Here is a 144,179-nt window from a genome sequence, read left to right as displayed (position 1 = left end):
ATGTGTGTATATATATTCAGTTTGTTGTTATTGAACCACTGGAAAGTTTCCAGCATCTTGTTCCTTCACCCTTAAATACTACAATGTGTCTCCTAAAAACCAGGAATCCCTCTTACATAACACAGACCATTATCACACACAAGAAACTGGATGTTGATACAATATTATCTAATATAAAGCTTATTTTCAGATTTCCCAATGTGCCCCCAAAATGTCCTTCATAGCTCATTTTAAATCTGATTCCACGCAAGGATGAGGCCCACCCCAATTTAACTTCCAGACCAATCACTCCACCCAGATTGTCCAAGGTCAGGGTAGCTTCATTACCAAATCTAAAGGGTCCCTCTCTGGCCTCAGCAGGTGCTCACCCAGGGCTATGTCCCCCGGGCCTCCAGGTCACTGCACATTCGGTTTCCGCCCTCCTTCCTTGCTCCTTCCCCTCTACCAGTCCTCTGAATGTTGGGGACCGCAGGCTTTGCACACTGGGCCCCTCCTCTTGAGCTCCCAGGTGGTCTCATTTAGGCCATGGCTTGAACACCAGCTGCATGCTGATGCCACCCACATTTTCAGCATCCAGGGTCCAACAGCTCTGACCCATCTCCCCAACTCTAGACTGAGGTACCCCACTGCCTTCTTCTCAGCATCTCCCTGGGACGTGTCATCAACACCTCAGACTTAACACATCCACACAGAGGTCTTGATGTCTTCCTTTCTTTCCCATCTCAGTAACAGTATCACCATTACCCACCATCTGTCCTGAGTCCCCTCTTCCTTCTCCACCCCCCACCCCCCTACTGCCGGGGCCTGTCTGGACTCCACTTCCTCCATCTTCACGGCCTCCGCTGAAGTCGGGTCCACCATTAGCTGCCTGGAGACCAAGGAGCCTCCAGACTGCTCTTCACCCTTGCCCCGTCCCCACAGTCATTTCCCAGAAGCACTAATATTAGAAAATGTAATCCATGTCGGGTCACTCCCTCTCTTAAAACCCTCCAACAGCTTCTCATTGTTGAGAAAACCTCCCAACACAGCAGGGCTTATGTGGCCCTCATCCGCTGTTCTTTCTGGTGGCCCCATACTGGCCTCCCCTTAGCTCCTTGAATGCTGAGGCGTCCCCCCTCGAAGCTTGGTTTGTACTGGCTTTTGCTGCTGCCCGCAATGCTCTTACCCTGGGACTCGGTGGCTGTCCTCTCCTCGGCCTTCATGGCTGCCCTCAGCAATGTACTGGGAAGGGCTCTGATTGGCTTAGCTGGTGTCACATGCAGACCCCTGTCCAATCATCTGTGGCCAGAGAGTGGGTCACTGGGCAGAAACATGGCTGCCAAGAGCTGCTCTGGTTCCCTCAGGGCCTGGAGGTTGGGGGGGAAGGGATGGGTGATGGACCCCCACAAGCTGTCTCTACACCTCTGCTCAGTCTTCAGTGCGCTGGCCTCTTGGCAGTACACAACCTATTGGGAACTGCGCCTTTATTTTTTATTTTTTTCAATAAAAGATTCATTCTTTCTTATTTTTCCAATGAAAGGTTGTTTGTTTGTTACTCATTACTCTCCCTCCATACCCTCAAAGTTCTTCTTCCTTCTCTTGATTGAAGCCCTACTTATGGCATCAACATTCCCCCATGATTAAAGCCAGAAATTTCAAGGTTATTCTCAGTCTCTCTCACCTCCAGCCTCCCTCATCTCACACCCATCGCCAATCCCATCCACTGTGTGGGTGAAGTGTGGCCCGACCCTGCTCTCACCTTTCTCTCCTCACCTCCATCCATCGGTTCGTCCTGTGTTGTTGGAACTAGCGGAACTTTCTCCTCACTGTCCTCTCTGCGCTGGTCTCTATCACTCCCACCCACCCACATGCCCCTTTATCCCATGAGTCTCTCTGTCCTAACTGCTGTCAGAGGTAACTTAGACGTCCCTGAAATTATTCTGTTGCCCTTTCTTCAGTTTCTCCACTGGTCTTCTGCTGCCTACAGGATAAAGCCCCATCTCCACAGCATGGCATTTGAGACCTCCACCATCTGTCTGAAGGAACCGACTGGAAGACAATTTAATTCTCATGGGACGCTCGGAGAACGGCTCCACGCACTGTCCTTCTGGAACAGCGGTGATCCTGTCCATTTGCTGTCCTTCCCTATAAACGGGTCTTTGTGAAATTCTGTTCTCTTGGCCAGACACCATCCCATCCCATCCACCTGGAAAAACTCTTCACCCTCCACAACCCTGCCCGAGGGTTACCTGGTCTGTGACATCCTCTCCAAGAAGTCCTGCTCTTCCATGCTCTAGGAAAATGCCAGTCATAGCAAGAAACATATAAATAGAAATTATTTCCACAAAAATAAATGTAAAATGGCTGGATTTAGTTCCTTGATGCCCCGAATGCCACCATTCCAAACTCCTCACCCACTGATATCTCCCCCAGTTAGACTGCCCTGCATGCACTCAGAAAGGATAGAGGCTTTACACAATCCTTCCCACACATATGGTTCCCTGAGACAGTGAGAGTTGGGCAGATGGGAAAAGTGGAGTGAAGGGTTCAGCCACATCTACCTCCATCAATTCTGCCCCTCCATCTGGGAGGCCAATGCCCAGTGAGGGCCTGGCCACTCTGTGACTATCATGGCCCTGGGCACTTATGCTTTCATGGGCTCTTTCCTCCATTAAAAAAAAAAATCTATCTGTCCATCTTATCTATCTATCTATCTGTCTGTCTATCTATCTATCTATCTATCTATCTATCATCTATGTATCTAAAAGGTACGGTGTTTCCCTGAAAATAAGACCTAGCCAGACAATCAGCTCTACTGAGTCTTTTGGAGCAAAAATTAATATAAGACCTGGCCTTATTTTACTATAAGACCGGTCTTATCTAACATAATAATATAACATAAGACCGGGTCTTATATTAATTTTTGCTCCAAAAGACGCATTAGAGCTGATTGTCTGGCTAGGTCTTATTTTCAGGAAAACAGGGTAGCTAGTATTTTTTTACAATCTTGGTATAAAAACATACACAATCTAAGCTGCCTTCATTATCATATATTCATGACTGTCATATTCATTTTTTTCTTTTGGATTTATAACAAAATAAATGTAAAACATTTTCAGGGCTCCTAAAGATATTGTGGGCCCCAGACACTGTGCCACAATGGAGAAATGTGCCCTGTGCCTAATGGAGAAGCTGACCCTGATTGAGGGCAAAGTTCACTGAAAGCCCAGAGAGCTGACCTCCTCTTCACTGCTCTTTGAGACCTTAAAGGAGAAATGTAGATTAGTGCTTTCTGCTACCATCTTACCAAGACTCACTCAATAACACATGTTGAGTCTTTCCAGGCAAAAATTGCCAAGGTACACACCATATACATCTGCTCAATACACAACGGATAACAAACGTCTGTCTTACACAAATGAGCCTTGTAAATACATAATAGCCCAGAGAGGTTGGCATTTGATGCTGTTCTTTGCAAGAAGTTAGGATTGCGTTATGGGGCCACTAGCACTACTGCATTATTATTAATGTTTACATTCAATTTATATATAGTTAAGGAAACTGAGAATCAGAGGAGTTTAGTAACTGGGCCAAGATGACACAGAGAACAAATGAAATGGTGACTCCAGAATTTCAACCCCAGTCTGTACTCTTACGAGTAGCTTTGGACAGACTGAGTTTGAGGTACCCAAGGGCCTTCCAGGGAGAGAGATGTCCAGGAGGTGCTTACATAAACTAGTTCAAGGCTTAAGTGAGATCCTTAGCTCATGACATAGATTTGGCAATTATCTGAGTACAAATGGCATTTAAAGATTCAAAATGTATCAGCTCATTCATTCCTCTGCAGTCTCTTGGTACCATCGGGCCCAAGCCCGAGGGCTTCCCTAGAATAGTTTCTGTACCTTTCAACCATCCAGATCCAGCCTCCCTCTTTGGGAAGCTGGGGAGCTTTGTTCCCTTGCTGGCTCTCACTCCCTACTCTTTCCCAGGTATGCCTGGCTTCTGAGAAACATTTAGACGTAACTTTCTGTTCACAGACCCTGGCTACCAGGCTTGGAATTTCAGCTTCGGCCCCACCATTTCTCGCTGGATTAGATGACAGAACTTGCCTTTCCTCACTTTGATGCCAGGTTATCTCTACGGACCCAGCTCCTGGATGACAGTCTATGACTCACCCAGCCAGTAAATATTTATTGAGCGCCTTCTATGTGCTAGACACCATTACAAGTACTGAGGATACGACTGTGAGTAAAGTAAATAAAGTCCTGACCCCAAGGGGCTTATAGTCTAGAGGCAGGAGGCAGATACTAAACAAGTCACACTGCTGTGTGTGTGAGGAAGATAAAGCTGCACAAAGTAGAATGACTGAGGTATGGGAAGGGTCCTGAGGAATAGTGGCCATACTGGGGCAGGGTGTGAGCAGGGAAGGACTCTTGGTGGGTGAGGGCTGTTCAAGCTGAACCTCTCGTGAGGAGAAGGTACTGGCCATGAGAAAATGGGGTGTATGTGGGGCCTTTCCAGCAGGAGCGTCAGTCCTGAGGTTGTCCAGGCTTGGGTGTCTGAAAAGCCCGTCTGATGGGAGAGCAGAGAACGGCTTGGAAAGTCACGAAGAGCCAAAGGGGGCTGGGAGTCCTATGCTGCATGAGAAGGTCCAATCCAAGACTGCCAAGGGTTAGCTGACAAGGTGGGAAGGGAAAAATAAAAGTCAAGAGAAGATGCTTTTTCCTAAGGAAGGAGGAGGGAGGAAGGGGCAAGAAAGAAGCAGCAGCAGGACTGGCTACACAATTTGCGGGGCCCTCTTCTTAAAAAGTTATTAACAATTTCAAGAGAGCAACAGCAGAGCACCAAACTTAGCGTGGGCCCTTCTGAGCATCTGGCGCTGTGTGATTGAACAGGACACACAGCCCATGATGCCGGCCCTGGGCCTGGTGGGGACCTTCAGGAAGATGAGGCAGCCGAATCCAGGTCCTCCTCCCTTCACCCAGGCTGAGCTGAGCCTCAAAGGCAGGGCCCTACCACAAGGGACAGGTGGTGGATTAAAATTTTCTACTTTGATGAAAATGTTGCAATTTGGACAATGTTGCAAAACCAACACAATTTATGTAGCTTTTTTCGTGGATTTTAGATAGTTGTGTTACACTTCTGATAGTTGCAGTGTTTTCTTTTTCCTTGGGAGATGGCGAGGTGGTGGGGGGTGGGGGAGGGTAGAGGGTGTGGGCAGGAGCCAGTGCCATCTCTCCTCTTTCCTCTCTCCCCCAGGGCAGGCAACAGGGTGAACCTCTGAGCAGGCGTAATGTTTTGTCTTCTGGGCAGACAGAATTGGTTGGAGTCAAGAATGTTTAAACCCGTACATTATGTCAAATATCATTTATATCAAACCACCCCTCCTTAATCTTAAGCTAATTACTTTACGATTAACACAGAGTGTCTGACCTTGGTAAACCATTTACCCTCCCTGAACCTCAGATTTCCTCATCTGTAAAATGGAGATAATTATACTTCACAGAGGCGCTGAGAGGATTAAATATATGAAAAGCTTTTTACAGAGTATTAAGCTTTAAACAAATACCCATTACACCACAGGTCTGCTCGGCAGCTGCCCCGTTGGTGCGGGGAGCTCGGGACAGCCATGGATTGGCAGAAGCCTCTCTTGGCGCCATCTGACTCCTGGGCTCTGGTGTATTCTTAACAATCAACTTCTGATCTTATTTCAGTTTCTCAAGCAGCTTCCTTTCCTGGGGAGATCCCCTCAGCTTGTCAGTTACATCTCAGAACACAGGCCAACAATCCTGGTTTACATACCAGACTCCTGTGAGTTGGGCTGGCTTTGTCATTTTAATAGTCCCTAGAACCAAAAGGAATCCAGACTCTGGCTGGACTTGAGGGTCAATAGGAGGCAGGTGATCATTCTGACTCATTTCTTAATACATAGCGCACTGGGTAATACTCTTATGAAGGCATATATTTATGATGCAGTGGTCCCTACGCTCGAGGGTAGAAAGTGTGGGAGTCTACCGATTCTCACTCAGGCCTTGGCAGTGACTGTTCCTTCTGCCTATAAGGCCTTTCCCCCAGACATCCCGTGAGGGGTGTCACCTCCTCCAGACCTTCTCTGTCCACCTCATCCCAGAGGGTCTTCTCTCCTGTTCCCCATCACCTCTCTATGCTTCCTGTCCTGCTCAATTCGTTCTGGCACATGCCCACCTGATACATGTACTGTGGTTTTGTTGTTGGGATCTCCCCATCCAAATGTTACCTCTGAGAGGTCTGTGACTCTGTTCTGTTCACTGCTGTTGCCAGGCCTATGGCTCAGAGCATTTGGCCCGCAATGGGATCCAGCTAGAACTTATAGCATTCTTTTGCTTTCATTGGATTTATTTTTTAAAATACCTTTTGTTCATGACAAGTGATACTATTTTACATTTATAGCAGTGATATAGTTTCCTTTAAAAATACATTTAAGAATGAAAATAATTTTAAAAGATCAAGGAAATAATGGTGCTACTTGGATGTTGCTGAAGATGAACTGGGACTGTAAGGAAAGTGATCAGGCTGGTAGGAGCTGGGCTCATGGATGTTCATGACAACACCTGGTCCGGCTCTGTGGTCCTAACTTCCTTTTCATACAGCTCTATGCTTCTCACTTCCTGCCCTCCTGCCTTAAATACCCTGCATCTTAGCACACAAGCCAGAACGTGCACGTGGCTTGCTGGGTCTGCACACGCTAGTGGTGCTGGGTTGCAGCCCATTTTTCCTTTTTCCTTTTCCCGAATAAATCCTTTTTGATGACGGAATAGCTAGTGTTCAGTTGACAACGTCAGTATCTGGGAAGATGAAACAAAACCAGCGCTCTGTGGATGCCTTTTGGGGACTCTCCCTGGCCTGTAAACCCATTCTGGGAACTGCTTACATCACAGGTAAATGTGCACGTGCACACACACACACACACACACACACACACACAGCACGCTGCTATTACTGAAATGCTAAGCTTCCAGACCTAGGTTACCGTTCCCTCCTACAAGAGGATGGCAGAGTAGACAGAAGGGCCTTAGAGAGCCGAGGGCAGTGGTGGTGAGTACACACTTCTGAGGGCTCTTCTAAGACCTCTGTACATTTCTGCCCTCCGTGGTCCATGACACACTGTCTCCTTCTGCCTCATTTTCTCATTTAAGGCAGAATGAGCTGCTGATCCTAGCAACCATAGCCCTACACACTGTGGTCTTCTGCAGTTCAAGGCAAACTGTGTCAGTAGGTGTCCCAGGAGGCAGGGGAATACTGCGCAGGGCAGAAAGAAACTATTTAGTCACTCAGTTCTCATTCACGGTGAACCAGCCATGGGCAGGCGCTGTGCTGCTGTGCTAAGTGTTGAGAATACAAAGTCCCACCCCCCACCCCGCCCCCAAGGAACACTTCATTTAGTGGGTGTCAGCCTTCATCATCCAATCAATACACGTTGAATAATGGGAAGCAAGGTTGAAGAGGGTGTGGGGGGCTTAGCGAGAGCAGGGTACGTCAGGGCGTTCTCCAGTCCTGACCATCCCCTGGGAGGCGTTTCTCCAACATGCTATTGCTGACTCATGTTTAAAGAACAGCTCTTTTTAAGGATATTTTAAGTTTTAATGGAGAATTCCCAACTCAAAGAAAGGAAGGTGGGGAATGAACGAACGAATGCAATTTGGGGCGCACCTCAGGGTGAAGATGCCACGCTTGAGCTTTTAGACAAGGCTTCTGGCTACTGTGTCTCAGGATCCCCCACTGGAGCATGGGATCGGATTGTGGCTATCTGTCCTGTTACTTGGTCACACAGTCCAGTCCATAGACTATAGTGAAGAGACAATGTCCAATCTTGAACCTAGAAATTAATTGAAATAATGTACCATTTCCATGTTTTTACCTGTGAAATTCACCATCAGCACTTCTTCCATTTCTCAAATCATAACCTGCACACCAAATTAAGAAACACACAAAAATCTGTAATGCATCGATGCAGCCGGGCTCTGAAAATAGCAGCTGCAGCCACAAACCAAAGAACAGGCCTTTGTGAACAGAGTGAAAGACGCTGTTTGTCCTGTGCTCATCTTTTAAGCCACGGATAGAACTCCCCACTATTACTAAAGTAGTATCCTTAAGCAAAGAGAGGAATCAATTAGAGAAAAGTAGGGTGTCTTAGTCCATTAGATGTTCCTTTTCCTACTAAAGTTCCAAGGCCCTAATTTTCCAACCAGAGACCTTATGAATTTACATGAAGGCAGGTAGCAGACCCATTGCAAAATAAAGATTTGACAGCATTAGCAGAGGCCAGGCTCAAGATGAAGCACACACAATCGGAGATGGGCCCCTTCTGTGGTGTAAGGACCCTTGCTCCCTGCGTGCTGTGTTACCCTGGGGCCCACCTTCAGGAACACGGATCCACTCCAACAGCTCCAGTGCATTAGCTTCAAACTAAACTGGGCCTCATTTTTCAAACAACACTGAATTGATCTCCTCAAATTAACACTACTTAGGAAGATCAGTTTCAGAAACACTTCTCTATTAGACTCGAATCTAAACCACATAACTTCCTGAGCAGTTTCACACGTGGAGCTCCCTTCCCAGCCAATGCAGCACTTTTTCTTTCTTTCTTTTTTTTTTTTTTTTGTATTAAAAATATCAAGAGATACCATTCGGAGTCAAACCGATAGTCTAGACAGTCTATATTTTTTTGAGTGGCACCAAGGTGGTGCTTTAATCTACCCTGACCACGTTTAATTGTCCTCTGTCCATCATTAGCAATCCTAAGGCTGAAAAAGTATGCAAAATCCCTTAGGGAGTTCAAGTTAGCCTGACAGATAAAAAAGTCAGAGAGCTTAGCAGATGGCAAAGAAACGGGAGCAAGGGGCAGGAAAAGGCTCATCTTTTTATTACCTAAGCCCAAAACCTAAGTCAGGTGCCAGGAAGATGAAATAAAAACTGTTCCTGTTGCTTTGAAATGTCTTGGAGATGCAAAGAAGGTCTTCAGTGGACCACTTGAGTTAATGTGTCTGTTCATTTCAAAAGACAAATGAAATACCATTCCAGTGCCTCATTCTTTTCCTTTTAAATAAATTCAGTACAATAGAAAAGATGGCAGCTCCCTTCCTTCTTTCTTCCCACCTTTTAAAATTCATTAGTTGAAGCCAAGCTCAGTAGTTGCTAGCACAGGGGTAGAGGGATGGATGGTGGTGACCCCATAGGGTTACTGGACCCAGGGCAGGGTGAGGAGGGTATTTGTATGAGGGAGTGGTGGCAACAGTGGCTTGGAATGGGGTGTCAGAGCCCAAGAGGGATGAAAAGGACATCCATGTGTGAGTGGTGGCAAAAGAATGGCTATGTGTGAGGGAATTGGCGCAATATAATAAGGATCATAGGAGTTGGGATTACTGGAAAAGGGAATTTCAAGTGCAGAGAATCAAAACTAGAATAAATCCTGTAGTGTTGGATTGGAATCAAAGGTATTAATCTGATGCTTTTCAATATATCTAAGTATAGAAATACAGATATAAGTATGTGTGTATATATTACTATATACATACATATATATCCCTCAGCTCCATCTGCTTTGGGGGCCTTGGAACAGGAATACCCCAATAGCAAAGGTTTCTAAATACCTTTCTCCACTGAGAGACCAGAACACCTTGGGGAAAATGGCTGATTCAGACTGGGGCAGAAAAAGTACAAGGTGGGCCTGGATCAATTTGTTTGAAGTGTTCAAAGAACAATGGGTTGCAGTAGCACTGGAAGGGGTTCCCACTGGCCAAATCTAAGACAATACGAGCATCAAAATGACAGTATACAATCACTGAATAAAAATGAAACTCACAAGTCCATATTAAGTAAATGAAGGAGAAAAGAAAGCCTTCCTTATGGAATGCCAACCAATACATGTAGGAGTGGTGGGATTAGAAAACATTATGTGGCTACCATCACAGGAGTAATTCATGAAGTCAAGAAACAGCAAGAGGTAAAGGTTGATGAGGAACGGGATATTTATAGTCTCAAAGCACAACCCGACAAAATATTAGTAACTTTTCAGTGGAGAATCCCAGCAGACACCTCAATTACGTGATCACGGTCAACATCACTAATAATGGGGTAATTCAAAAGCATGTATCCCAATAGGAGAAGCACAACACGACTTCCGACTTCCTACCAAGAAAAGAATTTGAACCCAATCATGGAAACATCAACAAACCTAATTTGAGGGGCAGTCTGCAAAATATACTGTAATCTTCAAATGTCAAGATCAAGCAAACAAGCCTGAAACAGATCCTGAAGAGGAAAGGAGAGAGTGAGGGCACAGGGTTGAAGAATAGTGTTATTGAGACATCATAAAAATGGCGGCATGAGGGACGCGGCGCCCTATGACCCAGGTGAACTGTTAACAGAGAGAAGCCCGCCTTCCAGGGGAATCCCCCCATTGTGTGAGAAGCTGGAATAGTGCAGAGAAAATATAACACTACAGCATGAGAGAGAAAAAAAGACTGTAGATGGAGAGAAAACAAAATATTCTACAAACGTACTCGAAAACAAAAGAAAGACCTCTTCCTATCAACCTGTTGCAGAAGCCACTCCTGAGATGTCTAGGAAGACAAATAATAAATCATTAATTGCCACAAATAACCAAGGCAACAAGACAGCTCAGAAAGAAAGTGAAAAGTCTCCAGAAAATGAACTCAAAGATGGAAATATGTGACTTAAATGACAGAGAATTCAAGATTGCAGTTCTGAAAAAATTCAACGAGATGCAATAAAACACAGAAAGGCAGTTTAATGAACTCAGAAACACAATCAAAGAACAACATGAACATTTTACCAAAGAGATTGAAATTTTAAGAAATTTTCTGGAGATTAAGAATTCAGTAGAAGAAATTAAGAATGAAATAGTCAGCTTAGGTAGTAGAGTTGACCAGATGGAGGAAAGAATCAGTGACATCGAAGATAAAAACCTGGAAATGACACGGATGGAAGAAGAGACTTGAGACTTAAAAGAAATGAAAGAACTCTACAAGAACTTTCTGACTCCATCAGAAAGAGCAATATAAGAATAATACCAGAAGGAGAAGAAAGAGAGAAGGGAACAGACAGTATATTCAAACAAATAGTCGAAGAGAACTTCCCAAACTTGTGGAAATAACTGGATTCTCGAATCCAAGAAGCAAATAGAACACCTAATTACCTCAACCCCAACAGGCCTTCTCCAAGGCACATTGTATTGAAGCTGTCTAAAATCAACGACAAAGAAAGAATCCTCAAGGCAGCCAGGGAAAAGAAGATGGTAACCTACAAAGGAGAGCCCATTACATTATCATCAGATTTCTCAGCAGAAACTCTACAAGCCAGGAGGGAGTGGAACCAAATATTCAAACTATTGAAAGAAATTATGAGCCAAGAATAATATATCCAGCAAAGATATCCTTTAGATATGAAGGAGGAATAAAGACTTTTCCAGACATACAGAAGCTGAGGGAATTTTCTAATACATGACCTGCACTACAAGAAATATTAAAGGAGGCTATTCGACCACCATCAACAGGGACAATTAGTGGCAACCAAAACATAAAAAGGGGGAGAGTAAAGGCCTAAACCGGAATATGGGAATGGAGAAAGTAGGCGTGCTGAAGAAAATGGAATACTCTAAATATCAAACTTTCTTTTACATAAACTTAAGGGAAACCACTCAAAAAAAATCCAGAACTGAAAATATACTGTAATAAGAGAAGAAACAAAGGGAAACATCATAGAGTACCACCACACAGAAATAATAGACAACAACAAAAAGGCAAAGAAACAATGGAGACACAGTCTTCCCAGAAAACTAAAGATAGAATGATAGGAAATCCTCACGTATCAATAATCACCCTAAATGTAAAGGGACTGAACTCACCAATAAAAAGGCGAGTAGTAGATTGGATCAAAAAACTAAACCCAATCATATGCTGTCTCCAAGACATGCATCTCAGCTACAAGGACAAGCATAGACTCAAAGTGAAAGGGTGGAAATTCACACTCCAAGCAAATGGTATCCAGAGAAAATCAGGTGTAGCTATACTGATATCAGATGAAACAGACTTCAGGGTGAAAAAGGTAACAAGAGACAAAGATGGACAATTCATAATGGTAAAGGGGACTATACAACAAGAAGACATAACAGTCATCAATATTTATGCCCCCAATCAGGGAGCACCAAAATATACCAAGCAACTACTAACAGAACTAACGGGAGAAATTGACCAAAACACAATTATACTAGTGGACCTAAATACGTCATTGACAGCTATGGATAGATCATCCAAACAGAAAATAAATAATGAAATAGCAGCCCTAAATGACACATTAGATGAAATGCACATAATTGACATTTGTAGAGGACTTCATCCTAAAACATCAGACTATACATTTTTTTCTAGTATACATGGAACATTCTCAAGGATAGACAATATATTGGGACATAAAACTAACCTCAGCAAATTTAAGAAGATTGAAATCATACCAAGCATATTCTCTGATCACAAGGCTTTGAAATTGGATATCAACCGTAAAAAGAAAGCAGGAAAAACCACAATACATGGAGATTAAACAACATACTTTTAAAGAACGATGGGTCAAAGAAGAAATTAGAGGAGAGACCAAAAGATACATAGAAACAAATGAGAATGAAAATACGTCCTACCAAAATTTTGGGGATGCAGCAAAAGCAGTTTTAAAAGGGAAATTTATATCATTATAGGCCTAACTCAAGAAATAAGAAAAATCCCAAATAAATAACCTCACGTTTCACCTTAAAGAACTAGAAAAAGAAGAACAAATGAAGCCCAAGGTCAGCAGAAGAATGGAAATAATAAAAATCAGAGCAGAACTAAATGAAATAGAGACCAAAAAGACAATAGAAAAAAGTAATGTGACAAAGAGCTGGTTCTTTGAAAATATTAACAAAATTGACAAACCCTTGGCTAGGCTCACTAAGATAAAAAGACAGAAGACACTAATACACAAAATCAGAAATGAAAAAGGGGAAGTTATCACAGATGCCACAGAAATACAAAGGATCATCCAAGAATACTATGAAGGAGTATATGCCACCAAATTCAATAACCTAGAAGAAATGGACAAGTTCTTAGAAACATATAGCCTTCCTAGGCTGAACCATGAAGAACTGGAAAATCTAAACAGACTGATCACCAGTAACGAAATTGAATCAGTCATCCAAAACCTTCCCAAAAGCAAAAGTCCGGGACCAGATGGCTTCAGTAGTGAATTCTACCAAACCTTCAAAGAGGATCTAATACCAATCCTGCTCAAACTCTTCCAAATAATTGAAGAAGAGACAGTACTCCCCAACTCATTTTATGAGGCTAACATTACCCTGATACCAAAACCTGGTAAGGATAACACAAAAAAAGAGAACTACAGACCAATATCTCTGATGAATACAGATGCAAAAATCCTAAACAAAATTCTAGCAAATCAAATGCAACAATGCATTAAAAAGATTATTCATCACGACCAAGTGGGGTTCATCCCAGGGGCACAAGGATGGTTCGACATACGCAAATCCATCAATATGATATATCACATAAACAAAATAAAGCACAAAAATCATATGATTATATCAATTGATGCAGAAAAAGCATTTGACAAGATACAACATGCATTTATGATTAAAACACTTAATAAACAGGCATAGAAGGAAAATACCTTAACATAATAAAGGCGATATATGACAAACCCTCAGCTAATCTCATAATTAACAGTGAAAAACGGAAGCCCTTTGGCTCTACGTTCAGGAACATGACAGGGCTGTCCCCTACCACCTCTGCTTTTCAACATAGTGTTGGAAGTCCTCGCCAGAGCAATCCGGCAAGAGAAGGAAATAAAAGGCATCCAAATTGGGAATGAAGAAGTTAAATTGTCACTCTTTGTAGATGACATGATGCTATATGTAGAAAACCCTAAAGACTCCACTAAAAAGCTATTAGAAACAATCAACAAATAGAGTAAAGTTGCCAGCTACAAAATCAACATACAAAAGTCCATTGCAGGGGCCGCCCGGTGGCTCAGGCAGTCAGAACTCCATGCTCCTAACTCTGAAGGCTGCCGGTTCGATTCTCACATGGGCCAGTGGGCTCTCAACCACAAGGTTGCCAGTTCAACTGCTCGAGTCCCATATGAGATGGTGGGCAGCGACCCCTACAACTAAAAAATTGAACGCGGCACCTTGAGCTGAGCTGCCAGATGGCTCAGTTGGTTGGAATGCGTCCTGTCAACCACAAGGTTGCCAGTTCGACTCCCACAAGGGATGGTGGGCTGTGCCCCCTGCAACTAGAAAACAGCAACTGGACCTGGAGCTGAGCTGCGCCCTCCACAACTAAGACTGAAAGGACAACAACTTGACTTGGAAAAAAGGCCTGGAAATACATACTGTTCCCCAATAAAGTCCTGTTCCCCTTCCCCAATAAAATCTTAAAAACAAAACAAAAAACGTCCATTGCATTCTTATATACTAACAATGAAATCTCAGAAAAAGAAATAAAAAAAAATTCCTTTTGCAATTGCAGCAAAAAGAATACCTAGGAATAAACTTAACCCAGGCTTTGAAAGACCTATATGCTGAAAACTACAAGACATTTTTAAAATAAATTGAAGAAGACACAAAGAAATGGAAAGACATTCCGTGCTCATGGATTGGAAGAATCAACATAATTAAAATGGCCATATTACCCAAAGCAATATACAGATTTAATGCAATCCCCATCAAAATCCCAATGGCATTTTTCAAAGAAATAGAACAAAAAATCATCAGATTTGTTTGGAACCACAAAAGACCCCGAATAGTCAAAGCAATCTTAAGAAAAAAGAACAATGCTGGAGGTATCACACTCCCTGACTTTAGCTTGTACTACAGGGCAACGATAATCAAAACAGCATTGTATCAGCAGAAAAACAGACATGTAGACCAATGGAATAGAATTGAGAACTCAGAAATAAAATCACATATATATGGACAGATAATTTTTGACAAAGAAGCAAAAAATATACAATCGAGAAAAGACAGCCTCTTCAATAAATGGTGCTGGGAGAATTGGAAAGCCACGTGCAAAAGAATGAAACTGGACTGCTATCTGTCACCATGTACCAAAATTAATTCAAAATGGATCAAAGACTTAAGCATAAGACCTGACACAATAAACTGTATAGAAGAAAACATAGGTACTAAAGTTAAGGACCTTGGGTTCAAAGAGCATTTTATGAATTTGACTCCAAAGGCAAGGGAAGTACAAGCTAAAATAAATGAACAAGACTATATCAAACTTAAAAGCGTCTGCACAGCAAAAGAAACCATCGACAAAATAAAGAGGCAACCAACTGAATGGGACAAGATTTTTGCAAACAGTGCCTCCGATAAGGGGCTAATATCCAAAATATATAAGGAACTCATGCAACTCAACAACAAAAAAAACAAACAACCCAATTGAAAAATGGGCAGAGGAACTGAAGATACATTTCTCCAAAGAGGACATACAAATGGCAAATAGACATATGAAAAAATGCTCAACATCACTAATCATCAGAGAAATGCAAATAAAAACCACAATGCGATATCACTCACCCCAGTTAGAATTGGTGTCAACAAGACAAATAACAAGTGTTGGAGAGGCTGTGGAAAAAGGAACCCTCATACATTGTTGGTGGGAATGCAGACTGGTGCAGCCATTATGGAAGGCAGTGTGGAGGTTCCTCAAAAAATTACGAATAGAATTACCGTGTGACCCAGCAATCCCTCTCCTGGGTATCTACCCAAAAAATCTGAAAACATTTATCCATAAAGACACGTGTGCTCCAATGTTCACTGCAGCTTTATTTACGGTGGTCAAGACATGGAAACAACCAAAGTGTCCTTCAAAAGATGAATGGATAAAGAAGTGGAATACTATTTGGCAGTAAGAAAAGATGAAATAGGACCATTTGTGACAACATGGGTGGATCTTGAGATTATAATGCTAAGTGAAATAAGTCAGACAGAAAAAGCAGAGAACCATGATTTCACTGATATGTGGTATATAAACCAAAAACAACAAAAGAACAATAAATGAGAAACAAAAACTCATAGACTCAGACAATAGTTTAGTGGTTACCAGAGGATGAAGGGGGAGGGGAGTGGGAGATGAGGGTAAAAGGGATCAAATATATGGTGATGGAAGGAGAACTGACTCTGGGTGGTGAACACACAACGGGATTTATAGATGATGTAATACAGAATTGTACACCTGAAATCTATGTAATTTCACTAACAATTGTCACACCAATAAACTTTAATTAAAAAAAAAAAGAAAACAAGCCTAAGTATTGTTCCAGACTAAAGGAGGCTGAGACATGGCTACTAAATGCAATAAAATGGCTTTTTTCCCCCCCAGTGATAAAAGGTATCTTGGGACCATTGGGAAAACTTGGTTATCTGTGCATGGCAGTGTTTACATGTAAATTTCTACTTCTGATGGATTTGATGATATAGAAGAACATCCTATACCATAAATTATACATTAAAATATGTAGGAGTGTTGGAACATCACCTTGCAATTTACTCTCAAAAATGATTGGAAAAAAAAAACCTGACTATTCTGGTAATATACTTTTCTGTAAGTTTGGAATTAAAAAAAACTGCTCATGTCTTTTCACATATGTAACTAAAATTCTGAAAGTATTATGAAAATATCTAAGTTTAAGTTGAAAATCCAAAATGTAGGAATGAAGAATTGCAATTATTTATTTGATAAAATTAAGAATACATCATATAACTTATGGACCATCAAGAGAGAAATGTATACAAGTGATAACTGAAAAAAAGCAGAACATTAATACAGATGACGATCACATTCAGAAATGAAGTGATGTGGCTAAAATGAAGTCCTCTCAATTCCTTTTGTCTCAAACATCGAAGGACCCAATGAAAAAATAAGACAACTTTGCTAAAAGTGAAGATCCTTTTACTTTTTAGACACAGGTTATTTAGAGGAAGAAAAGTACTTAACATACCATGGGACCAGGTGTTTGAATTCCCAAATACTTTAATAAAACTTACTGTAAAATGACTCTATCATATCACATGACACTTTCACATGAAAATAAACTCTTGATGTCTTCTAATTTCCTAATTCCCATGAATATTTCAGTTATTGAGATAAATTACAAAATGGCAAGACTGTTTGAGATTTCAAAGAAAAAACTTGAGAAAAGTATGTATTAAAGGGCTTCACAAATAGAAAGCACAAATGTTAGAATCTTGATGAAAAGTAATTTTTCCTAGGTTCAAGGCTCAAATTTACTTGAACCATTGAACTGCTGTCCAACATCAACAAGAAACCACTTGTGGATATTCTTTTAAAAATGCCAGGTCAGGAACCAGTGCTGGATGGAAGAGGCTTGCGGTATTTGCACTGAATCCAAACTCGGTACATTGTCAGCTGCTTCCCTCGGTTCACTTGCAATCGGCGATCCACCAGGTTCTGAACCTTTTCCAGTCCAGCAGTAGTGAAAAGTGTGTCCAGTTCATCTAGTTTGGAAGAGAGATGTTTATGTATTTCCTCCCGAGGAAAATGCATAGTGTCTACCACTTCCTATGTTAAATGGAGCTCCTAGAGATTGCTGTCATTATTCACATATTTAAGGGGCTTCAGTGGGGCTGTTTAGTTATAGAGGCAGCAGCGGCTCTGTAACAGCAAGTTCATGTTTAGGTAGGAGAAGCCAAACCATCTGGGAACGGCAGCCTGCAAGAGGGAGAGCTCCCCTAAGACTCAGCTGAGAGGGAGGAATTTTCACAAAGGGCTCTATGGACACTTTAAAATTACATGTAAAGACCTATATGTATATCGGGGGTGCCAAAAAATGTGTACAGGAGGATACGTTGGTCAAAGTTGCTCAAGCAGTAGTTCGCCGTGATCTGAAGTGTCTGGACGCTGATGGTAACCACTTTGAGCACCTATAGTAACTGTAGAAGTCAAACATGACTTGTATTCTTTTGTTACCGGTATATATTAAATATTACAATTTTAATACTGTTTTCCTCTCTTAATACGTATACATTTTTTTGGCACCTTCTGCATATGTCAAAGCCTTTTTTTTTTTTCCCTAAGAGGAGAGGTTCCATTACTTTAGCCAAAGGCTCAAAAATGTGTGTGATGTGACAAAGGGCCCAGGAATGGAGAAAACTGCAGCCGGGCAAGCAGCTGAGAGCAGTTCTAGGTGATACCCGGACCCCAGTGAACGGTAAGTGCACCCTAACTCAGATGCACCTAAGGCACAACCCGGCTTACAGTGTAAACAGCTGCACTGGATCTTGCAAAACAGCCTGGTTTCCTCCCGTTTTGGACAAAGCGACAGAGAGAAAGAGCAACAGCAGAAGAGCAAGGTGGAAGACTCAGTACGTACAAGCTGAGCCCACCTGGAGAACAGCGAGCAGGTCAGGTTGGCTGTGAGGGGGGGAAGGGCAGGAAAGGGTGCAAAAGATAGGAGGGCCAGATGACTTTGCTTCTGAAAATACACTGAGGAACACTTAATATGGTACTTTGGGAATGTTAGCATAAAGATGAATGTTTTTATACCTTGTGTGAAGAAGTAAACTCTGGTGCCATCACCTCTCACATAGAAATTTTCAGACAGACACTGACCTGCAGAGTGATGTGGTAAAAATTAGGGAAACATTACAACACGTCTTTGAATTTCATCACATATCAAATGTCAATCAAATGTACGTCACATATCAACTTTTTGGACAGAGAACAGAATTCTTTCTTGGTTATACTTGGTACTTGGCAGGAAATCTGCAATTTCTCTCCTATTAAAGGATTGGAGCTTTGGAGAAGAGCAGTCCAAGGGGAATACTCAAACTGCAGTGCTAGATTCTGAGCCCCGTTCTACAGTTCTATTTGATGCTGGAACAGGTTGTTTGTCTCCTTTTCCTGATTAATACCTGATTAATACATACTCTTTGTTAAAAAAAAAAAAAGAAAAAGGAAAATCAAGCAGTATAGCCAAGTTTAAGAAAAGGAAATAAGAATAAGACAGCCACCAATATCATTTTGGTGACTGTCCTTTAGCATGTCTGTCCATGTGTCTACACACATTCATAAATAACACACAGTTTTTATCCTGGACACTCTCTTCCCTTCTGTTGCTAAACCCCTGACTTTATGCCAATTTAACACCCTGGTGTGTAATCCTTCACTTTGTGAATATCAATATAATCTCACTTGCTTTACTTACTTGTGTATTTCTCCCCAGCCACTATTAAACGTGGATCAAGTTTAAAATACTCATCTGCATAGTTTTTCTCACTTGGTAATACAATGCCCTTTCTGCCCCCCACACCAGTGGTATGGGTCTATCTCACACGGCAGGCACAACAGTCCCCTATCCAGAGACATTCACTTTGTTTCTAAGACTTTGCTCGTGCATGTTATGGGCTGGTTCTTGAAGAATTCCCAAAAGGACTGTTGAATAGATAATACAGGGTGCTTTTAAAAAAGGCCATAACAATTCATGTTTCCACCAGTAATGAAAGAGCATATTATCTTTCTTTGAATTGGCCAGTAATAGGTTTAAGAACTGGTATCTCATTGTAATTTTTGTTTCCTTGAACTTTTGTTTTTGGCCATTTGGGTATGTTCTGTGAATCAACTCTAAAATATTCTTTCCGTTTTTTGGGTGGGTCACTGATCTTTTCTTTATCAATTTGCCAACAGCCCCTTGAAGAACATAGATATTAAGTCTTTATCTGTTCTATGCACCAAAAATATTTGTCTTGTAACTTTTTTTTTTTTTAAGATTTTATTGGGGAAGGGGAACAGTACTTTATTGGGGAACAGTGTGTACTTCCAGGCCTTTTTTCCAAGTCAAGTTGTTGTCCTTTCAGTCTTAGCTGTGGAGGGCACAGCTCAGCTCTAGGTCCAGTTGCCATTGCTAGTTGCAGGGGGCACAGCCCACCATCCCTTGCGGGAGTCAAACCAGCAACCTTGTGGTTGAGAGGACGCGCTCCAACCAACTGAGCCATCCGGCAGGCAGCTCAGCTCAAGGTGCTGTGTTCAGTCTTAGTTGCAGGGGGCGCTGCCCACCATCCCTTGCAGGACTCGAGGAATCGAACTGGCAACCTTGTGGTTGAGAGCCCGCTGGCCCATGTGGGAATCGAACCGGCAGCCTTCGGAGTTAGGAACATGGAGCTCTAACTGCCTGAGCCACCAGGCCGGCCTGTCTTGTAACTTTTTAATGGTATCTTTTGCCATACCACATTTAAAATTATTTATGTAATCAAATGTCTTTTTTTAAAAATAATCTCATCTAAAAGCAGCCATATTGGTTAAAAAAGACCTCCTTAATATCTAGATTATACAAGTCTTCAAAAATAGGCCACCTTTGCCATGCATCAAGTGGCTTTATACATGGAACTGTAATTCTAGAGTCTCTATGCTGTTCTACTAATTTGAATGTCTGTTCTGATGGCAAAACCAGTTTTGATTATAGTAGCAAAATACCTTTTTTAAACCGAAGCTGGGCCATGTCATAGCGCCCATAATCTCGCAGAAGCATCATCCCTCCAGGCTTCAGAAGTCTGCTCAGCCTGTTGAGTGCCTTCTGCATCCTGTGGAGCGACAGGGAACGAAGTTCAGGCCTGTTTAAAAACAGGGTTCCTTTTCCCTTTCGCATATCCCAAAAAGCCCATGGACTTCCTTACCCTGAAAGCTTAGATCCTCTGCCCTTGTTTCCATTAGAGCGGGAGCACACACCCAAACTTCTGATGTGCTTCCTGCTGCCTGATCACAACTGTGGCTTCGACCCACTGCCTTTGGTATAAAGAGGCCTGAGGATAACCTACTTCTGCCTTCCGGCTCCACGGTAGGGGAAGAGACACACTCTCCACCTGGTTCTCTTGCTCCTCCTCCTGGGATCGCCTCCTGGGGAAGCCATCCCTGCCCCATGCTCCCATGGCTCTCTGATGGGAGCCCTGAACACCCCGATGCGGGACTGCTAGCTGACTCATCTGCATGCACGAGGCCCAAGCTCTTTGAATGCAGATTTGAACTTTCCATTTGTTAACTAAAGACGGAACCTCAAGAACTTACACTTTACATGGTGACAGTCAGTATGCAAATGAGTGACTATGGGTGGAGCGCTTCACATTTCCTACTACACTTTCCATATTGAGGGTTGGTGCAGGTTTTATCTTTACTAACTTCATAAGTATAAATGCTACAAACTTACAAAAAAAGTTTGAAAGTCCACTAAAATACTGAATGAATTTTTTTTTAAATTTTATTGGGGAATATTGGGGAACAGTGTGTTTCTCCAGGACCCATCAGCCCCAAGTCATTGTCCTTCAATTTAATTGTGGAAGGCGCAGCTCAGCCCCAAGTCCAGTCGCCATTTTCAATATTTAGTTGCAGGGGGAGCATCTCACTGGCCCATGTGGGAATCTAACTGGCAACCCTGTTGTTCAGAGCTCGCGCTCTAACCAACTGAGCCATCGGGCCACCCCTGAATAATGAATTTTTAATTTTAATGCTTTGTTTCAGTCCATGTAACTTTTTAGAAGTTTGTACCATTTAAGCTTCTGTGGTTATTAATGTTTAGAACCATGCCAGGCTTTGGGGCCACTCTCCATCTGCCTTTATTGCACACTCACGATATCTCTGTCAGGTCAGATGACTCAGTGCTATTCTAGAGGAAATGTGGGCTAGAGAAAATCAATCGCTCTCCTGGGTCTCCAACCAACACTGCTTCCTTGAGATAGTATTTCGCCAGGACGACAGGTTACCTATGCCTACAAGGCTTTAACAGTATCTTCTAGGGTATAGCAATTGAATTTTTTTCTTACCTAAACTTGACTATATGGAATTCTACTATACTTCATTTTTTCCTCAGAACTTAGGCACCAGAGAACACCTGAGTTAAGCTTCACTGTAAATTTTGTGCTGTTAACAAGCTTGATTTAAAGCATTTAAAAAGGCCAATAATGAGACATTATCTAACAGCAGTGGTACGCACCGTTCTAAAACAGTGCTATGCAATTATCAACAGAGAAATTTCTCTACACATCCATTAAAGACTGCTCCCCTATTCTGCAGGGATATTAAACCACAAAAATAAGGAGAACTGACCACTGCAGTCAACAAGCAGAGGTGTAAAGGCTGAAACAAAGTTTGACTTCAAGACGAATTTAGGAAAATGGCTGAGACACTTATATCACTTTGGATGGAGTGGCTCTTCCTGTCTATCAGAACACCCTTTTTATGGAGGGCCCAACTCTGATATCAAGGTCCCTGACCAAAGCTTTGTTTTTGTTACACTGCTGGTTAAGGATCTAAAACTTACTTGTCTGGAACAATTGCTGAAAGAACAAATATGAGGATGATGACATCAAGACTATTGCTAGGAAGTGGGTAACTCTTATCTTCATTGCACAAATCATGAACAAAGGCAAAACACCGAGAAGGATCATATGCTGAATTTGTCTGCAGACAGTTGGGAGACAGAGATACATGGGTTAGAAAATGTTCACTAAGCCTCAAGGAAAGCTAATCTTGCTTTAAGTGTAATTGCAGTTCCTTCCCTCGGAGGGATAGACCTCTAATCATTAAGGCACACATTCTTACTCAAAGGCTAAGACTCAGGAACAATTCTAGTGAAAAGCCTGTGGAATCTAACTGGTGCTTTTAAAATGGAATGTTTGATTCCTCTGCTTTTCCTCTAAGTCTGATACAGAGACTTAGATTTGAGGACTAGAAAATGATCAGGAAGATAAGTGACCAAGAGGGAAAAGAAAAACCTAAGGAGAGAGACAAAACATATCGAAAAAGCATGATTTAAAACAACTCCCAATCCAACTATAGCATATTACACAGATCATAGAATTCTCCAGGAAAGTTTATTTCTCTAAATGTGGAAAATTTAACATATTATAAGACACATTTTAGGGTAACGTCCATTTCCACATCTTCCCTTGCCATCTCTTCTCCAAAAATGTAACTTTGTTCCTCACTGGCCACAGCTAATTCAAGAAGAACAAGTAGATTATCAGTTGGGCTGGGTCAACCAGATTCTTTCTGGAGACTTTAGAATAGGGACACAGTCATTCTGGTGAAGTTCTAAGAACACCTGAACAAGGTGGACTTGTAAGGGGCTGGGAGGAGCAAGCATGTCTGTGCCACATGCAAACCCAGGAAAAACCTACTACAAAAAGCTAGCCTGAAAAGAGAAAACAAATAGAAAAGGGAAATGAGCACTGGACAATGAGAGTAAAACACCATGAACTGGAGGGAGGTGCTGTGACAGAAGGAGGGGGTGGCAACATCTCACCAGCCAGCCAACTCACCTTGGGTATCTGACACCTTTTCAGGGCTGACTAACTGTCTTGGCTATACTTTACACTCTTGGGATTCTATGACATTCCACTTTATTGGCTGAGTTTGTCTAGATGTTTCTGTAACTTGTAACTCAAAGAACCCTGACTGAAAGAAATCATCTCATTTCAAGCTTTAAAAAAAAAAAGTTTGGAGAGGTCAAGAGACCTGCCCAAAGTCCTACAGCTGGCAAGTGGCACATTCTGTATCATGCTTGGCCCTTTCCTCTACCCCAGGCTGTTTCAGTAATCTTCTGCTTTCAGACCACAGTACAATTAAGAAAATAGAGACCTTTGTTTTTAGGAGATACCTTTCCTTTAATCAGTGAAAATCACTGATAGGAGCTACTGTACTTACCTGGACAAGTTCTATAGCTTCGGAAGAAAAATCACAACAGTAAACAAAGAGTCCCGGGTCACTGAGTGGCAGAAAAAACAGAATTACATTACAACTGGATTATGTCTCTTCTATTTCCTGTGTAGCAGAGTTAAAATATCAAAGACACCTTATATTAACAATGTAACATAGGTTTTAAACCTCACTAATTTCCCTGATGACAAAGGTAACTTACAAATCTTCTTACTCAAAGGCTAAGAATCAGGATTAAATCAAATTAAATCAAAACAATCCATAAATCGATAATGTAGAAATCTAAATCTCCCATAATCCACGGTTTCCAATTAACCATTGTTATATTGAAGTAAAACTTTTGGTAAACAACAACTTCCTACTTTTCTCCTCTTTGCTGTCATATAGTTAAACTTCGTAACACACTTACTTGTTAGTTTGCAAAATTGGAAAGACTGTGTTTCCCACACCACAACCAACCTGCAGACAGAAATGAACTATTAATCACAGAATTAAACACAAAGAATTAATTCCCTGAAGCTAGACAAATAATTAACAATAGATAATCCTGCCTAATTGTTATTAGGGAAGATGTAGTGATCAGAGCTAAATAGTACCCATGACCTTCTCTGACCTTGACCTCAGGAACTCTTAAAAAGGTAGCCATAAAAGAGGAGAGCATGGGTTGCTTTTACTTTTTGAATTCTAGCAAATGATCCCATAGATGAAATAATTTCTTACTGAAAGCCACCATATCATAGAAAAATGTTTTTAATAGACTGAGCTGAAAGATTCATGAAAAGGGAACTATGGTTAAACTATCCTAATACAGTGCTGAGTGTGGTAATAATAAAAACAATACCATTTACTGAGGGCTTACTATGTGCCAGGTACTATTCTTCGCCATTTTACATACATTATCTCAATTAACCCTCATAAAAACTATGAGGCAGAGAGAGAGAGAGAGAGAGAGAGAGACAGACAGACAGACAGACAGAAGTCCTGTTCTGCTTGGGGAGGCTAAGGGACTAGTACAGTCATGCCATAGGACTCAATTCTAAGGCTAATCAGCTTCCAGTGGAGTGCGTAGTCACCATTTGTGAGTTTACATTCTAGTACCCACCTAGATAGGTCTAACCTTGCCTCTTCAATACCGTCCAAACTCAGAAGACAAGAATTCTCCACACCCGAGAAGCAGGCACCATCCCAACTAACCTTTCCATTTTATAACTATTAGAAGAGAAATAACAGAAGTTGTCTTGTAACCTGGGACTCTTTTCCAGATGGCAGGTATAGCACAACCTGCAACTTTCAGACGCAATATGATATACCCACATAGCACCTTAGGTGATCTATCTTATTTGCCATCACCACCAGATTATCTCTACATTTAAGAAATTTCATTAATTCATAAATGGAGATGATTCCAGGCCAACATGAGGGTCAAGTCTAGTCAGCTTCATCAGATAGAAGTTACTTTGTGGTCAGACCCTCTATGCTGACCAGGTACACAATATATTATAACAACAACTTCACTAACCCCACTACCAGGACAATAAAGGTAGGTTACCTCAAGTATTCGGTAGGTGGCTGAGGATCCAGGAAACTCATCAGCACAGATTTCCAGGTGACCGAGTTTCTGAGTTACATTCTCTTCCACAGGAAGGGTCTGTGTTTTATGTCCAAGGCTGTTTGAAGAACACTTGTGCTGATCTATTATTAAATCAGGTCCATCCTCACTCCTCCTACATCCAGGAACTTCACTCCTCTTGTTCTCTGTGTGCAAATCTGCCGAGTGATTTTGGTTTTGGCTAGGTGCCAGCTCCGGGAATTCAGTAAAAAGCCAATGTCTGTCCTTGAAAAATCCATTTTCATGGATTTTGTAGAAATCGTTCCAGTATTTGTGGGCATTGATTTCATAATCAACTGTAAATATTTAAGAAAAAAAATTTAAGAACCATCTCTCAATATTTTATTTGTATCTAATATGAATTATACTGCTTCATTGAATGTCATTTTATACTAAAAGTATCCTCAAGTAGAGCCATAGCCTCAGAGCTGGGTATCATTTAGTCCTACCACCTATCACTTGAATTCCCTCTACAGCCTGTCCTTCCACGGGGTCCAACTTCTGCCAAGAACTTACTGACTATTAATTCTTTTCCTACATCTTTGGATGACTCTTAAAATTCTAATGTTAAGCAACAAATCTGTCTAATCACTCCTGGTCAAAAGATTCTATCATTTCTCAGGACCATACAGAACAACTCTTTTGTGTTTGAGGACAGTTATTTTCCCCTCTAAATCTTCTCCTTTATAAGCTAAATGTCCCAGGTTCTTCAGTCGTTCCCCAGGTAAATTCAATGGTTCCGATACAGGCAGCTCTTCTTTATATATGTTCCTCTGTCTGTGGTTCTTTATAGTGTGTGGAGCCCAGAAATAAATTCTACTACTTATAGATGCTAAAAACAGAAAGGTTAAAAGGAAAATAGAAAATGCTGATGAGGAAAAATGTCTTTAGATGAGAAGAGTTTTGATGATAGAGGACAGGGATACCAAAGAAGTGTGAACTGTTTAAAAGAAAGCTGTTGTTTAAGGTGATCAAGGTAGTCCTAGATTTCAGTTTTCTGTTTTTTGCCAATATAGGATCTTGACTAGTGTAGTACAAAGAAAAACCTAAGAAATTGGATTTTAGTTTTGCCACTGCTATTACTAACTAACTGCTTACCTCTGGGCAAGGCACTTAATGTCCTGTGGTCCAAGTTTCTTTAACTGTAAAAAGAGGATATTGGACTACATGATTTTCAAAATCCCTTTCAATTTTAACTTGCTTTGATCTAGTCTCTATCAAACTTGTAGGGTAAATATTTTGTAACTAAAATGTTCTAACTGTATAAAACTCTTTCAGAGATTACTACTCCCCAGTTTCTAGTCCCACCTTCAACTGTCTCTTAAGACATGACATAAGCCCAACTAGTTCTAGTTTTAGTATCTAGGGATACTTCGCAGTGAAATGATCCACCTCTCTAGAAGTGGCTTCTTTTTCTTTGGCCAGACTTACCTCCATTCTGCTTCATCCATCTTTCCTTTGCAGAAGCCCTAAATCCTCATAGCCATTATACAAGGAAAAGACACATAATTCACCAGTCATTAGCCCCTCCTCCAACAACATTTAGGATCTGACCACTAAGATCAACTTCAAAGGCAACATTTCCACAGGCAAAGTGTTATCATGTAAAAAGTATATCCTCTAAGACAATGTGTGGCGGTTGCCATAGGCCAACCATATTAATAGGGATCTAGTTAACATAACTGAAAACCAGAAAATATTGTCAACCCAAACCAAAACACCCTTTATGCCCTAACAACATTTTACGGTGTAGCCCTTTTCCATCCATGCACATCCCCTCCCCATCCCGTTCTACCCCCGAGTTTGGTATCAGTCCAGTCAAAAAGGCTCTTGGTGGCCTCGGTTCTCTGGCCTCCGGGAGAGCGCGTCCAGCAGTTAGGCCGGCTGTGGATACCATTGAGGCCCCCTCGCCTCCTGGGCGCACCTTGCTTCTCCTGGCACACCCGCTGGGTACTGTTCTCCCTGACTTTCTTCTCGGCTGCCGCGGCCTGCTCTTCTGACCACTCCACATTGTCCCTGGAAAAACCAAACGGGATGCTTAAGGGCCTCACGTTCCCGCTGTGGGCAGGGTGAGGTGCTGGCCTCGAAGCACCTCTCCTGTGGGGGCAGAGCGCCTTGAGTAGGGCAACGGGACAGGGCGAGCCGCGGGCTGGGGGAGGGAAAGGGTGTTTACCAGGCATTGTGGTGGAAGACACGCGCCGGATCGCTCAGGAACCGGCTTCCAAACTGCGGCCGCTTTCCTCCGGGCACCGCGGGCGTGCCTTCATGGTAGGCGCCCGCCATGACACCGGAGCCGGAAATGCCTACCTTTCCGTAATGCGAGAACTTCCTGCGGGCCACGCCCCCCTCCGGAAGGCTCGGGGTCTGGGCGGGAAAAGACAGAGGCGAGGCGAGGCGGGGCGGGGCCGCGCGCCCTCGGCTGCCAGTGTCCTGGAGGGTCTCGAGCTCCGCCGGGTGCGGCGGGCCCTGAGTTGGGGAGGGGCTCTCTGGGGAAGGGGAGCGCCGGCGGAATCTCGCACCGGGGTCGTTGTTCCTGGAGGAGGCGCTGATGGACGTGCATGCCGGCAAGAAAGTGCGAGATGTTTCACTTGAGCCGTCTTTCAATGCTGGGTTCCTCTAACAGGTTCCCCCGTTTCCCTCAAGTTGTAAGCCAGGAAAAATCTTGAGTCGCTTTTAGAATTAAGGGTTCTTCATTCAGCTCCACTGTAGAGCTGATGGCCAGAAGAATTTAGGAAGGTAGCACGCACGGTTAGGAAATAGGGCAATTTTCTAGCTTCTCTAGTCAGCTTTTCATAGTATGCTACGATATGTATTTTAAATTATATATATCATATATATCAGATATATATATCAGATATATATATATATATCTTCACACTATTTTTCTGGGGGGGAGGGGAGGATATGAAATGAATTCCGAGAACACGAAGTTTATTCTGTCAGATCAAATGGAATAACAAGGACAAGTCTATAAAAAATGTGTAACCTACCTTTTTGAATTATCCATACCTGAGCTTGTTCTCACAATCAAGATTGTAACACATACGCACGTATAGTTTGTTACATTAATACATTTCAACCTTACATTTTTATTTAGATAATTACTACAAACTGATTCTCACAAGAATCTAGAAGAAAGTATGCTGTCAACATAAGGTTAGTTAAGAAGACTTCCAGGAGAAGAGTGATGACTACCATTTGGAAAAAGAGAAGAAAAGGGTTAATTAATTGAGTAGTGCAGTACGAGATTTAGCACAGTGATAACCAGTGATCATTTACTCCATTGCAGATTCTTTCCGTAGGCAAAACTAAGGGGAGCAAAAAGAAATTCTATGCCTTTCCCACCAAAGAAACGGGAACAATCCCCAAACGCTCTCTAATCACAAAGAAAAATACACAAGTGAATAAAAAAGATAAGATAGTAGTTCAAATAAAGAACTTGTACTTTATTTGAAGACAGAATACTTTCGCCATTGTCATGGTCTTTTGAAACATTTTGAACAAAACCTCCTTTCCAAATAACAAGTACAAGGATTTCTATCTTTTCTCAAAGCCAGCTGTTTGCAGATATGATGGTTGATTTATATGTATTCTTGGCATCTTGTTCTCTCATCTACAGGCTTTTTTCCTCCCCACACCAAAAGCTGTACGTGTTCCCAAATCAACAGTCCCACTGTGTACTTTCTTGTAAAGAGCTCACTCTGTCTTCGCTTGAAGTTACTTATATTCGTTCCAATTGAGTCATTTAAAATGTCAAACAACTTGGGCCTTGTTTATGAAATCTGATAAAGTATCCTAAACTTAACTTTTATACAATTACCTTTGGTTGACCTGTACAACTCATTTTTCTTCATCTTTTGAAGCACCTAGAATAATTTTTCAGAAGACATTTGGGAGACACGGCTGTGAGTCCTTTGAGGTATCAAACTTTATATGGACTTCAGCCGGCACTGCATTTCAGAGGAGCTAAGGGTCCCTCTGCTGGTGAGTAGTGAGAACTCTTCTAGTTCAGTGGGTGGCATGGGTTCAAAGGATGTAAAGGTTAAAAACTCTGAGTCTGGATTATTGCTTTGGGTGGACACGGGTAGTTAATTACTTTTCTTTCAGTTCCAATTAGTGGAAATTATGGTCTGTGTAAGCATGGGCTCTGGAACTGAATGCCAGGGAAGGCACCGTGGTGTCCTAATTTGCTCTGGTTAACATTTCGCAGAAACTGGACAGCATTTGTAACAGCCCTAGATAATTGAATAAGCTGGTTTAACAACTCTAATTTTAAAACAACTTTTCTGTTTTTTTTTCTTATTGCAACATAAAGATGTGTTTATCGTAGAACATTTGGAAGATATAGGTAAGACAAGAAAATACCCCATCCTATCCTTAATTTAACCCATTAAACACTTTGGTTTATATCCTTCCAGTCTTTTTTTCTAATTTATTTATAGAAATAATTTTTAAGTTAAAGTATATTCAGAACAAACTGTTTTGTGTTTTTTACAGCTTCACTGAGGTATAATTTACATACAATTAAATCCATCCATTTTAAGTATACAGTTTGATGAGTTTTCATAAAAATCTATTTGTGCAACCACCATCATAATTAAATTTTAGAACTAACCCATAAAGTTCTCTCATGCCTCTTAGCATTTGTAGCCTGCTTATAAACTTAATAGCTTGTGAACATCATTCTTTTGTTTGAAATATTCTTTTACATCATTTTAATGACTCTGTTTTATATAGCTGTATCTTGATTTATTAGACATTTAGGGTTCTTTAAGCTTCTTACTTAAAAATTCAACATGATAAACATCTTTATAACTAAATCATTTTGTACATTCATGATTATTTCTTTGGGAATAATTTCTTGAAGTGGAAGTGCTGAGTCAGTGGTTATAATTAGCTCCATTACGAAATTCTGTGAGGTCTGAGCATATGTTCACTGTTATATGAGGTCAGACAATTAAGTTTGCGAACTCATCCTAGAAAAAGGGCTACATACCTCATTGCTGAATATCACTACGGTCACCTTCGAAGTACTCCTCTTGGAAAGCTATGCACTGATGCCAGCACCTAGTCCACTTTTCAAAGCAGTTTTGGAACTCTTTTTCTGGAATGGCCATCAGAGCTGTCATATTACCCTTAATGTCCTGAATGTCATCAAAATGTCTTCCTTTCAATATTTTCTTTATCTTCGGGTAAAGAAAGAAGTCACTGGGGGCCAGATCAGGTGAGTAGGGAAGGTGTTCCAATACATTTATTTGGTTACTGGCTAAAGACTCCTTCACAGACAGTGCTGTGTGAGCTGGTGCATTGTTGAGAAAAGTTCGGGTCGTCTTTTTTACACAGCCTTTTCAGCACTTTCAAATGGTTAACTGTTTGTCCAGTTGGTAGACATTCATACGGAATAATCCCTCTGATATCAAAAAAGGTTAGCAACATCGTTGCAACAAGTTCACGAACTTGATTGTCACACTTCATATATCCAGATCCTAGAACAGGGTCTAGCACACAGTATGCAACTCAGTAAATAATTGGTGAATGAATGGCTGATACCTGTTGCTATAGTGTATTCCATCAGAAGATGCCAATTTATACTATCACCAACAGTGTGTGACAATTTAATAAAAATACTGTATTACTGTACATTTTCCAGGACAGATCTATTTCAAAATATTCTGTTTTATTATCCTATTGATCCAAGGAAATAGCCCAGGAATTCTAATATTTGGCATCCAAATTTTATCTCTTAGATTGCTTGTTACACTTGCAGCCATACCAAAAAAAAAAAAAAAAATTTTGTCAAACCATAAATCTTGTCTTTAGGTTAGAAAACACAGTCACTTATCTATAAAGTTATTTCTTTTTCCCAACATCATAATATTATGAAGAATGGCAAATAGACGGTTTTGAATATTCAAGGTAACACAAAATTACTTTAAGACTTTTCATTAAACAGTTTTGGGAGCCTTCACTATCTTCATTACTTTTTCCTGGAATGTTATAATTTTACATTTACAAGCCACTGTCCCCATCAATATGGAACACGTCTTTTCCTTTTTCTAAAACGAATAAAAATAGATGATGTGTACTTAAACATGATTAAAATAGTAAGTTTTATGTATATATTCCACCCAACTTATAACACAATGTGATTTTTAATTAAATGCATTCAAGAACAAGTGTAATGGATGAGATCAGCTATTTTTAAGAGTATTCCAAGAGAGTGGTCTGAAGGTATGATGTGAAGACTGGTCTGAAGGAGCCTTAGGAGCAGTCAAATTGAATCAGGACTCCCTGGGGGATGGTATTATAGTCCCTGAAACTGAAAGATCATTGTCATCCGCTGCCTCTGGCCACTTTCACAAATAATAAAAACCCTAACGCCACTTACAGTCACTTGAACTCAGATGCTTATTGCTGGGCTGGGAGGGCCTTCACAAGCTCTCAAGGGCAGCCCTGCGTGGTGCTAAGTGCATGCTTTCATTGTTTCTCCTTCCGTCCCAGCAGTTTTGAGTCAGGTGGGGGCAGCATAGTGCAGCTGGTTGCTAGAGAAATAACAGAAGGGATCTATTTACTAGTAAGAATTAGGAAAGGGAAACCATATTTTGACTTAAACTTTTTTACTGGTCAGAATTCAAGATGTCAACATTTCCAGCTGCTAAGAATGTACTAGACAGAAGCAAGGAACCATAACTTTCATATCTGTGAAAAAGTAGTTTGCAATGAGCTGCTTAGAAAATGTAGAAATTTCATTGTCGAAACCCTTTGAAACCTTTTCGTTTTCTTTTTCTTCCTGTCTCTATGTCACATTCACTGACATCTGAAGAGGAAGAGAATGGAGAGTTGTGGAAGGAATTTCTATTCACATAGGCATCATATAACCTTAAGTCCTTTGGAGAAAGTAATTCTTGGCAAACATTCCAAGACCATGTATAAGTAGAAAAGGTGTCATAAAAGGACTCATTTTTAGTGTCTATTCCGATCAAATCCCCTCGGATCTTCCGCCAGAGGTTTAGCATTTCTTTCCGGTGCTCAAGGGCAATTCCTAAGTTACAGGTCTCTGTAGCTCTCTTCACCTGCAGTGAGAGAACAGAAGTTTACAGTAGTTACCTTAAAACATCTTGGATTTGTGGACCACAATTCTAGAGATCCCCAGAGTTATTTATGTTCCCAGGCTACTAGAAAGTAACTGAGTTTATACCGTTGGTTAGTGCCTCTTGAGGCCATTTTGAGTTAGGAGTTGATGGACAGTGAATATGTATTACTTTTCATAATGAGATAATGAGATAAAAAATGTGATAAGAATATTAAAAACACTATAGACTAAAACAAAGAGGAAATGTGGGATGGAGATAGACTAGGATAGACTAGTCTGGATAGACTCTGAAGGCCAAGGATGGCTTTTAGTCCACCCTAGGGCAGGGAGGGAGAAGATGCTGAGCTGAGTAGGTCCTCAAGGATTTGGTCACATTGAGGGAGTGAGTGGTGAGGGTACGGTGTTCCAGGGAGAGGGGCAGCATAAGCAAAGGCTCAAAGGCAATAATCATCCTGGAGTTAGTGGGGGGAGCGTGCAAGCACTTTGGTGTTGCTACAGTGTCAAGTTTAAAACGGGAGGGAGTGATGAAGGCAAGGTAGGCAAAGCGCTGTCTGCTGTAATCAGTCCCTTAGACTTGGTCTCAGCGAGGCTGGGGAGAGCCCTTTCCTCAGTGAAGAATCATGCTGTAGTGAGCCGCTGTTAATAATTGACATGAGATAAATCCCTTAGTGTATGGAGCAGAAAATACAGCTGAAAAACCCTGCCATCGGGGAAGCATTCATTCTTAAGTAGGACAGTGACACAGCTGGACTTTCACGTCAGATCGTTAGCAGCTGTGTGTAGAATGAGTGGAGGGGAGCAGCTACGAGGTAGGGATCTGAGGCTGGCGGTTGGCATTCAGGCTAGAGCTAAGGAGGACCGCGGTTCAGGTAGTAGTGCTAGGATGGAGCAAAGGGGACAGGTATGAAAAATCTACAAGAGAATGATGGTAGCCATTGGTGGATGTGAGGAATGAGGAAAATGTATAAGTTAAGAATGGCTCCTGGCCTTCTAGTTTCAGTAACTGGGTAGATGGTGGTATCAATTCTGAGATACAGAATCCCTGAGGAAGAACCAACTTGATGAGTTTGGTGTGGCCATGTCAAGTTTGATATGCTATGAGACAGCAAGGTAAAAGGTTCATCAGGCCGTCAGTGAGATTAGAGAGAAGTACTGGAAAGAAGTCTAGGCTAGTGACAGATTGATGAGTTATCACTATACAGGTGGCAGCTGAAAGAAGGTAGATTGATAGTCCAAAGAATACTCATCCTAGCTTTTCCTTCACTTCATACAGAGATCCCAAATGTTCCGCTGCGCCTGGATTACAGGTATGCCGAAGTATTGAGCTTCCCAGGCTTCTTAGCCCTTGGGGCAGCTGGTGCTCCAGGCTGGAGGCCTCTGGCTGTAAGGAGCCTCCATTCAATCCAATGTGAATACGTGCCATGACGAGACAGGATGGGAGCCCACTCCTTTGCATTCTGTGGCATGCAGCACTGACCACCCATAGCTCCACTGATCCCAATGTATTACGTACGACTGCTCATTTCCTTCTCTATGTCTTCTACCCTTACTCTAAGCTCACTGAGGATAGGAACTGTGTTTTTGTCTCCCTGGTATCTTCTAATCCCAGAACTTTGTTAACACTGGATAAATATTTACTGAACAAACGAGTGGATGAGTATATGAGAAGAGCAGTAGGATTGAGAATAGAAAACTAGGAAATATCAAGACTTAGGGATGAACACTCAGGAAGTAGGAGAGGAAAGGACACGGCTACAGGAAGAATTGAAGGTGCAGTGTGGTAAAGACCAAGGAAGTAGGAAGTGTCACGGAGAGCGTGATCATTAGTGTCAACGGCAGAAGGCAGGACATAAAATAAATACACCCCATTCTGTCTCTGTGGAGTACAAAGGTCGCTAAGAGGTCAGGACACAAAGTAGACAGGCAGCATAGAGTTTTAGTTAAAAGTGTGGATTCTGGAGCCATGCCGCCCAGGATAATTCTGGCTCTGTTACTTCCTAGCTGTGTGCATTTGCAAGTCACTAAACCTCTCTGTGCATAGCTGTAAATGATAAGGAATGATAACAGTGCCTGCCTGCAAGGATTGTTGTGGTAAGTAAATGAATTAGTACCTGTAGAGAACTTGTAGAGCACAGCACCTGGCACCTAGGAAGCCCACTTACACTATTCTGATTATTTTTTTTAGCTGCTTTCACTTATCCTGATTCACTGACTGCACCACTCACTGTGACTGGCGGCTTAGTACCTTAACTAGTTGCTATTTCCAGCATGAAACAAGAGAATATCCCAGAAATGATACTGGGTATAGCTCCATAGGTGATTGGCAGGATGAACTGTAACAGTTAACATTTGAATCCATTGGATTATAGAGCAAGAAATGTCGTCACAATGGGTAAAAATGAGAAATGATCTTATTTTAAAGACACAGAGCAGGAAAAAAATTCGTTTTTATGGTTGTAGTATTGAAGTGGGAAGTATTTTTGTCAACGCTTTCTGGGAAGGGATTCCACAATGAGAACTCACGTGCTGTTTAATGGCAGCTGCATCAGTCACTGTCCAATTCTGCTTTTTCTTGAGTATTTGGTCAATGATGAGGATGTCAGTTGGATAGCTCATGGCAATGTCGACAGGCTTTATATTTGCTGCCTTTATGCACATTTAAAAAACATTAGCGATATATTTTAGTTTGATAGTATATACAGCAAACACATAATAAACAGAAGTATATTGTATTATGAAAGGGTTTGCACATGATTTATAAGGTTATTGCTCAACCAGTTGTCAGTTGTTTTGGGGCACCTGGTATTGTCCCTTGTGTAAATGGGCATTTAGCAAATTCTCTTTCAAAATGATGAAGCCTCCTCATAAGAGAAGGATAGACCAGAAGATTGTTTATATGTGGAATAGATATGGAGGGTACAGAGGAGCCAGATCCATTCTCTCCCAAATATCCCAAGCCATCACAAAGTACTGACAATGAATGCGCCTGCCCTCTACAGAGTGCAATCTATACTACTTCCAGGCTTCTCACGGAAACTAGTCATCTCTTTTCTCTGTTCCTGGGCTGCTGAACAATGCTGGTGGAAATCATGAAAATATGCTGATTGCTTTCTTTGAAAATGTATATTACCTAATTTCATCCAGGCCCTCAGTATTATTTGACATTACTTTAAAAAATATATTTTAAAAATGTTCAATTACAATTGACATAAATGTTGTTAGTTTCAGATGTACAACACAATGATTATACATTATATACCTTATGAAGTGATAGCCCCCATCTGACACCACACATGTGACATTACTTTTCTTCATTTGCTGGCAGCTTTCTTAGTCTTCATAGTGGCTGCTGGGAAACCAGACCTTCTAACTCCCTTAGCTAATGATCTTGTCGCTTCAAGGCTATCGAATATGAATTAACTCTTCTTTCCACCTTGGCATTTCTCCATCCTTTAACCTGTGTTTTCCTCCTTCCCTCTTACATATGAGGTTTTCCTGATTTTTCAAGGCCAAAGTCTCCCCCTGTATCTTTATTTGCCTCTTGGACATTATGCCTATAATTTTTCTCTTTCCAGGGCCAGTTTCATGGGCATGTGATCTATGCAGTTACACAGGACCTTGGACTTAGAAGGGCTCTGAATTTGGTTTAATGTTCCACGGTTGCTGTCTTTATATCATTAATTATTTTTGGACCAGGGGCCTACATTTTTATTTTGCACTGGCCCCTGCAAATTATGTAGCCAGTCCTGCTCCTTTCCTGCTCAGTTAATCTTTTTCTTGAGCAGTGGTTTCCAGCTTTGGGTACGTGTTGGAACTTTAGAAAATACTGAGGTATAGGCCCCATTCCCAGAGATCTGGTTTAATAGGACCAGGTTGTGGCCTGGGCATGAGGTTGTTTTTAAAAGCGTTCCCATGGTGATTCTATTATGCAGCCAAGATTGAGGACCACAGCTTTATAAGGGTCCTTCCTCCTGGCTACAAAGGTGCTCAAGTCACCCATGTCCTGAAGCAATTTTTTTCTAGACTCTGATTCTACATTAAGCTATAATTCCACATCTCTCTCTTCCTTAACCGTTAAATTTTTTGTAAGAGGAGTTGATTTCCTTGTTTCGATCTGCTTTATTATTTTCTGGAGATGCATGATAAAAATCTCCCTGTGATTATGGATTTGCCTATTCATTTAGCAATTATGCATACATTGGGTAAAAAAGAGAAATTTTAAGGCATGTATAATGCCTTAAAAAGTCTAAAGTTAATTCTTATATTTCTGTTAATTATCACTTTATCTGTCAATTTGATAGGTGCACTCAGGTCCAGGATAGTTATATCTTCCTGATGACTTTTAAAAATGTTTAATAGCATCTTTATCATCTTTATCTTCAGTTATGTTTTCCTTAAATTTTACTTTCCCCATACTAATATATCAATTCAAGCTTATTTTGATTTGTATTTGCCCGATATAGCTTTTTCTGTCCCTTTAAAGCTTTCTGTACCATATTTTAGGTGTGTCTCCCTTAAAGAACATATATCTGAAAATTATTTAAAAAATTAGAATCCTTATATTCTAGTTGGAGAGCTTGACAATAAATAGATAAATACCACAGGTGGAGGGTTTAATGTTAGGAAATAAGTTTAACAGGGTATAAATGTCTTCTTATTTCCATCTTGTCAATGATATTTGCCTGGGGGTGTGACTTTATCAGGAGAGATAAAGACAAAGTCTTAACTGGTAGTCATTTGTGATCGTGATACTTCTCTGGGACTTTTTTTTTTAAATTTGTTTTCTTCTGGTAAGAACTCTTAAGTATAGACCGGAAGATTGTTTATATGGGGAATAGATAAGGAGGGTAGAGAGGAGCCAAATCCATTTTCACCTAAACTTCCCAAGCCATCACAAAGTACTGACAATGAATGTGCCCTCTACAGAGCACCATCTGTACTCCGGCTGTAAATGCAGATCTACCCTCTTAACACATTTTTTGGTGTACAATACAGTATTGTTAACTATATGCACAATGTTGTCCAGCAGATCTCTAGAACTTATTCATCTTGTATAACTGAGACTTTATGCCCATTGATTAGCAACTCTCCATTTTTCCTCCCTCCTCCAGCATCTGGACTCTTAAACCCTATGCCTGGAGGGACCCTCTAGGGGTTTCATAGGGATGTGAAGGACACATGGACCTCTGGAACCCAGAGATTCCTCACAGGGTGGGCTGGTCTCCAGTCAAATCTTGATCTTGTTTCTCAGGCTAGGAGGACTGTGACAAACCTGGGGTAACAGCTTCCTGAGAGAATGTCCAGAAGCTAGGGCTTACTTGCCTGCTAGAGTATCAGCTAGAGTATCACCTTGAAACTCATGATGATAAAGTATATCTTGGGAGGGGGGCAAATAGATTAGAGGCAACAAAGCTTGAAGTAGGGTCAGAAGGTGCAGCTGGGACTATAATTGGGGTTCCAGTCCAAGGGCAGGATGGTCCCCCATCACAAATTGCTCCTTTGGATTGTGGACCTGGTCCTCTCATCCCATGGTGTCTGGCCCAACGATGATCTAGAGCCAGTTAAAGGAGACCAACATGCAACTTCTGGTTCCTGAATTGATGGGAGAGCAGTTGGAGGTAGGACCTGGGAGCCTTTTTATTATTATTCTTACATGCCTCCCCCCACACAACCCCAAACCTAGGATTGTATTTTTCAGTAAGATGAACTATTTGTTGAAATTAAATGAAATATTTATACCTGGGTTTAAATAGGAATATGTCTATGGAATCTGGTTTGAAATATAATGACTAAAAATATTTGTCATTAAAAAGCATGTTACTAGTTCTAAGTTAGAACTTAAACACCTAAGTATTTAAATTAACTGATGTGACATAATCTAAATCTCACCTGTGTTTTCCAATCTCTTTTTTGGAAAAAATAGTTCTCAAAGAAATTCAGAGGTTCCTTTCTCCTTAGCATTTCTAATTTCTGTGTGTCTTTGAGTGGCTTTCCCATCACCACCCCATCCACATTAGGAAACAGTGGAGAGACGGGTATTTTTGAATAAGGGTTTTCTGAAGGAGGATTGCATCCTAAAAATATATTAAAAAAATGGTATCACAAATAATACAAGAAGAAATTCACATGAAAGACATACATGTGCCCACATTGCTTTGTCCATTCTTCCCCTCAGTGCCTTGACCCCCTTTCTTCACTCCCTTGTGCCCACCCCACACCCTCCACAGACTCTCAGCTTCATTTAGCTGTCTGAGGATTCAGGTAATACATACATTGGCTTTCAAATGAGATCTGGGTGACAGAGACCAGTCACTCAGAATAGGCCATGCTTCTGCTCTTACAGCACGTGGCCTCTACTATTTATTTCTGACCCGTAATATACAAATAAATCCTTTACAACAGTGGGGAAAGGACAAATGGCTCTTACTCTTGAGCGCTTCAAGAAATTTAAATAAATCCTTTTCTTTCATTATTGCAATCCGGGCGGCATTAGCAAAGGCATCCGTGCTTGAGCTCAGAGGTGTATATATGTCTGGCCTGCTAAATCTCCTTTTTCCATAACCCAGAGCATAGGGATTCCTCAATATTCCCGAGGTGGTTTCCTGGAATTGTCTTCGGAAATAGCTAAAAAAAAAATAACCCAGAAATGGATAAAAAGTACTACAGTTCTATTGAAAAAGTGCCTGATAGACAAATAGAAAAAAAAAAAAGTCAACTTGCAAGTTATACATGCTGAATAAATTTATTTTAAATTTAATTTGCATATTCATTCACTATTATTTATTGAGTCCCTGTTTCTGTGACATTTACAGAACATCTATGATAGTTGCCACAGGCCATTTGACTATTAAAATATATCTAGTCCTTGGGCTTTGGCTTACTTCCTTGTTCCCAAGACCCCAAGACCCCCCAGCCTTGTCTAGAAAAATACCTATCAATTATGATCTTTGACAAGCCCTTAAGTGGTACCAGCTTGAATACAAATATTAATCATACCTATTATTATACTACTTTGTGTTAGGTTTTAAAATACAACTTTTTTTTTTTAATTAAAAGAAATTCTCATTACAGAGAATTTGGAACATATAGAAAATTATAAAGAAGAAAATATTACCAATAATAATCATACTATCCACAGTAAATCACTATTGATTGATTGCTATTCTTTGCAATCTGTGTGTGGGTGGGTGTGTGGGTGTGTGTGCGTGCCTGCGCACGCACATGTACGAGTATATGAACAGATCTAGGAGATATGTTACTATGTATTTTAAATATAAATTCTTCAAGAATAAGCAAAGCAGGTTATATATGGTAAGGGATTCTAATTCACAGTACAAACATCCCCACAGGTATAAACATCTGATTTACAAACATGCACGCCTTAAATATCAATGACAGGTCAGATTCCTTCTTGCTGCTGGGACAGTGGACTTCTCTTTGTAGCTGTGTTGCGGTGGAAGGACTTGTTTCTCAGTGCTTTGCTGTGATGGGGGTCTCAGGGCCAAGGTGGAAGACCTCACTTCCCAGTATGCCGAGCAAAGGAGGGTCTTTTCTTGCTGTCCCAGAGAACCAGATGCAGAACCTTGCTTCTCATTATTATGCAGGCAGATTTATTTCTATTACAGCAACAAGAGGCTTCACTTCTCTCTGGGATGGTGACAGGCAACCTTTCTTTTCCTCTCAGGAAGAGGGAAAGAACTCTCTAAATGTTGGAGCTGCAGCAGGTTGGCTAGGAGATACGCTGATACTGTTCTGATTGGAGTCTGGTTTATAATCAGATATGTCCTTCACTAGCCTTGAACCCAACCATCGTAATGTTCTCACTCACCGCTGAAACTAATGTAATGCCCATTTCTTTTTTTTTTTAAATTTTTTAAATAGACTTTACTTTTTAGAGCCCTTTAGGTTCATAGCAAAATAGAGTGGAAACTACAGAGAGTTTCCACAAACCTCTGCCCCCCCCCACACACACACACAGAGCCTCCCTCATTATAATCATCTCCCACCAGACGGGTACATTTATTGTAATTGATGAACCTACACTGACACATCATTGTCACCCAAAGTTCATAATTTACTTTAGAGTTCACTTTTGGTGTTGTACATTATATGGTGGTGTACGTTATATTTTGATATAATTCTATGTATAATACATAATGCAGTCTATGTATAATGACATGTATCTACAGAGTAATTCACTGCTACAAATCCTCTGTGCTTTGCCTATTTATCCCTCCCTCTCCTCTAACCTTGGGCAACCACTGATCTTTTTACTGTCTTCATAATCTTTCCAGAATGTTCTATAGTTGGAATCATATAGTATGTAGCCTTAGACTGGTTTCTTTCACTTAGTAATGTGCATTTAAGTTTCCTCCATGTTTTTGCATGGCTTGATAGGTCATTTCTTTATTTTTTAAGATTTTTATTAAAAATATAGCTAACATACAATATTATATTAGTTGCAGGGGTACACCATAGTTATTCAACAATGCTCATTTCTTTTAGTGTAATTTAATTCCTACCAGGTCCTTCAAGGCTTACCTTTCCTTTCCCTTAAAGTATTCTCTGCATACTCTATGGCTCTGCATGTGGTCCTCAAACCAGCAGCCCCGGGAGGGATCTTGCTAGAAATACAAATTCTTGGTCCTCACACAAATCTACTGACTCAGACACCCTGGGGCCCAGCAATGTGTTTTTTTTTTTTTTTTTTTTAATTTTTTTTTATTTTTTAATTTATTGGGGTGACAATTGTTAGTAGAATTAAAAGTCGCTCCCGGTCATCCTGATGCGTGCTCAAGTTTGAGAACTGCTGCTCTATAGTGTCCCCTTTCCCCAAAACTAAACTCCTTGCTTGATGATTATATACCAGGTTATATTTATAACTGATGCTTTCCTCTCCCTTCCTCTCTTGCTCTTTTCCCTCCTTCCCTCCTGTTTTAGTCTTTCTCTAATAACACAGGTTTTCCTTAAATATCTCTTGATCTTTGGATGTCTGTCATGTTGAAGAGTGAGAGTCAGCACTCTTTGAGGCCAAGTGCAAGCTCTCTGGGGTGGTGGGTCTTACTGAGTGGGAATTTCACCGTCAGGTAACTGGTTGGAGCCTTGTTTCATTAAGGGACCTTTTAACTGCAAATATCTGTGGGTTTTTTCTCTTGGGCTATTCAATTTCCCCGAATGGAGTCCTAGGGAAGGGGAAGGTGGCTGGTGGGGTCTCACCATTCAGTAAGTGGACTTCCATGTAATCCCATTTTTATTATGACACCCTCATCCTCAGTTATGTTTGAGTCCAAACAATCTCTCTTCAGAAGGGAGATGAGGTTAAAGCATTTATTTTCATATGTTTAACCTGACTGCTATTTTTAAACCCTCTAGAATTTGGCTTTCCTCCCACCATCCTTTTGGAACTGGAGATCACTTATGATTTCTTAACTACCAAATCTAATTCTATCCACTCAGTCCTCATTTTACCTGGACTCACTTTAGCATTTAATACTGGTGGAAAGTCTATCCTTTTTAAAAAAATTTCGCTGTGGCCCTGGCTTCTCGATTCCACACTATTCTGGTTCGTGGCTACCACTGTTTGTTTGTTGATTCCTCTTTTTCTTTCCATTCCATAAATATGGGAATTCCTTATGGTTCAGTGTTGAGTCCTCTGTCCTTTTCTCTTTTCTCTGTCTCCCTCCCCTCTTCCTCTTTTGTCATTTTATTCAGATTCATGGCTTATTTCCTTCCTATTAAGTTTCTAAGCCTATATCTTCATCCCAGTTTTTCTTTTATGTTTTATGTCTACATTTCAAGCTTATTGTGGGACATTTCTCCTTAGCTGCCCTACTCTCATTTCAAATATTACTTGTCTAAAAATCTTCCCCTTCTCCCCACCCCACTCTACTATCACCTTCCTACTTGTTAGTTCCTAGTCATTTAGACTCATATGCTGCCATTTACCTTTATTTGAGGGGGGGTCCCTAGTCTCTAATGGGGTGCGGGCTAGGGACGCTGCTGTTTATCTTGAGTCACCCTTTTCTGCTTTACCTTAAAACCTCAGGTACTGGGTTTTGTGGGCTTCCTTTGCTTCCTCTACTTTCCAAGCTCCTTCTCCTCTTGCCAGAGCTATTTCTCTCATATCCTCACTTGGCCATCAGTCTGTCTTTGTAACATTCTTTTCTACCTACCACTTTCAGGTCAAACTTCCTTCACCCCTTTATCAAATCCTTTCTTCCTCACTGCTCCCCGCCTCCAGCATTTTCAATGGCTCCTCACTGCTCAGAGGAAACCTCAGAGTAGATTTTCTGTAATCTGGATCCAGTCCACATTTCCAACTTCATCTTCTACTGTTTCTCTTCACAAACATCATGTTCTAGCCGAATTGCCTGCTCATTGTTCTGTAATATCAAATGCAGTCTGTTTCTAAATCTTTTCCTCAAGCATTCTCTTGTTGGACTACTGAATTAGATACTGAAAAGCTGTATGACCTTGGAAAATAAATTTAATAACTATTAGTATGTTCCACGCTTTCTGTGGGGCGCTGGGAAAATAATGATGAATAAGCCTGACACGGTCCCTGTCCTTCCAGAGCAATTGAATGCAGAAAGACTGCCAGTTAAACATGTAATTTCAACAATGTAATGTGCTGTATGATAAGGAAAGAGAAACATTTAGAAAGGGACCTGACCCAGACTTGGGGGTCAGAGAAGGCCTCTGAGAGGGAGTGATTCCTAATTGGTTGCTAAAGGATAAAAAGAAGTTGACTAAACATAGATAGGAATATTGGGTTGAATTGTGTTTCCCAAAACGATAGGTTCAAGTCCTAACCCCCTCCCCCCCACCCCCGTACTCCTAAACATGGCCTTATTTGGAAATAGGGTCTTTGCAGATGTAATTAAATACATCTGAGATGAGATCATACTGGATTTAGGGCGGGCTCTAAAACCAGTGATTGGTGTCATTATAAAGAAAGGAGAGGGAGGTCTGAGACACACCGGGAAGAAGGCCATGTGAAAATGGAGGCAGAGATAGGAGTGACGCTGCCACAAACCAAGCAATGCCAGGAGCCACCAGAGCTGAAAGATGCAAGGAAGCATCTCCTCTAGAGTTGTAGGAGGGAGCACGGCTCTGCTGACACCCCGATTTAAGACTTCTGGCCTCCAGACTGTGAGAGAATATTTTCTGTTGTTTTAAGCCACTAACCTTGTCATTTTTTCTGGCAGCCCTAGGAAACTGATACAACAGGGGAGAGAATATTTTAGACAAATTCTTGGAGGTTAGGGAGCATGGAGTATTTGAGGACCGGAACCAAATTTGGGATAGGATGTGATAGGGGAAGTTACAAGAGGTGAGACTTGAGTTAAGCAAAGATATGTCATCAAGGACCTTGAAAATACCATGTTACGTTGGAACTTTTTCAGAGGGTCACGCGAGGCCTTTATAGGGATTTTAGCAGGTAAATGATATGACCAGATTTGTACTTGGTATGGCAGGCACTCAATAAATATTTTATAACTGAATTATTCTAGAGGCAATGTGGAAAATAGGTGGAGATGGCAAGAATGGAGGCAAAGAGACAAAGTAGGGAGACACTGCAGTAATCCAAGTGTGAGGAATCATGACCTGCAGTAGGGCAGTTTCTGTGGGGACAGAGGGAAGTACGTGTATTTGAGGTGAAATAGACAGGATGTCATGATTGGATGGATGTGGGGAGTGAGAGAGCAGCAGTAGCTGAGGATGACCCTAGGCCTTTGGCTCAGGCAATTAGATAAAAACGGGGAGATGCTGGAGCCACTCACTGAGATTAGGGACCCAAGGGAAAGAACTTGTTGAAGTGGGAGAAGGAGATGAATTAGGCTTTGGCATTTTGGGTGTGAGGTACCTATGGGACTACCCAGTAGGCAGATGGAGACTCCACTAGCGGAGGATCTGGGCCGGATATACAGCCTGACCTTCTCTGTGCCTCGTTCACCTTGCCGGTAAATGGGATATTGGAACACAGTGTTGAAGTAGGGATTAAATGAGATAATTCAACAAATAGTCGCTGAGTGCCTAGGATATCCCAGGCATTTTTCTAGACACTGAGAATATAACAATGAATAAAACAGACACACAAAAAAAATCCCTGCTCTCATGGAGCTTATAGTCTAGCATGAGAAAACATAACAAACAAAATTAATAAGTAAATTATACAATATATTAGAAGTACGAACCTGATAAATAGTGGGAAGAAAAAGAAAGCAGACAAGGGGAGACAGACAATGATAGGCGGGTTGCAGGGTTAAATTAGGGTAGTCAGAGAAGACCATACTGAGAAGATGACATCTGAACAAAGACCTGAAGGTGGTGAGATAGTGAGTCACGTGGATATCAGGGAAAATAGTGTTCCAGATAGAGGGAACAGCAAGTGCAAAGGCCTTGAGGTGGGAACATGTCTAGTACATTGAAGGAACAGCTAGGAGGCCAGCATGGCTCCAGCAGAGTAACGGAAGATGAAGTCAAAGAGGTCACAGGTGAGTGCAGATCACGCAGAAGGCCAATAAGTCACGTAAAGACTTGGCTTGTACTCTGAGGAAAATGGGAGGGTTTTGAAGGTTTTGAGGAGAGGAGTGACATGACCTAACAATGTTTTAAAAGGATCATTAGTGCTGTGGGAGTCAAGGTGTCGGGTAGGCAGAGGGAGTGTTGAGAATGGACTATGGGATGGGCAAAGGTTAGGATCCAAAAGTGCAAGCAGGGAGACCAGCTAGGAGACAGTGATCTAGGGAAAAGCTAATATATGTGAAGTGCTTGTTCAGAACTTTGCACTTGGGAAATGCTCAATGAATAGTGTAATCAACTATAGGAATATCTACCAAATTCTACCATTATCCAACCCAGGACCCACTTTCTCAGGAAACTAATGAATGATCTTGGACACTCATTTGACAGTTAATTGTGTAATATGTGTATATTTTGCATTATTTTACTCTGCATTTTAATTTAGTTATCTACATATTTATGGCTTTTCTCTCCATTTATTTTAAGCTCCTTAAATGCTATATATTAAAGGAGATTCTTTTGATCTCCTTAGGAATCAGGCATATAAGTAACAACCACAAGCATAATAACAATAAAACCACCAACATCAGCGAACATTTGCTGAGCACTTAAGGATGTGAGGGGCAGGAGAGGGAGGTGGATAAGAGCATGGGTTCTGGAATCAGACTGTGCTAAATCTAGGTACCACTTCTGCGTGGGTGAGTTACTTAACTGACCTGTGGACTTCAGTTTTTTTCATCTGTAAAGTGGGGATAATAGTACATACTCATTAAGGAAGTGAGGATTAAAATAGATAATATATGTATTTAATGCTTATTGCAATTACTCCTACATAATAACAATAGCTCACATTTATTGAGCTCTTATGATGTCCTAAGAATTTCACCTGCATTATCACATGGAATCCCCACAATTGCCCTATAAGGTATTATTATTGTCACCATTTTATAGATGAGGAAACTGAGGCTGAGAGGTCAAACAATGTGCCAAATTTGTATACCAATAGCAGGCACTTAATAAACACCTTTGAATTGGAATGAAGAATAGAATGTTGTGTACCCCCTGTTCCACATCTGACAGAGGTGTAGGAGAGTGTAAAGAGATTTCCCACTGAGGAGCAGAGGATATTTTTACATTATTGATGGAATTCTGTATTTTTAAGTCTCTCTAAGTGGGATAGCAGAATGCTTTGAAAGTATGCGTTGAAAAGATTGAGAATGGCAACATTTAATTTCTGTATTACAATGATAAACATGGACTGAATAAATTTTTCTTTAGTGATATTTGCTGGAATAAACACGTTTGAGTGTGAGAATGTTTCCTCATCCTTTATTCTCATTCTACTTCTGGCTCTGCTCCAGTCCAAAGGCTACTTTGGGAGGCCTGACTTTGCTGTACCTCATCCCAGAGTCAGAGGACCTCTTGAAAGCCACTGGTAGTTCCAGCATGAATGGGAGGATCTTGTATTCAAACTAGATAGCCACACAAAATCATCCTTGGAAAAATCTTATTCCTCTGGGATTCTCTAGCCTAGGGTAGGAGAGGCTGGACTGTCTTAGCTGTTTTAGGCACTCAGTGGGGCCCTGAGCTGGCCTGAGGTCAGCCTTGTCATTCCAGAGCCAGGCAGCACTGTGGAGAGGAAGGAATCAAGTCTCACGCTGGGCACTGAGCACTGGTCCACAGACAATCTCCTTTGTTTTGGAGCAGACCCCATGAACTAGGATGTTAGTGAGAGGTTACTGCCTGGTTAATATCCTCATCAGTGCTTCTGAGAAGCTTGTTTTTTGCCCCTTTCTTTGTCACTTACCTTACTATTTCCATTATAGCCTTTTTGGGTAAGGCTGCAGTCTCTACAAGCTTTGATAGGATTTCAAACAATAGGATCCCTGGGTTGCCAGCTAAATCTAAACAGGTCTTCTTTTCTGGAACTATAAAGGGAAGATTCAAAATGCCTCTTGAAACCATCTATCAAAAAGAAAAGTACTAAACTGACAGTCTTTCTTATTGTGTTTATAGTTTTAATACCAAGTCGAGGACTAGAGAATTACAGAAAAACATTAAAAATCTATTCTGTCGTAAAAAGGTATAAAGGTCATTTTTATTACTGAACAGACAAAATCATGAAATTAAAAAAATACTTTTAGTTAAATGACTTCTAAGTAAATATAGTGATACATTTAACATATACATGAATTATATGTTAAGGACTATTGTCCTGTTCTAGGTAAAGGAATTGTTGATAAACATATCTCTGGTTTGCAGGCAAACCCTTGTTACTACAGTGACACTGGAAGCCATAACTTCTGTTTATCCTAAGAATAGTTCATAGCCTATGAATGGGTGTATTTTCAACACTACGTACAGTATCTGTTATTTGGAATGTATTTATCCTAGAAAACATGATACCAATAGGATTAGGTTTTTCAAAGCAGCCTGTTAAAGAAAGTCATAAACAAACCTTTAGAGGACTAATAAAAATATTAGAGGACTAATAAGCTTACTCTCCACCATTTATACCCTTAGGTGAGAACATGCTCTCTAACCTCCAGCAGACTCCCCGGCCCTCGGCCCTCGCACTGAGGGCAGAGGCTTCATCAGGGTGAGGAAGATACTTTCTGGCAACAGTGAATTATCTACACTCAAATTTGCATGAGAGAGAGCATTGTTCCTTTTCTAAAAACAATTTTTTTCTTGTGTAAAAGGAGTGCCTCCCAAAGTAGCACATGCACTTGGTGAGGAATTAAAATTAAAACCCCAATTTTTCTCCACCACTGCCTGAGTGTTCTCAATAGAGGCCAAAAGGTAGTGTCTCCCACAGAAGAACTTGATGCTTATAAGTTAAACTTCTAAAACTATATCAATTTGCTTAGCAAATATTATTTTGGAGAAGCAGTATAGAAGTAAATCACATTCCCGAGCACACATTCCTGATTTGCCTCCTGATTGGAGGCCTAAATGAATAATATTTATTTTGCAGTGAATTGCACCTACCCAACTGCCCTCTATTCGGTAATGTGTCTACTCACCCACAGCCTTAAGGAAGCAGTTCTTATCTGTCAGCACCGTTATGAAGTCGGAGAAATTCACCTTTCCATCTCCTGTAACAGAAATCTAAGACTCAGAACAAGGGTATAAGATGTATTTTAAGTAACAGAGTATATATTTAACATAAAAATTAAAACACCATTCAGTCCATTCAGTCCTTAAAATCAGAGCATTTTAGGGCTGGAGATATGCTCAGGTAAGGCCTGGGCTTCTTGAAGTGGTCTTAGCACCATGACACCAGTCACCCACAGCCCACAGAAGCAATAGTGGGGTGTAAACATCAAACTAGAGGCTCCCAGCCACTGCAGTCATGCAGACTTGCCATTTTTGCCTGGCATCCACCCTCCCCTTCCCACTCCATACCTCTAATAATTCTATTATCATAACACAGCCACGTTGTACCCCATTTCCTCTAAAATTAAAGGATCGTAAGTGCTATTAGTCATGTGACCGTGTTTCAATGAAAGAATAGAAAAATTGGGCAGAGTTAGTGGAGACAAGTGACACTCTTTAATTAACTGGTGATAGTGACTCACATGTGGTCCTGATGCTGATGGCAGTTGAGTGAGGAGAGGTGACAGAAGATAATATGCTGAATATAAATATTTCACACAACATATCAGCTTGGGCTAATAATTGCTATGTCAGTATATTCAAAGATAACATTATCTATATGCTTTAAAAATATCAACAAAATTGTTGTGGCATTTAAAATTCAATACAGGTAGACTCAAATGATGGAAGGAAGATTTGTACTCAGATTGTGATTCACACAGAAACAAACGATTTGGATTTCCTTGGTAACGTGTTATTTTGAAATTGTCAGTGCCTTTGTATCTGTTATTTCAAGGTATCTTCCAAAATGTACATTATGACGGATAATCTGAATTTGATATTGAAATGTGACAGTCACTTCTAGTTTCCACACAGGACTTTTCAGAGTCTATTTTGTAGCATTAAATTGATTTCATAACTTGTACACATACCTCACTGAAACTATTGGCAAATAAGTGAGGTTTATTTCTCATGTTTATATAGTCCCTGAGAGAAAAATATATATTCATAAAAAAATTTATGATAAAAATGATAAGTCAAAGTACTCACGATCAATATCAGCACATTTTAATTCATTATAGACATCATGCTTGGTAAGATTCATTCCCAATTTAGCTAACGTGCACATCATTCCATGTAAATCAATAGAGCCAGTTTTATCCTTGTTAAAGAAGTTGTAGGCATGTTGGAAGGCTGGGGAAATGGAATCAAGTTAGGACGGTTATTCAAGAATAAATACATAGTCTCATGGAACTAGGACAGACAATATAGTTGATTGGAGATCAACTGTTCTGAAAAAGTATTGACAGCAATGTGAGTACTAAATAGACATTTCTTAAGAAGGATGGGGTCCTTCCATGAGATTTGAACTGGAATAAACTAACTGGTGGAAAACCAAACATGTAGGCAAAATGACCTTTGAAAGATGTCCACACCAATTACTGGAACCTATGAACATATTACTTTACATGACAAAAAGGAGTTTGCAGATGTAATTAAAATAGATTATCTTGGATTATCTGAGTGGCCCCAATCTAATCACAGTTTCCGTTATACATCTAGAGAGATAAGGCAGAAGGAGAAGGCAGATTGAAAGCATGAGAAGAACTTGACCCGCTGTTGCTGGTTTGAAGATGGAGAGGGCAACGCGAAATGGAATGCAGACAGCCTTACGGGGCTGAGAGAACCTCCTGGCTGACAACCAGCAAGGAAATGGGGACCTCAGCCCTACAACCAAAAGGAACTGAATTCCACCCTAAACCTGACGAGCTTGGACGCAGATCCTCCTGCAGAGCCTCCAGATGAGAGGCTAGGCTGCAGAAGAGGAAGCAGGTCTTACTTTAGACTGACAGTACTCTGAGGTCTGTGTTTTGTACAGACTCAGAGTTTTTTCAAAGAAATTCTCAAGGAATTAACTGGAGTCAAAATTAGACACATATTTTGTAAAATCAGCAAATGAAGAAATAAACCCAGAACAAAGTATATCCCCACTTCACCAGAATAAAACTTATTTCATATCACATTCAAGTGTTGGCATCTCTATGTACAACAGTGACTTTCTAGGGCTGGAAACATCTTCGACTTATTTCTATTTTTCCCAGTATTTCTAGCATGTTAGTAGGCATCTATGCATTAATGCAGATTAATCAACAAATATTTATTGCATGTCTTCTATGTGTCAGTGCTGTTCTAGGTGTGTAGAATATATTAGTGCACTGAAACACACAGATTTCTGCCCTTATATGAATGTAATAAACAGGTAAACTAGATAACATGTTAGAAGGTGGTAAGTGCTATGGAAAAATGAAAGGGTAATGCAGGGTCCGGGGATTGAGAGTTTCAGGGACTGACGGATAAGTTGCTTGTATTAAATAGGTGAGATTTAAGCAAAGACTTCAAGGTGGTGAGGGAGTGGATATCTGGGAGAAGAGAAGGAAGAACTAGAGCAAAGGCCCTAAGGGGCATGGGTCTGGCATGTTCCAGGAACAGCAAGGCTGTGAGCGTGGCTGGAGCAGAGTAAGAGAAGTAGGAGCGGTCAGAGAGGTAATGGGAGTGTAGGTGTGGCTATGTTTTAAAATTTATTTTAAATTTTATATCAGATTGGTTTTAGATATAGTTGCGAAGGTACAGAGAGTTCCTGTAGGTCTCTCACCCAGTTTTCCCTAATGTTAACATCTTACATTCCTGCGGTCCATCTGTTACATCTAAGAAGCCAACATCAGTGTGGTACTATTAACTAAACTGCAGACATTATTCAGATTTCACTGGTTTTCCCCTAAGGCCCCCTTTTCAGTTCCAGGATCCCATCCAGGATACCATTTTACATTTAATTGTCATATTACATTTAATTTACATATGACATTTAATTGTCATGTCTTTTTAGTTTCTCTATGATAGTTTATCAGACGTTTGTTGTTTTTGATGACGTGGGCAGTTTTGAGGAGTATTGTTCAAGTATTTTGTAGAAGTCCCTCCATTTGGGTTTTTCTGATATTTTCCTCATGGTTAGCCTGAGGTTATGGATTTGGGGGAGGAAGGCCACAGAAGTGAAGTGCTGTTCTCGTCATTATATCAAGGTTACACACTATCAACATTACTTACCACGGATGACGTTAACCGTGGTTACATGGCCGAAGCCGTGTTTGTCCACTGTAGTTACTTCTCTCCTCTTCCATATTCTTCCTCCGTATTCTACTTGGAAGCAAGTCACTAACAGGTAGTCCAGACTCAAGGGACAGAGGGCTTAGGGACAAGGGGAAGGGGGAATTAAGCTTCACCTCCTGGAGGAGGTAACACATTTGGAATTCTTTTTTTTGTAAGAGAAATTGATCTCTTCTTCATTTTTTATATTCAGTTATTCATTTATTTCTATCAGTATGGACTTAGAGATATTTATTTTATACCTTGAGTTACCATTGAATACTGTTTTATTTGTTTTTCTTGCTCCAATTGTTCCGGCTTTGGCAGTGGTAAGCTCTTTCAGGTTGGCTTCTTTATCCCTTTGATAGGCTCCTGTCCTTTTGTTTTTCGAGCACTTCCTTACTTTTTGGCACTCCAAGATGTCCCAGGTTCATCTTGTATATTTCCTGCCCAAGCCCTAGAATCAGCCATTTATCCACGGAATTCTGTTCTTGTATAGGAAGCTGACATTAGAAGTCAGGATCTGGGTGCTGGGTATGTTCGTTGCTATGGGGGTGTTAATGCCTCCTTCAGAGCTAGGAAATACACGCACGCATACTAACCCACGTAGACACATACATCTCTAATGACTTCTTGATCTAGCCATCTGTATCCATATTCAGCTAAACATGAGTTCCCACTGATGTCTCAGACCTTAATCCAGTACCACTGGTTTAGTTAGCCTTCTCCCCTGGTTTGTCTGCCACTTCCCACCCCAACAATGAGAAACCTGGCTCCCACCATCCATTCACTTCTTTACTTAACCCTATTATGCATGTGCAACCGCTTCAGAATTGTTCCTCTACACCCTTATGAGAAACAACTTCACAAACTCGAGCATGCTATTTATGTACGAGTCCTTTTGTGTTCAGTCTTACAGATTCCAGTCAAAACACCTTCAGTTACTTAGGTCAGCTCCTCCCTCTTCCCCCACCCGGCTTGTGTTTTAACATAATTGTGGCTGTTGCTGGAAAAGCAGACTATTGTTAGGAGCTGGGTAGACGTAGGGAGATTAGTATCAGGTCGGGCTATCGCGGATGAGCAATAACAGTGCCTCAGACCAGGGGTGTAGCAGTGGAGGTGGTAACAAGTGACTCACTTCTAGATATATTTTAAAGGTAGAGCCAGTGAGATTTCCTGATGGATTCAGAGGTAGGGTAAGAGACAAGAGTCAGTGGTGATGCCAACGTTTTTTCTAGAGCAAGCAGAAGGATGAAATATCATCATCTGAGAGGGGAAGGTTGTGGGTAGAGCAAGTTTTAGGAGTAAGAGGCTGAGGTGAGGGAAGCATAGGGAGTTCAATGGCTCAGTGTGGGAAAAAGTTCTGGAGGTGGATGGTGGTGGTGATGGTTACAGAACAATGTGAATTTATTTAATGTCACTGACCTGTATGTATACTTAAACATGGTTACAATTGTAATTTTTATTTTATGTATATTTTACCACAATAAAAAAAAAAGAGTAAGAGGAATACCTCAGGAGTTCAGTTTTTGACATGTGGAGTTTGAGGTTTCCACTAGACATACAATTGGAGATGTTGAGTAGGCAGTTAGGTATGAGTCTGGGCTGGACGTACACATTTGGGAATTGCTGGCACATAGATGGCATTTAAAGCCTAAGACTAGAACTAAGGATATAAACAAGAGGCCATGTCGAGACTGATACCTTTGAAAAACAAGAATAAAACTGTAAACAAAAGATAAAGCCTGTGACTGGATGAGATCACTACAGGTGTGAGTGGGATCACGAAGAGAAGAGGATCAAGTATTGAGCTCTGGCTATGCTAGCATTAAGAGGAATTAGGAGAAGGGGAGGACCTAGCCAAAGAGACTGAGAAGGAGTGACATCTCTTTTGAAGCATTTTCCTGTAAAGAGGAGCAAAAAAATTGTGTGGTAGCTGGAGGGGGAAATGCGGTCACAAAACATTTTCTAAAGGGAAATAACAGTAATTTTGTGTGATCATAGAAATGATATGATAAAGAGGGGAAAAGATTGGTGTTGGAGACATGACACTTTCTTGGGTTATTTCTTTGAGTATGAGAGAGGGGATGGGTTCTAACCCACACTGGAAGGATTGGCTTAAGAGTACAACGTCCATTTGTGGAACAGGGAGGTAGGCAGTTTGTGGGTACAGATGCTGGTAGGAGGTAGATATGGAGGTGGGAACCTGTGGTAGTTCTATTCTGATTGCAGAATCAGAATTGTCTGATTATAGAGAACTAGGAAGCAAGGATATCAATTGAGATTGAGGATGGGAGCAGCTGTTGGGGATCTGGAGGTGTTTAATAAATACTTGTAGAATGTACAAATTAACCTCTCACAGGAAAGTTGTGCGGATTAAGCACTGTAAGAAGCACATTTTCTGGTTTCCGCATCTGACACTTTGACATCTGAGGCCTTGCTGATCCTGGAAGGACTGCCCCTCCCAGAGCTAGCCATTTCCTAGAGACAGTTCGAGACTTGTCTCTGAGCATGCTTTGCATGGGCAAACCAACCAATCCAGAGTCCATATTCCCAACCACCTACCTTGTCAGGTTCCCACATTCTGGGCCACTATTTCTCTGTCTAATCACCGTAGGGCCAGGTGCCAGACAACTAGGGACAGCCCTACACTCCAGAGCTACTGAAATTATTTGAACTAGCCATTTCTAAACCTGCGTATCCTGTCTCGCTTATTCCTTCCTGCAGAAACCACAGTAAAGGCTCTTGCCCCGCCCTCCCTCCCAACCCCTTTGCCTCCTGACCAACTCTGGTGCTTCCCTGTGTGGCTCTGCATGGTTTGCTGTGCCCTTATTTCTAGGGATCTGTGAGTATAAAACAAGTTTCCCTCCATAACAGTCATTTCTGTGTCTGTATGTTTTACAATACCTGATTAAATCCTGGGTTCCCTTACAACAAGCACCAGTGTATATTAATGCAGGTTAAATACCTCAGTTTTATAAAGCCATAAACAGTTATTAATTATTAAGGCAGTTAGCTCAGTTTTACAATTAAAAATGCAATTCTGATCTTGACAGTCTTTTGTGTTTTCCAAACCAGCTTTCTCAGCAATAAAGGTGATTCTTTGATTCCTTTCTGTCTCCTGGGTCAATTTCTCATTTGGTTTTAAAGTTGGAGGGGTGAAGCATTAGTCTTCTAGAACCCAAACACAGCCGCGTCTGACTTCCTTTTAGTTTTTCTAGTGTGTCATGCTTTCCCTGTTCTCTAGGCCTTTGCATATTCCAATCGTTCTGCCCAGAATACTCCCCTCTGAGGTCTCTGACTGATTTACCCCTCATTATTCAATCTTTTCTGGGATTCCCCTCCTAACCTGACAAGACTAAGTGAGGAGACTTTCTTTTATGCTCCTGTAACACTCTGTATTTCCTCTATCATAACTTGTATCACATTGTAATTTAAATGTTACAATCAACAAATTCATGGTTTAATTCTATCTTATAAGACCTCCTGTCAGGGCAGGGACCATGTCTGTCTTGTCTATTCCATGCCCGTTGGCTTTAAATAAATATGTATTGTTTGGATTAATGAGCTGTAGCCAGTGTAGCTCATTTTATCATTGTAATTTATTTTTCTATGAGAAATTGTGGGACTTTAGTTGTGATTATGCTGTGCCATTACTTGATTTCTATTTGACCTTGCATTTGTTCTTTTCCACACCCACAGGTTCTTCCTTGATTGTTTTTCTTTTGTTTTTTTTGTTTTATTTTTTTCCTTTTCTTTTTTCTTTGTCTACCACAAGTTCTTCTTTGAATAAAAATATTTGGCCAGGACTGTCTAAATTCTGGAAAGATGTCTATTTAAAAGTAAATCCCCTTCCTTCCTACAAATTAGACATTGAATTAAACATTTTATTTTTTGCTTTCAAATAACACAGTGCTAATAACAACCCTTAAAATCCCCAAACTCTCTTAGAGGAAAATAAAAAAAGATCAGATATATTAAGGGGCTTTTGTTTATGTTTTCCTTTTTGGGGGATTCTCATTACCTTGCATTTGTGAAGCACTCAACTTCCTTTGTTTGTGCCGTAACTGGCATGGGAGAAATCCTAGTAAATCTTTATCCCTGAGAAAAGACATGAAAAGAATTAATGTATATTTGAAACCAGCAAATATTAGTTCCATTCATCAGTTTTTGCTGACTGGAGGACTGTAACCATCACAATATATCAAGAGTCATACCACCTAAGGGACCTGTTACTGCCACTCGCCAGTGGGATGGACAGTGAGAAAATGTTGGCCACTGAGGTCTACCTCTGCCCTATCCTTGCCCATAACCCTTACCCCTTAAAAAATCTGATTTCCCCTATTTTACAAAAGAGGAAACTGAGGCTCAAAGGGATTAAATAACTTGCCCTAAGTCACACACATAATAAGAGGAAGTCCTGGGATTCAAATCCAGGTTTATCTGACTCCAAAGTTCAAGAATGTAGGCCTTACACTATTCCTATTGTTAGAAATATAAGTTGTTTCAAAATTTTTAACTAGTTTAAATATTCTTACCATGAATATCCTTACAGCAAAACTTTTGTACCCATGATTATTTTATGACTTGAATTGCCAAGTGGTATTTTATCAGCAATATGAGAAAGACAGAGGTAGATCAATCTCTGTCTATATATATAGATATCTGTATTATCTATCTATATTGTCTATCTAGATATCTATGTTATCTATCTATATGATCTATCTGTCTATCTATCACTTCTGGAAAGTTTGGAACCCTGGGTGACCTTTCATTTCCTCAGGAAAATAAAATCTGGAAGAAGAGGAAAAACAATTATACTTTGGGGAAGTTTTGTATAGATTTACAGTAAGTTGTGAGTTGCGGAACATAAAAATGTATTATGCAAAACTGAGTTTGCTTTATAATCAAGTAATTTAAAAGTAAAGTTATAATAATTATCATTTTGTAAATTAATTATATTAATATACATTTAGCTTTGATACTAGTAGAACTAAAAGTTTTAAAAATATGGGAAATGGTGTTTTTATTTTATAATGTTTCAAAGGCTCGACGAACCTTAGACTTGGACCGAACCCAGTCCAGCCTCTCATCTCATGTAGAATTCACTCTACGTGTGGTCTTATCTAGTCTTTGCTTGACTACTTTCAGTGACAAGGAAGTCACTACTTCAAAAGACAGCTTGTAATTCAGGATGATGAGCTCAAGGGATTTGGCTGTTATAAGGTTGAATATATTCCTGTAGCAATGGCGTCATCAGGGACACTAGGAGAAGTACTCTCAAAATGGCAAAGAAAATGGATAATTGTGAGAGAGGAGAGAGGCTTTTCTTCTTATGATCAGGCTTTCACTTTCAGTCGTTAGTGGCTACTGTTTATTGGAATTTGTTGTTACTAGACTAAGAAAAAGCTATTGTTAGCTTTTGACAAAGCTATTGTCACAGGCAAACCTCCCTTCCCAATTTTAGCCCAAGGTTAGTCACGGCTCATTTACCAGATTTCATTTACTGACCATATTTGAGCTACAGACCTTTTCTCTAAACTCTGACTTGCTTAGGGGTTTAGGTCTTCTTTATGATCCTTCCATTTATTCTGGCACTCAAAATATCTTAATTTATAACTGACCACTTCTTAAGCCCTCTAAGGTATTCTGTCCCCTCACACAAAAATAGCCTCTCATTTGGGAGAACAGGAAGAACTCTTTGTCTCTCCAATGAAAAAGGACATATATATTTTCTCTTCATAAACGTGTTTACCTTCAATTCAGATGTTTGTTTTATAACTAAATCTATCACAGAATAGATATTTTAAGAGCATTCTAATTTGTTTCACCATAGCCTTTATGAGTATTTAATATATTCATCACCTTAATAATTCTTTATCTTAATATATCTATCACCTTAATACCTTAATTCATTGCTTACCTCTTGCCATGGGAGTTGGGTACTTTTGTTAGAGGATTCAGCTTAAGTTTTGACTTACTGTCAGAAACTGCCATGTTGTCAGTAACTCTGTCTGAAATTCAGAAGGTACAATTAAGGATCAAATCACAGATTAATTTCTCTATATTCTTTTGCAACCTTCCCAGCTCAAGACCGGGAGTTTGAAGTCCAGGGCCGCAAGGAATAGTAATATGTGTAAATTCAAGTTAGAGGTTTGTGCAAAGTTGGAAGGCCATCAGGAAGGACCGCTTTTTCTATTCCAAGATCTCTAAGCAAACTTCCAGTGCTGTTTTGCTGCCCTAACCGCTCCTGAATGGACTTTATTGCTATGGCCTCCCTAGTCCTTCCCTTTCCACTTCTGTCTAGTTTGAGAAGTAGGGGCTATGGACCAGAAGCTAGGTTGGTGGGGCTTCCCCCTTTTATTGCTGCTTTTCTCTCCCCAATTGTCTTTTCCTAACGTAAAGTGTATAAGGTGGTTCACTAACAAGAAAACTGGGCTGCTGACTTAGGAATAGAAAACAATCATATACTATTAAACCATAAAGAAAAAGTCTCTGAGTGTTCAGTCAGAGTTTGATCAATTTTCCCAGGCCTTCATCTCAGAGCCTAGAAAGCGTTTGCTTCTAAACAATTACATGTGCTCAAAGTCTGGAAACCTACTGCAGCTGGGAACTCCGGAGAAGCTCAGTAATTTAGGCGCTTAGAAGGCACTGTGAAGTCATCCTCCTGGATCAAAACTGTCATTACTTTTAAAAAACTACCTTCAATCTCTCACAGAGATGATAGATTTAAAAAAAAAAAAAAGACTCGGTAGATTCCCACAAAATCCGGATATTTATCTACTTTTATGTTGTGCTACTTTCTACTTCTCTGGGCTTCAATCAGATAAGAATCCCATAAAGGGTTTGTTCCATCACACAACTGTGACCTCATTCAGTTCTCAGGCTCAGGCCCAGGGGAAGAATGACCCCCATCTCCTTCTAGCTTTAGAGCCACAGTGTTTTCAATGTAGTTCCTTCAGCACCCGTGGGTGTGATTTACAGAATCAGAACATTTGACACTGTTGGGATTTTAGGGAAGGGGAAGTTTTGTTTTTTAAATACTATAGTAATATATTCCATATTCAACAGTAGTGGATTGAAAGTTGTTCAAGTACAAAATTTTACCCAACTGCCTTGATTGGTGATTAAGAACAATTTCATAAATTGTTTAAGCCTAGGAAGAGGCACCAAAAAAATCACACTCTTCCAGGTTTGTAGTCAGTCTACAGTATTATTGATTTAAAAAGAGCAACTGAAGAAAGGATTATGACTGTTTTAATCAGCAACTTTAATATTCAAGATCTAACGTGTCTCAGGGTATTGTAAATCCTCCAGCACAGGAGTGAGGTAAGCACAGCTACCTCTGACACCATAGACTTAGCGGGAGCCCTCACTATTGTTTCAGGCTTCACTTAGTGGCTCCAATTCTAGCGGTTTCCTATTATTATGAGCATAATTTGACTTTTCCCTAGTCTTTCCAAACTTGGTACATTGTCTCCCATTCTGGTCAGGGATACAGAGGGAAAGAAAGGGAAGTTTAATTTACAAATTAATTAAACAAATATTTAATAAGGGCCTGCTATGTTAGGGCCTACCAAGGTTTAAAGTGGGGATAATTGGATGGGGTGGTTGAGAAATAGAATTTGAAAATTATTATTATTAATTTCTTTTTTAAATTGTGGTAAAATACATATATCATAAATTTTACTATCTTAACCATTTTTAAGTGTACAGTTCAGTATTGTTAAGTATATTCACATTATTGTGCACAATCTCCAGAACTTTTTCATCTTACAAAAATGAAACTCTATAGTCATAAAACAATAAATCCCCAATTACCCTTCCCCTTCCTGGCAACTACCATTCTACTTTCTGTTTCCATGAATTTGACAGCTCTAGAAACCTCATGTAAATGCAATCATACTGTATTTGTCCTTTTTTTTTCCCCCTCCCCTGTATTTGTCTTTTTGTGACTGGCTTATTTCACTTAACAATGATGTCCTCAAGGCTCATTCATGTTGTAACTTGTGTCAGAATTTCCTTCCTTTTTAAGGCTGAATAATAATTTATTTGTTGATGGACAATTGGGTTGCTTCCACCTTTTGGCTATTATGAATAATGCTGCTATGATGCGAGGTCTGACAATTAAGTTTGTGAACTCATCCTAAAAAAAGTGCTACATACCTCATTGCTGAATATCACTATGGTCACCTTCGAAGTACTCCCCTTGGGAAGCTATGCATCAAAGACAGCACCTAGTCCACCCCTCAAAGCAATTTTGGAACTCTTTCTGGAATGGCCATCAGAGCTATCGTCGTGTTACCCTTGATGTCCTGAATGTCATCAAAATGTCTTCCTTTCAATATTTTCTTTATTTTCGGGTAAAGAAAGAAGTCACTGGGGACCAGATCAGGTGAGTAGGGAGGGTGTTCCAATACAGTTTTTTGTCTACTGGTTATAAACTCCCTCACAGACAATGCCGTGTGAGCTGGTTGGTGCATTGTCATGATGCCATGAATTGTTGGCGAAAGTTCAAGTCATTTGACTTTTTCACGCAGCCTTTTCAGCACTTCCAAATAGTAAACTTGGTTAACTGTTTGTCCAGTTGGTACAAATTCATAATGAATAATCCTTCTGATATCAAAAAAGGTTAGCAACATTGTTGCAACAAGTTTGTGAACTTAATTGTCAGAACTTGTATATTAGAGTTTCTCTATATCTCTAGTAAGTGTGGTTTTAGAAATTTTCACATAGAACCCCACAACCCAAGCATCATGAAGAAACAGTAAAGTCAAAAGCCCCTGGTCTATATGGAAGACACCAAGAATAAGGACGGTAATGGAGGAGGAAGACAGTGAGACCAGTGCTATTTCTTATAAAATGCTCTGAGTTGCATCTTACCTTATTTATTTACTATAAAGGTCATAATTAATAAACAAATATTTCTTCTATTAGGATTTATATTTTCATAACAGGCAAAAATGATTAACAGATTATAGAATTTCCTTTTCTTCTTCCTTTTGTTCTTCTTCAACATCTTCTCCATCTTTCCCATCATCTTGACCACCACCACTACCGTTGTCATGACTACCATTTATTGCATTAAGTATATCACCTGGCTTATCTATGTTAATTTCAGAGCAAGATGCGACCCTAGAGAACCTTTTAGTTCAATGCCTAATTTTCCATACGGAGACACTAAAATTCAGTCAGGTTAAATTATTTGTCAACAAGTTAATGGCAGAACATTTCTTTCTCTGCACAAAGAAATACTGTATACTACAGATGAGGAATGGCGGCTGGATTTACCAGAGAAAAGGGAAGATTTTTTTCCCCCAATAGGTACTGCTAAATGACTTTTCCAAGTGGGTCTATAGTGATGGCAACTCTTACCTAAAACGTATCATTAAGCCCCTTTCCCATACTCTCACCAGAACTAAATGTTCTCAGTCTTGTTAACGTTTGTTTGTCTGATGAGTAAAAATAGTTCTGTATCTTGTTTTCTTTTGAACTTCCATCATTATTAGAGAGGTTAAACATCTTCCAATATTTTATTGGGCATTTACATTTCCTCTTTTATGAATTACCTATTTGTATATTTGCCTATTTTTCTACGCTCAATATGTTTTTTTTTTAATCAATGTATGAGGGCTTTTTCTACCTTAGGGTTATTAGCTCTCTGTCTTGCAACCATTCTATCCTCATCATTTGACTTTCTTAAATTTTCTCTTAAATGTTCCCTTATGAATGAAATAATTTTTTTTTTTCATTTTTCATTCAGCTCCTTAAGTGTGTGGCATTCCCAGGCCTGGCTAAGTCCTGCAAGTGGCATCCCCAACATATCTTTTAAAAAACATTTTTTGGTTAGTGGGTTGAGGTATGTATGAGCAGGAGCTTATTTCATAAGCTGTTTGCTGTTAAAAATCTTTAGAGTATTATGGTGAATGAGTTTTTTGTTTGTTTGTTTGAAGTCAGCTCCATTGCATAGTCCAGTTCTCCTCCTGTCAGACATAATTCTCTTGCACTGAGTGGAAGGCTGAGATGGGTTAGAGCAGCAGTTCTCAATGTGTGGTCAATGGACCCCAGGAGTCACCCAATACAATACCCTTTGCCTTTTCATGTGCTGACATTTGTACTGATGGTGAAAAAGTGGTGGTAGGTAAAAGCGCTGGCATCTTCTCATGAATTAAGGCCGTGGCAACACACTACCAGCAGTCACTGTGTTCGTCACTGCACATGCTTGTAGTAAAATCGTGTTCCACTTAAGAATGTCCTTGGTAAAGCAGCAAAAGTTATTAAAAATATTAAATCTTAATCCTTGAGAACATATCCTTTAAATATCCTGTATAGTAAAGTAAGAAGTGTGCATAAAGCACCTCAACTACACACTAAAATACAATGATTTCTTGGGGAAAAGAACTTGTGTGATAGAGTTGCCAATAAACTAGCTACTTTTTCATGAAACACCATTTTCGCTTGAGAAAATGCCTGATGGAAAAAATATAGTTATTCAGAGTTTGGAATTTGGGAAACATTTTGAAATGAACAAAGTCAGTCTGTCATTTTAAGGAAACAACTAAGAGTAAATGTTTTAATAGTATAGTTCAAGTTTTCAACTAAAATTTGGAAACCTGACGTTTGTACTGTGACTTGATAGCTTCCCAATGCTTAACTACTTTTTTGATGAGATTGGTGATGATATTAACAAATATGATTTTTTAAAATAAATATTGAATAATGAAATGTGCCAATACTTGGGAAATCTGAATAATTCAGTGAGCCGATATTTTCCAAATGACCAAAGCATGAACAGATTTTAATGTAACTAAGTAGAAAAAGTTCATTGATATGGTTTCTGATCCTATATTACAACTGAACTTTAAAAATCTACCACTTGATGGGTTTTGGGGTAATATCAAAGAAGAATACCCAATTATTTGAAAAGGCTATTAAAATACTCCTTTCTTTGCCAACTACATACATTTGTGTGAGGCCAAATTGTCTTCATGTACTTCAACCAAAACAACATATCCCAATAGATTTAATGCTGAAGCAAATATGAGAAACCAGACAGACATTAAAGTGATTTATAAATATGTAAAACAATGTTCCTCTTCTCACTAAATTTTTTGTTTTATTTTGGAAAATACAATTATTTTGCAAAACAAAGTTTTTTTATTTAACATGTATTAATATTTATTATTTTAAAATAAATTAATAAATATTAATATGTGTTTTAATTTCTAATACAATATTAATAGATTTAATCCACAAAAACAGAAAAGCTGTTTAACATCCTCAAAAAATTTTAAGAGTGTGAAGAAGTTCTGAGGCCAAAAAGTTTGCAAACCACTAGGTTAGAGGGTACACACAATAGACAAGATTCAGTTTGCTTTTTGTTGCCTAATCCAACTTCAGTATATATTTATCACTTCGCCTAGGAGTTCCTCATCCTCAAACTTTACTAGCTCTCTTGTATTTTTTCATTTCCCTCTAGACTGTATTTGCTTCTCGGGGCAAACATCATATCTTTGTTCCTCCTGTACCCTAAACAGTTTCAGTTTTAGTAAATACATTGCAGAGATAGTATAAACATTTACCCAGTAAATAAAGCAATACCGATATAATTCTGGTATGTTATTGGCACTCAATAAATATTTGTTGGAAGAATCAATAAAAGAAAAGTATTTAAAACTCCGAACCTCGATCCTTAAATAATGAAGTCCTGCCCTAGTAAAAGATATTCTTTCTGGTCCTTGGGGCTCCATGCTATTGTAATGAAACCTAAAACCAGCCCTCATGCCAGTCAAGATTCTTAGTGATTTGCATCCTAATGTTAGCTGCCAAGCTCAGCTGCGGGTGAAGAAAGAAACCATTTCCCTCCTTTTCTTCAGTCTCGGTCCTTTCAACTCTGTCCTGATACCATCTCAGTTATGCTGTTTTTAAAAAAATAGTCAGTCTTTCTCCTCAAGTATATATCTTTATATCATCTTTTCCTATCCTTTTTCTTTTCTCTTACTCTTCCCTCACCTTTTCCTCTCATCTTTTTTCCTTATCCTACTCTTTAACTCCATTCCTTATCTCTCAAATATTCCTTTATTACATCTTTCTATTCTTTTGGTATTCCTGTGCTCACAGGGATACTCTGAGGCATTGTTTCAACTTTGCTGGTGGTTCTCATGGTTCGAAGACAATGTATTAGGTTGGTGCAAAAGTAACTGCAGTTTAAAAAGTTAAAAATAATTGCCAAAACCGCAATTACTTTTGCACCAACCTAATACTTAAAGAATAACAACATTAATAATCAAGGAATGCATTTTCAAATATCTGAAACCCAGTATCTAAATGTCCTGTGATTGCCTCAATTTAATTACGTCCTAAATATTATTTTTCTCTTTATTCTGCTCCTTCTTCTGTGCCCCCCCACTCCGTTTTTGGTTTTGTGGCAATCATAAGCCATAAACCTCTGGTTCACACTTTAAGTGTCTCCCTCCCTTCCCACTACCACATTAAGTCAGTCTCCCCACTATATCCCCAGTGTGGTTCCTTAAATAAGACCCTTATCATCTGGACCTTATAAGGCTCTATCATTTGGACTTCAGCAAAAACCTCTAAATTGTATCCCTGCCTCCAGTTTTTCTCTCCCCAATGTGTGTTTCCTCACAGCTTTCAGAGTAGACTACTCATTGTCTACAGGATAAAGGTGTCTTAAATGCTCACCAGCAACTGATAGGTGGGTCTGCTTGTCCTGGATTTCATTTGCTTCCAGTCTAAACCCAGTGTTTTGTGGAGTATTTCTTAGGTCACTGACACTAAACTTTCCTCCTTAATAAAAACAAGAAGAAATAGATAAGGAAGTCACAAAATGAAAAATGCAGGCCATCAAACCCTATCTAGCAATGAAATAACAAAGAAGCTATTTATAGCAAATAGTGTGGGAGTCAGGAAAAGAACATGATTCCGTATCTAAACTTCTGGAAGAAGTTTATACTGGCGGAAAAAAAGTAGAGAGTTTGGTTACTCTAGTAAATTAGGAAAAGACAATAGGTAACTCATGTTATTCTGGTCAAAAAGTAAGATTTGAAACTTGTGACACTAACAATAAATTACCTTCTTAATGTAATTATACATAAAGAAAATTATACATAAAGAAAAACTAGTTAATGAGGCAGAATAATTGAAAACTATTGCTGTAGTTTTGAGCAAATCATTATAAAAATATGAGGATTTACAGTCAATGTATACATTTCAGATGCATTTAATTAAATGTAGAAAGTGTAATCTTAGGAAAACAAGGATAAAGTGTACATAATTTTTTATGCTTTTAGATAGTAAGAGATTTTCTAAATACAAAAAGACAAGAAGAAATCACAGAAGGAATGACTGATATGATTAAAGACAAAAAAATGAAAAATATCTGTATATCAAAATACAACATAATGGACAGAAAGTAGATTTCTAGATGCTTAGGTTGTTGGGGAGTGACTGATAATGGGTACAGTGTTTCTTTTTGGGGTGATGAAAATGTTCTAATCAATTGTGGTGATGGTTGCACAACTGTCAATTTACTAAAAATGATTGAATTGAACACTTTAAGTGGATGAATTGTATGGTATGTGAATCATATTTCAATAAAGCTGTTATAAAAAATACAACATAATATAAAAATGCAAACAATCAACTTAAATTAATAGGAAAATGCTCAGACTCTAAGAGGATAATGGGCAAAAGATCAGACAAGTAATTAAAAGATTGAAAGACATAATGATATAAAAACATTTTCAAGTTCATTGGTAACAAAAAAATCAAAACAATAATTTGATTCCATTTTTCATCTATCAAATTGGCAAGGATCAAAAAATGTGAAAACAATTTATTGTGGCCAGGGCATAATGGTAACGGGTACTCTTATTTGCTTCTATAAAACAAAGCCTTAAACATGTTAAGATCCTTTGATATAATAATTCCAGTTGGAAGAATCTATCCAAAGAAAATGACTATAAAGTTGAATTAAGATTTATGTACAAAGAACACAGATATTTAAGAGCAAAACATTGGAGACTACCTAAATGTTCAACAAGAAAAGAATCATTAAGTAAATTACAATATAACCCGATGATATAATCATTAAAAATTATGTTTACAAATAATTTTAAATGGCGTGGTCAAATTCTTACAGTAAAAATTTAGGATTAAGTGCAGGATACATAAAACATACAGTAAGAGTTTAACAATGCACACATATACATAGGATAAAGAACAGAGAGAACTACAATAAAAAAGATAAATATTACTTGGAATTATGGGTAATTACATTTTTTTTTGTATGCAACTCTATATATTCCAGATTATTTAAAAATATCCAGCACATAGTGGACAGTTGGATATTTGTTGAATAAATGCATCATTTTCTGATTATATAATCAGAAAAACCAATTACAACAATCTCAGATTTTATATATGCTTATCCTTTTTCTCCCTCACCTTTCAAGGATTTCACACCCTCCAGTAATTCTTTCTCAAATACCTTTTTATCAGCTGTAAGATAAAACACTGTTGAGTTTTTCATAATTCATAATAATCAAAGTGTTTACTTTCAGGAGAGAAAAATTTAAACATTTATCACAATTCATTCTCAATGAAATGAAAAGTATTTAGAAAACTCCGTGTAGTGAACCTATCCACTGGGTAAAATACAGGGTGCTGTGCTGAAATACACTCAGCTTTTTCCCCCATTTTCTCTTCTCTAATTCAGCTTCCTCTCTTCTTTCTTCAGTTTTCCTACCCTTCTGTGCTTTCATCTTCTTCCAGCTTAAACCATAGATTTCTCCCAAAGGGACAGAAGAACTTGTTTATCCTTTGGGACTTATGACTGAAGAGGTCCCAGTTTCCTAAACCAAAATCTAAATGATAAGAACAATGTTTTAAAAAATGCTGGGACTGTGTCTTATTAGCTGGAACCACATAGTTGTTTTGTTGTTATATGGAAGTTAAGTTCAAATATATGTAGAAAGGTCTGCATCTGAGTAGCCCAAAGAGCAGGCTGTTCCATATATTTAATTATTGTCTTTCAGCTTCCGTCCTATCCTTCTGTACTCTGCTGTGATGCTAGGCTGGGACTGGGTAAAATAAGCCACATTTCTGTTTGCTACCCAGCTCCGTATTAAATTATGCCAATAGGGAGCTCTAGAGAAACTGAGAGAGAGAGTCTGAAACGCTGGCAGATGAAGTGCCTTCTTAGAGCAGCAGCTGAATCCAGTTTTCAGTTTTTCAATCTTGGGGAACCAATTTCATTACACTCTTCAGAGATACTAGCAGCAGACTTCAGAGTTCTAGAGTAAAATGACAATCTACAAGTCTAGCTATGGTCAAACCGTGATTCAAGGACTGACCCTTGTTGAAATTACTAAGAAGGATGTATTTCAGGAAGAATGAAACTGAACTCAAAAAAGAGTAGAAGAAAGAAGCAATGGCGAGCAAAGAAAGTGGTAACTGTGTTTACATTTGTGGGAGATTGGATTTAAATTGCTCTACTCTTGCTTTCAATACACTCACTTGGCAAAATCCCATTCCTGGTTAAATACAAGTTTCTGTTTACTCTGTGCCTATAGCCATGCAGCTGAACAAGAGAGGAAGTGAACTATGCTGACTGTTCTCACTTTAAATTGATGACTGTGAACCTCAAGTGGGCCCTTAATTCTGCTGGGCAATTACGCATATACTATACTGTCATGCAGGGTGTCAGGCGGGGTCTCTGGTCCCGCTCCCCACATAAGGATGCAGGATATGCTGAGGCCAAAAAGGAACACCCAGGCAGCCATAGATAGGGGAGTCATACCACTATATTCTTGCTGGCAGCGGGGTTGGAGACACAGGAAGCAGGAGCCACATTATCTGCAACCTGCCGTCCACTTCTCTCTGCCAACCAACCTCACTTGCTAGCTGCAATCCGCCGTGCTAATTGCAATCTGCACTTGCCAGCCACCATCTTCTTGCTAGCCCCCATTTCCTGCTAGCGTAGCCACGGCAGTTATATTAGTGGCCAATGGCTCACTGGTTACAGCTGATGGCCAACTAGCCACAGCTGATGGCCATCCAATCATAGTTGACGGCCATTTACTATCTGAACCAGCACCTTTCCACGTGAGGCTGAGAGCATGGAAACTGCACTCCTGGCTCTGTCCCCACATATAGTTTGCAAGTCCATTAACTTTCCCACTCTTCTTTCTGACTACCTCACATGTTCTCTTTTCAAACCACTACTTCCTCCACTTCCACTTGATCATATAATAACTTCCTTTATATCTTTAAAAAGCCTTCTCTTGACACAACTTTCACCAATTTACTTACCTTTTATTCCATTTTTTTGCTCCTTTTTCCAGCAAAATTCCTCTGCTATCCATACTGTTTCTAAATCATATCCTCCCATTTTCTCTTAAACTCGCTCCAATCGAGCTTCTTTTCACCCTCACTACCTGAAACTAATCTTTTGCTACCACAGTGACCTCTGTGTTGCTATATGCAACAGTTAACTAACTCTCAGTTTTTATCTTACTATATCTACCAGTAGCATTTGACTCTTGATTTGCTCTCCTGGCTGATACTTACAGCATATGTTGTAGAGGCCCTTTAACACTATTTCATTGCATGCTAGCCCAACTTCCCATTGCTGATATCTCTCTTTGTCTGAGGGATTTCTTTGGCTGACAGTTTTCTCTGCCTATGCTTAGCTGGCAGGAAACACCAGTGCTGTAACATTGCCTCCCTCTCCCTTCGGCAGTTCTCAACCAATGACTGATAACAGTGCGTGTAAAAATAACCTAGCTCCCTCACTCCTCCCTGAGGCTCTGTTCTACACCATTTCCCAGACATCACCCAATGGGATTCGGTTCCAGTTACCTTCACTGGTAACTTGCTTGATAAATACAAACTTTATTTGCTGCCTTCATTCATGTTTCACTTCTCCATTCCTCTGTATTTCTGGCACTGCCTCTTAATAAACTACCTGCATGTGTAATCCTTGTCTCGGGGTTTGTGTCTGGGGTACCCAAGCTAATATTCTTTATTTGGCTTTTAGGACACCATATTCTCTTGGCTTTCTACCTCCCTCACTGGCCACTGCTTCTTGGTCTCCTTTACACTCCTTAATGTTGAAATGCTCCAGGATTCACTCCTTAGTCCTCTGCCCTTCTCCATCTATTCTCACTCCTTGGGTGAATTTATTCATTCTGGTGGCTTTAAATACCATCTCTATGCCTATGGCCTTCAATTTTATATTTTTAGCCAAGATACCTTTCTTGAATTTGTGACTGTCTAGTATTTGGGCATCTAGTAATTGACATCTTTATTTGGGCATCTATTAGTTATCTCAAAATGTCCCAAACTGAATTCCTAATTTTCTTCCACCCAAATGTGTATTTCTGGCAACTTTCTCTACCTCAGTTAATGGCAAGTCCATCCTTTAGTTGTGTGGGACAAAAACCTTAGAATTATTCTTGACTTATCCCTTTATCTAGTACTTTATATCTAATCCATCAGGGAATCCTGTTGACTCCCTTTATTTTTTTATTGAGATATAGTTGACATATAACATTACATTAGTTTCAGGTATACAACATAATGATTCAATATTTGTATAAATTATGAAATGATCACCATAAGTCTAGTTAACATCCATCACCACAATGACTCCTTTTAAAATATATCCAGAATCCAACTACTTTTCATCATCTTCATTGCTTTCTACCCTGGTATGAATCACTATCATTTCTAACATGGATTGCTCTAAAAGCCCCCGAAATGATTTCCTTGTTTCTACCCTTGGTTTCTTCCCTCCACTCCCCTGACCCTATCCCCTATCTATTTTCCACATAGAATCCAGAAAGATCTGATGAAAACAGGTCAGATCACATCATGCCCCTTCTCCAAATCCTGCAATGGCTTTCCATTTCTCTCAGAAAAAAAGCTTAAGTCCTAGGAGGGTTTTGATGGCCCTGACTAATCTTGCATCCATCACCTCTCTCTTCTCATTTCCTATTACTTTTTTTCTTACTCAGCTTCAGCTACATTGTCCTTTTTGCTATTCCTTGAATACTCCTGCCTTTAGACCTTAGTCTTTGTCCTCTCTGCCAGGAAAACTCTTTTTCTAGAAGTCTCCACATGGCCCAAACCTTCACCTCCTTCAAGTAGTTGTTCAAATATCTTTTCAAGGAGGCCTGATTATCTATTTAAAACCACAATTGCCCCTTCCACCCACATACCTTGCTCTCTCTGTCTTTTACTATAGTCTCCTTTTCATTTTTTTCTATAGCATTTCTAACATACTATAAAATATACTTATTTATTATGTTTATTGTTTACTGCATGTTCCCCTGCTAGAATGTAAGCCCCATGGGGTCAGTGGTCTTTGTTCTGTTTACTGATGTATCAAAGTGCCTATAACCATGCCTGGAATGTAGTAAGTGCTGAATAAATTAGTTGTTAAATGAATGAATGAAGGGAGGAAACACTACTGTGTTAAGAATAGAGTTCCATGTAAAACTTTAAGACCACATAATATATCCTCATTGTAACATCTCACTCACCTGTAACATTTTCAACTTCATGCATCAACACATTTAAATGAAACTTCCCATTATCTTGAAGATAAAAAGCACCAAAATATTTTTAGAAAAATGATATAAAATCCCTAAATTGTGAAACAGAAACCCCAAACTCAACCACCTGAAAGCAATTCCCTAGAAGTTTATTTTTGTCATGTCAGAGACTCATCAATTGAATTAACATAGCCTCTGCATTTCACTCTACCAAAATTCACCCAGCACAGGGCATGAGCAAGGTTTAGAGCACTCTCCTTCCTTTCAGAACAATGTTATTTATTAGGGTGGTCTTTCTCAGGCAGGGGTCTGACATTTTTTGAGAATTTCAAATGTCGTTTAGAAATGATGTGTCTATTTTGTCAGTGCTCACTGTCCCTCTGGGCTTATGATCACTGTGGCCGCAAGCAATCCTCTTCAAGGACAGTGTTGGTATGCCTGTCACGTGCTCTCAGGTCGCCAACATGAAAATCATCATGTGTATGTATTTAGTTAAACCCCCAAGTGTGATGACAAAACAGTTTCTTTAGTCAGCATTTCTCAAATTAAAGTCTGAAGCTACTGGAGGTCAACAGATACATTTTAAGCAGTATATAAAATTGCAAGTTTGAGAAACACTGAATTGGGAGGTCAAGAAAGCTGTTAAAAGATGCTATTACTCCATGAGGCAAGATTCAGTTTGGAACCTTAAAGCTGCCTCTGGGCATATTCATTCTCCACTTATGATTTGGTCAGGGGTGCCAATCCATCGCTGCTCCAGCATGTCCACACTCTTGTATTATTTCTAATACTCCTAAAATCATAAGTTCCTGAGGGTAAGATGCCAAGAAGTACTTTGTACACACACACACACACGCACACACACACACACACACACACACCTGATCAGAAGGGCTCAGGATCAATATCTAGCTTTACTATTCCTATTTCGTTGAAAAATACTCACTTAATCCAGTTTTGAAGGGAGAAAGAGAAGCCTGTTAAAAAAATGAGCCTCAGAAATAAGACCAGGGTGCCCACTCTCACCACTCCTATTCAACATAGTACTGAAGTCCAGGCCAGAACAATCAGGTAAGAAAAAGAAATAAAAAAGCCATCCAAATAGGAAAGGAAAAAGTAAAATTGTCATTCACAGATGATATGATCTTATATACAGACAATTCTAAAGACTCCACCACAAAACTGTTAGAACTAATCAGTTCTCTGAATTCAGTCAAGATGCAGGGCACAAAATCAACATACAGAAATCAGTTGTGTTTCTAAACACTAACAACCAAAATATCTGAAAAAGAAATTTAAAATTCTCATTCACAATAGCACACACGCAAAAAATAAAATACTTAGGAGTAAATTTTAGCTAGGGAGGTAAAAGATCTATACAATGAAAACTACAAGATTTTAATGAAAGAAACTGAAGAAGACACAAGCAAATGGAAAGACATCCCATGTTCATGGGTTGGAAAAATTAATACCGTGTTTCCCAGAAATTAGGACCTAGCCGGACAATCAGTTCTAATGCATCTTTTGGAGCAAAAATTAATATAAGACCCAGTATATTATATTATACTGTATTATATTACACTATATTATATTATATTATACCTGGTCTTATAGTAAAATAAGACTGGGTCTTATATTAATTTTTGCTCCAAAAGACGCATTAGAACTGATTGTCTGGCTAGGTCTTATTTTCAGGGAAACACGGTATGGTTAAAATGTCTGTACTACCCAAAGCCATCTATAGATTCAATGCAATCCCTATCAAAATCCTAATGGCATTTTTCACAGTCTTAAAAAGAAAATCCTAAAATTTTCTTTTTAGGATTTAAGATCCTGAATACCCAAAGTAATCTTGAGAAAGAAGAATGGAGCTAGAGGCATCACACTTCCTGATTTTAAATAATACTGCAAAGCTAATCAAAATAGTATGGTACTGGCATAAAATTAGTCACAAGACCAACTGAATAGAATCAAGAACTCAGAAATAAACCCTTGCATATAGAGTAGACTGTCAACAAGGCAGCCAAGAATACTCAATAGGGAAAGGATAGTCTCTACAATAAATAGACGGGGAAAAGTGGATAATCACATGCAAAACAATGAAATTGGATTACTATCTTATACCACTCACAAAAATTAACTTGAAATGGTTTAAAGACTTATGTGTAGACCTGAAACCATAAAACTCCTAGAAGAAAACATAGGGAAAAGCTCCTTGACATGAGTCTTGGCAATGATTTTTTTGGATAGGACATCAAAAGCACAAAAAACAAAAGCAAAGCAAAGCAAAACAAAACAAAAAAACCAGTGAGACTATATCAAACTAAAAAGCTTCTGCAGAGCAAAAGACACAATCAACAAAATGAAAAGGCAACCTATGGAATGGGAGAAAATATTTGCAAACCATATATCTGATAAGGAGTTAATATCCAAAAAAATAAGAAATGCATATACTGAACAATCCAATTAAAAAATGGGCAGAGGAAGTGAATAGCCATCTTTCCAAAGAAGACACACAGATGGCCAACAGGTACATGAAAAGGTGCTCAACATCACTAATCATCAGGGAAATGCAAATCAAAACCAAAATGAGGTATCACCTCACACCCATAAGAATGGCCATAATAAAAAAGTCATGAGGTAACAAATACTGGTGAGGATGTGAAGAAAAGGGAACCCTTGTTCACTGTTGGGTACAGTCTGTTGGTACAGACACTAAAGAAAACAGTATGGAAGTTTCTCAAGAAATTAAAAATAGAACTACTATATGATCCAGCAATTCCACTTCTAGATATACATATAGAAAGGAAATGAAAACAGGATCTCAAAGAGATATCTGTACTCTCATGTTCATTGCAGCATTATTCACAATAGCCAATGTATGGAAACAACCTAAGTGTCTGTCATCAGATGAATGGATAAGATGTGGTATATTATATACAATGGAAAATTAGTGATCCATGAGAAAGAAGGCAATCTTGCCATTTGTGACAACATGGATGGACTCTGAGGGCATTATGCTAAGTGCAATAAGTCAGATAGACAAATACTGGGCATCAATTTTTATATGTATGTATATAAATAATGGAATCTAAAAAAGCTGAACTCATAGGAACAGAGAGTGGAACGGTGGTTACCAGGGGAGACGTTGATCAAAGGGTACAAACTTCCAGTCATAAGGTGAATAAATTCTGAGGACCTAATGTACAGAATGGTGATTATAGTTAATAATACTGTATTATATACTTGAAAGTTGCTAAGAGAGTAGATCTTAAATATTTTCACTATAAAAAGAATAATTAGATGACATGGTGGACGTATTAATTAATGCTATGGTGATAATCATTTGCAATAAAAAAGTGTATCACATCAACAGGTTGTACATCTTAAACTTACACAATGTTATATGTCAATTATATCTCAATAAAGATGGGAAAAAAGAATAAGTACCCCTCAAAAATATAGGTGTGATTACAGTGTTTACCATCATCTGGCAGTCTTTCTATTAGATCCATGAATTCTTTTTCTGTGATGTTGATTCCCATATTTTCTAAAATAGTGTCTAGTTTATTGACAGAAACATTACCTCCTAAGTAAGGGACAGGAAAGGAATACAGTAAAATTGAATGATTCTAAAACTAGACTACACATTCACTTTGCTATATTATTGTTCTTATTTACTGAGCATGTGTTTTAGCACAATAAAAAATATTTCCTTCATTTCTTAGTATTCTTGTAAAGATTTTCAAGAAACACCAAAATACCAGTCATGTCCAGTTAATACGAGAATAAAAATTAGAACTCATTTCCTCCAATTGTATGTTGGGAATATTGAGAAGCTAGAGCTAGAGATGACTGACTTAATATTCGGCAAAACAAAAGTTATTTTTGTTGACTATACTTTCAAATTATGTCTCCGCTTTTGACAAAAATTGTTATCTGACAGCCTTCATCCTTTACCTTTTGTTTTGTATTTTTAATTTTGTTTCTTTGGGACTGAGTTAGAAAAATCCAATGACGTTTAATACTCTTTGCCAAAACTTAGTACAAGGAATGACTTGGTATATACCTAGTAAAATGCAGATCTACTGAAGGAAGCATAAATACTCCCTTACACGGGAAAGGAGGATTCATATTTTAACAATGCAAATAAGGGTTTCAGACTAAGTCTTTTCACTGTGCCTCTTTATGCCCTTCATCAACTTTTTCTTATACATGTGTCCATTAGCTATAAAAAAAATGTGGGGTATTTTGGAAATATAGTTAGAAAGATAGTACACATCTTTTAATTTCAGAAAAATTTAGAAATCTTTGCCTAAGGCACATTTCAAATGCAGATAGATAACAGATATACAAAATGTTCACTCTCAGTGGTAAAGGAGTGAAATACAAACCATAATAATGAGATGCTCTTTTTTTTCTGTACCAAAAATGGATGATAAAATAACATTCTCAAATGCTGTTTGTGGTAGTTCAAATTACAATATTCTGGAAGGAAATGTGACAAAACAAAATATCTTCCATTTTGCAACTCTGCTTAAAGGATTCTTAAAGGAATTTAATCTCAAGAAATTTTAGGATGTTTGCAAAGATTTATTTACAAGGTTTCCAAATAAAAAGGGGCATATATTCATAGATGGAGAACTGGAAAAATATACCTCAAATTTTTGACAGTAGTTTTCTCTTTGAGGTGGGACTAGAGCTGGTTTTGCTTTTGATTATCTATATTATTAAGTTTCTATGATGAATACACACATTAACATTATGAAGAGATGAGTTATAAGTCAATTAATACACACATAAATATTATGTATGTATGTATGTATGTGTCAATCTTAAAAACACTAGAAGGAAATGCACCAAACTATTAATAGTGGTTATCTTTGTGTTATGGAAATGAAAGCATTTTTTATTTTCCTAAATTATTTTGTTTTATCTATAAGGAAGTTAAGAATTGTAGCCTTTTTTCAATGTATAAAATTAGCCACTTGTTGGTACACTATACATTCTATACTGCAGAAACACAGCTACATTTAGTTTGTTTTTTATCTTCTCTTTGCTCCTGCTTCTCTCCTTCTTCTTCTTTTTTTAAAAAATGTATTTTTACAAATCCATCTGATGTGCTACCTGAGGGCTGAGTAATGAACTTTGCCTTTGATAGCCCACACCTTTCTGATAGCTGAAAGGTGGTTAGATTGATGACTTTTAAATCCAAATCTGAGTGATGAAAGTTTTGTTTGTATTAGCATTAGCTTTTCAATAGTTTTCAAGCATTTTTGGTGTATTTTGTAATGTTTCACATAGTTCCAGAACCCAGACTTCCTGAAAATCCCAGATAGCACCCACAAGGTTTACCACTAGCTGGCAGCAAGTTCGAGTGTTTATTGGGTGTGAGCTCAATCACCAAGTTTCCCAAAACACTTTCAAGTTTACTGGTATGAACTTTGTCTTCTTTGAACGAAAACAGGGTTGTTGAAACGTGGCAATTCTAGGACATTCTAATGATCTGAAATAATGGAAAAGCTGGCTAATATAAAGCCATCCTCACTTTCCTATTCTCATATATTTCAAGTGTTTCAGGACAGTGAGAGAATTTATTCCTTGATTTTTCATAAAGAGAGAAAGTCTGGTCTCCTAAGTGTGGTGGGAAGATACCATGGATGAAAATTAGATTACATAATTGGCCAGTAATTTAAGGTATCTAGTCTTTTTTCTTTTTAATGCTGAATTCTGATTATTATTGAAAGAAACCTTATCAACTGGTGGGGAGTAGGGGAAGTGCTGGAAGGAATAAGAGGATTCTAAAAGTTTCAGCCAGTAATAGTTAAGTCATATGTTAGTATGACATGGAATAAGAGGAAAAGGAACGTAAGAATTAACGGAAAGTGACGACTCTGGGACTTCCAAATTAATTTAGGAAGAAAACGAATACAATAAATGACAACTTGAACAAACCAGTAAAAGTGAGCATAAGAAAAAAAACCAGTAGTAGAAAATAAATAATAAACATAAAATAAGATGAAGAAATAAAATTAAATATATCCAGTATTACACCAAATCTCAACAAACTGAAATTTCTCTTTAAAAGGGAAAGATTGTCAGATGGGTTTTTTCCGTTGCTTTTTCTGTAGGGTTCAGTGATATCTAAAATGCTCACCATCAACCGGCAAGTTTTGTGTTAGATCTTTAAGCTCCTTTTCAGTGAGATTCATGCCCATGTTTTTTAAATCTGTATCCATTTTACTGGAATCAATCTCCCTCCTTATGGAAAGAGACGTATAAGCAAAAGGTAGTGTCCCTAAAAGGTAAGGTAAACTCTCAATTCCTGCTGATATGGTTATCATTTTCATCCAAAAGACCAAAGCCTAATGAGATTTGTACAACAGTAGAAAGAGTAAATGGACTTAGAATTAGAGCTTGTTGTTTTAATCTTAATCTTCACAATAAGCATACCTAGTATAAAAACGTAAAGGAGACTGAATAACTTCTCGAGAATTCTAGCAAGGTGACAATAATTCCAATGTTTCTAACTAATGTCTTATTTTCATTGTATTTACTTTTACAGCAAACTTCTAGTTATGTTAAGAGATGCTGGTTTTCCATTACCATTATTTTTTTTTTAATTTAAGTCAAAAAGTAAATCCATTTAAATAAAAATATTAATAATAATACAAATGGTGTGTAGATCTGGAAGGCAGTATGTAACGATAGAAGAGTGGGAACCTTGCTTAAACATGACCCCTCTGTTGGCCTGCTTCCTTTCCATCTCTATAATCTACGTCTCTTCACTTCCTTGGAGGATTTCTAGCTTTTTTTTTTTTTCCCAATGTGACTGTCAGATTAGTAGTCTCTGCTGCTGAATACATTAACTGAAGATGTGTTAATTTTCACTTCACTTTTGCTATGCAACCTGGGGCTCTGATAATTTCTTCCCTTGTCAAAGTTTGGAAAATCCCAAGAGAGCATGGGAATTCTTTCCAAGTTACACCATAAGAAATAATCTGCTAAAGAACTGGTTGATCTATAAAAGAAACAAAAGTATGTAATATAAATGTTAGGAGGTAGATAGGATAGTATTTCAAATAAAAATATAGTCACCCAGGGAAGCTTATTGTTAAATTGTGAAAACTTCTAAAATTATCTCTATCTTACTGTTTGTCAAAAATAATGTTATAATCCATGTAACATAATTTTAAACAATCCTATTATATCTTAAAATATAATCTGTGCCATTCAGTTTTTAGTTTGACAATCAACAATTATGTCATGACTCCTATCATCAGGGTTCAAGTATATCTTTTATTACTTTTGATTCTACCAAGAGATCTAAAATTTAAGCCAGAATAAATGAGAAAAAGAAAGAGAAGGGAGGAACCTAATAGGGGAAATGAAAATATCACAAAAGAAAAGGAAAAGATACATTTCAGCATGGTAGAGTGCCAGTATCTCCATTCTATATAATTTCATTATATAGAGACAGAATTAGCTCACTAAATCAGAATCTCAATTGTATTGTTTCTAGAAAGAACAAAGCTGTGAAAACATATCTGTGCTTTTTTTTCCTGAATATTTACCTGTTGTTTAATAGCAGAAGACACAACTTGAAATGTAAACTACATTATTGAGAGAATATAATGAATAAGCACAATACAAAAATCCATTACAATCTCAGATGGGCATTTTGAGCTAAAAGAAGGTCTTAAAGGCAGAAGTTGGTTGTCCCACATCTAGAATAATGTTTCCCTATGTTAGTGTAAATTCAAGCAACAAAGAAAATAAGGAAACAAAACACACATATTGCATTAGTAGTTCAAAAATATTGGAAAATGAAAGAGTAACTTAATAAAACGTGTTCTATAAAACGCTTACCTCTGACAAATGGAAAGAAAGAAATGGCAAAGATACCACTTAATGGCATCTGAATAAGATGAGAAGAAATTGATTTGCTCAGTAGGAGTAGACTGGTAGGAAATGTTTCAGGTAAGACATTTCTTGGCCTTACCTGATTCAGAAGACTGGAATCTTCTAAGGTTAACATAATCTAGTTCTTATGCTTCTAGGAGGGAATTGATTTGTGAATAGTCACACTTCAAGCTTATTTAATGTTTTATAAAAATCAGTTGTTTCTAGCTTATCAAGAGAGAATTGAAGTCTAGTATCAGCTCTTGGATAATCGAATCTGGCTATCCCATTTAGGAATCCTTTCAGCTTTCTAAGGAGGGAGAACATGTCAAACATGCTGACCCAAATGACAGATAATTTGCTCTGTGACCCGGGTCTATGAGGGAACAAAAATGGTAACACACTACTTCTTTCTCCTTATTTTAAATGGCTGGGGGAACATGATCTCTGCAATTCTCGGTGAAATTTTAATCATTATGTCCTTAGGCTTTCTCTATTTCTCCCTTATTTATTTCAATTTTACTCTTTTAAATTCTCTTACATTCCACTGTCACAGGTCCTGCCCTCTGCACCCTCTCCCCATTTTTTTTTTTTTTTCCTTTTTCCTTGCCTCCAACCTGGCCTTTCGGTAATCCTGGTGACATTCTCAGCAATGTGCAGACTTCACAGTGCAAGAAACCACCAACATAAGTTGATGTAAATGTCAAGAGAAAGAGTTTGTTCTTACTTTAGTATTGGACTCTTCTCAAAAGTTTTTCTAAATGACTTGATGTCAAGTGAGCATTTTGAAGAAGTTTGTAAACATAATCCCATAAGCTTTCAGAGGAGCTTAAAATAATAGTTATGATTATCATGTTAGTAATGATAATAACAAGCAAATTTATGGAACACTTATTATATCCCAGGCACTGGTCTAATTTAATCATTACACTAAGTAGATGCTATTAATATACGCTTTTCAAAGATGAAGAAACTGAAGCACAGAAACATTAGATGACACAACTTTTAAGCAGAAGGGTCAGAATCCACAGCCAGTCAGTTTGGCTTCAGAGTCTGTGCCTTTAGCCACTGTGCTGTCCTGACTCTCCGTGGTCACCATCTGCACTCACCAGTAACTGGCAGACTCTGTGTCAGAGCTTTAAGTTCCTTCTCTGCGAGGCTCATCCCCATGTTTCCCAGTTCTGTGCCCAGTTGACTGACATCGATTTTTCCTCCTTAAAAAAGAGACAGGGATATGAGCAAAATATATTAACTTCACAATGTAACAAAAATAGTCAATCCATTTCTTGTGACCAATTAATAGGATGGTTGATGTTGTTAATTAAACTTTCAGACTGGTTGACTTTGCTGTTGATTAAATTTTCTGAATAAAAGCAAGTCCTTTCTTTTTCCCTTTTCTTTGTTGTTATTGTTGTGTTTTTGTTTTGTTTTGTTTTGTTTTTTATGGTACAGATTTATATTATTTCAAGCCCTGCCAAAATGTGGGAAATTCCACAGAAGTATGGGAATTTCCTCTAAAAATACAACCTACAAAATTAAATGGTATCCGGCCGGCCCGGTAGCTCACGCAGTTAGAGATCCATGATCCTAACTACGAAGGCTGCCGGTTCGATTCCCACATGGGCCAGTGGGCTCTCAACCACAAGGTTGCCAGTTCAATTCCTCGCATCCCACAAGGGATGGTGGGCAGCACCCCCTGCAACTAAAATGGAACATGGCGCCTTGAGCTGAGCTGCCGCTGAGCTCCTGGATGTCTCAGTTGGTTGGAGCGCGTCCTCTTAATCACAAGGTTGCCGGTTCGACTCCCGCAAGGGATGGCGGGTTGTGCCCCCTGCAACTAGCAATGCGACCTGGAGCTGAGCTGCACCCTCCACAACTAAGACTGAAAGGACAACAACTTGACTTGGAAAAAAAGTCCTGGAAGTACACACTGTTCCCCAATAAAGTCCTGTTCCCCTTCCCCAATAAAATCTAAAAAAAAAAAAAAAAAAATTAAATGGTATCCACTTATGTGAAGTAACAAAATTAAGCAAATTCATAGAGATAGAAAGTAGGATAGTGGTTAGCAGGGGCTGGGAGTAGGGAAATGGGGAATTATTCCTTAATGGGTATAAAGTTTATGTTTGGGATGAAGAAAAGGTTCTGCAAATGGGTAGAAGTAATGGTTGCACAATATTGCGTACTTAATGTTACTAAATTGTACACTTAAAATGGTAAATTTTGTTATGTATATTTACCACAATAAAAAAATGGTAAATTACAGAGCAGTCTACAGAGAATCTTAAGGATAGAGTCAATATATTAATATGACAAGAAGGCATATTTAAATATCTAGATAATAAATATAAATCATGAGAACTTTAAATTTATCTACTTTTCATTATGATTCTTTCCTACCTCTAAGTGTTTTTATACCTTCCAGCAATCTATTCTGATAGATTTGTCCATCAGCTATAAGAGAACACACAATTCAGGTCAAAGAGAAATCAGAGTCACTAAGATGGTTTAAAAATCATTTCAGATTTGAGGCTCTAGAAAATTTTTTCATATATATCAACTTATAAAACTATTATGAAAGAAGAACTTTTAAAATGTGACCACTTTACTTTCTCTTTGGCATGTAAAACAATATTATTATTCTACTGTGCTGAAATACCTCCTTTCACTTTTCCCATTCTTATTTCTAGTACGCTACCACACTTCTTTCTTAAATTTGCCATTTGCTTCTTGGCATGTGCCATTACCAACTAGACTGCTGAGGCAAGAAGGGTTATTATTGACAATACAGCCATAACACATTTATTGGAGCAATGAAACATGATAGTATTTTTAATGTATTAATCCTGTAAACCAAACGTATAAATAAACATTATGGGCTATTTGAACCAAATATCAAGGAACACTTGACATGGACCAGATATGCTCATGGACTTTTTTTTTTTTTTTAATTCTTTTTTGTTTTTCAGGCTTCCAATCGGCAGAGATTCCCTCTCCTTTACCCCCTCGCTCTGGATCCCACACTCAGGGCTTGGAGAAGGTCATGGGGCTTATGCCACGGCAGCCACTCCCCAACTCATGGACATTTTTGGTGGATCAAATTTCAAGGACCTTGTGGCATAGGCCAAATGTCTCTGTGGGGGTTTTGGACAGGACTAAATATCCGCTAACCAGTATCCTTGACATTCAGGGAATTTAATGTCAATAGCACCTACTCTACAATCACTTTGTGACCACCTTTCTTTTTTGCTTAGATAGGAAATAGAATTGTTATAGAAATTCTCACCATCAGTTGGCAAATTCCAATGTTTCTTATCTTTAAGTTCTATTCCCATGTTTCCTGGAACTTTTTTCATGTCGTTGACATCAACCTCTCCTCCTTCAAAGCAAAAGAAATGGAGACTTATGGCATTATTGTGAATGATGTTATGATTCTATCTCATTTTTAAAAATTGTCTTTGCAGCATTACATCCAACTGCTGGATGAACAGAGACCTGACCTAACAAACATGCCTTGGGTCTTCTGATAAAGATGTTTTTGTTAATTCTCGTATAATCTCTGAATAATGGTCAAGGCAACAGAACATGCAATTATGAATAAAAACTTTGTAGTAAATTAGGATGATATAGATTGCTGACCTAAATAGTTTTATGAGGTACTTGCTTTATTTTGAGATCACCTCTAACTTTACCAAACTTTCCTTCACCATTTACCGTGTTGAACTAAAATTCATTTAGTTTTCCAACCATCAGAGAAGATATGCTTATTATTGGCAAAGATTCCAGATAAGGACTATGGAAATAACAAAGAGCGCTGAAGTTTTATTGCTAAAAGTTCTGATAATCCAATATCTAACTCTAGGTATTTACACATAAACTTTTTAAAAGGAGTGTGGGTATAGATTTTAAAAGTCCACGCAATCATATTTATGTAAAGAGCATTAAATCATAATTTAGTGGAAAGAACTTGGTTCTCAGATTTCCAGTAGCATCTTACTCTTAGGTGTTACTCTAAGATGTTACCTGTAACAGCTTTTATTCCATCCATTAAGATACTTACATCAACCTTCCCAGTAGCTATAACGACTTAGTTAGGATCCAGAAAAACATATAGCTTTAGAATAAAAATGTGAAGTATGTACATTGTAAAACAACTCCAGGCAGAATCCATTATTTCCACTATTTTATTTGAATACATTTTCAATGTATAATTTCAGGCTGGGATTCATTCTATGGTATTAGCAAAATGGACTTGGAGAGTATAGGAAAAACATTTTGTGGTGCCACATTACTTCCTAAATGCTATAGGACAATTCATGCTGCCCATGTTTCCTGTGAAAACACTTCTGGCAAGGACACAAACTCATGCAGGTACCAATGGCAAAAGAAGTAAAGACCATAATTCTCATCACATGTCTTTTACTATTATACTTTCTCCTGAAACCCTGGTAGCCCTTGTTCCTGTGTAAACTACTGACCTGACCGAGATCCTGGCAACATTCTCAGCTTCCACTAGAACACTAAGAATTGTGATATACAAGACATTAAGCTCTTTAGGTCAAGGACTATGTCTATATTTACTCACCATTGTATCTCTAGCACCTTGCATAACACCTGATATATAGTGGTGAGTAATTATTTGCTAAATAAATAAATGAATGGTTAAAAAGTATCAACTTTAGATTAATATATTAAGAGAAAAAAATCATTTTCATTTAAGTCAAATAAGTACGGTCAAAAAATACCAGCCTCAAATCCAAATTCCTCAGAGGGCATACTGATGTCTAAGTCACTCACCATCAGTTGGTAGATTTGGGGTTACATCATTAAGTCCCTCAGCTGTGAGTTTGATCGCCATGTTTCCAAGAATAGTGTCAAGGTCATGAACATCAACTTGAAACCCTACAAAAGAAAAAGACGTGAGGAAATTGAAATAAAAGTCAAAATATAATAAATATTAACTCCTATGTATCATGGTTATCCATATCTTCATAAAAAAGAGGCCAAAGACACTTAAGTGTTTAAAGGAAGCTATTAATCTATTCATTTAACATATACAATATTAAAGATAAGTTTACATAACAATATGTTGAAAGAGGGTTGAAAAACCACTCAGATTAATTTTAGCAGCAAAACAGCAAATAAACCAGTTTTTAATAAAAATATTTATACAAGTAAGTAGGGCTCAGTTTGGTCCTGTTTTTCAAGATGTACTAGCTTAAATTTTTACATCTAGGCCTATGTTTTATTGTTTCCACAGATGAAATTGAGGTAAGCCTAAATAGCTACAATATCTTTTAAGAACAAAACATAGATTCTTCAATCCATATGAACATATGTATGTATTAAAATAAATTATGCAACTACATGTGAGAACGGCAGGAAGCAATAGTTAGTGGCAAGAAAAATCAAAAGCAAACCACAAAAGTCTCAATCTGCCTTATCAGTTATCATCTCACTCATCTTTTGGAGCATAATTCAACAACGTATTCTTACATGTGTTTTCATTAGTTGTAGCTATAAGAAAATACATAATTTAGGTCATAGAGAAAAGAGCTAGATATGCTAAAGCAATACCAAATATCCAAGTTCAGAAATATAGACCATAAAATAATTTGCTCCAAAATTTACCTAGCATCTTCTAGAAATAATCAAACAAATATGTAAACAAAATTCTTTATCCTTATTTTCTAATTTTTTTTAAAATTACAGTTGATATTCAATATTATTTTATATTAGTTTCAGGTGTACAGCATGGTGGTTAGACACTTATATAATTTACAAAGTAATCCCCTTCCGATAAGTCTAGTACCTACCTGGCACCATACATAGTTATTACAATATTTTTGACTATATTCCCTGTTGTACTTTCCATCCCCATGACTATTTTGTAACTACCAATTTGTACTTCTTATTCTCTTCACCTTTTTCACCCAGCTCCCCAACCCCCCTCCCATCTGGCAACCATGAGTTTGTTCTCTGTATCTATGAGTTCTGTTTCTGTTTTGTTTGTTCACTTATTTTGTTCTTTAGATTCCATATGTAAGTGAAATCATATGGTATTTGTCTTTGTCTGACTTATTTCACTTACTATAATACCCTCTAGGTCCATCCATGTTGTTGCAAATGGTAAGATTTCATTCTTTTTTATGGCCGAGTAATATTCCATTGTATATATGTAGCACATCTTCTTTATCCAATCGTCTATTGATGAACACTTAGGTTGCTTTCATATCTTAGTTATTGTAAATAATGCTACAATGAACATAGGGATGCATGTATCTTTTCAAATTAGTGTTTTGGATTTCTTTGGATAAATACCAGGAAGTGGAATTGCTGGGTCATAAGATAGTTCTATTTTTAATTTTTTGAGGAATCTCCATACTGTGTTCTATAGTGGCTGAACAAATTTTCAATTTCACCAACAATGCATGAGGGTTTTTGTTGTTGTTGTTGTTGGTTTTGGTGTTAAGTTGCATGAATTCTTTATAAATTTTGGATATTAACCCCTTATGGGTATATCATTGGCAAATATCTTTTCCCATTTAGTAGGCTGTCTTTCCGTTATGTTGGGGTTTCCTTAGCAGTGCAAAAACTTAATTTGATGTAGTTCCATTTGTTTAGTGTTTCTTTTGTTTCCTTTGTCCAAGGAGAGGTATCAGAAAAAATATTACTAAGAGCAATGTCAGAAAGTTGTCACATACTGCCTATGTTTTCTTCTAGGAGTTTAATGGTTTCAGGTCTTACTATTTGTCTTTAATACATTTTAAGTTTATTCTTGTATATGGTGTAAGAAAGTGGTCGTTTCATCTTTTTCCATGTATCCATGCAGTTTTCCCAACACCGTTTACCCCATTGTATATTCTTGCCTTCTTTGTCATAGATTAATTGACCACATAAGCAAGGGTTTATTTCTGGGCTCTCCATTCTGTTCCATTGATCTCTGTGTCTGTTTTTATGTTTTTATGCCAGTACCATGCTGTTTTGATTATTATAGCCTTGGTATCTGGATGGGGAACAGCATTGCATGGGGTTTGGTGGTGCAGTGGGAAGCAGTTAAAGATGAAGTCCCTACTAAATGGTATTAAAATGTCAGAAGACTCATCCAAAAAGATTCCGTTTATTAAAGTAAATGTACTTCACTGTAGAAACTGAAGAGGGCACTCTGACACCTGTAAGCCACCCAACACCTTGATCTCTTCCAATAAATCAGAGTAGAAATGGACAAAGGAAGATTTGAAATGAGAGCTGACTGAATTCTGGAAACAAATTGCAGAGAAACACAAAGTCGACTCCAAAATAAAGACTCAAGTAAAAGTACTCAAGGTAGGATGAATATGACTGAACTGTAGTAAGTAACATATAGAAGAGAAATGAAAACCAAAAGAAAAAAGAGGAAGGGGAAAAGGAGGAAGAGAAAAGCCTATGCAAAAAAAAAAAAAAAAAGTTCAGAACAAAAGTGATAGAGTAAGAGACAGAGAAGCTCTGATCTGTATATAAATGAAGTCCCTGAAAAAAAGAAAATTAAAACAATGGAACAGATTTAACTTTTTATTAGAAATTACATGCACAGGATTAGAAAAAAGGTTATCCTTGGTGTCTGAAACATTACTGGTCCATACATAGGCCACTTTTATTTATTTGGTTAATTCAAAAATTTTATAATATAATAAATACAAGCAATCTTATGCTGAAAACAAAAGCTAGGACTTCAAAATAATCAGCATCTAACCAGAGGGCTCCCCTTACAAACCATCCCTCTGCCTTCTCCATCCCTTTATCATGAATCCAGTGTTCACCATTCCTTTGCTGCCTTTTCAAATGTGATTTTATTGTACCTATATATACATTCCTAAAATCACTGAGAAAAATGTCAAATGCCTCCTTATCTAATAATTAGCCACACGTGTCTCCTCTTCTATGAAATACCTGTTTGACTCTCTCGCTCATTTTTCTTTTGGTCTGTTTGTGTTCTTATGGATTGGTTGGAATTCTTTATTCTTGATACTAATCCTTTGTGAGTTGTGAGAATTGTGAATATTTTCTCAGAGTTGTAACTTATCTATTTCATTTTCTATTCTGATCTCAGTCATCATAGATTAATTCTGCCAGTTATTTACCATCATATGAATAAAATCATACTGTAATGTTCTTTTTGTGCCTGGCTGCTTTCACTCAACTTTATATCTGAGTTTCATTTGTAATCTTTTGATTGCAGTAGTTCACTCTTTATCACATAATATACAATTATATGACTATCACAATTTATCCATTCTACTGTTCATGGAATTTGAGTTGTACCAGGTTTGGATTATTATAAGTAACTATTATGAACCCTGTTATGAACATTCTTGTGTATGTATTAAGTTGTACATGGTGGAATTGAATCTCAGTGTATGTAAGTTATATTTCAATTTTAAAAATCTATTGAAAAAAATAAAGAAAAAATTGGTAGAACTACAAGGACAAAAAACAGAATACATAGAAGACTTTAATAAATCTCTCTCTGCAATTACTAGAACCACTAGACAAGAACTCACCAGGGAATCCAGGTAATTTAAATCAACCTTCTCACTGAACACAATTTATATCAAGCTGGGCAAAAAAAAGCCCAGTAAGATTCACAGCATCAAAGAGCCGACATGGATAGGACCTAGAGTAAGTCAGAGCCAGAACAAATGAGGCCACGTTTCAGCCGGGCGCACTTACCAGTTGCATAAGATGCTGCTGGGAGCCTAACAGGATGTGCAGCACTTCTGAAAGCCTTGCATGGCTAGAGCAACAAGGATTAGAATCCAGAATCCATCAAGAGGAGAGAGCTGTGGTAAATCTCTGTCACTTGGGGTTGCAGTAAGGTTAACCCAAATTAAATAGACATTGCAGGAACTGCAACTCACCTTTGAATTATACTAATCCCTGAAATGTGATAGATTATTAGTGCCCCAAAAGCCAGGAAAAAGCTAGAAACAGACACACAGGGTTTCCAGATATTGGGGAAAAAGTATTAGAATCAGATTTCAAAATAATTATGCTTGCTATGTTCAAAGAGATAAAAGATAAGATTGAGAATTTCAGCAGGGAACTAAAAACCATTTAAAAATATCAAATAGCCTAAATCTGAAAAATATATTAACCATAATTAAGTATTCAGTGAATGGACTTATCAGCAGAATAATCACAGCAAGAGAACTGGTGGACTGGGCAATTGGTCAGAAGAAAACGCAAAATGAACATGAAGAAGCAAAAGGATGAAAAATACAGAAGAGGAAGTAAGAAACATAGAAGATACAGTGAGAAAATATAACATTCATGTAACTGGAGTCCCAGAATGAGAGAAGAGAGACGGGCAGAAAAAATTTAAAGAAATAATAGTTAAGAATTTTCTAAAACTGAAGACATCAAGCCACAAATTCAAGAAGCCTTAGGAGCTTCAAGCATTAGATGTTAAAACTGCAAAGGAACGATGAATTTTATGGTATGTGAATTATATCTCAATAAAAAATGTACATCTGATTACAAATGCTGTTGATTATAAAGGTGTTCCAATTTTAGAGATACTAAAATGCAAAAAAAAAAAAAAGAAATTTGTTTCACCAAAGTATTTAGAAATACATTGTTCATGGGGTGTCTGCATCTATGAAGAGTTCTTTGGTAGGTGTTCTCTGCAGATTTGGGGTTGAAATGGTCTCCCTAATTTCGAGGATGTGAGGGACCTCGGACATAGGTGCCAAGCAATAGTCTTTCAGTAGCAGAGGAAAAATGATGTGGTTAGACAACAGAGATGGTATGGTAATAAGAATGATACAGGGATTAATACTACAGGGATATATGGGGCTGATTAGTTAAAGTTAAGATTTCTATCATATAAATGAATTAGATGGGCAGTCCAGTTGGGAACACATGAAAACTCCAGAGGCATGACTTGAGATGGCACAACGAAGAGGGGTGGTCCCTCACCTGACCAATTTCCTGACTTGATTTAATTCATATCCAGAACCCCTTGAATGAAGGAAAACTTAACTCCTCTTGAGGAAGGACTCTGTAATAACAGCAGAGGTATTTACTGTAAACCTTCTTCAACCCTATCTTATTTCTTTTCCCATGTTAAAACCTGCCCCATTTTCCTCATTTATTTTTTATATTCTTGCATTATTTATGTTTCATAAGCTGCTTGAAATTCTTTTTGAAACTATAGAGACTACAAATTGAAAACCTGAAATCCATATAGTGATATTTTAATTACTTTTATTTTTCAGTCACTTTTCTTTGAACTAGAAGTATTCACTTACCTGTGGACTCTTTGAAATGTGGATTTTCTTTAATTCCCCTTAAAAAATCTTTTAAATTCACCTTCTTATCATCTGAAAGGTCAAATCAAGCATGCCGACGTTAAAAACCTGATATTGAATTGGCACATGAAATAAACGTTCTGATTTACCTAAACTTCCATTCTAGTTCATTTTCTACCATGTTTCCCTGAAAATAAGACCTAGCCAGACCATCAGCTCTAATGCGTCTCTTGGAGCAAAGATGAATATAAGACCCAGTCTTATTTTAACATAAGACCAGGTATAATATAATATAATATAATATAATATAATATAATATAATACCGAGTCTTATATTACTTTTTACTCCAAAAGATGCATTACAGTTGATGGTCAGGCTAGGTGTTATTTTCGGGGAAACACGGTATCTCAAACAATTGAAACTACTTCATACTTTTTAGGAACCATCCATTGAACAGTTAATGATATTAATAGAAACCATTTTTTCAGTTCTTACTAAAAAGTAAGAACTTATATAACTTTTGAGTTCCTTATACATCTTAGGCATCATTTTATGGTGCTTTACCTTTATTAACTCATGCAATCTTCACAATAATTCTATGACATGGGTATCCTTAATATGCCGATATTTAAAAGACGAAAGCCGAGAAAAATTAAATAATTTGTCCAAATCACAAAGCCAAGAGTGCTAGAGGCTGTATTACACACACACACACACACACACACACACACACACACACACACACATTTGAAGTAAGATACAATAATTTAACCACATCAGAAAATCTAGGGCTATCACTACATTAAGGAGACTGTAAGTTATAACAAAATGGCAGACTAGCTAACACAGAAACTGTCCTACTACAAATTCCTAGAGATGCTGTATGAAATACAACATTCTATGAATGCGTGACCAAGTCACATAAAAAGGAAATAATAAAGTTAAGTGGGTGCTGAGATCCAGAGTGGAAACCAGTGAGTACTAAGCCTATAGTTATCTTAGGGATACATATCAGACCCAGAAACGGCGAGGTGCTTGATTTAAATGTTCATGCAGAGTCTTAAAAGAGGACTTGGTTCCATTCTAAATGGAGAGTTTGAATTTAGATACCAAATAAAACTGGGATGCTTAAAGGATTTCAATCCAGTGAAAGGGAGATTAAAATATTATATAGTCATGAAATGTAAAGTACAGCATAGGGAATATAGTCTATAGCACTGTAACAGCTATGTACAATGTCAGATGGGTAGTATACTTGTTGGGGTTATATGTGAGGCGTGTAAATGTCTAATCATTATCTTGTTTCGTACACCTAAAACTAAAAAAAAATTAAAATTTTCAAAAATAAAATATTATAATACATTCACTGGCCCTGGTAAACAATAGGATTCTAAATCTTCCTAATTCTTAGAGGCAGTCGGGGGAAAAAATCTCCTGTGAAATATTGAAAGCCTAGCCTCCATCTTGTGTGTGTTTGGAGTCTAAATTTATACTACTCCCATGATATGAGAAACCCCAGGTCAAAACATAAAAATGGATCCAAGGCAATAATAATCTAGGTTATCTGGCAAAAGCAATAACCAAACTCTTCTGGGGAGGTACTCTCTAACCTAGGACTCAGTGGATTCCATACAAAAAACAAAGTGGTTAAGATAAGCCCAAAATAAAAGGTCACCTAAAACCTATGAAACTCAGCAACTTGGAGAAGTATTCCCACGTGCTTTGACTTCATAATAGTGAATGTCTACAGTAAAGGAGATCAAGGACATATTTAATGACATCGAAGATGGAAAACAAAGTTAAATACGGGCCCACTCAGAAATCATAACCAAAACTAAATAATTGTTCTTTTAAAATGTAGTGCGTCTTCAGGTATTTCTGTTGGTTGAAATACAAAATGGGACAAGTACAATAAAAGGACTGATGAAAGTGGATCTCTTCGGAAGAAAGATTATGTATCAAAATGAAGCTACTGATGTCATGCCTTTGTTTTATTACATAAGGTATGGTATTTCCCACCCAGGCTTATAAGTAATGAATGGTAATTATCTAAATAAGCATATATAGTATCCAGATCGGTATAAACAGTTAAATATAGTCAATATAGCTATTTTGGCTCTAATTTGTATCAACCTAAGTCTCCAGTATGATTCCCTTTAGCATCTTACTGTCATATATACACTCTTTAAGACTGTATCCCATAAGTAGGGAAAAATGAAAAGAATTTCAAGCCAAAAAAATGCTCAGTATTGACGTCACAACATTCAAGGGCCTCACTGAAGTCCTCAGTTAAATTAACATTCAAACTTTTAAGGGCATGCTCCAAGTTAGGTATACGAATTTGGTCATTATTAATGGGTGACAAGATCTGAGCAGCTTTTTTAATCCCTACAAAGTCAATCTATATAAGACATTACTGTTTGAAAAATGCAAAATAATTTGTCCGAAGTCCACAGGCAAACCCTCACAAAAAATATTTATTCTAACCAAAATCTCTGAACCAAAAACGCAAAATATTTTCTATTTATAACTGATAACCCATTTACTTCAAGCAGCATTTGAAACCAAACAATTTCATGGCAAAGAAAATATAGTGGGTTATACATTGAATGAGCTGTAAGCCTTTCATAAAACAGCTATGTTCTCTACATGTAGGTCTAAAGATTTCTATCAACTGATAAAGCAAACAAAAAGAGGCTAAACTTTGAGATTGAAGTTTTGATCCCCAGGCCACTGCTAGTCCATATTGTACTTTTTTTCTTTTTTTAATTTATTGGGGTGACAACCATATTGTACTTTTGTGTGAATTGGAAAAAGGCACCCCCTCTTTACATATCAATTACAAAGAGGCATACCTTCTTCTGGGCAGCTGATATCTAGCACTGTGGTTGAAAGCTTGACGAGCACAGTGGAATATAGACTGCATTTCAGTCTCCACTTGTTCTCTCTCAACCAGGAAGCTTTATGTAAGGCACAACCCATTCAACCAAATGAGAAGTCCTGTTGATACTAGACCAATTTAAAATACAAAACAATCATTACTGGGTGTTTTACTATTTCATCAATACTATTTTCTACTCCATTTCTCCCTCAACCCCAAATAGAGTTGTCATATATGTTTCCACAGTCTGAAAATTGTTGCACTACACCAGCAGATCTAAACCTTCACGGAGGTCACTTGGAAAGAATACCACAATACCATCTTAGACCTATGTTCTACTTACATATATTTTATATCTAGTAAGACCAACAATGAAAACATCAGCCCTCTCATCAAAGAGCTTCCTGTAAATTCCTCTAAGTCAGGGACTACATCTGTCATGTCTGTAAACAAAATTATAATACATTATGTAGTTGGTACTATGAGAAAAATATGCACAAGATATCATGGAAGCACTGGAAAGCTTCACCTAGTCTAGATTTCATGAGTGATAAACTCTGGGAAATCTTATAGGGTGGGAGGTGACATTTGAGCTGAGTTTGAGGGGGGGAAAATGTGAGTTTGTCTGACAGGAAATGTGTACAAAGGAAACAACACATGCTAAGACTTGGAACCCAAAGCAAATGGAGCCAACTTAAATTATAAGTAGTATGGCTACAGAATAAGTACAAATGCAGAATTGATGAGAGATGAAGCTAAAAGAAATAAGAGGACATTTATTCAGTGATTCGTTCATTTCATAAATATTTAAAATTATCTGAGTTAAAAACATAAAAGATTTGGAACAATGCCTAGCACAGTAAATATAAGTATTAACTATCAATATTAGTTATTACTAAGAGCCTGCTGAGAGCCAGGATTTTGCTAGGATCTGGAAAAACAATGATGAGCAAAGTGGGGACATGGTCCTTGGCCCAGGGATGCTTCCAGGCAAGTGGGAGAAAGAGACATTAACCGACTAATCAAAAACATAAACAGATATTTCTAATATGAAATAAGTGCTACGACAGAGATATGGTTTAAGAAGAGCCTGTTTATCAAAGAAAACTGACCCAGACCAACAGATGATAACAGGCTTCCCTGAGGAACCTGACACTCATCTGAAAGATGAATAAATGTTAACTAGGCAAAGAGGGTCAGGGAAGACTATTCCAGGGAATATGATGTGCAAAAGCCTTTTTGTGGGAGGAAAAGAGAGTATTTAAGGAATTGAAAGAAAGCCAATGTAGTTGAAGTACAGAAAGCAAGAATAATGGTGCAAAATTACGTTGGAGATGTGGGGCATATAGGATTTTGATCTTTATACTAACAACAATGGGACTGTTTAAAGAGTTATAAATAGGGGGAGGCAACATGATCAGGTTACTATTTTAGAAAAAAATATCACTCTGGCTGGAGTGGACAGAGTGGACCGGCAATCGTTGGCATTTGGCAAGGATCCTAAAAAACAACTCCTTTATAGGGAGTGTTTTCTCTTACAGATATAAAGTTCTTGCCATATGCTGTTGATAATTTCAGATTTGAAGACAAAGGCTCTTTCCTAAAATCTGCAAATTTAGAGAAAGAGATTACATGATAAGGAATGGCATCCTGATCTCACCCAGTTTGAAAGGAAACCAATGGATATATTAAATACTTCATCTCTCAGTAACATTTATCATTGATGATATTCCCTTCTTCTCAAAAATCTTTCCCTGGCTTCCAGAATATTATTCTCCATATCCCTCTCACTTCTTAGACTGCTTCATGGATTTGTCCATGCTCCTTAAATGTGGCAGAGTTTCTAATGTCACAGATGCTTCCTTTCTCCCTTAGAGGACAGGTTAATCCCCAGGCTCATATAGTCAATAAAAGGATTAAACATTAGCCTGAATTGTCTTTCTCTATCTCTGCTTACCTACCTATGTATTGTCCATCTAATCCTGGAGGCTTCCCTAAGGACAGGTTGTAGTTATACCCATTCATCCCACATACTTCCAACAGAAATGCAAACTGGTACAGAGATCTATTTGAGGGACAAATGATAGAAATAAAATCTGTTCATTTGTATAGATGGACCATATTGCAGGTAAAGAACAGTTTAGAATAACTCATAACTAGTCCAGGTATTACCTTGAAATAAAGAGAAGTTAGAATAAAGTTGTTATACTTACCTTAATTTTCAAAATTTGTTTTAAGCAGGATGAATGAAACAACTAACCTATTTAGAAGTACTATCAGAATAGCAAGTTTGGGCAGTTTTATAAGATAACTCTAAAACAGAATTTCTCAACTGCAGCACAATTAACACTTTGGGCCAGATAATTATTTGGGGCAGAAGTACTGCCCTGTACTTTGTAGGACGTTTAGCAACATCCCTTGCCTCTACTCACTAGATGCCAGCAGTCCTCTTCCCTCCCTTCGTTTTGACAACAGAAACTGTCTTCAGACATTACTAATTAGTCCCTGGGAGGCAAATCTGGTTTTACTTTTTATCTGAAGCTAAATTTAAAGGCAGGAGTGGCTTTCTAAATATGGGTAAAATCCATCTGGGTTCATCCCAGATAAGAGTATAGATGGACCAGGTAAATTCTTTATAAATAGAGAAAACAATAGCTCAACACTTATATAGTGTGTTATAGACACAAATGATTTAATTGAATTATTTAACAATAACTTGTGCTTATCAAAGAGCTTTTCACTTAAACAAAAAAAGCTGAAAAACTATTAAGACCTCTCTAAAACTCATAAAAGGGGTTAACTTTGAAATGAACTTATTCAAGGAAGAAACATTATTTCAATGCCATGCAACAACATATATAAATACATTGAGACCAATGTTATAACTCAGTACAGCAGATCATCCAGTCATTTGATGCTGTAGTAACTAAATTTCTGTGGATATGCAATATAAGATATTTCCCTGACTCAGGTCTATAGTAAACCCTGCTCCAATAAGTTTATGGTGTTATTTAGGAACTAAGCATTAAAAATTAATATTTGGCAAAAAGAATTTGAAACTCTTGGATAAAAAAAATTTTTAATCATGGAATTTCAGTTTATTTATTCATTACATTTAAAAACTATATGTCAAATGATCAAAATGATATTTGTAAATAAGCATCTTATGTTATATTAAGTTAATATGAGAATTAAATGAGTTAATACACAAAAATTATTTAGAATAGTACTGGCACATAGTAAGAACTCAATAAATGTGGGTAATAGTAATAATAGTAATTATTATGATGCGGTACATACAAGTCTAAGGTTGTAATTAAGAGGCCGACTTAAAGCCAGGACCCTGGGAAGTCTTCCCATCTAAAAATTATGACTAAAAACACTTTGGTATAAATATATGGTGATGGAAGAACTGACTCTGGGTGGTGAACACACAATGTAATTTGTAGATGATGTGATACAGAATTGTACACCTGAAATCTATGTAATTTTACTAACAATCGTCACCCCAATAAATTAAAAAAATTAAAAAACAAAAAACAAAAAAAAACACAAAAAAACACTTTGGTAAACATTTTAGGAATTCAAGAAGAAAGCTTGTTCCCTGCCTGAGGTCTGGATGGAGAAAAAAATTATCTCTAATGATAGTCTAAATCCCAAGGCCATCCTGTGTGAGTGCCAGGTTCCAAATCAAATAATTTACATAATACATAAATCCCAAACAAAGAATTAACATAAAACTGTCACAGCTAATTATTCTGGGGGTGGAGGGTGGAGGGGGTTGATGGGGGTGGGGAATAAATTAGATCCCAACTTCACTGTATACATAAAAATCAATTCCAGGTGAATTAAAGACTTAAATATGAAAAGAAAAAACTTTAAAACTTTTAGAAAAAAAACATTGGGACATATCTTAATGCCCTCAAAATAGAGACAGGCTTCTATTTTCTCCATAAAGTTATTTGCTAAATGTGAAAAGGTAGAGGTTGGGGTAGGAATGGAACCGATTTTAAATATTTGTTTCAGAGTGAGAGCATAGGCTAACTGGGGAAATAAACATTACAAATTCCTAGGTAGTTTGAGGGCCAGCAGACTTGATGATCAAAATTTCTTAGCGGTACTCCGTTCAGTCTGTTCAGCTGTATAATTTTCTCTAGAAACACTGTCAGCCACAGAAAAAAAAAAGATAATTGGGTTCATTCAGGGTTGGGAGTTCTGCCAGATAGGTGCAACAGAAGTACAGAGGGGCAAAGGAGTTTACGGTAGCAGAGATATATAGATCAGAGAATTTAAACTAGATAAGGAGCAAAAGTGAAAACAGGAGGATACTGGTAGATAAGGAGAAAGTAGAGGGGTAAATGGGTGGAACGTCCCAAAGCGGTATATAAAACCAACAGGCAGTCTGATGAAGAAATGAGCAGTCAAATGAAGAAAAAACGAAAAAAAGTAAACATAAATATGCACTAGTAAGAATGAGAAAGGAAATGTAACTATAGAGATGAGTAAGATGATATACTACATATACAACTCTGCGTTAATAAAGTTTTTTGTCTCCATAAAATTGAAATTTCTAGGAAAAATGAACTGATAATGCAAATAATCTCTTCATCCAATTTATTATGTTCCCTTGTATAGGAGACAAATTAAATTGATTTATATTATAAGGTGACATAGCTGTTACTTAAAATGCATTATTAACCAATATGTAAACACCAAATACCACAATGCTACTTTAGCCCCAATTTTTTAAAGTACTAACTTCACTCCATTTAAAATATACATATATGACCTTACATTTCTTTATGGTGAGCTTCTTATGGCAAAGACTGTCTTTTTCATTTTAGTAAATTCACAGCTTAACGTAAAGCCTGGTACATAGTGATGGCTCAATAAATGTTATTGAATAAATTGGAAGATGGGAAAACATACGAACAGCTGAAACCAGAAATTCTGCATATCCAAACTCAGCTATAGTCACTAGATGGCATCACTTTCCCAAAGTGGGAAGACATTTTAAATCTTCGCCCAAATGAATTTCATATACATGGTTCTCGCTGTCTCTAATAAGTGTAAGGATGAAAAGTAAGATTACGATAACTTTGAATATATTTGCATGTGAAAGTTGTTCTAGACTTAGGGATCAGTAATGGAGACGATTAACACCAAACGTATCAGCAGTAAGCCAAGCATTTATTTGCCCGATGACCTGTGGAATGACTAGATCTTTTATTAATAGTATGTTACACTCTCTCAGCCTTGCAACAACTCAGTAAGATATGTAGGTGAAGAATCAGTGTGTTACTTTACATATTTGAGAAAAAAATACTTATACATGATATGCTGATTTTTTCCCCCCAAGGTCACAAAAGGAAATACAAGATCAGGGATTAGAAACAAGCTCTTGATTCCTAGCTTCTTCCCCATCAGGCTACCATTTACACTGCTATCTTTACTCTAGTATATTATTATACTAAAACCATTGAATATTTTAATAGTCATTTTATACCTAGAAAATGTCTTGATTATATACAATTCCTCATAATATGCCAATGTTAGAATGGATAAAAAATTTCTAATTTTCTAAGGACACATATAAAGGTTTTATATAGATATGATGAGCTTTTGATAATCCTAGTCCTTTGCTTACCCCACTAAGGAAAAAAAAATTCAAATAGAATGTAGAAAATAAGGAACAACCCTATTCCATTTTCCCAAGACACTTTGAGCAGTTTAGAAGTCCAGGAGCACCAAATCACTATGTATTCTTAGCCAAACTTTTGGAGAGTTAAAAAAAAATGAGACCTTGAAAAATTCTATGGCAATGTTAGAGTTAGTGATTTAGTGATTTACGTTCCCTAACAGAAACACGTGAGTTTTTAAAGCAATAAATTCCCTTATTTTTGATACACAGAAAGAATATTTGCACATATATTAGTTATGAAGTACGATAATAAATCAAACCACTGTGAACCTACCACCCAATTGAAAAATATTAACCCCATTGCATCTGCTTCTGAGCTTTTCCCATTCCATTCTTATACTTCCCCCACAGAAAGCCCACTACTGAATTTACCAATCTTTTGCTTTTTTACGTATAATTTTAAACAGGATAAATAAATTATTCCTTAATTTTGTTTTCAAACTCTATAAAAACGTTATGCTATAGCAATCTGAGACTTGCTTTTTTCCTTCAATATTATATTTCTAAGAATCATCCATATAGTACACTGCTGTAGTTCGTTTTGACTAATGTATACAGTGTTAGTAGTCCATTATTTACCAATGGTATAGGCCATAATTTATACATTCTGTCACCAGGAGTGGTGTTTGAGTTTTTTGCTTTGTTTTGTTTGTTTTTGCTATTAAGATCACAGCTGCCATGAGCATTCTTGAATATGTCTCCTTGAACCTTAGTGCAAGAAATTTTCTGGGATTTATAGCTAAGAGTGGACTTTCTAAGTCATGGGGTATACGAAATACTACATTATGTTTTTCAAAGTTGTTTTACCACTTTCACCATATTTACCAATACTTGGGTTAACAGAGTTCTTAATTTTTGCCAATTTAGTGAGTGTAAAAAGGTATCTTATTGTGACTTAAATTTTGCATTTCCCTAATTACTCATGATTTTGAGAATGTTTTCATATGATTATTAACAACTTGCATTTCTTCATCTGGAAATGGACACTCTTGTAATTTAGCCATTTTTCTATTGGGATGTTAACTTATAGGGGTTTCCAGAATAATCCTTTGTTCATCATGTATGTAAGTGTTGCAAATAATCTTCAGTGAGTTTGTGGCTTGTATTTTCATTCTCTTAGTATTACCTCTTAATAAAGAGAAGTTCTTAATTGTTAATATAGTCAACTTCATCAGTCTTTTGTGTTTAGTGATTTTTGTATCTTAAAAAATAAATCCCTCCTAACTCTAAGTCAGAAAACTTTTTCTCCTTTTTTTTCCCTAAAATGTTTACTCTTCACATCTGGAAATTATTACTGAATATAGTATATAGATAAGCAAGTTGTAATTCCACTTTTTTCCATTTGAATTATTCCATCACCATTTATTAAATGGTGCTTCTTTGCTCCCTGTGATCTGCCACCTCATTATATATGTTTCCACATGTGTGTGGCTATGTGTAGAAGTTCCTTTTCTTGTCTTACTAATCAAATTCTCTATTTTCTCTGCCATTTTCACACTGTTTTAATTACTATAGCTTTATAGGAAGTCCTGATATCCAGGAGACCAAGTTCCCCCCAACACACACACACACACCCTGCACCCACACACCTACACAGGTTTTTCTTCTTCAAGAGTGTTTTATTAATAGCTATTGTTGGCTTTTGCTCATGTATATAAATATTAGCATTAGCTCATCAAAAAAAAAAATTAGGGTTTTATCAGAATTGCTTTGGGTAAAGAAATTAGGAAGATCGACTGTTTTGGGTCTCTGAGTCCACGAACGTGAGATGTAGTCCCATTTATTTAGGTATTCTTTAACGTCCTTTAACAAAGTCTTATCATTTTCTCCACACATATTTTATACAACTTATATTAGACTTGTTTCTATTTCTTTTTTTTAGTTTTTATTTGGAAAACTTTAAGTATATACAAAATATAAAGCATATTGTAATAAATGCTCATGTATTCTTCCCTAGCTGCAAATATTATCAACTCATTGACATTCTGATTTCGTCTTGTCTACCTCACACCCCTTTCCCTTTAAGAAAGTTGCTGCTAAGCTACAGGAGCACAGATACTCAAAACTAGTACCTTTATTATGAATTGTGGGCTGTGGCACAATAACGAGTCCTTCTTTGCCCTGTTTAATGTCTCTTGTCCTGACTTCTATCTTGTCAGAGAGCAAAATCACAAACCCTACTTTCTTTTTGTTTGCACTTTTGCCTAGGAAAAAACATCTAGTAAGACTATTATATATTAATAGTCTTTTCTGGATAATGGGATTTTTAGTATTTTGTTGTACTTTTGAGTATTTTCATACATTTCTATACTGGCTTAATTTTAATGGACTTTTTTCTAATGAAAATAATAAAGTCATTATTCTAAGGAAAAAAATAGCCAACTGACCCTCTTTTCAGAAGTGTCAATCCAGTTTTCCCGAAAATATATCACTTACCACCAGCTTCAGTCAACTCTGTGATCTTTTCAAATTCTGCCTTAGAAAGGTAAACTCCAAAATTTTGAAGACAAGTATTCAGATCCTCATAATCAATGTTTTCATCTTTAATTTTATCAATGGCTTTAATGACATTGAACAACACTGAAAATAAAGCAGTATGCTAGTAAGTATTAAAGTCAAAAGGAAAATACTCATAATAAGATAAATTTTAATTCTAACACTAAATTAAATATTTAAAACTTCAGAAATGTTATATACGAAAGCATTACCAGAATCTTTAATAATACTGAAAATCAGTAAGTTATAAAATCGGAGTCAAAAAAAATATATTCTACTTTGCTGCAGTCTGTGTATCTAAGGAAGTACCAACTTAATTGCCCGGACAATAGCCCAACTAAAAATACATAGGAACAGAAATATTATACAATTTCCCCACTTAATTCTCTAATAATTATAATTCCCTAGTTAGTCTGTTTCTCAGTAGCAGCAATGATGTTGGGAGAAGTGGATATATTCATATGCAAAAGAATGAAACTGGATCCTTATCTTACATGACACACAAATATCAACTCAAAATGGACTAAAGACATTTGTGATACCTGAAACTGCAAAACTCCTAGGAGAGAACAAAAGAGAAAAGCTTCATGACATTAGTCTTGGCAATAATTTCATGGATATGACACCAAAAGCATTAGCAACAAAAACTAAAGTGCGTAAGTGGGACTACATCAAACTAAAAAGCTTCTGCACAAGAAAGGAAACCATCAGCAAAATGAAAAGGCAACCTGTGGAATGGGAGCAAATATTTGCAAACCATATATCTATATAGGGGTTAATGTCCAAAATATATAAAGAACTCATATAACTCAATAGTGAAAAAAGAAAAGAAAAAACCTACCAACCCTATTTTTTAAATGACTAAGGACTTGAACAGATATTCCTTCAAAAAACATGTACAGATGGTCAACAGATGTATTTAAAAATGTTCATCACTAATAATCAGGGAAATGCAAATCAAAACCACAATGAGCTATCACCCCATATCTGTTAGTATGGCTATTATTTGAAAAAAGAAAAAAAAGACAAGCATTGGTGAGAATGTGGAGAAGTTAAAACCCTTGCACACTGTTGGTGGAAATTGAGAATGGTACAGCCACTATGGAAAACAGTATGGATATTCCTCAAGAAATTAAAAACAGAACTATCTCATCTATCAATCCCACTCAAAGAAATAATGGCTGAACATTTCTCAGATTTTTAGCAAGCGATGTTACCCTACAGATCCAAGAAAATAAGTGAAACTCAAACAGGATAAACCCAAAGAAATTCATTTGAAGACACATTATAATTAAATTTCTGAAAACTAAAGACAATGAAAAAAATCTTGAAAGCAGCCAAAGAAAAACGACATCTTACTTATCTGGAAAAAAATCAAATTGAATGAGAGGATTTCCATACAAAACCATAAACACCAGAAGAAAGTGTTACAATATGTTACAAGTGCTTAAAAAAAACACAAAAAACTGTCAACACAAAATCCCATACTCAGAAAAAAATACTCTTCAGGAATAAAGGGGAAATCAAGATGTTCTCAGATGAAAGAAAACTAAGAGTATTTGTTGCCAGAACACCTATGAATGGCTATAGGAAGCTCTTTAAACAAAAAGGAAAGAATACAACAAAGAACTATAGAACATCAAGAAGGAAGAAAGAAAATGATAAGCCAAAATATGGGTAAATCTCCTCTTTAGTTTTTAAATTATGTTGGATGGTTGAAGTAAAAATTATACTATTGTCTGATGTGGTTTTAAATATATGTAGAGGAAATATTTAGACAATTATATCATAAACAGAGGAGAGTAACGGGAAATAAAAAGAGATAAGGCTGCTATACTTCATTTAAACTGGTAAAATGATGACACCAGTGGACTGTAATAAGTTATGTATATATAATGTAACACCTGGAGCAACCACAGAAAGAAAAAAAAACTATACAAAGAGATTCATTCTAAAACACTATAATCAAAATGGAATTCTAAAAATGGGCAAAGGATTTGAATACATAACTTCATCAAAGATATATGAATAGCCAGTAAGAATGTGCAAATATACTCAACATTATTAGTCATTGGGAATTGACAAATTAAAACCATACTGAGATACCACTACACACTTAATATAATGATCATAATCAAAAAGGTAAAACCAAGTGTTGACAAGTATGTGAAGAAACTAGAATCCTCATAAATTGTGGGTGAGAATGAAAATGGTGTAGCCACTTTGGAAAACAGTTTGGCAATTTCTTTAAAAGCTAAACATAATTTTTCCATACAGACTAGCAATTCTAGGAATCTACCCAAGAGAATAAATGCATATGCCCACAGAAAGACATGTATGCAAATGTTAATGTCAGCATTATTCATAACAAAATGGAGTATATTCATAAAATATAATATGGACTTATTTAGCAATAAAAAGGAATGAATTACTGATACATACTAGAACATGAATCAACCACAAAAACATTATGCAAAGTGAAAGAAGTCAGGCACAAAAGACTACATGTTACATGATTTCATTTATATTAAATGTTAAAAAAAAAGACAAATTTATAGAGACAGAAAGATCAGTGGTTGTCTGGTGATGGGAATAGAGATTAACTGCAAATGAACATAAGAGAATTTTTAGGAGTGATAGAAAAGTTACAAAACTGGATTGTATCTACCTCTGGGTGTATATCCAAAACAATTGAAAGCGGGAGCTCAAAGAGATATTTTCACATATTCCTAGTAGCGCTATTCACAATAGCTAAGAGGTGGAAACAACACAAGTGTCTGTGGATAACCAAAATTTGGTATATGCATACAATGGAATATTATTTAACATGAAAATGGAAAGAAATTCTGACACAGGCTACAACATGGATGAATCCTGAGGGCATTATGATAAATACAATAAGCTAGTCACAATGAGACAAATGCTATATGATTCTACTCAGGTATCCAGAGTGAACAAATTCACAGAAACAGAAAGTAGAATGATGGTTGCTAAAAGCTGGAGAAGCAAGGATGGGTAGCTGTTTTTAATGAGTACAGAGCTCCAGTTTTGCAAGATGAGAAAGTTCTGGAGATCAGTTGCACAACGTGAATATATTTAACACTAACATGACTGAACTGTACACTTAGAAATGGATAAGATGGTAAATTTTATATTATGTGTTAGTTCCCACAATTAAAAATAAATTTTAAAAATAGTATAATGGGAAAATAAAGCCGAAGAGTCAGTTGTGACCGAGACACTTACTGCGTCACAAAACAGCAATGAAACAATGTTGAGTTAGTGAATGAATGATTATATAGTGAAGCATTCAAGAAATCTATTTGCTGATAGTGTCTTCAAGAAATCCAGACACTTAAGGACTCTAGTTCAGTGGAAATGAAAAAAAAAAGTAGCTTTTAACAGGAGACTTTTCACTTAGGTATAAAAGGAAATCTCTTCTTTTGGATTAATTCTTCCTCATCTGAGAAATTTTTTCAGAAGAAACAAAAAGCTTAAGATCTTTCTTTTTTAGTATATGACTAGACATGAGGAAATAAAATCAACAAGTCTTAATCTCTTTCAATTCTTGTTTTAATCTTCCTTAAAGATATTTAATTTTTGTATAAAAAATAAAACCATTACAAGCAACAAACTGGATTGTGGTGATGGTTGTATGACTCTATAAATTTAATAAAAAGCAGTGTATGGGTGAATTTTATGTATGTAAATTATAGCTCAATATAACTATTTTTAAAAATGTTCTAAAACAAAGGTAAACCAAATTGGTATTTCATTCAAACAAGTTCCTTATTTAAAAATTAAAAATCAAATCATCTATCAATTGCTAAAAATGGGGTTAATTAACCTATTTCACCGCCTCATTTTCTTTACTATTACTGTAAATTTATGTAGCACTTTTCAGTTTGTAAAATCCACATAACAACTCTGTGAGGTAAGCAAGTTAGATATTACCCTGATCCAGCAAGTTTTTTAAAAACTGGCAAATGATTTGCCTATGTGTTTTGTGACTATTAAGTATCCAAAAATACAAACTCAATTCAGCTGAATCTAATTCTTTTCAACCTAACTGCTCTTTCCTCCAAATCATTTTAAAATAAATTTTCTACCTACCATCATATTCAGGAAGACTTTGCTCCTTGGAGAGAGCACTTATAAAGTCATCTAATTTCACCATTCCATTTTCTGTAAAATAAACAGTTTAGATTATACATTCCATTATATTTTGCATAAAAGGAAAACTCACATTTTAATACAACTATGAAAAAATGACATGTCCTTCACTTCATCATCATCCTATTTCCTCTTCATACTCTGACTTCCTAGATGAGTCTTCCTAAGTTACATCAGTTCATTTCATTTCCACAATTATTGAGGACATATTAGTGCCAAGAACTAGGCTAGGCACCAAGGATACAACAATAAGTAAGATAAAGTTCATGGTTTTTCAATATCTACCGTATTTCCCTGGAAATAAGACCTAGCCGGACCATCAGCTCTAATGCGTCTTTTGGAGCAAAAATGAATATAAGATCCAGTCTTATTTTATTATAAGACCGGGTATGATATATGATATGATATGATATGATATGATATGATATGATATGATACCAGGTTTTATATTAATTTTTGCTCCAAAAGATGTATTAGAGCTGATGGTCCGGCTAGGTCTTATTTTTGGGGAAACACAGTAGGGATAGTAATGAAGCCTTATTAAAACAATTCTCAGATGTGAAAGGCCTAGCCCCTCCAAACTAATCCATTAGGTCAGACTTTACAGGAATTTTTTTGTTTTCCACTAATTTCCATTTTTACATCTGTTCTTTCTGAATCTTCTTTAGAATGGCCCATTCTGTTCTATTTCTAGTTGAGAGAACTTACTCCAACATTTAATACTATTCCATAAAAGTATCTAATTTTCTCATAAAGTTTTATATTATCAGTCTCTCACCATTTCTACTAGTGTCTGTCACAATCTTCTTGAACTCCTTGTCTGATAAAGTAATTCCTAATGAAGGCAAAATGGACTGAAGTTCTTCTGCAGCAATGTAATTTTCTTGGAGTTTACTGATAGCTTCACAGACATTTTCTAAATATATAAAATGTGGAGAACTCTTCAGCAACAGAATTTATGTGTCTTCAGCAATAATTGTAACCTAAAATCTTTACCTAGTAACCAGAAAGCAAGTTTTATATATATATACATATATATATATACTTAATATTATCTTATAGAAAGACTGCTTTTCTCTCCATATTTGTTGTATCTTACATTATACTTAATCTTTCTCTTATAGCTGAAACACAAACTGTCTTGAAATTCTATAAACATTTATAAACTACTTGTTTGGAGGAACTGACTATTCCAGTAGCCCAGACAATGCTGCTTGGTTTTGATTAAAATCCAATGAAAAAATCCAGGAGATCAAAACACCAATGTGTTTTATTTAAATTCAAGGATTCCAAGCAGAAAATGAAAGTCCTTCCCTTTAACATCACTTTATCATGCTTTCAGTTCACAACCTTCAAGATCATAAAATTCTAGAATCAGATTCACGTGGCCATCATGTGCCTCCTAATATGATGCACTGAGATGGGCACAATATCACTTCTGAGGTATTTGGGCCCAAAATGCATAACCTGAAATTATTCATGAAAAAATATCATGAAAAAATATAAGGAAAACCCAAAATGAAGGATGCTATGCAAAATAACTAGTCAATATTCTTCAAAAGTGTCAAGGTCATGAAAAATTGAGAAACCATCCCAGATTGGAAGAGACTAAGGACATAGGGCAACTAAATGTAATGTGTGATCTTGGATGAGATCCTGGACCAGAAAAAGGGTGCTCGTGGAACAAGTGACAAAATTTGAATAAGGTCTTTAAATTAGTAAATAATGTTGTATCAGTGTTAATTTCCTGGATTAGATCATTATACTGTGGTTACTTACGTACAATTCTAACACTTGGAAAACTAGATGAAGAGTATATAGGAATGTTTTTACTTTTGTGTAATTCTTAAGAATTTAAAATTATTTCAAAATGAAAAGTTAAAAATGTTTTCAAAATGTAAATCAAGTGGCAGTCACATTTCGCAGCTGCCCAGTTACCATCAATGTATTAGGAGAAGTTATACTATTTCATACTTCTCTACATAGAGAATATTAAGTATGGCAGTAGTAAGTGACATCATTTGATTTTGTGACACTAGGAAGGTAGATAACCAGTTTCTTCCACAGGCCTCTTCTACCCACTGGCTAAATGCCTACTACTCCATTATTCCTTTAAACAGGGCTTTAGTACTTATTGAAGTACAAAGAACTCAGAAATAGAAGTGAGGCAGAGTAACAGCAGTTTTGCTTTGTTAGTAAAGGAATCAGAATGAACATCTATGTGGCTCCTTAATTGATCACACTCCATTTTCAACCGAGTTATTTAAAGTATGCATTAGTGCATGAGAATCACTAATTTTTCACTAAGCATTCACTTTAACAATTATATTTGATACTAAATACAATTAAAAGGTCAGAAACTTTCTTTAAAGAATATAAACACAGCTTAAGTAACATCTGCCAAGGCCTACAGGAAGGAGTATACAGCACTTCTGTGATATAAGTGGTACAGAAGGGGAAAAACATATTGGTTAGGAAACCATTGCTCATATTTGAAGACGACCACAAAGCCTTGGGGACCTGAGATACGTAGTATTAAATATTTTCTCTTGATATTCCCACATCCATAAGACATAATACCTGAAGTGCTATGGATATCATATATTTAAATTATGGAATTCTGAGCAAAAATTTCACAGACTTCTTACATATTTGGTTAAATGAATTATAAAATAAGCATTTCTAAGGGAACGGGCCCTCTACTTTCTAGAGAACTTGAGTGACTCCAATTGATCAGTGAATAAGTTTTTCAGCGTAAGTTAGGCTTCCCAAAAAGGGAGCATCTGAAAAGGAACTACCATTAAAACCACAACATTGAATTTGTTGGCTTAGGTACCAGAAATGGCGATTATCCAGAATACTGACAATTGAAATGCCTACAACTATCTAATAACTGATTAACTCAGGTTATTTTTGTGATGACTCAGGAATTTAGGAACTTAGATTTTGACTTACATATATGATACTGACCCAGAGTCTTAATTGCAGTTTTTTCCTTAGATGAAATATGATTTGGGAGGCTAGAAGGCCTTCTCACAGCTGGCATCTTAAATTTTGGGACACTAAAAATATCACTTATATCCAGAGACTTTTCAAAGCTTGTAATATTCTTCAGGTTTTGTGGTTTAGACTTTGAGTCATGAATTTCAACTTTCTCTGAACTTCTCTTAAAGTTTATGCCGTCCTTTGAATGTGATTCCTGGAATCCGACATCACTGCTACTATCAATGCCATCCAGTAATTTTCTTACATGCAAATTATTTTTTGAACTTTCAAATTCCAGGTCATCATTATCCTCCATAATTTTATGATGTTGGAGGTTTTTGCTACTTAACTCTTGGGATAAGGACAGTTCAGACAGACTGGAAGATAAAGTGCTTTTCTTTCTATATGGTAGACAACCTTCTGATACACCTGATAAGTTTGTGTTTGAAGTATCTTCATCCAAGGCTGACCATTCCATAATTGTTAAGCAAGAGAAACATAACATATCCAATTATTTTATTTACCTGTACAATTTGCAATATTTTTTAAAAAATAGCTAAGTCTTCATTAAAGCTATTTGAGAAATTATCAGTTGCTTAAATAGATAAAACAAAGTTAGCAAGTTGAAAAAAACTAACACAGTTGAAGATCAAAAGACTGAACTATTAACTAGGATAAATATAATATGCTGGTTTAATATATTTAAATACTTCCATCCAAAGTTATAATACTCAAAGTCACACTGAATATAAAGAGATAGTCCTCTAAAGTGCATGGTTCTCATTCCCTACTCTTTCCCAATTTAATAGAAAGGTAATAAAAGAAATAAAAAGAAATAAAAAGAAAGGTAATAGACTAATAAGCCAATACAGATACAGATCCCTTAGTTATGAAAGTGCAGAACCATGAGGAAGTTGTAAAGGGGAACCCAAAGGAGAATCAGTCCACGATGTCAAATATCCAAATAATAAAGAGTTCCAGAGGAAATAGAGGAAAGGAAATCTGTTTTGATTTCCCAGAATCAAAGGATGCTGTACCTGCACAATTGTTGCAAAGAAACCTATTTCAAGGTACATCATCATGAAATTTCAGAACATTAGATGCAAAGAAGAGATCCTATAAGTTTGCAAAGTCAAAAATCAGTTATATAAAAAGGGTCAGGAATCAGAAGAATTTTGGACTTCAACAGCAACACTAAAAACTAGAAAATACAAAATTCTGAGGGAAAATTATTTCCAATCTATTTCCAAACTATCAAATATGAGGACAGAATCTGATAAAGAAGGAGAGAAGTGAAAGTCTTCAGAATGTTAATGAAGGGAGAACCCAGGATGACAGCTGGGCAAGATGTAGAGGGCAACAAATCCATATTGAAGAATATCAGAATACCACTCTAAGGAAGATTTCTTCAAGAAGACAAAACTTGTAGAATACCTGGTATATCCAAACTTATGGAGAGGATATTTAGACAGGTGGCAATGTATTAATTTAAAGACAAAAATTTGCATAGAAAAAGAAAGTAATTGCAGGATACTTATTACATAGCTCAGCCGTGAATAGTGTTTACATTAACATATCAATATAAATACTAAATTAAAAATTAACCAAATTACCATATAACTATATTGGGGAGATGAATAGGTTTGTGAAGAGTAAGTGGATGTGGTGGGGACAGGAAAAATGAAACAGGGCTAAATCCTTATTTTTCATAGTAGGGAGTTTACTGTGTCTACCCAAAATTTTAAAAATCAATGAGCAGCAATATAAACATGTTATTTACAGTCATGCAGATAAATACCAAGTAATCAGCTAAAACATTTAAAATGTTTACCTCTGGAGAAGCTCAGAAAAGGATCACACAAGAGGTTGCTTTTTTCTTTTTTTTTTTTATAGCAGGCTTTATACAGAGCTATATACTATAATTTTAAAAATTATTTACATAGATAATCTTGACCAAATGAATTTATACAAATGAGAGAAAGATTGAGAAGTGACATGATGTGCAATAAGAAGGGATCAAAAATAATGTACTTAATGAAGAAAATCTAAACTAAATTAAATAATGAATGATAGCAAAGAACAGATTAAAATTTTTTAAACTGTCAATGTCAGAATTACCCACATTGCAAAGTAAATATTTATTTTAAGTGTTAGTATTTTGTTTTAAAGGTGACTTTATGTTGCATAATATGAAGGGAAAGATGAAAGTTATGAGACAGTCATATTATATAATCAATATTAATTAGATATATTTATAGTATTATACTAAATTTTTTATCTCCCTGATTTATGAGTTAGAGCAAAGGGTTCAGAGAAGGCTTTCAAACCCTGTATGATAAAACCTATAAATTAAGATTTAATTTAAAGACAATTTATTTACAGATAAAACTTTCTATAGCAACAAGAGCTCACTCACAAATATCCTCATACTGTTGCTGCAGTTCATCCAAAGAAAATATAATATCGCCAATATCCACCAGATGGTTACCTGTGATAGAAAGAATAAGCTCAAATATTGAATTTCCTTTTGAACACAAATAAAGCTGCCATCCTATTCTAATATGAAAGCAACACAGATATGTGTGGAAGTAGGAACAGAGGGCCAGCTATTACGGGTTTTGAATAATATCTGAGTAATTGTGAGTAACTCAGTACACACTGAAACATACAACTAAGACCATTATTTTTTCTCCTTAATAAAAGAGTTTCCCATCAAAAGAAATTAGTCTCATTTTAAGCCCCAAAGCTACTGTAGTTCCCCAAAAATAAGACTGGGTCTTATATTAATTTTTGCTCCAAAAGACACATTAGGGCTTATTTTCAGGGGATGTTTTATTTTTTCATGTACAACAATCTACATTTATTCAAATACAGTCATGTCATCTTCTTCTGGAACATCGTCATAACTCTCCAGACCCCGAATTCCGGCTTGAATTTCTTGCGACTCCATTTCCTGTAGAACCATCGGCCCCAATCTCTCATGTCCAGCAATAGAGCTCTCCTTAAATGAGCACCTCTTGTCCATGTAGCCTGCGCGTAGGGCATTGGCAACACAACTGTCAGTGATTTTATCCCATGAATCCTTCACCCAAGTAACGACCTCTTGCAGGCTAGGCTTCACGAAGTTTCCAAGCTGATTTTTCTCCATTCTATTTTCAATGTAGTCATTGATTTCCATGTGCAAATGGTCCTTGAATGGCTTGTTTATTGCAATATCAAGAGTCTGGAGATGGGCAGTCATTCCTGCAGGAATCATTATTTGATCTATTCGTCTCTCTGCAAGGAAGTTCTTCATGTCTTTAGCACGGTGAGTGCTGGCTGAATCCCAGACTAGCAGACCTCTTTGGCCACCTCGCAAAACAAGTGGCAGCATTAAATCGACCCACTTCCTTATAATTGCTTGTGTGCACCAGGTTTTTTCGGTTTCAAGAACATAAATGCCTGAAATACATTCAACCTTACCTTTCTTGCCCTTGGTGATGATTAGAGGTGGGGCTTTCCTTTCATCCAGATGAATTATCAAAATACATGTGACACTTGCACTTTTGTAACCAGTGGAAGGAATGTTGATTGACGAGGCACCGCTCTGATCAATTGTCATTTGAGATCCTTGGCCCATAAACACTGCAGTTTCATCCATAGCAATCATGTTGGAGAGTTGGTATTTAGAAAAGTCAATGCCATCAACAAAGGACTTGAAAGCAAGTGCACGATTAATAACTTCAGTATCTTCCAGCTTGAACAGTGTTGTCAATCTTAGAGACAGTTCATATCGCTGAATGAAGCCATCCAGCCAGTGTTGTGATGCTTTGAATTCTTCTGGGGATATTTCTAACTGTGGTGCCATTGCAAGGGCAAATGTTTGAATATCAGCCTTGCGCACAACCAAAGCCTTTGCTCTCCTGTCAGCAGTCCATTCACAGATGATGTCTTCCAGCTCAGGAAATAATGGTTGCCGACCTGATCCACACGTGTGCTTTTGAGCATTTCCCTTTGTCCACCTGTTGACTGAGGTTATCGTACTCTGCTCACCATTTTCAAACCATTCGGAGATGCAACTTCTTCTCTTTGCAGAAAGCCGTAAGATTATTTCCCCGGGAGTCCTCCACGATTCCTTTCTTGTACTCGATGGAATAGATCTTTCTTTCTGCACTCACCTTGTCTGGGGGTCAAAATATTATTCCCTTCAAATCTACCATTAAATCAAGTGTTAACTGAAGACTTACGAGACAGGAGTGGCAACAAAAATGATGACAGTTAAGAATGATAGTCCCCACAAAAGCGATGAAAAATTGCAGGCAGCAAAATTCAGAAAACGTTTCTTTATCTCACACGAGTGCATTAAGTACGTCCATTACAACACATGACGTACTGAATTATGAAGATTCATATTCGACCCAACCACGTCCATTCCTTATCAAGTGCGCACATTATTCATGCGTTGTGTCTGTACTCTGATTGGTCATTCGGCAATAAGTCTCCAGTTAATCTGTTTACATAGGAGTTTACCTCTCGTCCAAAGGTGCCCGCTTTGGTATTTACAAATACTTAATTATAATTTATATTATCATTTAAGTATTAATGTCAAAAATATTATTTATTTATATTTAATTATATATTAATATTATTTTATATTTCAATATGTCCATTGTGTGTTGCAATGGATGTACTAAATGTGTCTGTCTGGCTGACGATCTTAACTGGGGCTTATTTTTGGGGTAGGGCTTATATTACGAGCATCCTGAAAAATCACGCTAGGGCTTATTTTCCGGTTAGGTCTTATTTTGGGGGAAATACAGTAGGTAATCAGGATAATATTTTATTCATTTAACAAAAAATTTGGGGGAGTGTACTATCGACAGTATTTCAAGTATTTACTCTTTTGTATTCTTCACTAGATAATGAACTCCTTAAGAGCAGAGGATGCACCTTCCATTTGGTTCCCCAATGCCTAGCAAAGTGTCTACTTCCTATCACTTAAAAATGATTTCTGAATGAACAAAATATACTGAAGATTGTAAAGAATAATTCGATATCTACATTGTGGATATCAGGAAAACATTTGCTTAGCACCGCCTATGTGCCCAGCACGCTCATAGTTATAACTTCCTGCCCCTGCTTCTGTCTAAGACCATTTTTCTTCTTGGACAATCCATGACAGAGTCTGGGTTCAGATGCAGTGACCTTGAATAATGTCATTCCAATTGTGCACAGAGGTCGAAAATGATTTTCCCAATAGTTCTTGCCTCTGGATGTTTGACTTTGCTTGCCATCCAAGGTGAAAAAGATGGGAGTTGGCTTATTTATCTATAAAAATACTGGGTTTGTTCTTCAGTCTATTCATAAGAAATCAACTGTTCAATTATATCTATAAGTGAAGACCCTGAGAAAAAGATGCAAGTTTTTAAAGTGACTTTTGAGTCAAAGAAGAATTATATACAGTCTAGTTTTAGTGTTGGGTAAGTCTGATTCACTCTGATTCTTTGAAAATTGGTAAGCTATGTCAAGTGCAGGGCAAAGCAAGTATGTACTTGGTCCAATCAAAGAAGTACTAGACCAAATGGATCCTGTTGTCTTCTAATTAGGAACTGCTTACTAATTATGGTTTCTTATTTCCTTGATTATCTATCCTCATTCTGTTCTTCATTACGATTCTAACACTTCCGATAATCTCCCCAGTGAATTCCTGGCACTTATTGTGGACTGAATTCTGTCCAAAGTTCTTAGACCATAGCTTCAGCCCTGAAGCTCTTGAATTTGATCACTGAAAAGTATTCTGTTGGACCATATATACATTAATCCAGCAGAGAACACCACATTGTTTTTATCTGTTGTCCACTTAGAAAACTCCCTACTCTGGACAGAGGTCCAATATCAACCAATGAGAATGCGGTAGCAACCCTTTATACAGACTTACTAGCTCTTGCTCAAAATTTATTCCTGGCTTCTAACACAATAAAGGACACCTATCATGAACCTACTAAACAAATATTACCTATTTAAATAGTCCCTGGTGGCCAGAAAAGCATTCCAGAATCCGAAATTACTATTTTAGCCCCTATCTGGCTTATCAAAACCTTAACAAATGATTCCTGGTCGAGACTGAGGCAATCAATATGGTTATAGATTCTGTTTATTTCATAAGGGAAGTTCAAAATAGCCTCCGACTATAATAGTTGTACTTCTGGAGGAAATTCAATATTTGTACTTCTGGAGGAAACACAACTACCTAATATGAGAAAAAAATGATCTTAATCATCAAGGTCATATTCAAGGCACCATTATTTTGGAGGTGTTAAGTGATCATTAATACTACCTTTCTGTAATCTTCAGAGTGCCCCACAATATCAAAACTTCCTCTGGCAAAGATTGTGTTAGTCACTACTTTTCACCCATTTCAATTTCCAGATCACTAACCTCCATGAGAAAAAACTACTGCACCAACACCCTACTTCAGAAACAGAAATACCTGAAATTCCCAGAACCACCATCAGGTGATTTTCCATACTCCTCTTGTCATATCTGAATGCTTGTTGAACTTCACTGCAAATTCCAGTGGCATAATTCTTTCCTCCTCATTATGAACACTCATAAAGACAAACATATCCTCCACCTATCGTTATTACTCCAAAAAACCAAACCAAATAACAAAAACAAGATGCTAGAATAGTACCTATAGTGCTATGCCTTCTACCAGCAGGATAACGGAGTTACATTACTCTTTGCTTCAAAATTCTAGTACAGAAAATCCATATGCCTCCTACTTGGGTGACCCAAATTTTTCAGCATTCTGGGTTGTCTTTTCCTTTAATATTTAAGTAAAATAGCTCAGACCCCACACCATATGAACATAAATCAATAGTCTCTCCTAAATTTGAGGATTCCTGAGTTGTTTATATTCTTGTGGTTAGTTTATGTTTTGTTTTCTATTCCCTTGGACTCTTGATCTCACATTATCTATCACATTCTACAGGTGCTACTTCCACTCTCCACTCCAAGCCTACATAACATAAAACCTATAGATCTAGATGAGGGTAAAAGGGATGGAAGGAGAACTGACTCTGGGTGGAACATACAATGTGCTATATAGATGATATATTACAGAATTGCACACCTGAAACCCATGTAACTTTTCTAACAATTGTTACCCCAATAAACTTTAATTAAAAAAACAAAACAAAACAAAAATCCTATAGATCTTTCTCCTCTAAATCCACCCAACAACACTAACACAAGGCTATTGTATATAACAAACTGTTACTGATAGTTTACAATAAGTAAGAGTAAGGAAGTTTTCAACAGCACAGTGAGCAACTACATACTATTGTCCTAAAGTTTTCTTGGCCCCTCTGTATTGACTGCTAGACCCTCATCTACTTTTAGGTTCCCTCGATCTTCTTCCTCCAACTTCGGATGAGCCACTGTTGTATTCTCAATTCCGGTTATTTTCTTATATAGAGTACATTGCCTTACTCTTTGCTCAAACTAGGTGTTTCCCAGTAGGCATTAACTTCCACAATCAAATGTAGCTATTAAAATGATTTTCCTAGTCAAAAGTCAAGGACCTTTCCTATGAAGATTTGCCTCAAGTTGCAGCCAGCTTATTAATATGACAAAATGAAGAAACCTTGTTCTCCCTGATTGGGAGAGGTAGAGTAAGGGGTGAGAATCAGTAATTCATTTAACATATATTTGTTGAGCAATTAACGTGTGCCATAAGCACAGCACTGGGTGCTGAGGACATAAAGCTTGGCAAAGTAAACATGGTATCTTCTCTCCTGGTGCTTAGTCTTATGTGAGATGCAGATCCTAATCAAACAATTAAAAATACAAATTGCAACTATTATTAGTGCTGTGAGAGTATATAATACCAGAATTTTATATAGTCGCAGAGGTCAGGGAAACATCCCTAAAAAATAGAGCTGAGTTTAGATCTAAAATATAAGTAGGAATTAACTAAAATATAAGTAGGAATTAACTAGGAGGAGAGGAAGGTTCCAGGAAAAGAACATGTGCAATGGCTATGGCAGGAGGGGGCATGGTATATAGTTGAATCTCTAAGAAGACCCAGACAGCAAGGGAGAATGTGGTCTGAGATAAAGCTGCAGATATGGGTAAAGGCCAGACATTGCAAGGCCTTGTACGCAATATTAAAGGGTTCTTTATCCTAAGAGATGTTATTAGATTTTATTCAAGGCTAACATGATCAGATGTGCATTTTGAAAAAATCATTCTGGCTACAGAGTAAAGGAGGATAAGACTGGATGGATAAGAGTAGGCTTCTTAAGATGAGCTGCAATAGTCCTAAGGAAAGATTCTGGTAAGCTGGACTAAGGTAGTAATAATGTTGGAAAATAGAAAGATTTGAGATATCTAAGAGTTTAAAATAATAGTACTTCATAATGATCGCATGAGGAAAACAGAGAAAACAGAGTTGTCAAGGATGATTCTTAAGTTTCTGCTTCACATTTCTTGAGCCTGTTCTAGGTGCCAAACACAATGAGAAATATTTCTATTTAATTCCTACAATAATCTTATAAAATGAGTATGTTTGTCCAACCTACTTCCCCAAATAAAATAGGAGCCCTGGAAGCCCAGACCAGAATTCCTTAAACCAAAAAGTAGGGTGCTGCTGTGATTTCATATATGATTTCTGTTGCTCCTGGCACAGCATGCCCTAAAGGCTACTTAATAATATGGCTTGAGATTAGCTTTAAAATCCCTATTTTAGAGACATCTTCATGCCCCATTATACCCCTCCACTTCGGTCTACCACCCCAGAGCCCACTATAAATGACTACCTGGTAGAACTCTGTGCAGCCTGCTTCTATCTCTAGACCACATTTTAACAACCATACTACAAAGCCACCACTAACAAATGACAAAAATCAGTGGAAGCCCACTAGAAAGGATGTCATACCTGACTATTTTCCTGCCATATTTACACAAACTGTTCCCTCAGTCTAAAATATCTTTCTCACCCATCACCTTCAACCAACTAACCCCTGCTAACTAACCCTTGAAGACTTAACTCAGACATTGTCTCCTATAATAACCTTTCCTTGGTGCTTCTAATATGCGTTAGCAGCCTTTTATATTCTATAACAGTACTTGCTATACAACATTATAATTTTCAGTTTACTTGACTCCACACTAGAATGTGAGCTCCTTCAGAATAAGAAATGTGTTTTATTCATCTGTGTATCACTTAGCATAGTTCCAGGCACAGGAGATATTAAATGACTATGTAACTCATTAAATGAATGGATAAATCAGTTAATCAATCATTAATGAACCCATTTTTATAGGACATCCCCATGTCACATGTAAACACATAATACAAAACATCTGCTAAATATATTTATAATGTTTAAAGAAATCTACATTTTACAGAGAGTAACTGAATAGCATAGGAAGATTTTTGTAATCAAAGCTACATAATAAAGTTGAAAATTCAAGAAATTTAGGTCTCCTCACTTGTAAAGCGAATGCGCTTTTCACTATAGAAACTACCTCTTCCACAAATATAAACATGACTATTGGAAAACAGAGATAGGTTGAAAAGAAAAAAAGTCCTTTTTCTCTTAGACTTTTACCAAACATACCAAAATACAACCATTTTAGAAGTTTCTCATTTAATTTTTCTAGACTATCTCTTACCATAGACACCAGTAAGCAATGTTGATGACAAAAAGCAAGCATGAAAAAGAAAAAGAAGTCAGAGAGGTAGTAGACTTGGTGGGGTTATCATTTTCTGAGGGGTGTACATGTCAAATCATTATCTTGTTTTGTACAACTGAAACTAATAATAAAATAAAATTTTTAAAAAACGAAGGAAAAGAAATAAAGGATGAATCAGAAAATTGATATCCAAGAAAGATATATACATATATATCAATTCAAATAACTTACTATCAATACTAGCATATTTTATCACTTCCTGAAAATCTTCAGCGGTTACGGGAATATCCATGCTATCTAAAACAGCAGCTACTTCATCAACTGCAACTTGACCACCTTTTATCCTACAGAAAATCTTCAAGGCACCCTGGAATGCTGCAAATAAATAAATAAACAAAGAGATTACTGTACCATGAGAATCAAAAGCTCTTCGCGGAGTAGCTGCTTTTGTGTGAATACCCTCCCAGGGGAAAATGACTTCACATAGGCATAGCGTTTTCTAAAAGTTTACCTGCAAGCAGGCATCTGCCCAGTTCTGGCCACATTCCTAGCATAAAATGTAATTTTTGCTATTATTACTCCCAATATAATATAAATAATATCTGGTATTTATTGAACACTGTTTATGTGCCAGGCACTATGCCCAAAGCTATGGGTTATCTCATTCAAGTATCACAATAGGCTTATAAAATCAAAATTATTATTATTCCTGCATTACAGATAAGGAAACTAAGGCATAGAAAATCCTTTCTGATTATGCAGCTAGTAAATGGAAGATCCAGAATTCTAATCTAGTAGTCTTACTCCAGAATGCTTGCTCTTACTCATTATAATATACTCACCTCTTAGTTAAAACTTTTAACAAAAACAATTTCTTACCAATGGTATAATTTACAATAGCAAGGCAGCTTCATCCAAAATTTGGGGGAGTCATTAATTGCTTAAAAATGTAATTTAGAAAAGACAGTATAAAAGAGAGACGGATGATATAGGTACAGTTTCTCTTCAGATTTTTTATCATACTACAATGAGTTTGACAACAGTTTAACCCCTATTAAAATTAGGTCATGAACACTAGAGAGCTCAGGCGTTTGGAAACACTATTTCTATCATGAACATGAATAGTCCTTCCAATCACTTTCTTTACAATTTATATGTCGTGTAAACTAAAAGTTATTAGGAGACCCATCAGCATCTGCAATTTCTAGGGAGAAATACTAGCAGATTCTAGACACAGTGAAGAAGTACTGCTAAGAGTAGAGAAGGAAACAGATGTGAGACTTCAACAGAGAGGAAAAAAAAACCACATGAACAAAGACATGGAAATAAGAATGAAATTGGCATGTGTGGAGATTTATGATAAATGGGAGCATGGGGGTTTTGCCTGGGAAAGACTCTATGGAGGAGAAAGGGGGAATGGCAAGAAAAATTACGAAGAGGTGAGGATGTCAAGCATAAGAGTTGGGACAAGATTCATGTGATAATAGGAAGAGCATCTAAATTTTTGAGCAGGGGTAATGACATGACAAAAATTGTGTTTTAAGAAAATTAGTCTGGCAGCTGCGCACAGGAGAAAGTGGAGATTGGACATAGACAATTAATTATGATGCCATGGCAGGGATCCAGGTTCTTTAATGCTTCTTATGAAATAACTCATGTCTAATTCTACTCAACCTAAACTACCGGGGGGAAAAGGAGTTAAGAGATTCTGGGAAAAAAAACAAAAAACCACAAATTCATATCACCACCCCACCCTAATATCAGTTACTATCAAAGTCATTCTCTTCTATAATTGAGAAGAGTTATCTTTTTACCTGGATCCTGAGAGACCGAATAACAAACATCATTCACAGCCTTCAGGAAATCTGAAAAATCCAGTATTCCATTAACTATAAGAATGGTTCAGAAACAGAAGGAAAGAAACTCCGTTAGCAAACTTATCATTGAACTCACTAAGGACATGAGCTAAAAATGCAAACTAAAAATGTGAATAGAATTAATTGATATTAAAATACCACAGTCTATATACAAGAGCAGTCAATGTAAAGTTAATGAACAAAAAGTTAATGAACAAAAGTTCATTAAATGTAAAGTTAATGAACAAAAGTTTAACATATGTCATCTAAAATTGGTTGTATGGCTTTGGAATAGACACTTCACCTTTCTATCCCCTACTTTCCCAACAGTAAATCCAGGTGATTGGAAGACAAACTCTAAAGTCCTGAATATATGAAGTTCTAAAGTTTAATTGCTTTGAATTTCTAATATTGATACTATTTAAAAGCCTTAAAAAGTTCACATTCTTTTATAATACCTAGAAATTTTAGTTTTAGCTCCCTATCTTTGTCTGATGAGAGTTAGAAAGAGAGAGAGCACTGTTTATAACAGCAAAAATTAGAAGTAACCTACGTTTATATAGGTTATTTATAACATAGCTTATTTTTTAAACAATTTGTTTTTAAATCTGTTCCATAGAATAACTCACAGCCATTAAAAAAGGCAGCGTGGATCTATATTTATTTACACAGAAAGTTGACTACCATGTAATGTTAATAGAAAAAGGTAACAAAAGTGTATGCAGGTGAGTCCATGAATGTTTTTTAAAATCGTATGTTCATGCATGTGTATACACCACAGTTATACACACACATATATACACATATGTATATGCTTGGAAAAATCTTAGAAAAATACACATAAAAATACCAAAGTTTGGGGGTGGCCGGTTAGCTCAGCTGATTAGAGCGTGGTGCTAATAATACCAAGGTTGCCGGTTCAATCCCCACATGGGCCACTGTGAGCTGTGCCCTCCTTAAAACATACAAACAAATAAACAAACAAAACAAAACCAAAGTTTGCCTCTGAGTTATGGGATTACAAATGATTTTTACTTTCTCCTTTATATTCTTCTGTGCTTTCAGAGGATAAAGTTATTTCTACTTTGGAGTACTGTTTTAATATAAACCTCCAAAAAATAATGTCAAGAAAATTAACATATAGATAACTAAAGAGGTCAGAAAAAACAGAGCTGCTTCTTAAGCTTAAGCTTTCTAAAAGTTAGGTTTATATTTATTAATTTATTTTTAATACCCTCAGAAAGCTGTCATATAGTAGATGCTCAAAAACTGTTGGAATGACTATTGCAACTTGTAAATTACTGCTAGACTGTTTAGTAAAATTCTATTGGTGGTCCATTTTGACTTCTAGGATTTTCCATCTATAAATTTTTTATAATAATAAATCCACATCTTATCTTTGAGAAGCTTGATGCTTTCAGCCTTAGAGTACCACGTTGCATTTAGGTATACTAAATTTATTTTATTTAATTTCTGACAACTCCTTCAACTTATTTATATCATTTTTATTTTAAATTTGTCTTCCCTCCTCAACAAGTGTGGAATAGTTTATAGATGTAATGAATTCTCTATTATCTACTTCTTTGATTCAAGTATCAAACAATGACTACAAGAGAATATTTTTCTATGTGTTTAAAAATGTAATTAATAGAATTTTGATTTGCATTACCTTGAGCACTGGTGATGTTGGACATATTTTTATATGAGCATCAGCTATTTGTGTTATCTTTTATGAGAAATACTTGCCTGTGTGTCTTGCTCATTTTTCTATTTCATGGTTTGTTACTGATTTGTGTGAGTTCTTTACACATTCCAAAAATTAATCCTTTGTTAGTTGTGTGAATTGCAAATATCTACAAGTTTGTAACTTGTCTTTTTAAGGTGTCTTTTTTTTTTTTTTTTACAGGACTTTATTGGGGAACAGTGTGTACTTCCAGGCCTGTTTTCCAAGTCAAGTTGTTGTCCTTTCTATCTTAATTGTGGAGGGTGCCGTTCAGCTTCAAGTTGTTCTCCTTTCAGTCTTACTTGTGTCGGGCGCAGCTCAGCTCCAGGTCCAGTTGCCGTTTCTAGTTGCAGGGGGCGCAGCCCACCATCCCTTGAGGGAGTCGAGGAATCAAACTGGCAACCTTGTGGTTGAGAGCCCGTGCTCCAACCAACTGAGCCATCTGGGAGGCAGCTCAGCTCAACTTGCCGTGTTCAATCTTAGTTGCAGGGAGCGGAGCCCACCATCCCTTGCGGGACTTGAGGCATTGAACTGGCAACCTTGTGGTTGAGAGCCCACTGGCCCATGTGGGAATCGAACCGGCAGCCTTCGGAGTTAGGAGCATGGAGCTCTAACCGCCTGAGCCACCGGGCCGGCCCTTAAGGTGTCTTTTGATAAATAAAAGTTCTTAATATAGTTAAATATATCAAATATATTAATCTCTTCTTTTCTATTAAAAATGTTTCACCTTGTTTAAGAAATTTTGCCTATACCAAACCATTTTATATTAACGCAATTAGCAAAAATTTAAAATATAAAAATAACAAATGTTGGTGAGTGTATTCATAATCCAGTCCAGTAACCAATCAGTCCAATATTATGTACTTAAGGCCCAATTGTAATATCATTATTGTAAATTTGCAAAAAATAAAAAGATGTTTTTATAACATTTTAAAACTTTAGCTTTCCTATCATTTGTAATTAATCTGACCAACATATAACATATCCATGTTTGTAGACCCTTAAACTAATAACGAAAACATAAAACTTACCATCAATATCAATGGTCTTTAGTGCCTTTCGCATTTCTGAATCACTTATAGAAATCTTCAACATGCGATGGATCATTGGCAGATCATTCACATAAATCTTACCACTTCGAATTTTACTAAAAATTATGCAGGCTTTTTGAAGTGCTGAACACACATAACAAAAGAGTTAATTCAAAGGAATAATTATCCTTATTCCCCCCACCCCTTCTCAAGAAAAAAACAAAACAATAATCACTAAAAGAAGAGCCACAAATCTTTGTGTTCCAATTCCTAGTTTTAAAATCAATCTTGGGACTTAATTAGGTATGTCTGGAGTCAGTGACTTCTAATTCTATAAGTCTCTTAAAGAACTCTCAGAAAGAAACTGTCAGAAAAGTCATGCAAGGCTTACACAGGCAAAGGCTTCCACAACTTCCCCTGGGAATGTTAGATACTTCTTTTGTGCTCCCATATCACTTGGTATGTATGTCAGTCAAAGCTCTTGGTATTGATAGTGCTTGCATGTCAATTTCTCTCACTAAACTGTCAGCTCCAAAAGATGCACAATTTTTCATTCTTCTAATTCTAGCATCTAATTCAGAATAGATTCTCAAAGAAGTCTACTGAACTGAATTGGATTCAGTTCAGTGGATGCTATACTTTGTTTTCAGAAAAAGAGGATATAAATGACTGTTAAATACCAGAGAAGGACTAGAAAGTGGATAATAATGACTACAGTAATTAGTTTTAGTTGAGTACTTAGAGGTAGAAACCAGATTTCAGTGAAATGGAAACTAAATTAGAGTAATAAATGAAAACAACTCTTTCAAGAAGCTTCTCTGAAAAACAGAGTATAAAGCATTGACAAAGCACAGTCTCTGAGAAAGCAGAAGGAAACAGAATTGCAGAAAATGAAAAGTGAAGGGCTTAGTCTCATAAAATGGAATCGTTTCCAATGAGATAAGAGAGAAGGATGTGCATGTTGTTTATAGGTAAGTTCACAGGCAGAAACACAGGCGTTCAGGGAGATCCTGCCCAACAGAACTTCACTAACTCTCTATAAAAACGCAAAGTCATCTCTTAAGAGATGAAAGAATGGTGATCGGATTGAAGATTTGAGTAAAGTAATGAAGGTTTGGAAGAGTGACCAAAGGAAACAGGAGAGGGATTCCAAAACATAAAGGGAATGCCAATTAGTGCTAAAGGCAGCTGAGGTTAGACACATACTCATATACTCATAGTGGCACCAAATGGGGAGGTCACAGAAATAAAATTGTAAATTAAAAAAGGATCTGGAAATATAAGAGTGTGAACAGAGAACCAGACATTACATTCTGAAATTTCAACATGACAGTGTTCTAGTTGTGGCCATCAGCGCTGCTGAGAGAAATACAGGTAGATAATTGGTTTTGAAAGTGTGAGGCTGAAATAGTATATGAGTCACCCACTTGGACACTAAAGATGCTGATACGTAGCCCTGCCTATCCAGAAAGCCTGACGAGAACACCTGGGAGGCTGCTTGTGGCTGGCTCTCATGCTGTGAGAGCCCTGTCCACTGCTAAGTGTAGCTCCCGTCTCCGCCTGACCAGAAAGCCTGGCTGGAACAACTGGGAAGCTGCGTAGTCCAGCAATGCCTGAGTGGAGAGTCTAGGAGGCAGAGCTGATCATCCACAGAGCAGTCAGTGAGTGGCCCCATTTGGCCGGGGAACTTGGGACACAGATTGGCTTGAGTCAAAACCACAAACAAGAGCCTTTCCAGCTTTGGAGCCAGTTCTTCTCCTCTGCCCAGGCAGGGGGCTAATTCATAGAACTGCCCACTGTTGAGTGTAGTTCCCAACTCCACCCAACCAGAAAGCCTGGGGAACACCTGGGAAACTACCTGAAAGCAGTTCTGCTCCACCTGGCAAGAGAGCTAATTTATAGCTCGGCTCACTGCTGAGGGTAGCTTCCAGCCCTGACTGGCCTGAGTACCTGGGAAATGGCTTGGTCCAGCAGCACTCTAGCTGAGACAAGCCAGCAACCCCATCTGGCCAGAGTGTTTGGTGCACAGGTCTGCCTGATTAGTTTCCCAAACAAAAGTCTCGTCAGCCTTGGGGCTTATACTTCACCACCTCTCTATCCCAGGCAGAGAAGCTCATCCATAGCCCTGCCTACTGCTAAATACAGCCTCCAACCCTGCTATCTAGGCAACTGGAACAGAGCTCATGAGAATCTCGGCAGCCCACACTGCAGCCCCAAAGCAGAGAACCCAAAACCCAACCAGCAGCTCTGCATCTGCAGAGCCAAGACAGTGGCCCTGTCTGTCCAAGGAGCTTAGTGTGCAGTTATGTCTGATTTGACTCCCAAATAAAGAACCTTGCCAGCCCTGGAGCCTGTTCTGCAGCCTGAACTGGACAGGAATGGTAATGTATAACCCCACCCAAATGCAGCATCCAGCCCAACCTGACCAGGAAACCTAAACAGAACTCCCAGGAATCTGTGTAGCCCATCTTGCAACTCTGATTACAGTTGCCCTTGAGTGGAGAATCTGACCAGTGGCCCTACTATGTGCAGAGGTAGAACTGTGAATCATTCTACTGCCCTGCCAAGGCAGGGAAGCTAATTTATAGTCCCACTTATTGTTGAATATGGTACCAGTACCCAGTCTTGACTGTCTGAGAAGCCGGACTAGAGAACTCAGGCAACCTCAGAACCCATCTTACAGCCTCACTTAGACATGGAACCAAGCCAGCAGTCCTATCCAATTGTTTTCATCCAATGGCATCCTGTACCACAAATCTCAGCAGACAGGCAGTGGCCTCACCGAAAAATAGACCCTGATGCAAACCCCAGCTTCCCAAGGACATCACCAGTTGAGATATCCAGAAACAGAAATTAAGCTGACCAGCAAAAGACTTTCTCTGCTAAAGCAAAACCTGTAAAGTCTGAGGGAAGAGACCATTTACTCAAATGCACAGACACCAATGTAAGGAATCAAGGATCATGAAAAATCAGATAAATGTGACACCACCAAATGAAACTAATACAGCTCCAACAACTGGCCCTAAAGAAATGGAGATCTATGAACTGTCAGATCAATAATTCAGAGTAACCCTCTTAAAGAAGTTTAGTGAACTACAAGAACAGATGGACAACTAAACAAAATTAGGAAAACAGTGCATGAACAAAATGAGAGGATCAACGAAGAAATAGAAAACAACAAAAAAACCAGAAATCCTAGAACTGAAAAAATATGACTGAACTGAAAAATTCAGTAGAGAGCTTTACAATCAGACTCAACCATGCAGAATAAAGAATCAATAACCTAGGAGAAAGGACATTTGAAATAGTTCAGTCAGAGGTGCAAAAAGAAAAAAGAATGAAAAAGAGTGAAGAAAGCAGACTTATAGGACACAATCATGAGAAGCAATACTATATTATTATTCCAGAGAGAGAAGAGAAAGGGAAAAAGGGAAAAAGTATATTTAAAACAATAATGGCTGAAAATTTCCCAAACTTAATGAGAAAAAATGGACATCCAGATCCACAAGGCCCAAAGCACACCAAATAGGTTGAACCTGAATGGAGCTATATTGAGACACTTTATAACTAAATTGTCAGAAGTCAAAGAAAAAATTTTGAAAACAGCAGGAGAAAATGACGAGTTACAAACAAGGGAATCCCCAAAGAACACAGATTGCTCAACAGAAACTTCAGACCACAAGAGAATAGGAAGATATATTCAAAATACTGAAAGAAAAAACTGCCAAGCACAAAATCTATACCCAGCAAAGCTCTCCTTTAGAAAGGCATCAGAATTGGAAAGGAAGAATTATATCTATTTGCACATAACATGATTTTACATTCAGAAAATCCTAAAGACCCCACTAAAAAACTGTTAGATCTAATCAACAAATCCAATAAAGTATAAGGATATAAAACTAACATACAAAAATCTGTAGTATTTCTACACAATATGACAAATTACCTGAATAAGAAACAAAAAATAGATTCCATTTACAACAGCATCAAAATAGTAAAATACTCAGGAATAAATTTAACCAAGGAATTGAAAGATCTCTATGCTGAAAACTAGAAAACATTGGTGGGGGGAAAAAAAAAGAACACACAAACAAATGGAAAGGTATCTTGTGTTCATGGATTAAAAAAATTAGTATTTTTTAAATGTCCATACTACCCAAAGCCATCTATAAATTCAATGAAATCCTTACCAAATTTCCAATGGCATTTTTTTATATAGGTAGAAAAAACAATCCTAAAATTTATATAGAACCACAAAGTCCCCATATAGCTAAAGCAATCCTGAGAAAGGACAACAAAGTAGCAGGGATCACACTTCCTAATTTCAATGTATCATATTATAAAGTATAGTCATAAAACAGTATGGTACTACCATTAAAACAGACACATAGATCAATGGAACAGAATAGGGAGCCCAACAATAAACCCCTGTATATATGGTCAGCTAATATTTGTCATGGAAGTCAAGAATATTCATGGAAAAAAGACAGTCTTTTCAATAAATGGTGCTGGGAAAGTTGGATATTCACATGTAAAAGAAAGAAACTAGACCGTTATCTTACACCACTCACAAAAATGAACTCAAAATGGATTAAAGAATTAAATGTAAGATTTTAAATCATAAAACTTCTAGAAGAAAACATAGTTTGAAAAAAGTTCCTTGATGTAGATCTTCGTAATGATTTTTTGGATATGACACGTAAAGCCCAAGCAACAAAATAAAAAATAAACAAGTGGGACTACATCAAACTAAAAAGATTCTGCACAGCAAAAGAAATGATCAACAAAATGAAAAGATAACATATGGAATGGGAAATATATTTGTAAATCATATACCTGATAAGGGGTTAATATCCAAAATATATAAAGAACTCATACAATTCAATAGCAAAAAACCCCAAATAATCCAATTAAAAAATAGGCAAAGGACTTGAATAGACATTTTTCCAGATACATGAAGATACATGAATGACCAACCCGTACATGAAAAGGTGCTTAACATCATTCATCATCAGTGAAATGCAAACCAAAACTACAGTGAGGCATCACCTCACACCTATTAGAATGGCTATTATCCAAAAAATAAGAAATAAGTGTTGGCAAGGATGTAGAGAAAAGGGAACACCATGCACTGTTGGTGGGAATGCAAATTGGTGCAGCCACAACCTAAGTGTCCGTCTACAGATGAAGGGATAAAGAAAATGCATATATATATATTATCCAGCCATAGAAACAAAAGAAATCCTTCCATTTGCAACAACATGATGGACCTTGAGAGCATTATAAGTGAAATAAGTCAGACAGAGAAAGACAAATACTATATGATCTCACTTATCTGTGGAAACTAAAAAAAACTCACAGATAACGAGATCAGATTGGTGGCTACCAGAGGTGGGATGTGGGGCATGGGTGAATTGGATGGATGTCGTCCAAAGGTACAAACTTCTAGTTATAAGATACATAAGTCCTGGGACATAATGTAAAATATGATGACTACAGTTAACACTGCTGTATGATATATTTGAAAGTTATTAAGAGTAGATTCTACGAGTTCTCATCACAAGGAAGAATTTTTTTTTTTTTTCTATCTATATGAGATGATGGATGTTAACAAAACTTATTGTGGTAATCATTTCACAATACATGAAAAGCAAATCATTATGCTGTACACTTTAAACTTATAAGGCGTTACATGTCAATTATACCTCTATAAAACTGCCTAATATGCTGACCAAAGTTAAGGTAGAGAGAAAAACTTTAAACTTATAAGGTGTTACATGTCAATTATACCTCTATAAAACTGCCTAATATGCTGACCAAAGTTAAGGTAGAGAGAAAAAATGCCAAATTACTCAAAGAGGCCTAAGATATGGGAGAACTCAGTGTCAAGAAGTGAAGGATTCTGTGAACTTTAATATTAAGGTACCAAGAACCAAGTTCCAGTAAAATCAGTGACTCCAGTGCTTTCTAATTTATTCATCGTATGTAACATCCAGACTTTTTCCCAAAAAGTTTTGAACTAGAATAAGCTTATGTTATATTTTGCTTTTTTACCAATTCAACAAGATATTTATGAATTAAACTGTTTACTTATGCTTGCTCACAAAATGCAGCATTTGCCACATCATATAATATTAGCATTTGCCACATCATATAGTAAAAGCCATTAGAGGTAAAGACAGAGATGCTAACTAGTGAAACAATTTCTAAAAAACACACAATCAGGAAATTTATTCAAGAAATTCTAGAACCTATTATTACCATTTAATTCTTGTGAGTATATATATTCTTGAGGTACTTCATCATATATTGTCTGGTAGAGGTTAGACAGCATTTCCGCTCTCCTGTCAAAGAAATAGCCACATTAGAAAGCAGCAAAAAAATACACAAAATATTTATGCCATTTTGCCATTAAAATATTAGCAAACCTATTAATAGCCTAAGAACTGTGTAAGCGATAGTGAATTACACATTCTTCACCCCACAATTCCCACCTCATTTCTTTTTGATATTTCGCTATGGAGCAGAATTTACCCTGTTCAGTAAGTTGTACTCATGACCCACTATCCTTTGGCTGTGGTCCAATTTTTCCTACTCTTAACTCAAGTCACAGCAAATTTTACAGTAAGTTATTATAATAAGGTAAATAAGAATATCTTTAACAGCAAAAGAATCCCAGATCCCATAAACCTGTCCGTAAAACATCTTGAAAAGATAATTCATCTAATCCCATAACATGTAAATAACTAAAATCATAGAATGTTAGTGTTGGAAGGAATCTTAAGAGTCCCTCTAGTACAAGATTCTTACACAGATGTGGAAACTGAGACCCAGAGAATTGTACAAAAGCCCAAGCTAGCATGTGAGTCGGCTTCAAGTCTTAATTCCACATACAATGCTCTTGGCGCTACACCATCCTTTCTAAGAACACAGTCTCTTTGTTTGCACAAACTATTTAGCATAATTTATGGGGAAGGGATAGATGATTCTGCAAAGAAAAACTCAAATCTGAATCCAACATTTAAGGAATAGAATACAATGATTTAAATACCGAATAAGTGAGGAAGATGTATAAAGAGGTGATAAAGTCTTGTGAACGCTGTACTGATTCGGCAATTTACATAAAGAGTTTTCGTTCATAGTCATCTTCTCCTTTGATGGCTTCACAGAGGAAGAGGCAATCTAGAGCCAAGGTAAGAGTGTTGGTGCCAGAGATCACATTGGTAAACCAGTATTTTTGGACAATCAACCACTTAAAAGATAATTAAGCATACTTAGGCTCCTCGCTTAGCTAGGATGTAAAATTGCTTTTTGATGTAAAATTGCTTTTTGTAATAAATTAATTTATATATACTAAAATTTTAAATCAACTATGCAATATTCTTTTGCAAAGCCACATTTCTCTTAAGTGTGCAACTAACAGTCTCCTATTAATACTGTGTCAATTTACAGAAATGGATTTTACGAAGCAGGGCAAATCTACAGTATAGTGAAGATAAGACCACCAGACTCTAGGCTACATATCCAGGCTTTGACTATCTGAGCAAAATAATGTGGACCAAAATAATGTGGAATAACCAACATAGTTATTCACATAATAAAAGTAATTTTGCCTTAAATTACCCTTATGATTGAGAAAATTACCATTAACATTGATAAAAATTAACATTGCATGTGTAAACATGATTCAAAAGTGGCAAACCGCAAGAGAGAAAAGTATCACTTTAGAAAATGAAGACTGCAAGTATAGATGTCTTCAATTTTACATAGAACCTAGAGCCTAGACTTTTAAAAACCATACAGGATGTAGAGCCATACAAAATTGATAGGAAGTGGTACTGGTATCACACATAGAGCAAACATCTTCAAAAGGCAATGTTTTCAGCAAGAGTAGGCTATTAAAAAAACAAACAAACAAACAACTTATCCCCCAGGAGAAGTATGCAGAGTAAAATCTGTCTTTCTCTCAGCTCCAGGTTGGGGAGAGAGAGAGAGAGAGAGAGAAAGAGAGACAGAGAGAGAGAGAGAAGAAAGAATACACCTCTTGATTAGTTATAGCCATAGCTCTACCCACACCTGAGTTTAGAATTCAAATCTATACTAAATATATGGGCCAGGAAAATAGAAACCAAGAAATTCATTTAAAATGGTTCCATATTTGTAACACCTCTGAAGTGCATGGCAGAAGTAAATTCAAATTTTCTTGGAGGAGGCCACTCTAAATCCAGACTCATCCTGAGATTCCTACAAATTTAGATTAACTATATACAAAAGAATAAAGAAAAAGAATAAAGCACTCAAGGACATAAGTTAATATGAGTGAAATTCAAACAAAACAACAAACAGAAGATTTTGGACTTCATACATTAGATTTATCAGATATCAAATCTTGAAACAACTATAGAATGTAAGCAAAGAACATGACATCAGGCAGATTTTAAGAACCAAATAAATTTTCTGGAATCAAAAATACAAGCACTAAAATTAAATTCCCAGTGGACAGATTAAACTGCAGATTAGATTCAGCTGGAGAAAGGAAAACTAGAAAATAGATGGAAGAAATTACCCAGAACAAAATAGAAATAGATAAAAAATATGAAGCAATGTTAAAGAACACAGAGGATAGAATGATAAGGTCTACTACACATCTACTAGAAGATTCAGAAGGACAGAATAAGGAGGTTGAGAAAGAGGAAACATTCTAAAAGATAATGGATTAATACTTTCCGGAATGGAAGAAAGACATGTATTCTCAAATTCGGGAAGCACAACAAATATTAAGACAGAAATAAAAAGAAATATATACCTAAGTATACACATAGTGCATGTAGTAGGTTGAATGGTGGCCCCACAGAAAGATATACTAATTTCTGGAACCTGTGAATTTGGAGAAAATGTCTTTGCCGATGTAATCAAGTTAAGGATCTCAAGAGGAGATATATAATTATATGCTTATAAGAGAAAAGTACAGGGAGACTTGAGATATAGACACAGGGGAGAAGGCCATAGGAAGAACAAGATGGAGGCCAAGTTTGAAGTGATGCTGTCACAAGCCAAGGAACGTTTAGTGTCATTGTTACAATAGCAGAAATATTTAACAGAGAGAATGGTAATAAAAATACTGATTTAATGGAGGAAAAAGGGGGGAAATTCATATTCTTCTGGGGTTTCTAGTTCTGCTTTTTTTAAAAAAAAGAAGGAGGAGGAAGGGAAGGGGGAAGAGGAGGAAGAAAAAGAAATATTTAAGATTGTGACATTTTAATCCTTGGACTAATTTGTAATGCACTGTCTGAGGGCTAGGGACAACACTCAAAAGTAAAATAAATATTTCCAGATCTTTATTTACCTCAGTTCTTTTAGTGTGCAATTGTACTTGTAAATTTTTCTTTCTCCTGATTTGTTTTTCTCCTGAAAAATCAGATTTTTCTTCTTTAAATAGGAGTACTGACATTTCACACCTAAATTACACACAAAATTGGAATAATTTAGGAATTGCTTTTTTTCTTGATTTTTCTTCTTCTTTCATATTTTATTTATGGAAATTTTCAAACATATACAAAAGTAGACAGATTAATGCCATGATCTCCCCATGTACCCATCATCCACCGCTTTACTCATGGACAATCCTTTTTCATCTATATCTCTGCCCCTGCTCCCATCCCTTATTATTTCAAAGCAAAGTCCAGTATATCTCATGTGTAAAGATTTTCATATGCATTTCTACAGGTGTTTTTCTCTTTAAAAATATTTAAAACACCAAGCTCATCTGTTTACTTCCTTTCCCTGCAATCAGCCATCTCTTCAAAGAAATGGTTATTTTTAATAAGAAATGGTACTTCAAGACTAAAGTCTGGGTACGAGACAGTGAAATGCTTTTCAATAATTTTCCTGCTTTCTTATGATTCAGTTTTCTCTTCTTTCTGCTTCTTTCTCTCCTTTTCTTATTGGACTGTCAAGAACTTTTATAACACAAACATCACATAAACTATACAATGAGATGAGTAAAACAAGGCTGAATTAAATTTGAAAGAGAGATGGCCGGTTAGCTCAGTTGGTTAGAGTGCAGTGCTCCTAACAACAAGGTTGCCAGTTCGATCCCCACATGGGCCACTGTGAGTTGCGCCCTCCACAACTAGATTGAAACAACTACTTGACTTGGAGCTGATGGGTCCTGGAAAAACACACTTAAATAAGTAAATGGTTTTTTAAATAAATAAATAAATAAATAAATAAATAAATAAATAAATAAATAAATAAATAAATAAATTTGAAAGAGATCTCTTAGCAATTGCATACTTTGCTTCAAGTAATCCAGGGTAGACCTAAATTTCAAGAACCCTACAATTGTTTTTGTGCACCTGGGAGATAGACTAGATCCTAAAGTTGTCTGCACATTGGAATCACCTGAAAGTTTCGAAAAATACTGATACCTATGTCCCATCCCTAAAAATTGTGATTTAATTATTTTGGAGAGTGGGCTGATATTTGGAATTTTTAAAAGATACCCAAGTCATTCTAAAATGCAGACAAATTTGGGAACTATTATGGCAAACCCCCATAGGCTTGAAATACTTGTTCTTCCATGTACGTAAAACTTATTCTTTGGCAGAAATGTTGCTATCCTTTTAGAGTAAGTTGCTCAGCAAGGGCTGCTTGGGTGATACACAGACATGACTATGTTCAATCTGTAACAGCTTTAGATAAACTTAGCCCTAAGCAAAATTCTGAAATCTGGAAGATCTCTGAACGCCATACTATTGGGATTTTTATGGAGGCTTCCTCACGTAGGCAGGATCAATTATTAACTCCATTGCCAGCCCCTCTCCCCTCTCTGGAGGGCTTCTAGGTTGGTGGATACATCCACATACTGGGAGGTTGAGGCACCCCAAATCCATGGGGACAGAAGCTTCTGTGCTCAGTACCCTCCCAGACTTCTCTCTACGTATCTCTTCTTCTGGCTGTTCATCCATATTCTTTACTATGTCCTTTAATAAACTGGAAAATATAAAGAATTGTTTTTCTGAGATTTGTGAGCTGCTTTAGCAAAGAAATTGAACCCAAGGAGGAGCTTATGGGAAACTCTGATTTATGTAGCCCATTAGTCAGAAGCATAGATGACAATGTGGATGTGTGATTGGCATCTGAAATAGGGTGAGGGCACTCTTGTGGGACTGAGACCTTAACCTGCGATCTGATGGTATTTCCAGGTAGTTAGTGTCAGAATTGAGTTAAATTGTAGGACACCCCGCCAGTGTCACAGAATTGTTTGATGTGGGGAAAACCCACACATCTGGTGTCAGAAGTGTTGTAAGTGTGGTAGTAGTGTGAGAATAAAAGAGAAACATAGGAGGAGAACTGAGGTTTGTCCTAACACAATCACACTAATAAAATTAAGGACAAAAATCATATCATCATCTCAACAGATGCAGAAAAAGCATTTGACAAAATTCAACATCCTTTCACGATAAAAACTCTCAACAATGTGGGTACAGAAGGCACATGCCTTAACATAATTAAGATTGTATATGACAAACGTAGAGCTAACCTCATTCTAAATGGTTAAAAGCTGAAAGTTTTTCCTCTAAGATCAGTAACAAGACAATGGTGCCCACTCTTGCAAATTTTATTCGACATAGTACTAGAAGTCCTAGCCAGAGGGGAAAAAAAGAAATAAAATGTCGCTTCCAGCGCAACAGGGGCAGTGAAGGAACAAGAAGGCGCGGCTTTAGGTTGTTTTAAGAAAGAAAGAAAGAGAAACTTAATGCAGTTGAATCTCAGAGGACCAAGGGTCTCACAGTCATAAAAGACTGGAGTGCAAAATCAGGCCGACTGGTGGCTTTTATTGATTATACAAGGGAGTAAAAATTATCTTATCTACGGTCTGTGAAACTGATCCATCATATCACAGAGGTGATTTAATCCAATTATCCCTGCCTGCAAACAGCCGGAGCAGAAAGTCCTATGATGACTTATTTAAGGTGTGTACCCTCCTGGGGATAAGTCTTTCATGATAAAACTTTGTTGTTGAGCTAAACAGGGAGAGCTGATATTATTGCTCTCCTAACTTCTCTCACAATCAGGTGAGAGGGAAAGCCAGTGTCAGCAGTGGCTTCCTTTAAGCAGGGGGAGGGGAGGCACTGTTCCTTCCCATATTTTCCATAGTAGTTCATTGAGGGTCCCCACACACGGTTCCGCCTGTCTTAGGTTGTTCCTCACGTGAGAAATCTTACCCGTCCTTGGCTGGCAAACCATCTTTTGGGGACCGGACAGAGAGACATGAGGTGTAAACATAAAGATGAGGCAAAGTCCCAAGAAGGCACAGTCTCACAGACTCTTCTTTCCTTAGGGAAAGGTACGAGGGGACAGTCGGCTAGACTGCTGCGTGACAACAATAAAAGGCATCCAAATCCTTAAGAAAGAAGTTAAATTGTCTCTTTTTCCAGACAGCATGATCTTATATATATAAATCCCTAAAGACTCCACCAAAAATGTATTAGAACTAATAAACAAATTCAGTAAAGTTGCAGGATACAAAATCAATATACAAAAATCGGCTGCATTTCTATACACTAACAACAGACTGTCAAAGAAATTAAGAAAACAGTTCCCTTTGCAATAGCATCAAAAGGAATAAAATATTGACGAAGAAATTTAACCAAGAAGGTAAAAGATCTGTACACTAAAAACTATAAAACACTGATGAAACAAATTAAAGAAGACACAAATAAATGGCAAGGTATTCTGTGTTCATGGATTGGAAGAATTAATATTGTTAAAATGTCCTTATACTCAAAGTGATCTATGGATTAATGCAATCCCTATCCAAATTACAATGGCATTTTTCACAGAAACAGAACAAATAATCCTAAAATTTGTATGTAACCACAAAAGAACTAAAAGAGCCATAGTAATAGTAAAAAAGAAAGCATAAAACTCCTAGAAGAAAACAGAGGCAATAACTTTTCAATCTTGGCAATAACTTTTTGGATTTGACATCAAAAGCAAAAATAAACTAGTGGGACTACTTCAAACTAAAAAGCCTCTGTACAGCAAAGGAAACCATCAGCAAAATGAAAAGGCAACCTATGGAATGGGAGAAAATATTTACAAACCATATATATAATGACTTAATATTCAAAACATACAAGGAACTCATATAACTCATTAGCAAATAAACAAATAATCCAATTTAAAAATAGGTAAAGGACCTGAATAGACATTTTTCCAAAGAAGACATATAAATGGACAATAGGTACATGACAAGGTGTTCACTCATCATCAGGGAAATGCAAATCAAAACTCCAGTGAAGTATCATCTCACACCTATTAGAATGGCTATTACCAACAAGACAAGTAATAACAAGTATTGGAAAGAATGTGAGGAAAAGAGAACCAGCGCTGCTGCTAAGAATTTAAGTTAGTATAGCAACTATGGAAAACAGTACGGAGGTTCCTCAAAAAATTAAAAATAGAACTACCATATAATCCAGCAATGCCACTTCGAGGTGTACATCCAAAGAAAATAAAAACAGGATCTCTTGGAGATACCTGCACTCCCATGTTAGTTTCCACAGTATTCACAGTAGCCAATGTATGAAAACAATCTAAGTGTTTGTAAACAGATGAATGGTTAAAGAAGATGTAGTATATATACACAACGGAATACTACCCAGCCATGAGAAAAGAAGGAAATCCTGCCATTTGTACAACATGGATGGACCTTGAGGGCATTATGTTAAGAGAAATAAAGTCAGTCATACAATGAAATACTGTAGGATATATCACTAATATGGGGAATCCGAAAAAGCCAAACTCATAGAAACAGAGAGTAGAACGATGGTTGCCAGGGGCTGGGGGTGGGGGAAATAGGGATAGGGAGAAGCTGGTAAAAGGGCACAAACTTTCAGTTATAAGAAGAATAAGGTCTGAGGATCTAATGTATAACAAGGTGGCTATAGTTGATAATGCTGTATTGCACACCTGCAATTTGCTAAGAGAGTAGAACTTAAGCATTCTCACCAAAGGAAAAAAATGGTAAGTATGTGAGGTGATGAATATGATAATTAACTCAACAGTGGTAATCATCTCACACTGATTCATCACATTAAATATATTACAATATACATACATTAAATATATTACAATTTCATTTCTCAAAAAAAAAAGAGACAAACACAGACATATTGATAATTGCTCTCCTATCATTGGAAGCTACGATAGCATACATAGGCTTCCACGTGGCTGAGAGAGAAGTGAGAAAAGTGTAAGAATGGCCACCGAAGAATGAAAACCACACTTCATGAAAGAATGTCCACAAATATGCATGATCTTCTACACTTAGTACATTATGAGAACACATGAGCTACACTTTTGGTTCTCTTAAACTTGCAAAAGTATAATTCAAATAATTCAGAGTGTAACATACTCTTTTGTGTGTTCTGGGACCAAACCCCTAATTTCAGGTGAAATTCTCTTCTCTGTCGTTTCAGAAAGCTTGATGTATTTGTTGCTGTCAATATGTCTCGATGGCAAGTTGGTTGCAAAACAATTACAGGCGTCATCTGATGAATCAGTATTTTCTTCTGCCTGGGGAGCAATCAAGAACCACAGTCAGCCATGTTCTCTTTGCACATACAAATTAAATGTCATTTTGGGTCAAATAAGTCATTTTAGATCAGAATTCTCTCAAAAATGGTGCCACCAAAGGGAATTTTGTTGAAAAGGGTTTATTCGTTAGTGCATTGGTCCAGATTAGGTATATATTCTAAATGCCTCCAACTTTCCTTAGTGCATTATGCAGCTCTAAAATGCACAGCGTTCATAAATGTACCTAGTTATTGAATCTAGTTCTTAAGGCATCATTAAACTTAATTTCATTAAAATTAAAAAGTTCTGCTCTGCGAAAGACACTGCCAAGAGGATGTGAGAATAAGCCACAGACGGGGTGAAAAATACTTGCAAAAAAGACATATCCAATAAAGAACTATATTTGAAGTATTTTTATTTTGTATATTCAAAGTTATAAAGAACTCTTAAACCTCAATGATAAGAGCAACCCCAAAAATGGGCAGAAGATCTTCACTGTCACCACCAAAGAAGATGTACAGATGACAAACAAGTACGTGAAAACTTGCTTAACATAATGTCGTTTAGGGACTTGCAAATTAAAACAACATCAGGATACCACTACTCACCTATTAGAATGGCCAAAATCCAAAACACTGACAACACCAAAGGCTGTCAAGGATGTGAAGCAAGAGGAATTCTCATTCTTTGCTTGTGGAAATGTGAAATGGTACAGCCACTTTGGAAGACAATTTGGCAGTCTCTTTCAGAACTAAACATACTCTTACCATACAATCCAGCAATTGCACTTCTTGGTATTTACCCAATGGAGTTGAAAACATATGTCCACACAAAAAACTGCGCACACGTGTCTATAGCAGCTTTATTCATAATTGCCAAAACTTGGGGAAAAAACAAGATTTCCTTCAGTCGATAAACTGATAAATAAACCATGGCACATCCAGACAATAGAATACTATTTCAGCACTAATAAAAGAAATGAGCTATCTATCAAGCCATGAAAAGACATGGAGGAAATTTAAATGCATATTTAAAGGAGGGGACTCTAAAAAGTGAAACAAGCCAATATATGAAGGCTACATACATACATACATACATACATATAACATGATTCCAACTATATGACATTCTGGAAAAGGCAAAACTATGGAGACAATAAAAAGATCAGTGGTTGTCAGGGGTGGGGGGGAATGAACAGGCAGAGGATTTTTAGGGCCGTGAAACTATTCCATATGATATTATAACAGTGGCTACATGTCATTATATATTTGTCCAAACCCATAGAATGTGCAACACCAAGAATGAATCCTACTATAAACTATGGGCCTTGGGTGATAATGAGGTGTCAATGCAGGTTCATTGACTGTAACAGATATACCACTGTGGTGCAGGATATTGACAGTGGGAGAGGCTGGGCGTTTATAGCGGCAGGGAGTATAATGGGAACTCTCTCTACTTTCCACTCAATTTTTCTGTGAATCTAAAACTGCTTTAAAAAATAAAGTCTATTAAGAAAAAAAAAAAAGGAAGCTATATTGCTTCTAAATAGACATCCCTCCTCCAAACAAAACAAAACAAAACAAAACAAAAAAGTAACTAGAGCCTAGGAGCAATACTTGTGTTTAGCAAAAGAGGCATGAAGTTGGAAACGTTCTCTCTTGAAATTTGTCTGTTTGCTTAAAACAACTGGACTGCATTTAGTTGATCAAAGGTGTATTAGTTTTTAACCCCTGAACAGATTTACCAAGGGAGTTTAAAGATAACCTCTATTTTCACATTAAATGGAAATTAAGGGAACTATAATATTTCAGTGACTTTTAGAATCTGCACACATTTGTCTTAACAACAAAAGCACAACTTTAACAATTTGTTTCAAAAAGGCAATCTGATTTGCTGCTTTGATGAAGTGTTTGTTACCAATGATGAAAGGATTCCTAGAGAAGTTGAGAAAAATGACCTAAAATAGAAACTATGGAAAAAAAAAAAGGAGGGGGATCTAAAAAGATGTTGGTGGGGGAAGAAACACAAAAACCTGTTACCAAAGGTCAGATGAATGGAAACAGTCAAATAGTGGGTAGAAACCTTGAGGACACAAAAAAGAAAAAGAAGAATCTCTGAAACTCTGTGGTTAAAAGGTGGACCATCTGTGAAGTATAAACTATAGAGCCTAAGGAAAATAGGCTGGTATGATATTTTAATATTGTTAATTTTTAAGAACTCATCTCCAAAATCAGTTTATAAGGGCACAAGCAACAAGGTAGTAGATACAGAAAGATGGAGCAGATTTACATATATGATATAAATGATATATGAGATGATATAAATCTCAGTACTTAACAAGAAGCCCTGAAATTATTTTTTAGGTTATAGTATAGGTGCATGTCTTACATGGTGGCACTAGAGCCATTAAAAGAATAAATTTTAAAAATTAGGACTCTCAGTTGACAATGTTGAATTATACCTGAGCCCTGTGCTCCTAGAAAACAGTGAACATTAAAGGAATCCCTTCACCCTTTTGTGTCCTGGAAAATGGCTTGCAGCAAAGCACCACACCCTTCTCCATACAATTTAGACATGTCTTAAGAATGCCGCCCTGTTTACATGTGACAAGGCCAAACACAGATCCTCAAAATTCCCTTTCTTTGCCTCATAAATGATTAACTGAACTGTCTTGTCCCCCACTGGTTGATCAGAACAAAATGTTTATTAACCAAACTTTGGTTCCTACAGACCCCTGAACTTTGGCCCACCTCACCCTAAACCAGCACACAAGCCCTCCAGAGACTAGGCTGGCCTCATGGTAAAATATTATCTGATCTATTTACCCAGTCATGCTACTCTTTCACATCCCCATATCCAGGGCTTCCTAGCTTTGTTCTCCTGTCTGTTTAAAAAATCCTCTTTGCCCTAGTCCTTGAGATGCTTGCAGATCTTATGGTCACCGCGTTCTCTCTATTGCAATAGTGCCCTCTTCTCCTATTTCAGTGGTCTCTTTCCTCCCTTATGATAATCCTTTTGAATAAAGTTTCTCCTTACTAAGTCCAAATTTGTTTTTTATTTGAGACAATGCTGGCCAATGGATAAGAACATCACCTGAATCACAGATAAGGCGGCTAGAGAAACTTGGTATCATTTCTATTGCTTTTTGTTAGACTCCAACATCATTCATTATGTTACCTCGCGCAGGTTTACATCCTTTGGTCTCCTGAAAAATTATCCCAGTCCCTATCCCAGAAAATACTCTCATCATACACCTCAGATTTCTTGATACATACAGGCGTTGCTGGGATGAGAGCTCAATATACGTCCACTAAAAGAGCTCAAAAAGTCACCTCAGTTATTAAGCAAGACCCTATGACTACCCTACCTTATGAATCTGTTTACTGATTACGGATGTAAGGTAATGTAAACTACATTTTTTTTTTAAAGGGAAGGAAGCTTTAGAAATTGTTTTGAAAAAAATACCTGGCAGAACAAATGTACTTTAGTTTCCATCTTTCTGTTTAGAGGTAAATTCGGCCCCTGAGGACTCAAAGGCCTTGATGAACAAGGGCGAAGGAGCAATGGCACAAAAGGATTTCCTGCCCAAAAAAAAGAAGAAGAAGAAATCATAGGCCTGTTTAGGAAAGTTAAGTAATTATATTTACCTACCTGAATTAATTATATTTACCTACCTGAAGTAATCCCTTCAATGTAAATTTCTGGCATAATACCTAATAAATATTCCCCAACTCAGATATGTGTACAGAGGCTAGAAAAAGCAGTTAATAGGATCATAAATCACAGGAGATCATCCATTCCCTTAACTTTATCTTTTGTGATATAAGGAGAAGGAGAGAAGTTCAAATTCAAATGACATGAAAAGCAGAGAGATCCAACTGTACTTACTTACTCAAATAAACCCAGAGAAGCAGAATTACTAACACAGCAGCAATCACTACTGCTATTAAATGGTTACTGTGTATTAGACATTATGATAACACTTTGATGTGAACTATTTCATTTATTCCTCACAACTACCCTTTAAGGAACTGTCATTGTCCCTATTTTACACGTGAGGAAAATAAAGACTTAGATCAAGTTGCCCAAGATTACACAGCCAACAATTTGAATTTGAATTCAGGCAGCCTAACTCTTGATCTTCAGCATCACACAACAATACGATTGCAAACAAAAGATATTTTAGCTTGTTTTAAACCAAAGACTTCCACATTGCGTAAAGGTGATAACCAACTTTACATACCAACCAATTTTAGAAATTCCCAAAATTTTCAGTGATTTTTTACTCATGTCTGAGCCATATCTGATGAGCTGTTTATTACATTGCTAGTTATATTACATTGTTAGTTGCAAGAATATTGTGTCTAATACAGAGATAGTACTTGAAAATCTTTTATTTCTGAAATATGTTGTAGTAATTAGTGTTGAATATATGTCTCCAACATTCCTGGAATTCAAAACATGTTAAAAATAAAATCACATTAAAAATACCCACTTCAGGGACCAGCCTGGTGGCTCAGGTGGTTGGAGCTCCATGCTCCTAACTCCGAAGGCTGCCGGTTGGATTCCCACATGGGCCAGCGGGCTCTCAACCACAAGGTTGCCGGTTCAACTCCTCGACTCCCACAGGGGATGGTGGGCAGCGCCCCCTAGCAACAGCAACTGGACCTGGAGCTGAGCTGCGCCCTCCACAACTAAGATTGAAAGGACAACAACTTGACTTGGAAAAAAGGCCTGGAAACACACACTGTTGCCCAATAAAGTCCTGTTCCCCTTCCACAATAAAAAAAAAAAATCTTAAAAAAAAAAGATAAAAATAGCCATTTCAGAAGATATCAGAAGGTTATACAGGTTTCCTAGCAAACCACTCTGTGTAACCTATTCTAATCTCCTCTAACCAGCTCAGTCTTTACCTCTAAACTACTTGGCATAGCACTTACTGTTTTCACTGTTCTTATTGTCTTCGCTATACAACTGGCATTAACCATTTGCCTTGTATATTTTTTAAACTTTTATTTATTTTAAGTGTGTTTTTCCAGGACCCATCAGCTTCAAGTTAAGTAGCTGTTTCAATCTAGTTGTGGAGGGTGCAGGTCACACTGGCCCATGTGGGGATCAAAGTGGCAACCTTGTTGTTAAGAGCACTGCACTCTAACTCACTGAGCCATCCGGCCGCCCTTGCTTTGTATTATTTATCACCTATATAGATTTTATGTAAACTTAATTTCTAAGGAATGGACTGGTATCTTATCATTCTTTGAATTACTTTTCACAGAAAGGAGGAGAAGGAGAGAGAAGGAAGGAATTCCCTCCCTATTGAGCTTACTTACCAAGAGTTCTTAAATCTTCAAAGTACTTAAGTGGAGTAAGTATGACTTAAATAAACTCTGAAAGGAAAAACTATTTATTAATTTATTCATCTGATTATCAAAAAGTTGGCAGGAGCACAATCACATACCACATAACCATCACCACACTAAAAAATAAAAGCAGCATAGGAAATTTCTTCTGCATATCTGACAACGGAATTGTTTCTCAACTCTTTCAATCCTATGACATATATGTGAACTTGCAAGGACAAACCAAAGGAAGAGTTGGATCCCTCTTCTCCAATCATCTATCCATTTATCTCTCCCTTCATGAATTCAACACACGTGTACTGCGTGTTTACTGTACACTAGGCTTTCTACCAGGCCCTGGGGATATAGCAGTGAATAACAACAAAAATCCTGCCCTCGTGGAGCTCATATTCTAGTTGGAGAAAGAGACAATAGAGAAACAAATAAAATACTTGCAGTATGTTATCTGTGATAAGTATTAAGGGTAAAAACATAAAGCAGGGAGGGGAGATGAAGTATGGTATTGGGGAGAGATGCCGGAAACAGGGTGGCCAGGAAGACCTTACTGAGAAGGAGACTTGTGAATACAGACTTAAAGGAATTAAAGTAGGGAGCCAATGAATATTTAAGGGAACAGCATTTCATCCAGAGAGAAAAGCAAGAACAAAGGCTCTGAAGCAAGAAGCTTGAATGTTCAAGGAACGGCGGGACAGCCCATGAGGCTGAAATAGACAAAGCAAAGAGGAAAGGAGAGGTCAGAGAGATCAAGGAGGGAGGCAGATCATGTGTGGCCCCTAGATCATAGTAATAACTTTGACATATACGCTGAGGAAATGAGAAGCCAGAGAGATGACATCAGCAAAGCCCTTTCTGAAAGGATCACTCTGGTTGCTATGAGGAGGAAAATCAGGTGGCTCTGGGTTCCTGAGAGCCAAGTGAAAAAAAGTACTTCAGAAGAAGAATGAGTGATCAGCTGTGACAAGTGCTACTGTTAGATCAAGTAAGATGAGTACTAAAGTACTTATTAGATTTTGAAACATGGCAGACTCTAAGAGGAACCATTTGGGTGGCATGGTAAGGAAATAATGTCCTTGGAGTGAGTTCAAGAGAGAATGAGAGAAACCAGAGAGAGCCAGATGAGATGACTCTTTCAAGGACTTACGCTATAAAAGAGAAATAAAGTAGAAGCTGACAGGTAAATGTGGTTATGAGGGTTTGAGATGGGGAAAAATAAAGGTATGTTCATATGCTGATAGGAATAATCTAGTCAGCGCAAAAACTAATCATAAAGAAAGGGAGAGTTGCTGAAACAATATTCTCAAGTAGGAGAAAGGAGATTGGATTTAGGGCACAAGGGGAGGGTTTGGCCTTAGCTCAGAACAATATTCATAAAAATAGGAGATATGGTAGAATAATTGGGCATAATTACGCGTAGAGTAGGTAAATAGATGTGGTGTGAGAACTTGCGGAAATCACTAATTGCTTTAGTTTTCTTAGTGAAACAGGAAGCAAGGCAATTAACTGAGAATGTGGATGTGAGAGGAGGTGCTCTGGGTTTGAGGACAGAGGTCTTGTTATAAAAGTCATGTAGGACAGTGGAAGAATTAATACCCCAGGGGAATCAGATAAGGTTGCCAGGCTTCAAGGGTCCCTAGAGTTTAGTGATCATGAATTTAGAGTGAAACCAGTAAGTATGGTGGTGTGTTTTTCTCCAGCCATGTTCAATGCAGAAATTCTGGCACTCAGAAAGCAGAGATCTAGATTTACTCTAGGATTATGATTTAGACAAGAAAGTAAAGTGAACTGAAAAGGAAATAATGGAACTGGAGGGAAATACAAGGGAGTGGTTTTAATGATTGTGAAACAAACTGAGTAGGTGGGTGAAAAGTAGGGACAAGAGAGAGTGACGTTAAAAAAAAAAGCATATTGAAGATCTTGGTGGGGTCCAAGGATTGCTGGAGTTGGAGAGAGTCTGAAAGACAGGAATATGGTGATTGGAGAGTGGGACATTTGAGATAATGGCGTTGAAGTCATTGGTAATTCCGTGTTTCCCTGAAAATAAGACCCAGCCAGCCAATCAGCTCTAATGTGTCTTTTGGAGCAAAAATTAATATAAGACTCAGTATTATATTATTATATTATATGATATTATATTATATTAGACCCGGTCTTACATTATAGTAAAATAAGACCAGGTCTTATGTTAATTTTTTGCTCCAAAAGACACATTAGAGCTGATTGTCTGGCTAGGGCTTATTTTTGGCGAAACACGGTACAAGATTGAAGCTATGAAGAAAGGAGGAAGTGACTGAGGAAAAATGCAATTATTGCAGGAGACAGCGTATTTTAAAGATCATTTACATAAATGCTAAAATCACAAGAATTGTGACAGGAATACCGTTGGAGTAACAGAAAGCCAGGAGCTGAAATTTGACAGCGACAAGGAGTGGGGGTGGGTGGTATAATCTGATGATGTGAGGTGCAAAATTGAGTGTTTTAAGAATGGGAGAAGAAAGGTGTGGAAGCAGCTATGAGAGAGAATCAAGAAGGGAATCTATTACCACTCTGATCCCAATGGTATTAGGAGAGTAAGAGAAAATACCACCACTAGCCATACCCTCAATTCCGCCCACCACACTCTCACACACACACTTCCTTTCTCATTTTCCGTTACATCTTGGTTGTTACCATCTGATGCACCAAAACTACCAAAAAGAAGTGAGGAAATTAAAAACCCTCTGATACATCAAAACCCTCTGATATCTCATGGTTGATTCATTCCCTACATAGATCAAGCTACTGTATTATTACTAAAGGGCTTTCCCATCCTTCACAGAGTATAGAATTTTCAGTTTTCTAATTTAATAGATATATGTTAAAGTGGGGGTGGGGGAGGTTCCTTGCTTATTGTTATAAACTCACAGATCTCATAACGGAACTAGAATGATCTTAGAAATCTTTCTAGTCTAAACCTTAATTATACATGAGGAAACAGATGCACAGATTGTGATTGGCCCACACAACAACACAACAAAACCGTAGCCAAATTCAGGTCTCTGACAGTCAAACCCAGGAATAGTTCCACTAAATTCCACTGCTTTTTCGTAAACCAAGAGGCAAAGAGAATCTGATTCCAGAAGTCCCATCATAATACTTGCCTTTGTTTAGTGCTTTAACGTTTACACTGTGCTTTCACCATTGTACTTTCTCACTTGGTGAACTACCACCACCTCCACAGAATAATTTGCAGCATCTACTAACTACTGAGGGGTGACATCGCTTCACAAAGTATTTCCTACTCTTTCCTTTCCTGCCACTTCCCTCACAAGCCGCCCAACTCACTCACACACTTCCCTTGCTAGGTTGACTGCAAACGTCCATCAACAGCAATTGCATACACACTGTTGCATACACAGTAGATGCAGCCATTAAAGTGCGAACACTAAATTTATCACTCCCAGTTATCGTCTCCATTTAAGGAACATTGCATGAACCTGTGCCGTGGAGGATTCCCACAGGCCCTGCCCTTACGAAGCTTATGACTCCTTTGGGAAGAAAGTAAGTAGCCGTGTAAACAAGGAAACTAGCCTCCAGATGAAAACAAGTGCCTATCAGAGGTCTAAGTGTGTGCCCACGGAGCAGGGACGCTTCCCAAGCATGGTGCCCTCCAGCGTTCTAGAACCACCACCACTGCTGAGGGACCACCGGTTTCAGCTCCGTCATCCCTCACTCCGCCC

The 144,179-nt window shown here is 37.5% G+C and overlaps 3 protein-coding genes across 3 annotated transcripts; all 3 read right to left on the bottom strand.

Moving 5' to 3' along the window:
• Nucleotides 1–16,805: 16,805 nt before the first annotated feature.
• METTL2A (methyltransferase 2A, methylcytidine) lies at nt 16,806–27,659 on the bottom strand. Its single transcript, XM_033091748.1, has 9 exons — nt 27,539–27,659; nt 27,290–27,381; nt 25,306–25,661; nt 24,166–24,215; nt 23,745–23,805; nt 22,360–22,499; nt 20,523–20,629; nt 18,597–18,662; nt 16,806–17,548 (listed from the first exon to the last, which is right to left on the bottom strand). The coding sequence occupies exons 1-9, from the start codon at nt 27,646–27,648 to the stop codon at nt 17,391–17,393; spliced, it is 1,140 nt and encodes a 379-aa protein (XP_032947639.1). The 5' UTR covers nt 27,649–27,659; the 3' UTR covers nt 16,806–17,390.
• A 4,306-nt stretch (nt 27,660–31,965) lies between these two features.
• EFCAB3 (EF-hand calcium binding domain 3) lies at nt 31,966–57,238 on the bottom strand. Its single transcript, XM_033091128.1, has 9 exons — nt 57,147–57,238; nt 55,248–55,324; nt 49,133–49,276; nt 48,010–48,081; nt 46,791–46,911; nt 38,886–39,082; nt 38,348–38,532; nt 34,982–35,104; nt 31,966–32,438 (listed from the first exon to the last, which is right to left on the bottom strand). Exons 1-9 carry the CDS (start codon nt 57,218–57,220, stop codon nt 32,112–32,114), a joined length of 1,320 nt encoding a protein of 439 aa, XP_032947019.1. The 5' UTR covers nt 57,221–57,238; the 3' UTR covers nt 31,966–32,111.
• A 19,842-nt stretch (nt 57,239–77,080) lies between these two features.
• Nucleotides 77,081–140,460, bottom strand: EFCAB13 (EF-hand calcium binding domain 13). The gene is made up of 19 exons (XM_033090156.1): nt 140,434–140,460; nt 138,569–138,684; nt 134,943–135,103; nt 129,864–129,975; nt 127,569–127,699; nt 126,779–126,861; nt 120,518–120,661; nt 116,139–116,282; nt 108,643–108,714; nt 106,212–106,709; nt 104,020–104,157; nt 103,182–103,253; nt 99,009–99,152; nt 90,244–90,378; nt 87,990–88,067; nt 82,498–82,602; nt 80,987–81,079; nt 78,813–78,917; nt 77,081–77,127 (listed from the first exon to the last, which is right to left on the bottom strand). The coding sequence occupies exons 2-19, from the start codon at nt 138,596–138,598 to the stop codon at nt 77,081–77,083; spliced, it is 2,292 nt and encodes a 763-aa protein (XP_032946047.1). The 5' UTR covers nt 138,599–138,684; nt 140,434–140,460.
• Between the last annotated feature and the right edge of the window lie 3,719 nt (nt 140,461–144,179).

Source organism: Rhinolophus ferrumequinum, chromosome 21 (assembly GCF_004115265.2).
Source record: "Rhinolophus ferrumequinum isolate MPI-CBG mRhiFer1 chromosome 21, mRhiFer1_v1.p, whole genome shotgun sequence".
Taxonomy (NCBI): Eukaryota; Metazoa; Chordata; class Mammalia; order Chiroptera; family Rhinolophidae; genus Rhinolophus; species Rhinolophus ferrumequinum.
The sequence above is the reverse complement of the archived record's forward strand: the minus strand, read 5'-3'. Positions and strand labels throughout refer to the sequence as shown.

Coding starts and splice junctions, on each gene's coding strand:
- METTL2A (XM_033091748.1), bottom strand. CDS start 27,648: ATGGCGGGCGCCTACCATGAAGGCACGCCCGCGGTGCCCGGAGGAAAG. Junction 23,806..24,165: donor CCAATTTTGCAAACTAACAA/GTAAGTGTGTTA, acceptor TCTGCCACTCAG/TGACCCGGGACTCTTTGTTT. Junction 20,630..22,359: donor TCAGCAATTGTTCCAGACAA/GTAAGTTTTAGA, acceptor GTCGCTCCACAG/GATGCAGAAGGCACTCAACA.
- EFCAB13 (XM_033090156.1), bottom strand. CDS start 138,598: ATGGAAACTAAAGTACATTTGTTCTGCCAG. Junction 104,158..106,211: donor AACTGCAATTAAGACTCTGG/GTCAGTATCATA, acceptor TTATATATTTAG/AAAATGTCTGTGAAGCTATC. Junction 78,918..80,986: donor TTGGAATTTGCCAACTGATG/GTGAGAATTTCT, acceptor CTCTTTTTTAAG/GAGGAAAAATCGATGTCAGT.
- EFCAB3 (XM_033091128.1), bottom strand. CDS start 57,220: ATGGCAGTTTCTGACAGTAAGTCAAAACTTAAGCTGAATCCTCTAACA. Junction 46,912..48,009: donor CTGCTTCCTTAAGGCTGTGG/GTGAGTAGACAC, acceptor TTCCCTTTATAG/TTCCAGAAAAGAAGACCTGT. Junction 39,083..46,790: donor GCTATAATGGAAATAGTAAG/GTAAGTGACAAA, acceptor TTTTTTTTTTAG/CTATTTCCGAAGACAATTCC.